The 129,989-nt window shown below is 39.5% G+C and overlaps 4 protein-coding genes across 4 annotated transcripts; 1 reads left to right on the forward strand and 3 right to left on the reverse strand.

Moving 5' to 3' along the window:
* Positions 1-18,353: 18,353 nt before the first annotated feature.
* LOC113047289 (deleted in malignant brain tumors 1 protein-like) lies at positions 18,354-95,402 on the reverse strand. The gene is made up of 8 exons (XM_026208642.1): positions 95,157-95,402; positions 92,986-93,009; positions 92,522-92,836; positions 91,897-92,208; positions 91,495-91,779; positions 85,342-85,662; positions 25,404-25,541; positions 18,354-19,096 (listed from the first exon to the last, which is right to left on the reverse strand). The coding sequence occupies exons 1-8, from the start codon at positions 95,188-95,190 to the stop codon at positions 18,783-18,785; spliced, it is 1,743 nt and encodes a 580-aa protein (XP_026064427.1). The 5' UTR covers positions 95,191-95,402; the 3' UTR covers positions 18,354-18,782.
* Positions 86,770-87,632, forward strand: LOC113047291 (uncharacterized). Its single transcript, XM_026208643.1, has 2 exons — positions 86,770-87,248; positions 87,405-87,632. Exons 1-2 carry the CDS (start codon positions 86,822-86,824, stop codon positions 87,581-87,583), a joined length of 606 nt encoding a protein of 201 aa, XP_026064428.1. The 5' UTR covers positions 86,770-86,821; the 3' UTR covers positions 87,584-87,632.
* A 7,582-nt stretch (positions 95,403-102,984) lies between the features above and the next one.
* Positions 102,985-106,316, reverse strand: LOC113047410 (uncharacterized). Its single transcript, XM_026208757.1, has 4 exons — positions 106,304-106,316; positions 105,577-105,897; positions 105,361-105,498; positions 102,985-103,386 (listed from the first exon to the last, which is right to left on the reverse strand). Exons 1-4 carry the CDS (start codon positions 106,314-106,316, stop codon positions 103,181-103,183), a joined length of 678 nt encoding a protein of 225 aa, XP_026064542.1. The 3' UTR covers positions 102,985-103,180.
* An 11,245-nt stretch (positions 106,317-117,561) lies between these two features.
* Positions 117,562-125,271, reverse strand: LOC113047411 (deleted in malignant brain tumors 1 protein-like). Its single transcript, XM_026208758.1, has 4 exons — positions 124,970-125,271; positions 118,551-118,862; positions 118,122-118,412; positions 117,562-117,896 (listed from the first exon to the last, which is right to left on the reverse strand). The coding sequence occupies exons 1-4, from the start codon at positions 125,178-125,180 to the stop codon at positions 117,562-117,564; spliced, it is 1,149 nt and encodes a 382-aa protein (XP_026064543.1). The 5' UTR covers positions 125,181-125,271.
* Between the last annotated feature and the right edge of the window lie 4,718 nt (positions 125,272-129,989).

Here is a 129,989-nt window from a genome sequence, read left to right on the forward strand (position 1 = left end):
GGTCACTACGAGTTATGTCGACCGACAAATTGGGTCTCACTTGGGAGGCCAATCATCTCTGATTTTAAGAGAAAACGCCAATGAAATTGGCAAGTCGATTAACACACCTGAGCCACTCCCCGTGCCAACGGGTATAAATAGGGCGACAGGTGCATCCACTCATTAGATTTTTGCTTCGGAGCCGAGTAGTGGATGAAGACATCGCTACAAAGCCATCATCTTTGTTTTGTTTTAAAACTGTTCCTGGTCGGTGTGACGGCGCATTACAGCGGTGTCCCTGCGAGTTGGCGATTCCCCTGGGCGCTTCGGCTAAAAGAGACAGTTCTAAAAGAGCAAATCACGGACGATTCGCGTCTTTTTCAAGATGCCGTTTCGTCCGTGTCCTTCTGGATGCGGTCGTTTCCTGTCTTCGGTTGACGGTCACGAGCGTTGTCTGCAGTGTCTGGGCGTCCAACACGCTGAGGCTGCGCTCGTGGATGATTCATGCGTCTACTGTGGGCGTATGAACATGGCAGCGCTGCGATCGCGTCTCTCACTCCTCAAGGGGAGTGCAGCAGACCCCTCTGTCGCCACCCGTCCCGGTCTCTCTGGCTCGAGCAGAGGGCCGCCGGCTGGCGCTCTGGGAGATCTGAGGATCACAGTGAGAGCTTCTCCGCCGGGCCACGCCCCACGGACCTCTCACTCCTTACGCAGCGACTGTACGTGCAGCTGCCGATTGATTCTGCTGGGCCGTCTCACAGCGGTCCCAGCGTGTCTTTCGGTGCGCCGCCCGAAGACCAGATGTCGATTGCTGCATCGGGGGATGGGTTATCGACCTCTGAGGATGAAGGTTCGGCGGGGCTGCCCCCCTCGGGTGTTGTCGCTGCTGCCGAATCGGACTTGGAGTTGTCGGCCATGCTTGCCCGGGCAGCCGTGAGTATAGGACTGGAGGTGACTACACCGCCCAGTCCCGAGCCCTCACGGCTGGATGATTGGTTTCTCGGCGCGGGACGCGGCTCACAACCTCGTTCTGCTCCGGTGCCTTTCTTCCCGGAGGTGCATGAAGAGGTGACGAAGTCGTGGACGGCCCCTTTCACGGCCAGAAGCCGCTCTTCTCCCTCTTCCATCCTCACCACCCTCGATGGCGGGGCAGCCAGGGGGTACGTGGAGGTTCCCCAGGTGGAGAGGGCGGTTGCGGTGCACTTGTGCCCACAAAACGCCGCCACTTGGAGGAATAGTCCGCGTCTCCCGGCCAAGGCCTGTAAGCTGACGGTCGCACTCGCTGCCAAGGCTTACAGTGCTGCGGGCCAAGCTGCCTCTGCCCTGCATGCCATGGCTATCCTGCAGGTACACCAAGCCAAGGCACTCAAAGCTATGCACGAGGGTGGTACCGACCCGGGGTTGATGCAGGAGCTGCGCACGGCGACTGACTTCGCCTTACGGGCAACGAAGGTCACGGCGCGGTGCCTCGGGAAGGCGATGTCCACGCTGGTGGTCCAGGAGCGGCATCTCTGGCTGAACCTGGCTGAGATGAGGGACATGGACAAAGCGCGCTTTCTCGACGCCCCCATCTCCCAGGCAGGCCTGTTCGGCGACACTGTCGAGGACTTTGCCCAGCAGTTCTCGGCGGTACAGAAGCAGACTGAGGCCATCCAGCACATCCTGCCCCGACGTGTCTCTCCGGCTGCCACCGTTCCGTCGCGGGTAGCACCTCAGCCTGCTCGTCGCCGTGGGCGCCCCCCTGCATCCTCTACGCAAGCTCCGCCCCGTGCTGAGAGTTCTTCGAGGCCGGCGCGTCGAGCCCCGCGCAGGAGAGCGGCGCCCCCCGTGTCACTCCCGGCTGCGAAGTCCTCGAAGAAGTCGACCAAGCGGCCCTGACACGGGCAACTCGGAGATGCGGAGAACTGCTCTTCAGGAGATGGCGAAGACAGCACCACTCCTTCCCCCGGAGGAGGGCCGGGTGGAGAATCTTCAGTTTCTGTTTTGTTCTGTTCCGCCACTGGCCGATTTTCAATAAAAGAGCAAATAGTCCTTCCTCCGAGTTGCAAGGCTCGTGGGTTGACAATGAGCGACGCACAGCTTCCTCACTCTCACCCACAACGCCCCCTTTCGCCAGCGGCCAAGAGGTCGCGGTTCGGAGACGCAACGCCTCTCTACGCGTCTCTGGCCAGTTCCTCCGGGAACACGGGGAGTGTGGTTGCGATGACCCAGGACGCAGTGCCTTCTGGGCCTTCAGGCACGACTCCCCATCGCTGCACCACTGCGGGTATGTCGACTGTCCCTTTGGTGCCACTTGTACGGTATCTGGGAGCGTGGCTTGCGCTGCCCAACCTGTCACGCTGGCTCATCCGGACGGTTCGACTCGGCTATGCGATTCAATTCGCCCGGCGACCCCCCAAGTTCAATGGCGTGCTCGAGACTTCGGTGGCAGTCCAGGACGCCCCTGTCTTGCGCGAGGAGATTGCTGTCCTCCTGGCGAAGGATGCAATCCAGCCGGTCCCTCCAGCCGAGATGAGGATGGGGTTTTACAGCCATTACTTCATCGTGCCCAAGAAGAGCGGTGGCCTTCGACCTATCCTGGATCTGCGAGTCTTGAATCGGGCTCTACACAAGCTCCCGTTCAGGATGTTGACGCAGAAACGCATTATCAAATGCGTCCAGCCCCAGGACTGGTTTGCAGCGATCGACCTGAAAGACGCGTACTTTCATGTCTCTATCCTCCCTCGTCACAGACCGTTCCTGCGCTTTGCTTTCGAGGGTCAGGCATGGCAGTACAAGGTCCTCCCCTTCGGGCTCTCCCTGTCCCCCCGTGTCTTCACGAAGGTCGCGGAGGGCGCCCTTGCCCCACTTTGGGAAGTGGGCATCAGGATCCTCAACTATCTCGACGACTGGCTCATTATGGCCCGGTCCCGAGAAGAGTTGTGCGATCACAGGGACTTCGTGCTTCGGCACCTCAGTCAGTTGGGGCTTCAGGTCAACCGGGAGAAGAGCAAGCTCTCCCCTGTGCAGAGAATCTCTTATCTCGGTATGGAGTTAGACTCGGTGAGTATGATGGCACGTCGGCGTGCTCGAGACTTCGGTGGCAGTCCAGGACGCCCCTGTCTTGCGCGAGGAGATTGCTGTCCTCCTGGCGAAGGATGCAATCCAGCCGGTCCCTCCAGCCGAGATGAGGATGGGGTTTTACAGCCATTACTTCATCGTGCCCAAGAAGAGCGGTGGCCTTCGACCTATCCTGGATCTGCGAGTCTTGAATCGGGCCCTACACAAGCTCCCGTTCAGGATGTTGACGCAGAAACGCATTATCAAATGCGTCCAGCCCCAGGACTGGTTTGCAGCGATCGACCTGAAAGACGCGTACTTTCATGTCTCTATCCTCCCTCGTCACAGACCGTTCCTGCGCTTTGCTTTCGAGGGTCAGGCATGGCAGTACAAGGTCCTCCCCTTCGGGCTCTCCCTGTCCCCCCGTGTCTTCACGAAGGTCGCGGAGGGCGCCCTTGCCCCACTTTGGGAAGTGGGCATCAGGATCCTCAACTATCTCGACGACTGGCTCATTATGGCCCGGTCCCGAGAAGAGTTGTGCGATCACAGGGACTTCGTGCTTCGGCACCTCAGTCAGTTGGGGCTTCAGGTCAACCGGGAGAAGAGCAAGCTCTCCCCTGTGCAGAGAATCTCTTATCTCGGTATGGAGTTAGACTCGGTGAGTATGACGGCACGTCTCACCAGCGAGCGTGCCCACTCAGTGCTGAACTGCCTGAGTTCCTTCAGAGGCAGGACAGTGGTACCGCTGAAACACTTTCAGAGGCTCCTGGGGCATATGGCATCCGCAGCCGCAGTCACGCCGCTCGGGTTGCTTCATATGAGACCACTTCAGCACTGGTTACACTCCCGAGTCCCGAGATGGGCATGGCGCCGCGGTACACATCGTGTCACCATCACACTGATGTGTCGCCGCCTATTCATTCCTTGGTCGGACCTTGCCTTTCTACGGGCCGGCGTGCCCTTAGAACAAGTGTCCCGGCACGTTGTTGTCACAACAGATGCCTCCAACTCGGGCTGGGGCGCGACATGCAACGGGCAGGCAGCCTCAGGGTCCTGGACAGGACCTCGACTGCTTTGGCAGATCAACTGCCTGGAGTTGCTGGCAGTGCATCTAGCTTTGCGACGGTTTCGTCCGCTAGTGCTGGACAAGCACGTGTTGGTCCGCACGGACAACACTGCGGCTGTTTCGTACATCAACCGACAAGGCGGTTTGCGATCACGTCGCATGTCTCAACTCGCCCGTCATCTCCTCCTCTGGAGTCAGACGTGGCTCAAGTCGCTGCGCGCTGTCCACATCCCGGGGGAGCTCAATCGTGCAGCCGACGCGCTCTCACGACAGCTCACTTTCCCCGGGGAATGGCGACTCCATCCCCAGACGGTCCAGCTGATCTGGAGTCGATTCGGGGAAGCCCAGGTAGACCTGTTTGCTTCCCACGAGTCCTCCCACTGCCAGCTGTACTATTCCCTGTCCCAGGCCCCCCTGGGCACAGATGCACTGGCACACAGCTGGCCTCGGGCTTTACGCAAATATGCGTTTCCCCCAGTGAGCCTGCTCGCACAGACACTGTGCAAGGTCAGGGAGGACGAGGAACAGGTCCTGTTGGTTGCGCCTTACTGGCCCACCCGGACCTGGTTTTCGGAACTCATGCTCCTCGTGACAGCCCCTCCCTGGCGCATCCCCCTGAGGAGAGACCTTCTCTCTCAGGGGCTTGGCACCATTTGGCACCCGCGTCCAGATCTCTGGAACCTCCACGTGTGGCTTCTAGACGGGACGCGGCAGACCTAAGTGATCTGCCCCCAGCGGTGGTAGACACTATCACTCAGGCTAGAGCCCCTTCTACGAGGCAGGCCTATGCTCTGAAGTGGAGTCTGTTCACGAATTGGTGTTCTTCTCACCGAGAAGACCCCCGGAGATGCCCTGTCAGAGTCGTGCTTTCTTTCCTGCAAGGTAGGCTGGAGCGTGGGCTGTCACCCTCCACCCTGAAGGTGTATGTGGCTGCCATTGCAGCACATTACGATGCAGTGGACGGCCGGTCCCTGGGGAGGCATGACCTGATCGTTAGGTTCCTGAGGGGTGCCAGAAGGTTACATCCTCCTAGGACACCCCTGATTCCCTCCTGGGACCTCTCTATTGTCCTGGCGGGACTTCAGAGGGGTCCCTTTGAGCCGCTGGATTCGGTTGAGCTGAAGTTCCTGTCTCTCAAGACAGCGCTCCTGATCGCGCTCACTTCCATCAAGAGGGTCGGGGACCTCCAAGCATTTTCGGTAAGTGAAGAGTGCCTTGTGTCCTACTCTCACGTTGTCCTGAGACCCCGGCCTGGATACGTGCCCAAGGTTCCCTCCACTCCCTTCCGAGACCAGGTGGTGAACCTGCAAGCGCTGCCCCTGGAGGAGGCAGATCCAGCCTTGTCGTTGCTGTGTCCCATAAGAGCGCTTCGCATATACGTGGACCGCACCCAGAGCTTCAGAAGCTCTGAGCAGCTCCTGGTCTGCTTTGGAGGTCAGCAGAAGGGGAAGGCTGTCTCTAAGCAGAGGTTGGCCCACTGGATAGTGGACGCCATCGCCTTGGCTTACCATTCCCAAGGCGAGCCGTGCCCCCTGGGGGTGAGGGCCCACTCCACACGGAGTGTGGCCTCTACCTATGCGTTGGCGCACGGCGCCTCTCTGGCAGACATTTGTCGAGCTGCGGGCTGGGCGACACCTAACACCTTTGCGAGGTTTTACAACCTCCGTGTAGAGCCAGTTTCTTCCCGTGTGTTGGGTAACAGGTAATTGGCGGGAAGGGCTGGCTGGGTGTCTCGCTTGCTGCGCCATTCCCCCTAACACGGGGATGTGAGCGCCTTCTTCTCCCAGTAGAGTTCCCCGGTTGGCTTACTCTGGTCGAGCATCCTCCAGCACCCTCGGCGTCAGACTTGGCGGAGCAGTCTGTCGCCAGGCCCAGTACTGGCGTTAGCATGCCCGGAGCCGGTCAGCCCCTGTACTGGGCTAGGTGTCCATATGGCTGGGTTCCCTACGGGTAATCCCATATGTGTATTTCTCCACGGTAAGGTTTCCCTCTTGGCAAACCCGTGTCTTCCCTTGACAGATCGCTCTGTCAGTCTCTTCTGGCAGCCGTTCCATCCCTACTCCAAGGTAGGACCTGCCTCAGAGACCCTTTCCATATGTAGTACTGCCCTCTGGGCCAGTCCATATCGGTATATCCACATGTCACCTCCCTACGGGTAGGATGTGGTCTCCGTAGCGACCTTTTCCTAAAGGCTCGCTTCCCCATTGTCTTGCCAGCTGAAAGAACAAATAGGGAAGATTTGAAGCAATCTTTCTCTGAAGGTTGAAATCCCTTCCATTTACTTTATGTGGGCGGAACAGCAGCATGGCCTTCTCCAGCAGCGATGTACTCACCCTTTGGCCCCTTCGGTACCAAGGTCAGTGAATTTGCGCTGGGGCTTTGGGAAGGTTACGACCTTAAGTGTAGCTTTTGTGGCACGCCAAGGCTTGTCAACAATTGCAGCGCCTCAGGGTTGTGACGAGGTTCAGGTTATGGCGTTTTCCATAGGACCCCATTTGTCGGTCGACATAACTCGTAGTGACCGACAGATAGGGAACGTCTCGGTTACGTACGTAACCCTCGTTCCCTGATGGAGGGAACGGAGACGTTATGTCCCCATGCCACAACCTTGAACCATTCGCTGTTGCCGGGACACGTTCTCGGCTCCTCAGCGTAAAACCTAATGAGTGGATGCACCTGTCGCCCTATTTATACCCGTTGGCACGGGGAGTGGCTCAGGTGTGTTAATCCACTTGCCAATTTCATTGGCGTTTTCTCTTAAAATCAGAGATGATTGGCCTCCCAAGTGAGACCCCATTTGTCGGTCGACATAACGTCTCCGTTCCCTCCATCAGGGAACGAGGGTTACGTACGTAACCGAGACGTTATCAATCCAATTCAAATTAATGTCACCAAGAACAACAAGCTCCTTAGTTTTAACAGATTTTATTAAGTAAGAAAACTGTAATAAATATGCAGTTGGACTGACATTTGGAAGTTTGTATGTGACAATAATAGTAACTGAGAATTGATTTGTAAAGTGAACAACTAGTTTAAGTGACTCTGAAACTTCAACTAGTGACTTCTCATGTTTAGATGACAAATTTTGAAACCTCTCATTCTACCAAGCTGGCATAAGGTAACTGTTTTTTTCCTTAGACACGATGGTCTTTTTTTGTGCTTTAACAGGTTTAGAATTAAAGCCTGGAATAACAAGATGAGAATTAAATAGCAACTGAGGTATAGTCGTTATGCCTACAGGTTGTTGAGTGCACTGCAGTTGAGATGGTTCCATAAGTTTGACACCTGCATGTAAACCCAGGCCCAGAGTGTCATTTAAAACGTAAGTATAAAATCCCAGGAAATATAGAAAAGGTGGACATAAAGGCATTTTTGCCAGGACCAGGGTTAAGTTCAATATTTCCAATAAATAAAAGCACAGCGAGTAAGAGTCTTAATGAGGACTGTCAGCGCTTATTTACAGTAGTGAGTGACTCTCGTGCCCATAGGTTTAAACTTAAAGTCATATACCCACCGGTGGAAGATGATAGCGCGGGTCGAAATGATTGTCCGTTCAAACTGAGGAGCGATGTTAAGACGAGAAGCAGAACTTGTATGATCCTCCAGTCGCATAGAAAAAGTACTGCAGATCTGGAGCAATGCAAAGCCGGCCAAAACGAAAAGCATGTTCTCCAGATATGGATCCTCCGAACTGGTCATTGGGCGCACACCCTCCGCAATCCACAGAAGCAACAGGACAGAGCACACCTGACACGGCCCTGGACATACAATAACACGACCGCCATACCACGTGCACCGAACCATCCACCTCTCCGCCGCGGCCACATCTCCAGGGCAGGTACCCCCACTCAGGCTCATCTACTCTCTCGAGGCAAGTGACATGACTAGGGACTTGGGACAAATTTTCCTGGCCAAGGAAGAATAACATTAATAACTTATGCAGTATTAGACGTAGTTTTGCATATAACAATAAATCAAACATTCAGTGAATTTGAATTGTGAGCAGCACACAGAGGCAAATCAATTGTGAATGTAATCGATTTAATAAATGAACCTATAGCTAACATATAACTAAACATACTGTATAAACATATAACTAACCAAGCAAAACACATATATACAGAATTAAAGAAAGTAAAGAAAAAAGAGGGAAGAGCAAAAAAAGGGCAGTATTTCATGTTAACCTTTTCAGTGGTGAGTGAAAAATATTCTAACTTTCCCCCCACAAACTTGCATACATGTCATGAACAATCTGATATTCCGATTCATAAATTTGTGTAAATGATTTTTTTTGGTGTTTAAAATCCTTTCTAAACGATCTTGATCATAATCTGTAATGTGAGATGGGCACCGCCATGTTTGTTCGCGCTGCAGTTCCTGTGAGTCGGCTTTACAGCATGTGAATTCATCAATCTCTCCTGAATTAAAAGTAATAAGTGGCGGGTGAACTGGGTGATGAATAGAGTGAACTTTACAGGAACTTCCTAAATGTGTATCTGATATAAATAAAACACATCTGCAAATTAAATTTGAATGGATTGTTTTTGTTGCTTCCATAGACATATGCATGTACTTCTCAAACTCTAAATGTATTGTTTTACTAGTATTTATGTGTATTTTATCTGAAACTTAAAATATGAATTATGTGGTTAATAACACTGCGTATTTGTGATAATATGACAAGAGCTGTGCATGTCTGTCTCTTGCGCAGCACCAGCCAATGCGCGAAAACGTCTCTGGTTACTCACGTAACCTTGAACCCTGAGAGGAGGGAACGAGACATTACGTATGGGGAAATCCATTTCCTCTAAATTATTAAGGCTGATTGAATAACTCTTTTGCCCCCACCCTCACCTGATTGGCTGACAGCCCTCAATATAGGTGATGGCGGGTGCCAAAAAAATTCAGAATCTTTGACTGAACGAGAGCTATGAGGCTGGAAGGCTTTCCACATGGCAGGTTACATAATGTCTCGTTCCCTCCTCTCAGGGAACCAAGGTTAACTCCCTACTACTGCACTGACAGCAAGTGTGATGTGAACGAGGGAATGTCCAAGTTATAGAATCTCGCAAACGTGTTGGGAGATGACCAGCCCGCTGCAAAACAGATGTCCTGAATAGACATGCCTTTCGCCCAAGCCCATGACGACAGCAAACTCCTTGTGGACTGGGCATGCAGCCCGATTGGGCAACTGATTCCCTGGGAAGCATAAGCCAGTCGCAAAGCCTCCACTATCCAGGGTGATAGCCTCTGCTTTGACAGCTTGCTGACCTTCTTGGCACCCGCGTAGCAGATGAAAAGCTGAATAGCCATCTAACAAGTAATGAAAAACAGCGATAGCAGCCACGTAGAATTTAACTGTAGATGGAGAACTGCCAGCATCCAGACATTCCTGTAGGAAGGTCAAAATAATGGAGATATCGCAACTCCTGGGGTCCTCCTTTTTGTCAACAAACCAGTTAGCAAATACTTTCCACTTCAGAGTGTATAAGTGCCTCGTCGAAGCCATATGGTGCCCCTTGCCTGGAACAAGAGGGCCCTTCTAGGTGGGATCTGCCACAGAAGAAGCTGCGACATGTTCACCAGTTCCGGGAACCACGGCTGGTTGGGCCATTTGGGTGCTACCAGGATCAACTCACATCTCTCCTCACTGATCTTTTGCAGCACCAGTGGCATTAACTTGACCGGGGGAAAACCATACTTCCGTCCCTTGGGCCAGTGGCTCGACAGCGCGTCTCTCCCCAGAGGGGAACCTCCCTGGTGACTGATGTACGCCAGCATCGCATTTTGTCCGTTCTGATGAGAACATAATGGTCTTTCACGAATGGAAGGAAACTCTGCAGCGCAAGATGAACCGCTTCCATCTCCAAGCAGTTTATATGCGAGCGCTTCTGGTCCCCTGCCCACGTACCGAATGCTGGTCTGCCATTGCATAGGGCTCCCCAGCCTTATAGTGATGCATCCGTAGTGACCACTACACGTCTGACCACTCTGCCCATAGCAGCACCCTGCTCGAATATGGTTGTGCCGAACCAAAGCGACAGAGCCTCGAGACATGAACGCGTTCAGGATGCGCCTGTCATATGGGGCTATCTGGATGTGGAAGTATGCAACCTTCAGATCCACTGCAATGAAGTCATAGTTGGGCTTAATATGCTCAAGGATCTGCTCGACAGTTATTATATTGAACGTGCATTTTGCGAGCACTTTGTTCAGTAATCTCAGGTCTAAGATGGGGCGTATACCTCTGTCTTTTTTCAGAACTAGAAAATAACAGCTGTAGAAACTGGAATTTCTCTGCTCATCTCTACTGCTTGTTTGGCAAGGAGAGAGGAGATTTCTACCCGTAGCAGCGAGGCGCTCTGTTCTGATACCTTATCACACCGCCAGAGCCGGGTGTTCTGCGAGCAAACTGGAGCATATAGCCATTTCTTATCTTGTTGATCTCCCAATAAGATGCCGCCGGGAGTGTCAACCACATGCTCAGATGGCTTGATACAGGGGGCATTAATGCATGCTGTGGCGGGAGCTGCGGGCCAGCCACTGGGGAAGCATGGACCGCTACATGAATGGCAGGTGAATCGTCTGCGGCTTCTTGCATGGGAACATACATAGTCACCTCCTCGGGTTTCCCCGAGCTTCCACTTTGCAAAGCTTTTCTCGGGGGAGAGGCTTCGCTTATGTCACGGGTAATAGTAGAGGGTGGAAGAAAGCTCTTGAGGTGTTGAGACCATTTCGAAAAGACCCATGGGGGTCACCGGTGCATCCAGGAGCTGCTTATTTTCAGCATAACGCATGCCGGACAGCGACAGCCACAGATTGCAATGCAGGACCGCAAGGCTGCTCATATTGCAGCCTATTCCCTGTGCGACCTTCTTCTACGTGCGTGAGAGCGAGATCCACCGCCGTGCACAGCTTCCTAAGCGACTCTAGGTCCGGGCTTCCCTCGTCCAGGGACCCCAGGAGTTGAGTTTGGAAGATCTGTAGGATTGCTATAGTGTGGAGGGCAGATGCTATATGTCCAGCCAAAATGTACGCTTTCTTGGCGATGTGAACAGTAGCTTGACATGGCCTAGAATGCAATGAGGCGGTCTTCCAGCCAGGAGAAGAAGCCAGGTGGGCCACGATAGCATCTTCAATGGGAGGTGGTCGTGCGTTCCCCAATTTCTCCACCCCTTCCACTGTCTTCAGCAGCTGGGTACCCTGTGCATGGGCTCAGGCTGAGTAAGGGGAGTACCATGACCAGGTGAGTTCCTCGTGGACCTCAGAGAAAAAGGGCGCTGCGGGGCTTCAGCCTGACGACCCGCGCAGAGGAAGGAACTGTCCATCTATCTCTTAGACGGCAGCTCCTTGGAGGCTGTCCACTCCACTTCCATATCTGCCACTGCCTCCGTGAGAATAGCCATAAGTTCTGCATCCAGTGAGGCTGGGGTGGCTTCAAACGGGGCCACGGACCATGCTCCGGAGCTCTGACATGACATCGTCCTTCTCATATCCAAACGTAATGCGTGGATGCATGGTGAACCCAGACACAAGTGAAGAAAAAAGATTCTGAGGTTTTTTGGCACCATTGGCTATTTGCAAGCAAAAGAGTTATTGAATCTGACTTTATAATTTAGGGGAAATGTATTTCCCCATACGTAATGTCGAGAGGCCGACTCAATAAGGGAACGCAGTTTGAATTAGTGATGTGTCGTTCTTGAATGATTCATTCATTTTGAAAGAATATTTAATGTCACTCGGGAAGAACGAGTCATTTGGGGGGGTGATTCGTTCAGCGCATGTGCAATACATTTATTTTATTTGTATATCGCTTTTTACAATACAAATCGTTACAAAGTAACTTTACAGAAAATTATGGTTCTACAATATTTAGTAGTAGCTTATGGTGGTGACTGTCAGTTTGTGCACGTTTGACAGGATTTTTAGAAAAATATAATACAAGACGTAGTCAGCTAGACGATGAACATTATTAATATTATTAATTAATAATTATTATATGATGCAGTCACACATGTAGCAATAATTGTTAGTTCTGTTTGTTGATTCAGGGTTAGCATCATCTAAGGTCCTCTTATGGTCAGCATCATCTCTTCTCAGGTGTTCTGGATCCAGAATCGAGATTAACTACATTCATCTTCAGGAATTACTTGTAGGATTAGAGCATTAATAGAACAATAAAATGATTTGTTAATCCGCAGGGCGGACAGTGTTAATCGTTTATTGACTCTAAGTAAAATTATTTATCTGGACACTAAAAATTATTTTACTACTAATACATTGCTCCCAGAGCATGTAACGAAACTGGAACGTTAAAGTGACCTCGTCCTGTGAGCATCGAACATAGACAACCAAGTGTGAATTCAAGCCTAGAAGTGCATCTTAATAGTTAACAAGAAGATACTTGCATTGGTTCTGTAAAGTGTCTGGTCTGTAAAAGTAAAGTGTCCCGGTGCATGTTTAATGCGTAGATTCCTGTTAGGAGTGAAACCTTTGTGATTTGCATGGCATCTCTTCCCCTCTTTGATAATTACTGTAGTAGTTACCATGTTCTGAACATCACATCCTTACTTTTGTCCCTAGATGTAATCTATCTATCTATCTATCTATCTATCTATCTATCTATCTATCTATCTATCTATCTATCTATCTATCTATCTATATATAGGTAGTTGAATAAAAATATTTGGACATTATTTATAAAAATTACCTCAAATTAGCACCTGCAAGCTTGTTAGCTAGACAGTTAGCATCAGCCAACAATATTTCCTTATTTTCAGTACGGTTATGAATAAACATTCATGTCTGTCTACTCGTCTAGTTAATCCAAACAATATAACGTTACTGTTGATAAACAATATAAAAACAGACGTCACATAGGACATGGTAGCATTTTGATAAAACTGTTATTATTACGGCAGAGGGGAATTTGAACATGCACAAGTTATTTTATTTAATCTGTGTTAGTTTAATGTTTTTTTTTTGTTAGTTTTTTTAACCTAAAACACAGAGACGCTGATTGATGTGTCTGCATCGTCTGCACTCGAGCATTTCAGTGGGCTTAAACAGATCACTCTTTACAGTGGATTTACTTCCCAAACAACTGACAATTTTGACCTAAATATGATTTTCAGTTACAATAATGAATCGTAAATTTCAACATTAATTACTTAATTTTAGCAACATCAGACGCACACGCGCTCACAAGATCTCCTGGTTCTTACTTATGGAGACACTAAACAGTTCATTTGAATCAGTGAGTGGTCGACTCCAGTACAGCTGCAATCGGATAATTCTAATTCGTAAACGGATGGTTTGGTGTGATTTGCGAACCGATTTAAAATTTTATTTTGAAAAGACTCAGTTCGTTCTGTTAAAACAACTAAATCCTAATGTAATATGTCCCAAAACCAGTGCTTAATTTGTCCCGGAACAAGCCGGATCCGGATCCGGCACCTCCAAAATCCGATCCGGCACCTCATTTTGGCGGATCCCCCTCCTCCAGGGAAGGCGTTTCTGTGGGCTACGGCAAACAGAAAAAATGTGCTGTGAAAATTTTCTAAAAGATCTCTATTATAATTTGTTATTATTATTTTAAATCAGAGTGTATTACAAATATCAAACCAATTATAAGTATTTAAAAGAGCTTGTCAGTAAAACTTTATAACTCCGCTGGATCCTCAAGCTCTCGCGAAACCTAGTCACTTCACGCACCTCAGAGCTCCACTTATTCCCAAAGCAAGGGTAAACAAATAACTGTTTGAATAGTACAGTATTTTCTGTAATCAAACACTATGTCTGTAAAGGCTATTGTTTGTGTGTGTTTAAAGACATGAAGTAGGTGCCATCTAGCCAATCTTAATTTGTACGTTTTAAATATCCTGGGCATAAGCGCTGTATCATTTATATCATGAGATTTTGGCCAAGTGTATTAAACAGCAAACTATAAAAAAAACTATAAGCGCCCATATAGCAACACTACATAGACCTTGCAGCAGATCTATGTAGTACAGATCAGATATGCACTGATGAGAAGCGTGCTCCGAGATAGTTCATGGATTCGAAAGGCTGGTTTCGAATGACTGATTTAATCTAATAGTTTGTGTTGCTTTATTTTATTATTCAGACCTAAGCTATGTTAATTAAATGCAGGAATTTCCCTCATTATAAACTTGATGTCACGGTTCATGAATGCACCGTCTCCTGCTCGTCTCTTGTTACGTCATGTTGATTGTTTCATGTGGTTCCAGCCGGAACCACGTCTCCCCATTCCGGAGTCCTACTCGGGTGAGCCTAACTTTTGTAGAGCTTTCTTAACCCGATGCGATATGCATTTCTCTCTCCAACCTAGAACCTTCTCCAGTGAACGAGCCAAGGTGGCTTTTGTTCTGACCCTGCTCACTGGGAGGGCGGCATTATGGGGAACGGCGGTGTGGGAGAACCAAGATCAATGCTGCGCCTCGTTCCAGACACTCTCCGCCGAGATGAGGCGGGTCTTTGATCGGGCCGTCGCCAGGAGGGAGGCAGCGAGGATGCTAGCCGAATTACGTCAGGGTAAAAGATTCATGTCTGACTATTCCATCGAGTTCCATACTCTGGCGGTGGAGTGTCATTGGAATGAGGAGGCGCAGTGGGACATGTTCCAGCATGGGCTGGCTAACCGCGTCCAGAAGGAAATCTATGCCCTGGACCTTGCCACTTCACTCAATGGGCTCATCAAACTGACGCTGAGGGTAGATGCATGTCTGACGCGAGTGAAGCGACGGAACCTACCCAATTCCACACCTAAGGCCCAGACAGACATGCGAGTCAGCGGCGGGGACGTGGCCAGCCCCTCCTACTATCACAAACCCTTGCAGGTAAGGCGAGCTCGGCTTTCCCGGGAGGAGAAGGAGAGGCGGAGGTCCCTGGGCCTGTGACTCTACTGCGGGGGGGACCGGTCATTACGCCTACATCTACACCTGTTCTATGTCTGTGTTTCAGGAGTAGGCAGTGGATTTGTCTAACGTGCCCGCGGAGTACCTCCACCTGAAGGAAGTGTTCAGTAAGTCTTGTGCTGCTTCTCTTCCTCCGCATCATCCCTATGACTGTGCCATAGATTTAATGTCAGGTAAGTCTCCGCCTAAAGGCAAATTATATTCACTTTCTGTTCCAGAAAGGGAGGCTATGGAGAAATATATTTCTTATTCTCTAGCTTCTATGTTCATCCGCCCTTCCTCTTCTCCAGCGGGGGCGGGGTTCTTTTTTGTGGGGAAGAAAGATGGATTGCTGCGACCTTGCATTGTTTACTGGGGACTGAACAACATCACGGTAAATAATACTTATCCTTTGCCGTTGATGTCTTCAGCCTTCGAGAGGTTGCAGGGAGCATCGATTTTCACGAAATTGGACTTAAGTAACGTTTATCATTTGGTCCGCATCAGGGAGGGGGATGAATGGAAGACCACTTTTAACACCCCCAGGGGGCACTTTGAATACTTGGTCATGCCCTTTGGGCTCTCCAACTCCCCAGCGGTCTACTAGGCATTCGTCAACGACGTGCTCCGAGATATGATTGATCAATTCATATATGTCTACCTGGACGACTTATTGATTTTTTCCTCTTTTCTCCAGGAACATGTGCAGCACATTTGACGAGTGCTTCAGAGGTTGCTAGAGAATGGGCTTTTTGTCAAGGCGGAGATTTGCGAGTTTCATGCACATTCTGTTCCGTTTCTTGGGTATATCGTGTCGACTGAGGGAATACACATGGATCCCGAGAAAGTTAAGGCGGTGGTAGAGTGGCCAAGTCCAGATTTCCGTAAGGCCCTACAGAGGTTTCTGGGGTTTGCCAACTTCTACCGGTGTTTTATTTACAACTTGAGCCAACTAGCCGCACCTCTGACAGACTTGACCTCCCCCAAAACTATGTTCAGGTGGTCAGACACATCCGAGGCAGTGTTTGCCAAACTGAAGAGCTGCTTCGTTTCGCCCCTTATCCTGATCACCCCTGATACATCACGTCAGTTCAAGGTGGAGGTCGACGCGTCGGAGGTGGGGGTAGGGGCTGTGTTATCTCAACGGTCTCCCTCAGATGACAAGGTGCACCCATGCGCGTTTTTCTCTTATCAATTATCCCCTGCCGAATGCAACTATGATACTGGTAACCGAGAGTTGTTAGCAGTCAAGATGGCATTGGAGGAGTGGCGCCACTGGTTAGAAGGATCGGGGGTTCCATTTATAGTATGGACCGACCACAAGAATTTAGAATATATTAGTACTGCCAAAAGATTGAACTCCAGGCAGGCTCGGTGGGCACTTTTTTTTCCGGATGTTTTGACTTTACTCTCTCGTACCGCCCGGGTTCCAAAAATATTAAACCCGATTCTTTGTTACATATTTTTGACCATTCCGAATGCCCGTCCACTCCCGAATGCATTTTTCCCGAGACATTAGTGGTCTCCACACTTACATGGGAGATTGAATCGAAGGTCAAGACAGCCTTAGAAGGGGTAACGCCTCCGCCCGGGTGCTCACCAAATCGATTATTTGTGCCGTAGGGATTACGGTACAAAGTCATCCAGTGGGGGCATTGCTCTAATGTGGCTTGTCACCCAGGAGTTAACAGTACTAAATTCTTAGTCAACTTATGGCTCGCAACATTCACAGTTTTGTTTTGGCTTGCTCGGTTTGTGCCACTGGTAAGACTTCCAATCGACCCCCTGATGGGTTACTTCAACCGCTGCCAGTTCCTTCGAGACCCTGGTCCCACATCGCACTAGATTTTATTACCGCCCTCCCGCGCTCCCAGGGCAACACGGTAGTTTTGACCGTGGTGGAACGGTTCTCAAAGGCTGCCCACTTTATTCCCTTGCCCAAATTACCCTCAGCCAAGGAGACAGCATTGGCCATTGTAGATCACGTCTTTCGTTTACATGGCCTCCCGATAGACATGGTTTCCAACAGTGGACATCATCACGGATTTACCACCACCACCACCTCCACCAGCGCACTCAAACACCTCCTCACTTGTCTGGGCTGCCATTGAGGTCCCCGAATCACCCACCATCATCTCCTCATCATTACTCATCTTAAATAAATCTTCAGTACTCGCATTTGCCTCCTGTGCTTTATCGCTCACGTGACACTTGAAAGCTGCAAGAATTATTATAGCCATGCGATATAGCTAAACATAGTCCACCACATAAATTTAGGACTTAATTAAATATAACTATTACACAGAGAACTTTTTCTAAAAGTTTTTAGGCCTGGAAATTGTTGTTTTAAAATAGCATGGCATTTCCATGTTATTCATGACCTTACAGACTAAATGCAACTGGTGCACGCTCTTAAAATCATTTAAACTGGTCCAGCAATGTGTTTGCGCCAATGTTCCATTACCCTTCCCTCCTGTAATCACATGGTGTAATATTGTAAAAATATTAGCGACTGTTTGTAGTTGTGGTGGGCCTATTTGGGAGAAAATCCAAGGCCATTTTTCACTTCCTGTCTGTCCCTGCATATATATGTATGTTTATGTGTGTGTCTTTAATTACAATTGCCCTCCCCTTCAGTTCTGATCAGGGCTACAGTTGTCGTTTTCCTCTTGTTAAGCCACTCCTAAACAACAGACAATATCAGACACATCTTACATGGGCCAAGTAAGGAGAAATTCCAAAATTAAAATTCACTTACATTTAACTTTCAAAAGTACATTTATCTTTGCCATGTTACATGTTCATTTAGTTGACCAGTGCTATGTGCTCTATTAAAAAAAAACATAAATGGCATTAACACTACCAACGATAAGCTACGCTATATTGTGTTCATAATGTGATTCATCTAATGAACGTGATATAGCGTAGCTTTTCATTGATCTGTGGCTCTGTGTATTAAATGCATCTCAATAATTTCCATCTGAAAGTACATGGAGATTTACCTGGACTATTAATCACAGAACCGGCTTTACTGATGAGATGTGCATGACAATTACATGCGATTTATCGGGAAGCCCTTGTTTGTTGATCACAAAGTACATAGTAGATGAGGAAAACTAGGATGCTAGTTGTATTCAAAACATCGGCATAACTGTCCAGAATGTGTGGAATGGTGTATTATGATTGGTTGAGTGGATATATCGCATTCTGCAAAAAAGGGAGACTAGTGTTTGTTGGTTTTGAAAAAAGGACAAAACATGACCTAATAACTCAGCGATTATCGCATTTTGCATAAAATAATAATAATAATAATTTTCTATACCAACAAGATAAAATACTGATTTTGGTGGAAACTCAATTTTTTTTATTAATTTTTTTAAAGCCATTTATCACGTTTAGGAAACAAACTCTTGAAATATACAAGAAGAACAACAAATAAAAACATTCTGTTTGACAAAGAAAGCTCTCTCTCTATTTCATTTTTTACTTAATGTGATCAAAAACGTGCAGCAGGCTGTGATAAACTGCTGAGCCCAGAATGAATGCACTGTATTAGGGGTCACCCATAATCATCACAATAACTTTGATAAATTGTAATCATCTGTTGTATGTCTGATACGATGTGTGAGATGAACTTTTTTGTAGATTCAGATCAAGGCTGCCATATTACATTTTTGCAGTACTTTGGGTTCACTCAGTACTAATCATAAAAGCTTTCAAAAATGTTATCATCATTCATCTACCAAACTTTTCTCTGTAATAATTACATTGACACAGTCATCTTAAGAATCATCTGAGTGCACACTGACATAATCCTGTTCAGAATGATCAGAGTCCACATTAATATAGTCCTGTTCAGAATGATCAGATTCCACATTAATATAGTCCTGTTCAGAACAATCAGAGTCCACATTAATATTGTCCTTTTCAGAATGATCAGAGTCCACATTAATATAGTCCTGTTCAGAATGATCAGAGTCCACATTAATATAGTCCTGTTCAGATTCATCATGGTCCATGTTTTCATCAAGTTCAAAATTTTCATAATCAGCCTCATCATCCTCTTCATTTTTGCTTCTATGTGATGCAGCTTGACCTAGATGAAGGACATTTAAAGGGGGAAATATATATACAGTTAGGTCCATACATATTTGGACACAGGCTCAGTTTGTATTATTTTTGCTGTTGACCAAAACATACAAGCTACAAGGTATAGTGCAGACTATGAGCTTTAATTTGAGGGGATTTTCATCACAACCGGAGAAAAGGTTAAGGAATTACAGTTCTTTAATATGTACCCCCCCCCCCATTTTTTTCAAGGGACTGTAAGTAATTGTACAGTTTTGTACAATTTTTACAAATTGTACAAAAGCAATATCATGGACAGATGTGGACTATTCCTCCCTTATTTCTACATCAATTAAATAGGTATCGTTTGTAATTTTGATCTACAAGCAAAAACAAATAATTATTTTTTATTTTGGTCGAATTTGAGCTTTTTGTTTTTTTACAAAAACAAGTTCATAAAGCACTCGTCTAGCAATCCCAATGCTTCAAATAATAATTTAGTACCTTTTGCCCTTTCGCTTCTCGCGCTGACTATCAGCCGAAGCATCTGCATAAAGATGACACTGACTACACTCAATATCGATACAAATATACTACGGTGGCATACACTTAAAGATGTGACAGAATCCACATAAGAGTTGTTATTATGTTTCCCCTTAAAGAGTGTTTAGATGCTGGTGGCAGGGTGTTTCCCCTTTAAAGGGCTAGACCACCCAAAAATGAAAATTAGTCTATGTTTTACTCGGCCTTGAGGCATCTTATGCATACATGACTTTCTTCTTTCAGATGAATCTGTAATACTATAAACTTCCTAATCATCCGGAAGAAGGAGGCAGGAACCGGCGCACAATCAAATTGAAACTTTAATGACAAAAATAAACACAAAACAGCGCATCAGCCCCTCACGGACGACTGGTGCGCAAAAAATAAAAAGCAAACATAAAATATTGCCCAGGCCTGCTCCTCTCTCGTCCTTCATGGTCGTCGCTCCATTTTCACATCCTTCCATCTCCTACGTGGAACTCGAGACCGGTGGTGGGTCGCAGGTGTAGCTCATCTCCAATCACTACACCTGGCCTCACTTCTCGTTCCCACGTCTCTCGGCCCCGCCCCACTCATCACATACCCCCATCGCCCCTCGCAGGCCGGGGGGTACCCTCGAGACTGCACTCAACTCCCCCCACCTTCCCTCCGGGGGGGACCGCTCACGAGGACCTGCGGGAACCTGGGGGTAGGACAGACGAGGCGAGAGAAAAGGAGATGGAAGGAGGAGTGACAGAAACGAGAGAGGGGATAAAGGAAAAAAAATAAAATTCCGGTTCCCAGACGCACTACTGTTCGGCCCTCCACCAGCTGGGTGATCTCCTCCGCGGTGCCTGATGGTGGCACTGGACAGCCCTCGGCGGACGGCACGACACTCCTCCGCCAGCCGGTGGACAGCGACAGCTCCTCCGGTTTTGGGCATGATAAAATCTCCATAGTCATCGGGAAGAAGGAGGCGGGAACGGGCGGACAATCAAATGAAACTTTAATATTTCAAAATAAACACAAAACAGCGCATCAGCCCCTCACGGACGACTGGCCTGGTCCCAGGCCTGGTCCTCTCTCGTCCTTCACGGTCGTCGCTCCAGTTTTATATCCTTCCATCTCCTACGTGGGACTCGAGACCGGCGGTGGGTCGCAGGTGTAGCTCATCTCCAATCACTACAGCTGGCCTCACTCCTCGTTCCCACGTCTCTCGGCCCCGCCCCACTCGTCACAGAATCCAATCAAAGTTAAATTAAAAATGGTCCTGGCTATTTCAAGCTCTATTATTGCAGTCAGTGGGTGTTGCAGTTTAACATTCCACAAGTCGTCAAATAAAGAGCATGCATCCATAATAAAACTAGCCTTACATGGCTCCGGGGGTTGAATAAAGACCTCCAGTATCAAATCCATTTATATTTGAAATATTCATATTTCAAATGTTATAAACGCTTTTCTCTCACTTCCAGTATTTATAATATGCGGAAGCCATTCCGGCAGATGATGTAATACATCGCCATTGCATGATTAGTGATGAATGCAGAGAGAATCTCGGTAGAGATATGCTTGTCATCCACCGGAACACCTTCCGCATTCAACAGATACCAGAAGTTATAGAAAAGTGTTTATTACATTTGAAATATTGATATTTTTCAATATCCTCAATGCTCTTGGATGTTCTTGGATGTCATTGTGTTTTGAGAAGATGACAAGATGGCCAACACAGTCGCTCTCAAGTTACCGTAGTTTTGGGAACAGCAAGCTGCAGCATGGTTTGCACAGACATAGGAACAGTTTGCACTGCAAGACATCACTACCGTTAACACAAAGTATTACTATGTCGTGCTTCACTGCGGTGAGCCTGTTAAATGAGCTGCTAAAGAGAGACAAGTATGGCGTTCTTAAAATAGAATTGTCGGGCACTTTCGGATTGACTGAATCAAAGCATGCAAGTCAACTTCTTTCATTACCAGGACTGGACGATGCAAAGCTTTTTGAGCTTGTGGACCATATGCTGACATTGTTAGGTGACCATAAGCCCTGCTTTATATTCAAAGAGCGGTTCATTTGGTAAATGACAGAACAAGGACTTCCGAGAATTTGCTAAGATAGTGAACAGTCTACAAAACCACTGAGTTTTGATTTATCAGCATCTTTTAGTGCCTCCATCAACCCACTTGGGTGCAACCAAGTTGAAACAATTCTGGGTCATGCTTTTATCACTTGCCATGTAGTTTCCGTGGTAAGATTACCATGCGGGGTCTGCAGTCTGTGAATGCTGTGGACAATGGCCATGCTGGTTGCCTCCTTTTCATTAATGATGATACATCAGGGCAAAATTTCCTTTGTGACACTGGGGCCAAGGTGAGCATTCTGCCATCGACTGCACTCGACATGTGTTCTAAACATCAGAACGACCCACTGGAACATGCTAATCGCACCAAAATCCCAACATACGGTAAGCGTCAGGTTAAGTTGTGTTTTAATGGACAGGGTTTCACTTGGGATTTTGTTATGGCTAAGGTGGCTCGTCTTTTCCGGGTGCTGATTTCCTTTGTGTAAACGATTTGTTGGTCAATATGCTAAACTGTCGCTTAGGCAATGCAAAAGATTTGAATTCTTTTCGTTTATGCTCAGTGTCTTTTCAATTACAACCTTGTTAGGTATCATACAATGGTCAAATAGTCCTTGGGCATATCCTTTGCATGTGGTGTCTAAGTCGGATGGCAGTTACCGTCCATAATTATCGCAAACTCAATCAATTTGGCCTGAAAAATGCTGCTCAAACTTTTCAAAGGTTCATTTCTATCACAGATTTATTCCCAAGGTAGCTGAGCTGAAGGGCCCTCTCTACAAGGCATGTATTATAAGTAACTTATAAGCAATGTTACATTATTATACTACTTATAAGTAGTTATTATTATACAACTTGCCATTCGTCATTTTAATTTTTAGCTTGAAGGCCAGCCATTCACAGCTTTTGTTGATCACAAGCCATTGACTTTTGGTATGTCAAAAGAGGGCTGCCCCCCAACAGCGGCATCTGGCATACATTTCCAAACATTCTAAAGATTTACAACTGTCTTTCATGAACAAGTTCTAGTGTGGAACACTTGGGAGTGAATTAATCCAGTGTGGCTGCAGACAGGAGTTCCGATCCAGAAGTCTAGTCACCTGACAGGGGCCACAGGCCTTACATTGGTTAATGTTATGAGGTATACTGTCACGGGGTGAAGAACCACTCGACAAGAGGTACGTGAAATCAAAAGCCCCGGAGGGTGGGTTTATTGAAAAGTGAGGGGTGCCTGGTGAAGTGTCCTGATCTGCTTTCCGCTGGTTGGTGCTCCCCGTGTGCTCTCCGTGCTCCTCTGTGCCAATCAAGGGGAAAGTGGGTGTCCAGACGTGCTCCAAAGGGTGTGGGCTGTCGGTCACTCGCTGCTTTCTGTGGGGATAGGAGAGAGGGGTTAGTCCAGCTTTGCGTTCTGTTTGAGAACCCCTTCTCAGTGCAACATGTGCTGCTTTTCAATGTGCTGGCTGATGGGGAGCAGCTGTGACCGATCAGCCGGTGACGAGGGCGTGCAGGTGTTTTGGTTTGGTTTCCAGGGCGACGCTGATTCCTCTGGGAGTGCTCGTCACAATACACTTAATGATGTGACAGATTTCACATATAGTTCTTGTTATGTTTTATGTACTTGGTGGGGTGTTTCCCTTTTAAGACTTTGTCTTCTTGCGAGTTCATTAAATCAATGACAGGTTCACAGCTTTTCATCCAATTTTGATGTCTTCTGTGTTAATTTGTTTGCACGGACATCTAAAATGCACTGATTTACAGTTGGCTAAATGTATTTATGTATTCATGCAAACATAATCTGTTATAAGTAACATTATATTATATCCATGCATTACACTATAGGCCATCTATCACATTAATGTTAATCAAATTATAAAAAGGCAATCAATTGGTTCTCGATTGAACTTCTTTTGTAGTTTCAATAATCATTTTATTTGTAATGAAGACACTAAAATGATTTTTACATTTTATTATTTGTTTTTCTTTCTTGAATGCTTGTTTAGATGTAAAATTAAAAATGTAATACACTAGCCTACTTGTTTATTTCTTATATTTGTCCTTTCAACAACAAAAATACAAACAAATGCTTATGATTATTAATCTAGTAATGATTATTAAGAAAAGAAGAGGGGGAAAAGACGTAATATTGCTAGGTGAATTTGCTTTTCTCTAAATTTAGTTTGCCGACTCCGATTTTTTTTCAGATTCCAACAAATCATACACAATTTTGTAGGTTTTTTAATGGATTATTATTATTATTATTATTATTATTATATATTTTTTGCTCATTGTGACACATTTTGCCAGCACAGGTCACAAATACAGAGGGTTCACCACGAGGTGCAAACAAGGTCTGATTAGACCTCTAAAAAAATCTGAACAATTTTGGAAACATATTATTTTGATGGCTGAAATTCATATCAACCTGTACCAAAAAGACAGGAAGAAAAAAGTATGGAGAAGGCTGTCATGATCCGGTCACTGCACATCCGTTTATTCACCACACTAGACTTTCACACTACACAGTACACCCTGGACTTCATTTTCCATAAAACCCTGCCTAGGAACTCATTATTTAACCACACCTGTTTCCTATCATTGACACTATAAAGGTTGCACTCATCCACACTCACATTGCAAGTCTTGTTCAGCTCTGTCTGGCATTTCAGAGCGGTTTCCTACTGTTTGTTCCTTCCGTATTTGACTTTGGACTGTTTATACCGATTCTCTGCTGCCTGCCCTGACCACTGCTTGTTGCTGTTTCTGATTTTGGATATCCCCTGACATCCTCTGCTTGTTTGACCATTCTCTATAATAAACTACTGCATATGGGTCCGAACGTCTCTGACTGTTACAAAGGCTTGGAACAGCTCATGATCCAAAGCATCTTCCGTGAAACATATGGAGCAGTGTGATGGCATAAGCATTGCTTCCAGTGGCACTGGGTTACTGCTGTTTATTGATGACGTGACAAAAGACAGAAGCAGCTGGATGAATTCTGAAGTCTTTAGGGATGTACTGTCTGCCCAGATTCAGCCAAATGGAGCAAAGTTGATTGTGTGACACTTCATAGTACAAATGGACGATGACCCAAAACATACAGTAAAAGCAACCCAGGAATTTTTCATGTAAAGAAAGTGGAATATTTTGCAATGGCAAGTCAATCTCCTGATCTCATCCCGATCATTTCAGAATTTCACTTGCTGAAGACAAAACTAAAAGGCAGAAAGACACATAAACAAACAACAACTGAAGTCAGCTGCAGAAAAGGCCTGGATAAGCATCACAAAGTTCAAGGTTTAAGGCAGTCATTGATTCTCAATAAAATATAAAAAAAATGAACCTTTTATTTATGATTGTATTTACTTGTACAAATACAATTGAGCCCCTGAAAATGGAGGGACTGTGAGTAAAAATTGTTGTAAAAAATTGGTTATAGATGGTTGTATGTAAATAGATGTAAAAACTGATTTTCATGTTATATTTGTTCAACCCCTTGAATTAAAGCTTAAAGTCTACACTTCAGTTTCATCTTGATTGTTTCATTTGAATTATATTCTGGTGGCACAGAGTTTAAGCTATTAAAATTGTGTCAGTGTCCAATTATATATGGAAATATGTTTGTGTGTGTGTGTGTATATATATATATATATATATATATATATATATATATAATACTATTGAAGAAACAGTTTTATAAGACTTCACCTGAATTATTTTATAGAATGAAAACCATTACTTTTTGCAAAAGCGCACTTTGAATGCGATCCCTTGTTCTTTTTCTTTTGTCTTCTCTTCAGCAGGAGGATGATTATAAGGACAGACAATAAGAGCAGCACAGCTGACACTGCAGCACCAATGATAGGCAACAGGGAGGCTGAAAGAGACACATGTGCTTGAATTAAACTTCCATTACCAGCAGTTCAGCTTGTTTCTAAACTATTATACATCTTATACTCTTATACCTGTGATAGTGATGAGCAGCAGTTCAGAGTCAGATGAATGAAAGGAGCGTGAGGAGAGACTAACTTCATAAACACAACTGTAGTTTCCCTCGTGTGAATAATCTGCTTCAGGAAAGAAGAAGGAGGCAGAGTGACTGACAGCTGACTCAGTCCTGGTGATGTTTGATCCTCTGAACAGGTGAAAAGATCCTCCATGAAACTGAGAGTCAGTGTTACAGATGATAGTGAAACTGTGACCCCTGGTGATCACTGGCCCCTGAGGCCCCACATGAAACCATCCATCAGGATCACTGTGGGAAATACTGGGCTGCTGCAACTTAACTATAAAAAACAAGAAAAATAAATGTATATGATTACAGAGACTCAAACAATAAAGCTAACTTCTTTAAATAAATAAAAATAACTTCAAGAACTGCATCTTGTCAGGATGAAAATTTTATCCACAGCTATTTTACAAACGGGCTCAAATGCAAAAAATAAAAACATAAAATTTACAGAATGAGTTCACTTGCATGTTACTAATGCATATTATTTATAATGTAGGCAATGAGACTAATGTGACTGCACTCACCCACAGTGATGATAACAGTGTTGCTCAAAGGTGATTTGATGTTGTTTTGGTAGGAGTAACGACAGCTGTAGCTGCCCTGATGTGAGACGTGTACATTAACAAGGTTGAAAGTCACACTAGATTCATGTGTCTGGGAGGGTACAGATGGTCCGTTTCTGAAGAGCTGGAATTCAGCTTTAGCCTTGCATCTTGGTTTAGGTGTTGTGCAACTGAACTGGATACTTTCTCCAGGAGAAACAGCTGCATGTGTGGAGGTCAGAGAAAGAGTCGGCATCTGCAGCTCACCTGCAAAATAAATATGTGTTTATTTTAAACGATTTTAAATTAAAATTACAAAATGTAAATTAATGAAGCTTAAGGTAATTTATGTTGCTCATATCCTCCAAATAAATAAAAATAAAAAATAAAAATTAAAAAAAGATTTAACATACCTGAGCAAACAACACCAGCATCTTTATAATGATTACAGTCATGTGTTCCTAGTCCTCTGTGTGGACATTGTGTGAGGGCTCTTTCACTTCCTGAACATCCAACGTCATCCAGCCAGATCAATCCACTGCCTGGACCAAAGGCAGCGCTAGGAGGAGCACTGATGGCTGATCCACACTGTGTCTGTCTGCACACCACAGCAGCATCATTCATGTCCCAGTGATCATCACACAAGGTTCCCCATGTGCCATTATACAGGATCTCCACTCTCCCACAGCATGAATCAGACCCACCGACCAACCTTATGTCTGGTAGTTGACCTTAAAAATAAAAATACAATGTGTTAAAAAAGTTACTTTTTGGCATTCTGTATGTGTTTTATATGTGTTTGACATCTTTGGAAGCCAATCGCCGACCATTCAAAATCCCTATTATACTAATTCCTTTAATAGTACTTTTATTAAAAGGGTCATTCCTGGGATTCGGTAACATTTCAACTAGGAATATACTGTCATTTTATCAACTACATATGATTTATAAATACCCCACATCATTAGGCACATATCAAACCTCCAAAAATCATATTTTCACACCTCAGACATTAAAGACCTTTAATTTTTCTCAACCTTGGAATGGAAAAATGGGATTGGTTTAAAAAAGATTTTACACAGGACTTACTATAAAACAAATATCTACCTACTGTTCATGTTTCCCTGATAACGAATTGATGATAACAAATTGTGACATTTAGCATAATTTTTTTACATTGTATATGACTGATGCTACACAAGTTGTGTCTATGGTCTCTTTATTTAAAAAAAAAAATTGTTTAATTTAGAAGTTTAACTAAAACCACAATTTTATTGTTTTAGTCCTTAAAGGGTTAGTTCACCCAAAAATCAAAATTATGTCATTAATAACTCACCTTCATGTCGTTCCAAACCAGTAAGAACTCCGTTTATATTCGGGACACAGTTTAAGATATTTTAGATTTAGTCCGAAAGCTCTCAGTCCCTCCATTGAAGCTGTGTGTACGGTCTACTGTCAATGTCCAGAAAGGTAAGAAAAACATCATCAAAGTAGTCCATGTGACATCAGAGGGTCCGTTAGAATTTGTTGAAGCATCAAAAATACATTTTGGTCCAAAAATAGCAGAAACTATGACTTTATTCAGCATTGTCTTCTCTTCTCTTGTCAATCTTTTGTTCGTTATCTGGCTCGGCTCGGTGTTCATCTTCAGTTCTCTCTTCACAGCAGTTCAGTCAGTGTACTGTTTGAGTAAATTAATTACTCCGGGATATTGGTTTGTTTTAACTCACATTAAAAAAGTTAACAGCTTAAGTCATTTGTGGATTAATGTGTATTGGAGATGCGAACCGTTTAAAACGATTCAGTTCGATTTGGTGAACTGGTTCAAGATCCGGTTAAATCAAATGATTTGTTCTCGAACTGGATATAATAGACTGCAGTGAACGCGCTCACAACAGATCTAGAAGAGAAGACAATGCTGAATAAAGTTGTAGTTTTTGCTATTTTTGGACCAAAATGTATTTTCGATGCTTAAAAAAATTCTAACTGACCCTCTGATGTCACATGGACTACTTTGATGATGTTTTTCTTACCTTTCTGGACATTGACAGTAGACCGTACACACAGTTTCAAATGAGGGACTGAGAGCTCTCGGACTAAATCTAAAATATCTTAAACTGTGACAGTTGCTGTGAGTGCTTGAGAGCGCTTTTAGTGTCGCAGCTTTTTTTCAGTTGAGACGCTTTGGTTGCTATGATATGGTATATCTGCTAAACTGTTTACCTCTATCTAATATGTTAGATAATTTGTTTCTGACTAAAATGCACTGGATGCTCAGAAACCCATAGACAGTAAAAGAAATGGACACAGCGACTCCATTGGATTCAACGGAGACAAGTGAAGTCAATAAGAAACACGCACTTCCTGGGGGTCGAGCGTACTGCACAGACTCAAACTGAGTCTTCTAATAGCTGTGCCAAGAGAAATCTGAATCACCCACCAAATCTTGCAGACGTTGTTGAATAATTTTGTCCCTTTGCTTTTATGGACTCTCTAAGGGCTTCTCCCTTGACTTCGTGCCTCCACGTCCCCCCGATTGCCTCATAGACAGTAAAAGATTGCCTGCGAGCTTCTCCTCCTGTCCATACGGTAAGTTCTCTACTATGCGACAGAGAGTCGCAGGTTATGACACAATCGTTAGCCTTTTTTAGAAAAACTGCTTCTACAGGGCCACAATGTAGGATACAAGGTAATGGAGCCTTTTATACATTTTTGTCTTTCTTTAGAAATAATGAATGGACAAATGGAGTCTTTAAATGCCTCAGATGTAAAGTTATTCGCTGTCAAAGTGACGCCAAAATGAATGGGAGTCAATGGAATGCTAAGAACGGGTGGGGGTCCGCTAGCCAATGGCTAGAATTCATAGAGCAGGAGCTGTTGATGAAAATTTCAACAATTCAACGCTTTATTGGAGTATGCTGTATAAAAAAGTGTATTGAAGTTTATTTGTGTTAATTGTATTAATGCACATAGTATATATTATAGTCTAAATAGAAATACATTCAAATTACATGTTAATACATGTATGTTAAGACCTATTGTCATTAAAGTGTAATATCTTAAGTACACTTAAGTGGCCTTTAATTTAAATTATATGATATTATCTGCAAATGCATTTTTAAAAAAGTATACTTTTAACATTGGAAGTACACAATAATTATACTTTTAATACAATTAAGCACAATTCTTTTTCACAAGGGATGGTAATCAGCAAGGAATGTTTTCATTTTTACTTGTCTTCCCTGTATTTTTCCAAAAATATTAATATGACATGTGATATGGTTGAAGTCTGTAACTCATCTGAATGGATACTTTGCCTTCAATTAAAATTTTCAGTTTTGTTTCTCACTCATATTATGTCCTTCTTTCTGGCTCAACATATCTGCATGGCCAACATAGTCATTGCAATTTCTGATGAATAATACTTGTCAAAGTTAAAAATAACATAAAAAAATATATTTATAACAAAAATATGAGTTATCATGATTTTGCTAAGTATATATTTACTGAAACCATGATTATTTTATACTTTTTTTATTATTAATAAATGAAGTAAAAAACAACCCTGTCATAAGTCTTCAACTCTGAGAAATACATATATTTGTGACAGGGTTGTGGTTTTTCACTCAAAATAGCCACAGCTCCTCATGTAGTTAGGAGACCTTATATGATAGCAATAAAATAACACTGTTTATACTCATGAATTAAAATAAAATGTTGATAAATAACAATTTTCCATTTTAATTTTATGTGACAGTTTTGAGTTAAGCTTGACAGTGCAATCCTTGATTATAATATGCCGAAGAAGTATGACGCTAGCCATTTTCTGCACCACTATTGAAGAGACCGGAATGATGTCATTTCTTGTAAATCACATATGAGCAGAGTCTAAATTATTCTGGGCGTAAAATGATTAGTGTGACGGGGTTGAGTTCAGACTGAGAGACATAACTTTCAAGTCTTTTTTATAAAATATCTTGCAGTTTTTTAGAAAAATATTCTTCACAAGAAGGGGACAAAATAAATGCTTACATTATTGATAAATAATGTAATAATTTCCTAAGTACAAACTAAGTGAAGTACCTCAGTGGCATGACAAAATGTTTAAGATGGATATAGCAATTATGTCATGCTAAAAAAGTAAAATGCAACAATTATTTAATTCTTTATAATGGTCATACCAAAGTATTGTGAAAAGCTTCTAACAATTAATTTTTGTGAACTATCACAAACTCCCACTCCCTAATAATCCCAGCAATGGCCCGCAAGCAAGCACTGCATTTTCAATGTGCTTAGGTGTTTTGGTGTTGAAAACAGCAGAATAATACTTTGAAAATAGACGCAATTTTACCTAAGCAGACGACACCTGCATCTTCACTATGACCACAGTCATGTGTTCCAAAAGAAGGATGTGAGCACTGTGTGAGCGATGATTCACTTCCTGAACATCCCACATCATCCAACCAGATCTGACCACTACCCGGGCCAAAATGAGCACTGCCATGTGCACTAACAGCTCTTCCACATCCCAGCTGTCTGCACACCACAGCAGCATCATACATGTCCCAGGCATCATCACACACTGTCCCCCACTGGCCGTTATACAGGATCTCAACTCTTCCAGAGCAGTCATTATTACCATTCACCAGTCTGATACTAACATCTCCTAAAAAATAAAATATCTCCATTATGATACAACTCACATCTTACAACATGCTAAACTTCAGATTAACCAACACAGTGACTGGTTATGCCACAATGCAGCTAGAATAATATCTGTTGTAAAAATGAGTGACTAAGAGTCTGTTACTCACCAGTTACCGAAGTCAGAGCACTGGCTGTTGAGATGGAAAAAAAAAAATAAAACAGTGACATTTAAACATTTTACTCTTACAATTACATATTAATCACCAAATAAAATGTTTTAAAAACTTGTTGTCTCAAACCAATCTCATGTAAATGAGTACTTATTTATCCTAGTACTGCCCTGAGTAAAATATTTTACGTAACAGATGCTTATATAGTCCACAAGACCCAATATTATCTGAATTTAAAAATGAACCAGTTCAAGTTTTCAACTGCTTTTTTTCCTAATATTGCATTATTACCTGCTTGTATGTGATGCACACCAGAGAAATACACGGCACAATCTGACTGATTCAGTGTCTTTACCTCTATATTCTAAATATAGCTTAATTATGGGGCCTAGCACTACAGAAGCAAGCTTCAGACCAACTGCAGGAGTGAGTTATTAAAACCATTATTAAAAGAATATTGTAGGCAAAATTGCTGAAAAATCATAAATACAATCACTAGTAATATGATTTCTTGGCTTATCACTTTTGACCAATAGGTGGTGCTGTTACCAAATTGATGTGATATGGTCAGTGTGAGGTCACGATGTCACATACAAAGTTTTGTGTCAATATGTCAAATATTGGCAGAAATACAGCCTCAGATGCATTTTGGCACTATGCCTAAGATGTTTATCTACATGAAATCCATAACTTTTAATCTTTTGCCTCTGTTTTGGTAAAAATCTAAATCAACGGTTGATGAGAAGTTAAAAAAGTAGGTTTTTAACATAAATCAAAATAGCAGACAGGAAGTTCGGCTGACTATGTCAAAATCGGTTTCTATATTGTCGGCATAAACCAAGGAATATTTTCATACCAGTTCCATTACAATAGGCAGATCTGGGTAGTAACGGATTACATGTAATCTGGATTACGTAATCAGATTCCAAAACTCAAGTACTTGTAATTAGAGTAAACTACTTTTTAAAATACTCGTAATCAGACTACAGTTCCTTTTTTATGGATTACATGATTACATATTATTTACACAATGGTAATAAGTCATTCACAATTCATTGATTCTCCCAAATATCTTTTTTTTTTTACATTTATATTTTTTCCCAATAAACCTCCTGCTTATATACGCTTTTCAAGTTTTTCCGGCGGAGAGGGGGAGGGGTATCAGAATCACGCTCAGAATAAATCAGCGACAAGATAATGGAAAATGGAGGGGAACACAGCCTTTAATCACTGGATGTTCAGAAATCATTTAATTTTTAAAGAAAGACATGGGGAAAATGTCACTATTCAGTGAAAACTCTGCCTACCATGGATCAATTTGCTGTCCATGGAATTCTTTGACCTATCAAAGTTATTGCTGGGAATTTCATGTCCTTTTATATATTTTTTTGTAATGTTTATTTTTCTTCATTGTTACTAACGTTACCTTATGCAGTTCAAGTGTTTTGAGATTGAATATTTGACCTGGAAGTGGTCTCTATATATTAGCCAGGGCTCGAAATTTAACGGGACAAGGGGATTTTGTGAAGGGGCAAGTAAAAGAGAATTGTACTTGCCCGAACGGACAAGTAACCTGATCAAACTTTTAATAACAAACAATAACTAGGGGATCACCGAAACTTTGAAGAGAATGATTCAGAAGAAGAAGATCACGCTAACAGTGCATGCCCCCTAGTGCTTGGCCCCTCATGAATTCAGCTCATTACAATTCTGTCTGAGGCAGTAACACTGAATATGTTCAGTGTGTACAATAGCAGACATGGGCAGCATTTTCCTAAAGAATCATAAGTGTAGATACCAATGAGCCTATCAGGGATAGTCAGCCCTGAGCTGTGATGCTGAGAAAGGCCAGCACTGTGATTGTGATAGTGATACTCTCTGACTGTGGTTCTGTGGTCAGCTGTAGCTCAGTTATAGTTCTTCCTCCAAACTTCTAGATGAGCATGAGAAAGTTTATAGGTACTGAATTATGTGTAAACATAATGACTATACATCTGCAATCAGGTGTGAGAAGTTACAGAATATTATTGTTAAAACTATTTTAAATCTTTTTAGTTTACTAAACAGGTCATTTTCATGAAGCAGCTTAAAGTTGTTCAGACCAATAAACCTGTTGGTGAATGTCTTTTAAAAATTCTAAATTATATAAACCCAGACATAACATTTATCAGTTTACTCTCTGGTATTAGCAAATAGTTTCAGTTCAGTTTCAGAAAAAAAAAGCATGTGTAAAAGCTCAGTGAAAGTCTAAAAAATTACGAAAATGATACAAAAGATTGCACAACTAAACATTCACGTTCACAGTCTTTAATTAACTGTTTTAAGGATGAAATATTATTGTGATATTAACATTGCAGTGATATAGGAAGATTATAATCAATTATATTTTCATCTATAACCTCCATCTGTTATGCAAAACAGAAATAATAGTTAATTAATTAAATTAAAAATAATAATTCAAAATTGAGTTTACCCAATATCAAAGTGAGAAGAGAAGGTCTTGGCATGGTGATGCTTGGCTTGCGTTTCTTCAAAATGTGCACAAATTAAGATGTTACTTCCTGATTAGTGAGAAGAGCTGATGACGCTTTGGTAAGAACAGAAACACACACTATGTGTATGTTAGGAACTGATCTGTACATCAGTCTATTTCCCCTAAACTAAACAAAAAATGTATAGTTTTATATAAGTGATAATAATGATGTGACCCTCACTGTTTTTCTCAGGAATGTTTTTGGTTCAGTTCTGGTTTGGTTCAGTTGTAGCCAACCCTGCTCCTGGAGGACTCCCATCCTGTGGTTTAGATCCAACTCTAATCAAACCAGCTAATCTAGATGTTCATGAATTATGTGGATTGCATGAAAACAGCAGACGTGTGTGCTGGAGAAGAGCTGGAACTGAAAGTCTTCAGGAAGGGAGCAGGGTTTAGCACTGCTGCTATAACTGACATCAATCAGCTCTTTCCAGACGATACTACTCCACCATTATTGTGGGGTAAAATGCATGTTTGTTCATTCAGAAAAAAAATTGATAAAACTAATGTCCCACACAAAATGTTTACTTTTTTTGTAATCTGTAAAAAAGACACTTCTGTATAAATATAACTACTGCATATCAAGTGGTTTCTGCGACAAAAGTGATACTCTTCAACTGTTTGAGAGTTAACCATATATGCTCACATGCATAGTATGTATAGATTGGGTCTAAGTTTAGCATTCAATGTGAAATCATGCTGAATTTGTGAGAAGAATTTGAGGAAGTGTTATTTTGTAGAAGCAAAGATGTCTCATGCAGATGTGAAGCTGTTTGTTTAAACTTAAAATGAATTATTTTACAGCACATTAAAAAAAAAACATTTTGTTTATTGTGGTAATATTTTTAAGCATAAATATTTGCAGGCACACCAAACATAAGTAATGCACATTAAGTAAATTATTTTCACAGTAATAATAAGGAGCATATTTCATTTTTTTCTCCTCCTCAGTTAGAAAATGATATAAATAATGTATGTATTTCACTATTGTTTTTCAGTGAGTATGGCTCAGTATTATTTTATATTCATAGGGTTTCAGTTGTGCTTCTGTACTGAAATTACATGCAGGGAGCTGTATGACTTTTTTTTTTTTTTTTTTTTTTTTAATGATGCTAGGTGTGAGATTACTAAAAGCTCTAAAAATACCTCATGTACCAATCACACAGCCCTTCTTTAGTTTAACCTTGCAGCATTCTGCACACTGAAATAAACTTTAACATGCAAGTCAGTTAGCACTAAACTTTTATTTGTGCAAAAAAAGAAAAAAGAAAAAAAGCACTGTCTGTCAGCTGACTTTGGTCATCTTTATACAAGTTGTTCCTTCAAATAAGACTGCTTGAAATGTCCTCAAGGTCTTGTGCTCAAAATTAGTTGCTGTACATTTTTGCTTATCTGGTTGCAATTTGCAATGTTTCCTTTTCTTAAATTTACGTGGGAATGGAAAAATGCTTTCAGTATCAAGAGACAAATGGAGACAGCAGTCATCCACTGACCTGTCCAGGCAATGACAAGGATACAAAGCAACAGTTGCCAGTATTATGGTGAGCACATTAGAGAAGTGAAAGATGCACTATAGTCACATTTACCAATGAAGCATTGGTCTGCACTTTACTTCCCAAAATAGTTACACTTCAGTGCTGAACAACACAAGACTGCGGGTGATCTTACACTTGGGTGTCAGAAAGGAAGGCAGCATACAGGAAGATGTCATGCATGTTTTAGTGAACCAAGACATATTATATGGCCACTTTTTCATTCATGGCAGCAATTTAGTAACGTTTCCCTCATTTTCTATCTGCCCACAAAGCCATTGGAAATTTTCCACCTTATGTTCATGTATCAAATTAACAATCAAGCCACAAATTGGTCTGTACCAGACTACTACCACACAAATTAGCGTTTTAAATTATTAATCAGTTGTGGAGCTGTTCATTATTATTAATTTTATGCATTTATTTAATCTAGGTTTAGGAATTTATTGCAAAAAAGGTCTATCCTATAATATTACTCATAACCAGGGCTGTGCACAGTGGGGGTGGCCCGGTAGGTACAACCACTGTCCCTTTGCTCTCACCGGCTGAGGTGCCCCTCTCACCAATCCCCCCATCAACCCCAGCTAAAAGAGGTCTGTCACCACTCAGCTAAAGATCTTCTGATTCCGCTTCTCAGCTCTGTGTTTCGCAACATTACTCACAATCTGTGTACTGCTCTCTGGGGAGTGGATACCACAGCCCCCAAAGTTTGTCGCATTAACCGTTGCATTACAATCCATGTATTGTGTATTGTGTAATGTATTTATGTTGGTAATGATTTGCTCTTGGTCTTCTAAAAGTGATAACAAAGAGGAACTCACCTGCATGTACGTTTTGGTCAGAAAACACAAAACAGAAATCTTTATGAAACATTACTCTTATCATCCAAATACCTGACACATCAGAAACCTTTTTGTGCATTTGATTGTATAACAAATGTTAAAGCAGATTTGTGCTGTACATCTTTCAGGTGGGAGAAAAGACCTGTTGAGGTTTGTAATGCAATGTGGCTCAAAAGCGGTGAAACTTTGAATGCAGAATGGTAATGGTACTGGTAGAGAAAATATTTGCAGTGCCAGATGTGTGATGCATGAAGATCACAAGATCACAATACCATATATATGTTCAGTGAGGAACTTTTTGTGGTACTTTGCATTTGTGGTTTGATTAAAAAAATAAATAATAATAATAATAAAGAAGTTGATAACAGAATTATTTTCAGTGCGTGTAAATCTTTGAAAACCTTTATTTTTCCTTGTGCACTTCGAGAACTTTTCATCCCAAAACCACACATTTTGCTCTCTTTTCTGAGAGAGTCTTTTTTGCGGGTCAAAATATTCAGTAAGCGGTCTCTACCAACCAGAATGAAAGGGATTTTTCTATTGGTCACCCTAGATTGAAGTGACAAGTTGGCCACGCCCACTACGGTTTCCCGCCGCTGCTGCTGCCACCGAGAAGATAAGAGAAGAAGCAAAGCGAGAATGGCGAGCAACAGGTCGTTTACTGGGTAAGATAACTAATTTATGATTTATTGTTTGTTTACATTTATCACATTGTACATAGCTCACATTATTAGTAATTTTGTTTTCAAATATTGTTTGTCATGTTCTTCCACCTCACTTCACATCCAGCAGCATAGTAATATATAAATGTTACGTTACATTCCTTACTTTTAAAGTTCGTAACAGTATATGAAAAAAGGGCTCCTGTTGTATGGTTTGTCTTAAATGTAATATATTAAGTTGATTTTAATTTAAGTATTTTGCCTTAAAGAGAAAAAAAAAAACAACAAAAATAAGTTATGCAATAAGGAACTTATAGAATATATATATAGAATATAGAACAATATAGAACTTGTTTGTGGCTCCCACAAAAAATTGGCTGATATGACTTTTTAAATGTACATCAAATACAAACATATATTATTTCCCCTTACATGCACTTAAAGGGATAGTTCACCCAAAAATGTAAATTCTGTTGTTGATTACTCACTCTCTTGTTTTTCCAAACTTGAATTTTTTTTTTTCCACTTCAGAACACAAATGAACAGGTTTTTATTGAAGTCTGAGATATTTCTGTCCCTCCATTGACAGCAACATAGCTACCACTTTGACGTTTCAGAAAGACTGCAAAATATCCATATTCAAAATAAATATCCAAAATTTCATATCTCAAATTGAATAGTTTACTCCAAATTCACATGGATTAGTTTTTATCTCTTTATTAACTTTTTGAAGCGTTCAAAGTGGTAGTTGTGTAGCGGTCAATGGAGGGAAAGAAATCTCTCAGATTTCAATAAAAACATATTCATTTGTGTTCCGAAGATGAACGAAGTCTTGCAGGTTTGAAATAACATGAAGTTGAGTAATCAATGATAGACAATGGTCAAATTTAAACACTATATTAAACTTCTCCCTTTCTGACACAAGCAGATGCCTGTGAGCTTGCCCAGTCATCCACTGCATTATCTTTAAGTTTTCTCCTGCTGCTGCGTCTTCTGGTTTAAAGAGATGTAATGAGAATTAATGTTTTAGTTAATTAATGTTCTTTTACATTGGGAACAACAGTAGCAGATTTACACCTGGTTATCAAATAACATAGCACATTATAAAAACATTTTAAGTCCATACCTTCAAGTTCAAGGAAATCTTGAAAGAATTCCATGATTTTTGACTCTTTCACTTGATTAATCGAACCAATTGGGCTCAAAAAATTTATTTTAACATTTGTAGTTTGTGACGACACAAAAAAAAAAAAAAAAAAAAAAAAAAAACTAAAAACAGAATTTCTACATACTTTGTCATCATAACCTATGACAAAGAGACTTGTAGTAATATGTAGAGCAAGAGCTCTGGCAAAACAATAATAAATACAAAAATAAAACATTAAAATGCTTCAAATTTAAAAACAGGGCATTCAAAACAACAAAACAAATTATAAAATGTATTTGAATAATTTAAATGAATTCCTTTTTGTTTAAAGAACAATTATAATGTATGAGTCTGTATATATAGAAAGACTTATGAGAAAGACTCATAGCTCCGATCAAACAAGTCTAGAATTGCGAGTGTGATATGCAAGTAATAAGGTACGAGAGGATGTGCTGTATCGTGAATAGGACGTTGTTAAGTGCCTGCAACCCCTTCAGCCATGACTTATTCCTGATACAGCACAGCCTCTCGTTTCCACACAATACAAATATTAAAGCAGAAAAATATTTATCTATGCAATTATCATGAAGTAAAATCACTTAAAGTAAGGAAAGTCGAATCTGAACTAAAATATAAGCATTCTGAAAGTACTTACAATTTGCTCAGCAGACTACCCTGTGGTCAGTTCTTGCTTATGGCTCTTAAATTACTACTCTGGTAGACAATAACTTGTCAATAATATAATATAAGTTTTATTAAAGTGAACAAAAGTTATATCAAAGTACAATACTAAAGTTACAAAATCAAGGTACAATGAGCTGGTATCAGGAGTCGAGGGATACTGCACTATTCAGTATCCATCCGTCAAATCTCCGTCAAGTCTTTTATACGTAGACGTTGAATGCTGGTTCCAAGCTCTCTTCTGACGTCATCACCTGGAGTGCTGCCAAATCCTCCGCCGAGGCTTTCAGTTGTTTGCTGCACTTCCCTTTTCAGTATCTTCCAGCCTTTTTTCCTTTTCTGCTTCTCTTAACTATCCGTAACACACACCTTACTACTACATTTTCCATTTATCATTAAAACTATTTCTAATACATAAGAGTTTCTACTCTAAATCAGTCAATACATACATTTCATGCAAGTAATCAGTTTTCTTAATGTTAGTGAATGTTAGTGAAGTCACACAATATTTTCCATACTGCATTAATCACAGGGTTACGTATTTGTACTTAAGCAAAAGCATTTTTAATACTTAGGTTACAGTACATCAGTTTAGAGCAAATCAAGCATTAATCAAGACAGCACAATTGCAAAATCATCATCTCCATTAACAATATTCAGCCACTAATTCTTCATCCAGTCTTCAGTGTCATATGATCCTTCAGAAATCATTATAGCATGCTGATTTGCTGCTTAAGAAAATTTCTGATATCAATATCAAAATAAGAAACAGATGAGATGATAAATTTGTAAACTGACCCCCCCCCCCCATAATTCATTGTTAAATAGAATCCAGGCCTTTAAATGGTAATGTACAATATTGTTCAAAAGTTTGCAGCGAGATTGTTTTTATTCAACTAGGATGCATTAAATTGATGAGAAGTGAGAGTAAACACTTTTGCTTCAAATAAGCACTGTTCATTGTAATCAATGTAATATATATATTTTTATTATTCTTTATGGTTTGAGTTAATTTTGTGATATTATATATATATATATGTATTATATATGTATGATATATATATATATATATATATATATATATATATATATATATATATATAGACCAGACGGCAGAAAGCACATCATGTTTGAAAAAAAGTAGAACCCTTTCCAGTTACAAATGATGAATTACTCTTACCTTTTGGGCAAAAATGATGGCGTATCCACTGAAAACATGTAAGTGATTGTGCTGGTGCCTCCATGTCAAAAAGTGCTTTAGCATCCTCTCCACAGAAACTATTGGATATAGCACACATTTTTCTGGGTTTAATGTTTAAACATTGTTATATGCTTGAATTGTTTTAGTAGGGCTGTGCAAAAAATCGAACGCGATTTTCATGCACATCTCGTCAGTAAATGCTCTCCTGTGATAAGAAATATCCAGCACATGTGTTCAGATCAGGGTTGCCAGGTTTTCAAAACAAAACCTTCCCAATTGCTTCTCAAAACTAGCCCAATCGCGTTTCGTTCCGGGCGATAAAATAAAAGTTTTTTTTTGGTGGGGTTCCCGTGGTTAAATTAGCATTTTAAGAGCTAACAGCTCTTGAACGACAGCTTTCTGTAAATGCCGCTCCACCTGAACCAGTGTTTCCAAGTCTGTGATTGTTTTTCATGTCCGTGGGTTGACCCCCCCCCAAATCCCAATAGTATGATATTTAGCCCCTAAAATGCTAATTTTACAAAGGCAACCCTGCCAAAAAACATGTATTTTATCCCCAGGAATCCCCCTGGAAATGTGATTGGGCTAGTTTTGGACGAGTTTTGAGAAGCAACTAAGCAGGCATTGTTGTGAAACCCTTGCAACCCTGATCTGAATGCACGTGCTGGAAATAATTACAGGAGCGCCTTTACTGACAAAAGCACATGAAAATTGCATTGGATCTTTTGCAAAGCCCTATGTTTTAGTATAAGTAGGCTAAAGATTTTATTTTAGGCAAGTCATGATGATTTGAGAAGGCTAAATTGATCAAACATATATGATCAGCTCACTGTCTGTATCTATATATCTATATATCTATATATATATAAAATATATATATATATATATATATATATATATATATATATATATATATATATATATATATATATATATATATATATATATATATATATATATATATATATATATATATAAGCAAGATAAATTATATTTGCCTTTTGTCTTTTGTATAATTAGCTGTAAATTCGAGGCACAGCTTAGTCTGTTGTTCATCACCACTCACCTCCACACCAAGACAAACACAGTGGAAAGGGAGGGAGGGCTTCACATCTGTGGCTTTCTGTCTTTCAGTGATGTGCATGTGCCAATTAATGTGCGTTATACACTGCTGTGCTGCTGAGAGGAGAAGGGGAGAAAGCCTCATAATTTCCTAACCCGACCTGATATTTTTATTTTTATTTGTTTGACAGGGAAAGCTGTGTGCAGACAGGCACACACACATATATATTCCCAAGAAAAAAGTGCACTTTCTCTCGAGAAATAAAAAGGGCAGGTCCTCAAGCCCCCTTTGATGTCTATGTGTGCACGTACCTGCATACACAGATGACAGATTGATAAAAGGACATGTTATTTATGGCTGGATGTAACGTTTTATACTTTGTTGTAACAGTAGCTCTGCAAATGACTTTGCCATATCAGTGCGGCTCCCATTAAAATTTTTTTAAAGACCACTGATTTACATTGACACAGTCCTCTTAAGAATCATCTGAGTGCACATTGACATAATCCTGTTCAGAACGATCAGAGTCCACATTAATATAGTCCTGTTCAGAACAATCAGAGTCCACATTAATATAGTCCTGTTCAAATTCATCATGATCCATGCTTTCATTAAGTTCAACATTTTCATAAACAGCCTCATCATCCTCTTCATTTTTGCTTCTATGTGATGTAGCTTGACCTAGTGATATTGCAAAGAGATGAAGGACAATTAAAGGGAAAAATATATATACAGTTAGGTCCATATATATCTGGACACACACACTTTTTATTTTAGCTGTTGACCAAAACATGTTCAAGTTACAGTTCTATAATGAATATGGTCTTATTAAAGTGCACACTCAGCTTTAATTTGAGAGCATTCCATTCTCAACACCCACTTTTTTTCAAGGCAACATAAGTGACTGTACATTTGACTCAAAAGCAATTTCAAGGCCAGATGATGGCTTTTCCTTCAGTATTTCTACATCATTTAAGCAGGTAAAATTTGTGTTTGGAAGCTGTTGCTGTGAACTCATATCATGCAGTCAAAGGATCTCTTCATGCAAGTGAAACAGAGAATTGTTAGGCTTCAAAAACTTAAGCAAAAATTTAAAGTTTAAAATCAACTCTGGCTTGAATGGGTAACCAACCCAAAGAGGCCAAAATTGGGGAGATGTGATAATGTTTGCGGGTTCCATACAAAAGTCTGGCTGCAGCATTTTGTACTATTTGCAGCCGACTCAAAGATGTTTGGGAGTCGCTAATATAGAATTACTATAGTCGAGTCTTGAGAACACAAAATCATAAATCAACATCTGCAGAGGTCTCATTTATAAATGTTGCGTACGCACAAAATAGGTATAGAAATTGCATATGCATTTTTTTACGCACATATAGGGATTTATAAAAAATAAAATAAGATATGGGGTAAATATGTATGCACCTACAGACATTATAAACCACGCGTACACAGTAAAATCAGCAGTCTTAATCAAGCAGTGTTATTCTATCTTTACTCTTAAGGAGTTAACTCAAAAACAATTGGTGAAAGATATCCTCTAGTGTTGGTGAAAATGATCAGTTAAATTCTGCGTCAGGCATCTCAATTTGAACCATCCAACACATAAAAATTTTGATGCCTCATTGTGATGTTAGATAATTGTGACGAGTGGGGCGGGGCCGAGAGACGTGGGAACAGGAGCGAGGCCGGTGGAGTGATTGGGGAATGAGCGACACCTGCTCGACTCACCGGTCTCGAGTCCCACGGAGGAGATGGAGGGATATAAAACCAGAGCGACTACAGTGACGGATGAGAGAGGACCAGGCCTGGATGTGCGTGTGACGTCACATGGGGTGGGGCAACGCGATACTCCACCTGAGTTTGTTTCGTCTGATGCCTAATTGTATGAGACCTGACACCTGACGTAGTTTTTCCTAAGACCTGAAGCTTTTCAGTCCGAGGTGCAATGCCGTTTTGTTCGATTACTGAAGCCTTTTAGTCTGAGGCATGACGCCTTTGCATTTAGACTGAGGTCTGAGGATGTCCTAAAATGTACACCGTACACATAGTAACGACAAAGGGACACGACGCATAGTAACGATGCATAGCATAGACATGGAAGACGACACAAAGTAACGACAGAGGGAAACGACGCATAGTCATGACACATGCAGCATTGACACGCAAGACGACACAGTCAAACGATAAGGAAAGGTGAGTAAGTTGAGACGACACATAGCATAGACAGACAACATGTCGACATAATTTTGGCACAAATGGAACCTTATATGAATTTACTTGTCCAATTACAATTGAGCCCCTGGAAATGGGGGGACTGTGTATAAAAATGGTTGTAATTGGTTATTGATGGTTGTATGTAAACTGTTGCAAAAATGGCTTTTAATGTTATATTTTTGTTCAACCCCTTGAATTAAAGCTTAAAGTCTGCACTTCAATTTCATCTTGATTGTATCATTTTAAATATATTCTGGTGGCATACAGAGCTGAAACTATGAAGATTGTGACAATGTCCAAATATATATGGATGTGTGTGTGTGTGTGTGTGTGTGTGTGTGCGTGTGTGTGTGTGTGTGTGTATATATATATATATATATATATAAGACCTGTGTGCCTTTGGATATAAGGTTTTATAAGACTGAATTCCTGAATTCCCCTGAATTCTTTTATAAAATGAAAACCATTACCTTTCTTAAAAGAGCACTTTGAATGCGTTTCCTTGTTCCTTTTCTTTTGTCTTCTCTTCAGCAGGAGGATGATTATAAGGACAGACAATAAGAGCAGCAAAGCTGACACTGCAGCACCAATGACAGGAAGCAGAGAGGCTGAGAGAAACACGTGTTTGAGTTAAACTTTCATTACCAGCAGTTCAGATTGTTTTTAGACTCTTATAAATCATTACCTGCGATAGTGATGAGCAGCAGTTCAGAGTCAGATGAATGAAAGGAGCGTGAGGAGACACTGACTTCATAAACACAACTGTAGTTTCCCTCGTGTGAATAATCTGCTTCAGGAAAGAAGAAGGAGGCAGAGTGGCTGACAGCTGACTCAGTCCTGGTGATGTTTGATCCTCTGAACAGGTGAAAAGATCCTCCATGAAACTGAGAGTCAGTGTTACAGATGATAGTGAAACTGTGACCCCTGGTGATCACTGGCCCCTGAGGCCCCACGTGAAACAGTCCATCAGGATCACTGAGGGAAATACTGGGCTGCTGCAAGTTCACTAGAAAACAAGAAGAATACATTTATATGATTACAGAGACTCATTGAATTGAAACAATAAATTCAAACAGTTGTAAACAAATAAAAATAACTTCAAGAACTGCACTTTTTCAAGATCAAGATTTAATCCATAGCCCCTTTTCTGCATACATGCTGTATTTGTATTTGTACTAGATGTAAACGTCCCTTTTAAGCTCACCAAAAACTACACTGAGACATTTTAATTACAAGAAGTTATGTTAAAATAAAATATTAATCTCTCACACAAAAATATTTTATTTTATTTTAAATGACAAAAGCATTTTAATTAAGATGTACATCATTAAAGGTAACTTATGCTCTTTTACAAAGTCTTGATTTTGTTTTGGGGGTGTACTGGAACAGGCTTTCATAATAGGTAATTCGAAAAACACCAAATTTTTCCACATATATTATTATGTCACATTATTACAACACCTCTCTCCCCATGAACGGCTCGTAAAGTGTATTGCATGGCTTGTGTCAAATGAAGGCCCACCTTCTGAAATATGAAATGTGCAGTGATTGGTTGACTGGGCCAGAGTGCTGAAAGGAATTAAATTATTTCCTTACGAAATTAACTCCCCTAGCCAAAACTCAGGAGCTCACAGAAAACAGATACCATTATGCCATGCAATAAAACAATAAAACTGATCTGAAAAAGAGATCTTCAAGGAGTGCAAACAACACCTATTTACGACCTCCTTCCTCCCTTTCCTTTCCCTTCCTTGCCTCTGACTCTCACTCTTCTCCTCCAAGATCAAGAATATCCATATGCCATGTTATATCTTGTGAAAATGTTGTTTTTTCCACTTCATGTTTAGTATCATTTTAAAGGTCTCTGTGCGATTGGTAAAATGGTCTCTATTTCACAATAGTCATTTATATTATGAGAAAGATCAATAACTTTTTTGTAGAATTGTGTTCTGCTGAGAAGGAGGTGTGTTCACCTTTAGGGGTCTTTGAGAATGTTTTACTCCAACCAGGTTTGACCCTTATGTGACCGCGGGAACCTACTTAACCAAAATGACCGTTAGGTTTTTACAACTGATTTGAAGATTTCTTTGTTGTCTGGTCTGAGTATTTAAGGGGAGTGACAAAACAGTACAGGGCGATTCTGTAGTCAGATAAGCCCATAGTGTGGAGTATATCTCATATGCTCCATACTATGTCTCTTTCTGAAGTCAGGTATATTATTATTTACTCAAAAAGAAAAAATGTGTTGAACACATTGTGCCCATAGAGCACATTGCATAGTTGTTTGTGTTACTACCTGTGCACATTGTCTAGTTAAGTTTATTCTCTAAAACACTTGAGTGCTTTGCTATACATTTTAGAACATGTGTCTTAAATTAGAATAACTGTTACATTTTTGACTATGTTAAATTTGTTTGTCTCCTGCGTGGATCAAGTGGTTGTTGCCCATATGGCTACAGTGTCTGTGCAGGAGCAAAGTTGCCACAAGGTTACAGTGCAATTGCAATATCTTTTCTAAATTGGCTTCTAATTGTTTTCATTATGTAATTGACATGATACAATTATACCTGACTAATAATAAATTGTTATATCTGATTTATCCTAAACTTGTCTGAAATCATTATGACTAGTAAACTGTGAGGAGGCTTTTGTTACCGCAAAGTTACGGCCAGGGTAAGTCAAACTGAAGGCTCGAGAATGATAGGAGCAGTAGGCACATCATCGGAGACCTGATTTCTGTCTATCTCTGCCGTTAGCAAGTTGTATGGGAAAAAACTAAATAAACTACACTTTTCTTATAAGCAAGCAGTAGGCGGCAGGCAAAACATGTATTAGTCTACCTACACCCTCTGACTAACATCAGACTGGAGAGTTTGTGATCGTAAGATCCACGTGAAGCTAGCGTGAGACTTAAAAGAGACATTAGGTCCCCAGTGAACGGATAATTGAAAGTATAGTGAGTCCAGAATAATCAAATATCAAAATTGATACATAATCAACCTTTGTGATCAGTGTTTAAATAGAAACATTGTCTAAATTAAATGATCACATGAAATTGGAGTCAGATTGAGCATGAAGCTAGGCTAGGATTTAAACTAAATCCTGATATATTCAGAAGCGCAAGTAAAACACAGAATACGCATTAAACCTTCGACCAGGCCGCTGGATTCTGTTATTTGGGCTGGCGGGTGGATCCTTACAGTGTGTTGTGATTGGCAGCACTTGGCACCTGGTTGGGAAATTTAATTCCCTTACCATAGCTGCCTGCAAGCTTCAGTGTAAAAATGACATCAAATTCAAATCAATTTGAGCACGTTTTAAACCTGGATTATTGTAATGACTGCCTGCCTTGGAAAAGCTTGCGCGTCTTCCACATAGTGATAACACTTGTTTCCTTCTCTATTGCAGCACAACCAGGGGCCTGTACCATGATGGTAGCTGAACAAATTCAGAGTTACAGGATTAGTTTTGAGTTGACAAAACCAAACCTCTCCAATCCGGTTTTGTTGGTACCATGATGCTGTTCATCAACTTTCTTTGTCAATTCAGGCTTTGATCCTGAGTTTGTGGAGCGCGTGCACATGAATGTGTGACATGACTGGCGAACAGCCAATCACGAGCCTTGCAACAAAAAGCAAGTTTGATTTACTTCTCGTGAGAGACCCAGTGAGATTCAAAACTAAAGGTTAAAGGTTTTGCTAAAGGTTAAGAGATTGAAGAATATGACAAATTTAAATGTCATATGAAAAATGAAGGATGACTAAATGATCTTGCTCCATCAGTGTAGTCACAAGTGGAACTTTTTTAACTTAGTTTATACATTTTAAAATATATAGTGATAGAGACTTGAACATGTAAATTCAGATTTGTAATTTTTATAATAGTGCAATCTTTTGATACTACAGCTTATTTATATAACATGATCTGTATACATTAATATTTATTTAAAATAATTTATAATAACTGTTAAACTAAAATTGCTTGTGTGTAAGAGATAAATAATAATATGAATCACAATAATTATATAAATCATAAAATGACTCAGTTATTATAATTAAAGCCAGACTTTTTTTTTTTTTAAGCATAAGGTGACCTTTAATTTGGAGCAAGATAAACTGGAGTGACTTTGTGTCAGACATGTGTCACTTCTCTCACATCTGATTGGTTCACCTTCAGTTTGAGATCTCTAACCCAGAACATAACCTGCCCCGGAGCAGGTTAGCCGTGCAGCGTAAGATACCATGGCAACGAACACCGATTAAAGCCGAGCTACTTTCATAGTACCTAAAAGCCAGGGTTTGCTGAAACTAAGGCCTGGTTCACACGGGACGATTTTAAAATTGTCGGCCGATTTTCCAAATATGAGATACCCCACACACAGCGATAAAAAATCACAGATCTAACAGTTTTGGTCGTTCCGTGTGTGGTGTGCAGCCACACGGCAATATTAACAGATCACGCACGAACCGATTTGACTCCCGTGCATTCCCAGGTCAGACGGAAAATCTCGCAAAATCCCTCGAGATCAAACGTGACTTTAGAGTAAACAATCATGGCAGACGAAGAGGATGCAGTGGCCATAGTTTGTGCTTTGTTTTTAACGGAATAAAAAAACATAAGAAAAACAAAAAAAGGCGATGGTCAAAGAGGTGGAGACAACGCGAGTATTGACTATACTTGCTATATCATAATATGGAGATAAGTTGATGTTTTATCTCATAGAAATGTTGTTACGTACTACACAGATTAATAACCGGACACCCATGAAAGTTATACAGAATGCAGTCTGTCCCCTATTCGCAGTCATATACCATATGACTACCAGACCATGCAAATAACAAATTCTTAACTGAAAAATAATTATTTGTTTTGAATAAATCACCGATTCATTTGTTAACACATTCGAGGAAGGCTTTAAGAATCCTCTGCTGCCTGGTCGTTCCTGGTTCACAGCTAGCCGGTTAATGCTGCCTTCCCTTCACCAACCGCATTTTGATTTTAGCAAATCAGTTGGAGTGAATGCAAGCAACATGATTATCATGAACACAACATCCAGCTAGGCAAGAAAATCTAAAATTTTCATTAAAATTCCCTTTAGAATATTTGTAAATAAATATGTTAAGCAAAGAAATTATATATATATATATATATATATATATATATATATATATATATATATATATATATATATACATTTGCCTTATACAACATTAGGAAGATCAGACCCTTCCTGTCAGAGCAAGCCACACAACTTCTTGTCCAAGCTCTTGTTCTCTCCAGACTGGACTATTGTAATGCTCTCCTGGCGGGACTTCCTGCATGTACTGTCAAGCCTCTGCAAATGATCCAGAATGCAGCAGCAAGGGTTGTCTTCAATGAGCCAAAAAAAGCTCATGTTACTCCTGTCCTCATCAGGTTTCACTGGCTACCAGTAGCCGCTCGCATCAAATTCAAGGTACTGATGATTGCCTACAAGACGACCACTGGCACGGCACCAACATACCTAAACTCACTGTTTAAATCTTATGTGCCCTCCAGAAGTTTGTGCTCTGCAAGTGAACGACACCTTGTGGTGCCATCCCAAAGAAGTTCAAAATCACTCTCACAGACCTTTTCCTGGACTGTGTCCAGCTGGTGGAATGACCTCCCAATCTCAATGCGTACAGCTGAGTCTTAACTCATTTTCAAGAAACATCTAAAGACTCATCTTTTTCACCAGCACTTAATCAACTAATACTAGCACTTTTCCTTCTTTTCTTGTCTTTTCATTTAAAAAAAAATCAAATGCGTTCTGTACTAGACTAACTGAGACTTTTCATGGCACTTGTATACTGTTGTTGTTCTCTTGTTGACCTGACTGTTTCTGTTGTTCTCATTTGTAAGTCGCTTTGTATAAAAGCGTAAATGTAAATATATATTATGTAATTTTTTTTTCTGAGAAAATTTTATACACCTTTTATATACTTAAATGCGGACATGGACGTGGTACAGTAAAAATATTTTGAGCATCCCTTATTCTGCCCCTTATTTTCCTATAGAGAATCACAACTATCCCTTATTTTCCTTTATCCCTAATTATATTTATATAGCTTAAATTATGTGAATTACTTGGTCTGTAATTAATTACTTTTTAAATAAAATAAGCAAAACTTACACCTTTTTGGTAAAAGGAGCACTGCGATAAGATGATCTTGAGGCTTACTACGTAGTAATTTTAACATATGCAAACACCAATAAAACTATTATAGGTTATAAAAACAATCAACATGTAGTAAGTAACACATAAAGAATGCTGGATGAACTGGTTTTGTTTTTTTATCTGATTTTGTTTGTATATATTGCACTTTGCTTTTGCAATAGTGTTTAATTATGTAAGGTCATCCAAAGGCAGAGTGCAGTATTAGTAGTCAAAGGTCACATCAATGTTCATGGTTTTATCTATAAAAAAATGTCATCCTAAGAAGGCTTTAAATGAACGCACTGCCACTAATCTACCCACAACATGTTTGACTGGCTGATGTAAAAACTTTAAAGGCATTTTTCTCAGTTTCAGTGTTAGCGTAATTACTGCACTTTGCCTTTGTAGGGCAGCATATCTCAGTGTGCAATAATCTGACTGACTTGGAATTACAGGATGGGAGGTATGTAATGCTTGCTGAAAATTACCAGTAGAATGAAGTTGCCTATTCGACAGCAGGTTTTTATCAAAGGGATTTAAATAATTATTTATCTTATATAGAATACGCTTGGTTATTTAAACATCATAACGTTAATATCACAACGTATAAGGCTATTTACACAAAATGCCCCGAATGTCTGTGCGGCTCTGAATGAACTAATTTTGTCTATGTGTTTTTCACGCAACAACATGCAGAAACATGGCAACTCAACTATAAAAATTCACAGCATTTTATTATAACAGTGTTCTTATGTTATGTATATGACAGTCATAGTTATTAATATTACTCACACTGTGTGCTGAAGAGAATCACTGTACAATTAAGTGCTGCTGCGCAACTCAACCATATGCATCTTACACGAGATAAATAATATATACATACACAATATATATATATAAACCGGCTGAAATGTTTTAAAACTCACTATCATCTACACGATCGAAAAATCTAGTCTTTCAATTTGAGTCTTGTTAAAGTTTTAAATCCCTGCCGCCAAAATGCATCTCTGTCAGTTACAGCTTATAGTGAAACTTAAAAACACAATATGTAAGATTTTTTTAACATATCCAACCACTAGAACAGTGCTATATATTTCACTGACTTGTGTACTTACATTATCCCAAAAGTTTCAAAGAATGTTTAAATACGCATTTTTAGCTAGTGACAGGACAGTGTCCATATCATTGTTTTGCCTGCCAACCAGGGCTGTAGCTGGAGTATCCAGACCAGGGCCCAGTGCAGGTTGTTGCTATTGGCCCCCTTGAAAATGTGTTCTGGCCCAGGGCCCCTAGAAATGTCACAGCCTTTTGCACTGCTAGCAACTGCCTTGTGTAGAACAATTGTCTATCCCATCCTGTTTCAAATTATAATTTATATGAACCACTCTTTGAGCTTCTTTCTTTGTGTAAAGTGAACAGGAAAAAGTACTATTTGCCAGAATCAGAAATATATTTATTGCCATTGCACACAATTTGTTTTGGTGATGTAAAAAGCTTATAGTGTAGACTCTTGAGACAACAACATAAAAAATAAAGATATGTGAATAAGGAGGGCATAGAGAGAGCAAATGAGTCTGTTTTAGCATGGTAAAGGTTTTATATTTTGGCTAAACTCGCTTGGAGGCCACAGAATGTATTTCTCCATTTCAATGCGCTACTTTTACATTGTTTTTCTATGTAAAAAAAGCACTAGACATACGTGTATACCCATTGTGCCTGCATCTTGCAGTCCTTCATAGTGTCTCGCGCAAACTTAAAAACACGTCTCTAGGCTTCTGTGTGAATGTGTCATCAAGTATTTCCTGATTAATTTAGTTAATCTCAACAAATTAGGATATGGTGACATGCCAATCAGCTAATCAATTCAAAACACCTGCAAAGGTTTCCTGAGCTTTCAAAATGGTCTCTCAGTGTGGTTCACTCGGCTACACAATCATGGGGAAGACTGCTGATCTGACAGTTGTCCAGAATACAATCATTGAAACCCTTCACAAAGAGTGTAAATCACAAACATTCACTGCCAAAGAAGTTGGCTATTCACAGAGTGCTGTATTCAAGCATGTTTACAGATAGTTGAGTGGAAGGAAAAAGTGGGGAAGAAAAAGATGCACAACCTACCGAGAGAACCGCAGTCTTATGAGGACTGGCAAGCAAAATCGATTGAAGAATTTGAGTGAACTTCAAAAGGAATGGACTTAGGTCAAGGCATCAAGAGCCAACACACACAGACATGTCAGCGAACTGAACCACAGAAACATCAGAGGCATCTTACCTGGGCTAATGAGAAGAAGAACTGGACTGCTGCCCAGTGGTAGAAAAGTCCTCTTTTCAGATGAGAACAAGTTTTGTATTTCATTTGGTGAACCAAGAAACCAAGGTCCTAGAGTCTGGAGGAAGGGTGGAGAAGCTCATAGCCCAAGTTGCTTCAAGTCCAGTGTTAAGTTTCCACAGTCTGTAATGATTTGGGGTGCAATGTCATCTGTCGGTGTTGGTCCATTGTGTTTTTTTGAAAACCAAAGTCATTGCACCCATTTACCAAGAAATCATTGAGCAATGCTTCCTTCTGCTGACCAGCAGTGCCACAAACTGATCACCTCCATGTCACGGCGAATTGAGGCAGTAATTAAAGCAAAAGGAGCCCCTACAAAGTATTGAGAACATGTACAGTAAATGAACATACTTATGAAGTATTCTAATTTATTTAGATGAATTGGTGGGTTTTTGTTAAATGTGAGTCAAATCACCATAATTAAAAGAACCAAAGACTTAAACTACTTCAGTCTGTGTGCACTGAGTTGAATTACTGAAATACATTTTTATTAAATGAATTATTTTTTTAATTAAATTTTTACTTTATAATTGCCTATTTCAGCTTTTATTGTTTTATTGTATTTTTTTTTCTTTCGTAAATGTATTTTAATTAGTCAACTTAGAGGGTTTAAATATGTTTATTTAAAATGTTAAATATTAAAATGTGTAAATTACAAAAAAAAAAAAAGAAAAAAAAAATTCAGTATTCTTTAATTTTATTTCAGTTTTCTTGCTTAGTTTAATCTTATAATATCCTTGCTACAGACCACCAGGTGGAGCAGGCTGAAAACCATTCCTGCAGTGAGGAGGGCGATGATCTCAATTCATGGTGCGACACAGTTACAGACCCCGCTTTATAGAAAAACATGTCTAGTGATAAAGTGAAGTCTATTCTTATCAGAAAAGGAGCAGCTCCTTGTAATAATAAAATCTTCCTAATCAACGGGAAGAAGGAGGCGGGAACCGGCGGACAATCCAAATTAAACTTTAATAATTCAAAATAAACACAAAACAGCGCAACAGCCCCTAACGGACGACTGATGCACACAAATAAAAAGCAAAACATAAAATAAAGCCCAGGCCTGGTCCTCTCTCATCCTTCACTGTCGTCGCTCCAGTTTTATATCCTTCCATCTCCTACGTGGGACTCGAGACCGGTGGTGGGTCGCAGGTGTAGCTCATCTCCAATCACTCCACCGGCCTCACTCCTCGTTCTCACGTCCCTCGGCCCCGCCCCACTCATCACATACCCCCATCGTCCCTCGGGGGGGTACCCTCAAGACTGCGCTCTACTCCCCGGTGGACGGCGACGGCTCCTCCGGTTTTGGGCAGCCGGCAGGAGTCCCCCGTTCCCTGTTCTCTGCTCCCTCATGGACGGTAGCCGCCCCTCCACATCGCGGGCGGCCGGCAGCGAGCTAGACCCGTCCCCGGCAACTCACTCCAGCCTACCGCCTCGAGCGTCCATGGCGGCACACTCCTCGCCAGCTCGATGGCACCGCGGATTCACCACAGCGGCGAGGGATCTTCAGCAGCGTGTCCCTCCTTCTCCCGGGTTTCGGCACCACTGTAATAATATAAACTTCCTAATCATCGGGAAGAAGGAGGCGGGAACTGGCGGACAATCAAAATTAACCTTTAATTACAAAAATAAACACCAAAACAGCGCACCAGCCCCTCACGGACGACTGATGCACACAAATAAAAAGCAAAACATAAAATAAAGCCCAGGCCTGGTCCTCTCTCGTCCTTCACTGTCGTCGCTCCAGTTTTATATCCTTCCATCTCCTATGTGGGACTCGAGACCGGCGGTGGGTCGCAGGTGTAGCTCATCTCCAATCACTACACCTGGCCTCACTCCTCGTTCCCACATCCCTCGGCCCCACCCCACTCGTCACACTCCTTTCCAAAATTAAAGCAGCAAATACTCCACATCTGTGAGTGATAGGGCAATCGGTGGGAACGCTAGGAGTTTTACCAATGCATTACTCAGCCTTTCATATTGCCAAATGGCCCAACTGTTTCTGGTCAGTGGTTACTGTACTCCCTGTCAAATGGATGTATTTACTGTTACTCGTGCAAACTATTTTCCACTAAGCATAATGCCTTCGTTGACGGATTTTGCGACTGGAAATATTCGGAGAGGGTTGGGGAACTTGAGAGAAGCGTGGAGCACAGGGCTTGTATGTCACAATGTCACATAGGTGCTCAAAGGGCACAGAAACCATTGATTGAATTCAATAAATGGACTCAGAGAAGGAATACTGGAAACAAGTATTACGGCGTAGTTGTATCAGTCAAGTTTTTAGGGGAGAGAGGACTGGCATTCAGAGGAAATTATGAGTTGTTGAGTTCAGCTCATAATGGAAATATTCTAGGCATCCTCGAACTTTTGGCAGAGTATGATCCATTTTGAGCTGAAAATATCCTAAGTTTGGGTGGAATGGAAAGGGCACTGTATCCTATTTATCATTGACAATGTTTGAAGAGTTTATTTAGCTAATGGGGGAGAAAATCAAGCAAACCATCGCTAAGGAAATTCAAAACCTAAAATACTGTCTTGTAATTGTGGAGTCAACCACAGACCTCTCTCATGTTGATTAACCAACTTTTATTTTTCATTTTGTTGATCCTGATAGGCATGTGGTGGAGTGTTTTTTGGCATTTGAACAATTAAAAAATCACACCGTGGAGATCTTGGCTGACTGCATTTTGGCCATGGTTGACAGTCTGGGGCTTGACCTCTCCAATTGTAGGGGGAAGTCATTCGACAACACAAGTAACGTAGGGGAAGTATTTTTAGTATTTTTTTAGTTCAGTCAATTTATTAATTTTGCGCATCATCCACACACCGCTGGGGAAAGGTCTTTTGTGATACTAATGTCATACCTAAATAGAGCTGTGTACAAAGGAAAATAAGAATGTATATATTTTTTTGGCCTACTTGTGCATTAAACTATATAAAAAAAAACACACATAGTCTATCGTCATGCGCCCTAGTGTGTTCTCGAATTGCTCGCACTTAGTGCGGTTTATTTATGAAGTGAGAGTGCGCATCATAGAACGGCTGACAGGACATGAAAGTTTGGCTTCCTGAAATGACAATATCTCATCAGACCGCAGTTCACTGTTGTTCTACTGAAGCTCATTTGGCACCTGTACCTTTTCCACGCGCGTGACTTGCGCCTGGTGCTGAGGGCAAGCTAAAGTGCTCATCTGAAAAGTCTCCCGTTCGTTGTGGTCGCAAAAAGATACACCATTCCGCATCTTAAGTTTTTAATAAATACATTTTTTGAACTCCGTTAACTCCATAACTAAGATTTTGATTATTTATAATGTTTTATTAAAGATTTTCACAGGTTGAGTATGGTACAATGACCTCCCTAAGTGTGGCGCTCCTATGCACTGCATATACGACTGTATATATATACTGCATACCCCGTTTTTAAGCCACTGATTATAAGGACAGACAATAAGAGCTGAACAGCTGACACTGCAGCACCAATGACAGGAAGCAGGGAGGCTGAGAGAGACACGTGTTTGAGTTAAACTTCCATTACCAGCAGTTCAGATTGTTTTTAGACTCTTATACATCATTACCTGTGATAGTGATGAACAGCAGTTCAGAGTCAGATGAATGAAAGGAGCGTGAGGAGACACTGACTTCATAAACACAACTGTAGTTTCCCTCCAGTGAAAAATCTGCCTTAGGAAAGAAGAAGGAGGCATAGTGACTGACAGCTGACTCAGTCCTGGTGAGGTTTGATCCTCTGAACAGGTGAAAAGATCCTCCAGGAAACTGAGAGTCAGTGTAACAGATGATAGTGAAATTGTGACCCCTGGTGATCACTGGCCCCTGAGGCCCCACGTGAAACAGTCCATCAGGATCACTGAGGGAAATACTGGGCTGCTGCAAGTTCACTAGAAAACAATAATACATTTATATGATTACAGAGACTCAAACAATAAAGCTAACTTCTTTAAATAAATAAAAAAATGACTTCAAGGACTGCATCTTGTCAAGATCCCAATTAATCCCAAGGCATTTTACAAAGGCAAAAAAAAAAAAAAAAACATATTTACATAATGAGTTCACTTGCATGTTACTAATGCATATTATTTGTAATGGTACTAAAATGACTGCACTCACCCACAGTGATGATAACAGTGTTGCTCAAAGGTGATATGATAGTGTTGTTTTGGTAGGAGTAACGACAGCTGTAGCTGCCCTGATGTGAGACGTCTACATTAACAAGGTTGAAAGTCACACTAGATTCATTTGTCTGGGAGGATATAGATGGTCCGTTTCTGAAGAGCTGGAATTCAGCTTTAGCCTCGCATCTTGGTTTAGGTGTTGTGCAACTGAACTGGATACTTTCTCCAGAAGAAACAGCTGCATGTGTGGAGGCCAGGGAAAGAGTCGGCATCCGCAGCTCACCTGCAAAATAAATGTATGTTTATTTTAAACTGTTTGTTAAGAAATAATAAAAATTAAAAAAAAAAAAAAATAATATAATTTCTGTTGCTCATGTCCTCCAAAATAAAAATAAAAAACAATAAAAAAAGATTTAACACACCTGAGCAAACAACACCAGCATCTTTATTATGATTACAGGTATGATTTCTTAGTCCTCTGTGTGAACATTGTGTGAGGTTTCCTTCACTTCCTGAACATTCAACGTCATCCAGCCAGATCAATCCACTGCCTTGACCAAAGGCAGCGCTAGGAGGAGCACTGATGGCTGATCCACACTGTAACTGTCTGCACACCACAGCAGTATCATTCATGTCCCAGTGATCATCACACACGGTTTCCCATGTGCCATTATACAGGATCTCCACTCTCCCACAGCATGAATCAGACCCACCGACCAACCTTATGTCTGGTAGTTGCCCTTAAAAATAAAAGTACAATGTGTTAAAAAAGTTACTTTTTGGCAGTCTGTATGGATTTTATATGTGTTTAACATATTTTGAAGCCAATCACCGACCATTCAAAGTCCCTATTATACTAATTCCTTTAATACTATTTTTTTATTACAAGGGTCATTCCTGGGTTTGGTAACATTTAAACTTGGAATATACAGTCATTTTGTCAACTACATATGATTTATAAATACCGCATCTTTAATTTTGTTTTGTTTTTTAGACACCTTTTTTTCTCAACCCCCTTATGGGCAAATGTGGATTGGTTTAAACAGGATTTTACACAGGACGTCTACAAAAACATCTACCTATTGCTCATGTGTCCCTGATAACAAATTGATGATAACAAATGGTAACATTTAGCATAATTGTCACAATTTAAAGGACTGAGGGTACACAAACTTTGTGTTTATGGTGTCTTTATAAAAAAAAAAAAAAAATATATATATATATATATATATATATATATATATATATATATATATATATATATATATATATATATATATATATATATATATATATATATAGGGCTCTCCACTCAGGACTCAGGACTCATTCAGAACTCTGTTTCCCATCCTGCCTCATTTCTGGTACTGATTGCACACACACACACACCTGCATCTGCACTCACACCTGCACCTCATTTCAGCTAATACAAACACACCCATATAAGTAGCACACATTCCTTATTTCTTCCTGTCTGACCATTCTCTAAATAAATACTGCATTTGGATCTGAACGCCTCTGACTCTCTTCATAACAACATATATACAGTACACACACACACACACATATATATTGTTATTTAGAAGTTTAATTAAAACCACAATTTTATTGCATTAGTCCTTAACATGTTACATGGTAATCAGCAAGAAAGGCTTTCATTCTTACTTGTCTTCCCTGTATTTTTCCAAAAATATTAATATAACGTGGTGTGATGTGGTTGAAGTCTGTAACACATTTGAATGGATACTTTGTCTTCAATTTTAATTTTCAGTTTGGTTTCTCACTCATATTATGCCCTTCTTTGCTTAACATATCTGCATGGCCAACATTGTCATTCTGCTGAAAATGAATATATTATATATATATATATATAAAATCATAACAAAATTATGAGGTGTCATGATTTTGCTTAGTATATATTTACTGAAACCCTGATTATTTTATCCTTTTTTTTTTTACAATTTTATTTTATTAATAAATGAAGTATATAACTCAACCCTGTCATAAGTTTATAAAAAATATATTTGTGAAGGGGTTGTGGTTTTTCACTAAAAATAGCCAAAGCTCCTCGTTTAGTTAGGAGACCATATATGGCAGCAATAAAATAAGTAGACTATTTATAATTATGAATTACAATAAAATGTTGAAAAATAATAATTTTCAATCTTAATTTAATGTGACAGGTTTGAGTTGTTGAGCTTGACAGTGCAATCCTTGATTATGATATGACCAAAAAGTTTGATGCTAACCATTTTCTGCACCACTATTGAAGAGACCGGAATGATGTCATTTCTTGTAAATCACATATGAGCAGAGTCTAAATTATTCTGGGCGTAAAATGATTAGTGTGACGGGGTTGAGTTCGGACTGAGAGACATAACTTTCAAGTTTTTTTTAAATAAAATATCTTGCAGTTTTTTAGAAAAATATACTTCACGAGAAGGAGACAAAATAAATGCACTAAGAGCTGATAACACCTAAGCTCTCTTAAATTTTGTCTTTCTTTGCCACAAAAACAGCGTTGTAAAATAAACCGATACAGCAGCAAGAGACAAGCTAACAGAAGTAACTGGACCAAGATCCCAACTAAACCAAACACTTTCCACCACAATGGTGACTTCATATGAATCAAGTATCAACATTTAAACCTCTGTTAATTCTCAATAAGAGCTTATCTAGATGTCTGACAGAAATAAAGTCACAGAACCTTTTAAGGAGGATCTGTGAACGTCTATATCGGACGTACAGAAGACATAAAAAACATTTTAAAAAAAGACGTCATAAAAACAATCGGTCTCCTCAGTGGACGTCTTTTCAACGTCTGCAAAGACATAAAAAGATCCACTGGACGTAACTTTGCCCAGTGGATTAGGTTGATGTTAAAATACGCAATATAGTAATTTTCACGTATTGGTTCCTTTAAAAACAAACAAAAATGTTAAATACATGTGACTTCATGCCACAAGACTGCTAACGTGTGAAGGTATAATTAACACTGGATTTATTTAACATGTTTTATGTACCATGTGTTGAGTTCAGAGTAAAATGCATTGAGTAAAGAAGTTAAAGAGCCACACAGATGGGAAATCAAAAATTACCTGTATTACAGTGTATGATGTAGCTGTCCATCAGTGTAAACAATGTGCAAAGTAATTAAACCAAAAAGTACACGATTTATAAAGTTATTGGCTTCTAAAGTAAGGAGTCGACTCTGAATCGCTGAAACGAGTCGTTATAGATTTCAAATCTTTTGCCCATCTCTATGTATGTTACTAGGAGCACTTTGCATAATAATCTCCGCCTACTGTCTTGGGAGAAACGGAACTATGACCTGCCCCCCCCCCCCACACACAGACGCTCTTGTTGGTTGAGAGCATCATGTCGAGGAGACAGTGTGTTTTATTTTCACTGCCAAAGAATGAAGATCAGAAGAACCAATGGCTAAAATTCATTTTTACCACAATACCAGAGCAGTACAACAAATCCCTTTTGTTGTGTTCACTACATTTCACTGATGACTGCTTTTCTAATCTCGGTGAGTACAGCGGTATTTTCAAAGTGTTTGGCCATAAGATGGGGTTCATTACCAACTTTATTTAGAACAACGAGCATCTCCGAATCAAAACGCGAAGTATAATTATCAAGTTATGTGTTTATTTTCTCATATTTATCAGTATGTGTGCTGTCTGCAGCCTGTCTGCACTGATCGTCATGTACAAACACTTTATTAAAATGAAGTGTAACTCCGTGAATTCTCAACGAAGAGACATGAGAGAGATATCTATAGAAAGCTTGACATGTCTTCTTTAAAACTAAACAAGTGCTGCCAAAAATATTCTGTGATAAAGTAATCCATATGAAAACAACGTGATGTCCGTTTTTCATGTCTCCCTTCACTATATCTAATGTGACCACGCCCCCGCGCTGAACGCGTTATTCAGATTCAAACTGAAGCGCGTGGCTTTTATACGCCCACACAGAAGAAAAAGCAGTGAGACTGTTCAAGTTTTTTATTTTACTGTTTGCTTCGCGATGAGAGGAATAAGACATAATTCACCCCAAACAGATGCTTACGCATAGTTTACCGCGTGGAGGTGTGTGCGGAACAACCAATCAAACCTGACTGTGTTAGTTGACCAATCAGAACACAGTATGCTACCGAAAGGTGGGGTTTAAGGAAACTGAATCTTTTGAACAGCTTCACGCGAACCGTTTGGGGATCTCTGAGAATTGAGGTAATAATAAAATGATATTTTGACAAAATGACAATGTTTTTTAACCTTGGATGGATTTAAACCTAATGTACAGGACTTATAAACTGATAGGAAGCTTAGAATTTTCATCTTACTGGCTCTTTAATATACAAGACTTGGTATGTCCTAGTGCTTTGGACTTAAACTTTCAATAATAAAAATAGTTATTTGACCCATGTTATGGTCTTTTATTTATTTAGACGACTTGAACAGTATAAAGTTTTGGCCTAGTGGTTAGAGAGTTTGACTTCTAATCCTTGGGTTGTGGGTTCGAAACTTGGGCCGGCAATACCATGACTTAGGTGCCTTTGAGCAAGGCACCGAACCCCCAACTGCTCCCTGGGCGCCGCAGCGTAAATGATGGTGTGCGTGTGTGTACACGATGGGTTAAATGTAGAGCATGAATTCTGAGTATAAATCACCATACTTGGCTGAATGTCAAGTCACTTTCACACTTTAAAATTGTGTATGCTTATAGATAATAGGCCTTGTGTTCAGTAAACAAAAAATATTTTGTTCTGATATTTTTGAGGTTAACATGACTATTTATGTTGTGACAACTTGTGATATTAAGTTATTCTAAGTTTGGTGGACTTTAGTCCCCATTTGTTAAGTTTACTCAAAAAAGCGCTTGCGATAAGTTGCCTTATTTTTTTAAGTTGACGGAACTTTATTTTTTTTTTACAGTGTCTGAACAATGTGCGAATGATGATTCACTTCCTGAACATCCCACATCATCCAACCAGATCTGACCACTACCCTGGCCAAAACGAGCCTCCTGATGTGCACTAACAGATTACTTTTTTTTAGCAGCATTATTCATGTCCCAGACATCATCACACACTGTCCCCCACTGGCCATTATACAGGATCTCAACTCTTCCAGAGCAGTCATTATTACCATTCACCATGTCTCATGTTTTAAAATTAATAACTGTTTTGATCACTTTATTTCAAAAGTAATTAGTAATTAGTTCGGTTACTTTTTTTCTCCATTATATTTATGAAATCCCAACATGCACACTCCGATAAATATTTGTTATTAAAGCATCAATATTCACAACAATGTTATTTTTAACTAAAGTAAGCGGCTGCTGTGTGCATGCTTTGGCAGAATGACAGCAAAGAGAGCTGCATTTATAATCTCTAAAAGACATCTCAATTCATCGCAATCTCACAAAACTCTGTTATAACACAATAAATATATGCATAATGAAAATTTCATAATGTCTTCAATTTGTTTGTTATAATGAGAGGATTCGTGAGAACACACATTTCAGCACTGCATTGCTCAACGCGTGTTATAGCCTAAACAGATACACTCAATATACTTACACCTGTTTATCATTTAGATTTTATATTAGTCCATGTTTCTTTTGTGCAATAGATGAAGAATAACAATTTATTTGTTTTAGATATTTTATGTTTAGATATTTCTATTTTACGGGAGTCCCGTGAATCTTTTTTTTCTCCAGAATCCTGCACACACACGAGTCTCTGCACTCGACTATCAAGTCTTATCCCCACGCGCTGCACTCTGTTGCATTAGGACTCACATCCGCTGAATGCACTTGACTCAACAGTGCATGTGATACATGCTTTTACAATCTCTAGATTATAAAACACTGCATTCTGTCAGCAATATAAAGTGGCGGTAACGTATAGAGATTTTACAACATGCTAAACTTGCAGATTAGCCAACACAGTGAATGGTTATGTCATGATGCAGTTGGAATAAAATCTTATGTAAAAATGAGTGACGAACAGTCTGTTACTCACCAGTTACTGAAGTCAGAGCACTGGCTGTTGAGATGAAAACAAAAACAATGACATTTAAACATTTTGCTCTTACATATGAATTACATTTAAACATTTTGCTCTTACATATGAATTACTAAATAAATATTTTAAAAACTTTACTCAAACCTATCTCATGTAAATGCAGATGTTTAGTCCACAACACCCAATAATATCTGAATTTAAAAAATGAACCAGATCAAGATTTCAATGGGTTTAAGCGTGTGTTTATTTCACATCTTCTGAACTGTTGACAACAAATACCTGATTACATTGAAAGGAACTCTGATTGGATTATTCTGAAAGAAGAAAGTCACATAATTTCTTCTGAGTAGAAGATGGACAACTTTTCATTCTCGTGTGAACTAACCCTTTAACACAGTGTGTTCTCGCTTGTATGAAATGCACACCAGATAAATACACTGCACAGTCTCTAATTTGCACATATAACTATATATATACACATACAGGTGCTTCTCAATGAATTAGAATGTTGTGGAAAAGTTCATTTATTTCTGTAATTCAACTCAAATTGTAAAACTTGTGTATTAAATAAATGAAATGCACACAGACTGAAATAGTTTAAGTCTTTGATTATTTAATTTTTATTAAATTTTTTTGGTTCACATTTTTGTTAAATAATTTGTTTTTATGTTTAATGATACTTGTGTAAACCTACACACAAGTGAATATTAATGAGAACAAGAAAACACTGAATTTAACCCAAGAAAAGTTTAAAATGGTGCTAAATAACACATTCAACTGCATTCAACAACAACAACAAAAATCTCACTCCAGGCTGTTTGTATAGTTTAGTTAATCTTTTTTAATCAAATTATTGTGAACCCATGATTTTTCTAGAATAACTTTTGCTGCTGTATTATCAACTACCCTAGTTTATAATAATATATATATGTTTCAGTTCACAGTCAACAATGATAAAAAATGATAAAAAAAGATTGCACAACTAAACACTCAGTTCAGTCTTTAACTAAACTATTTTATGGATGAAATATGATTGCGATATTAACATTGCAATGTGCAGTGATATAGGAAGACTATAATCAATTATATTTTCATCTATAACCTCCATCTGTTATGCGAAATAGAAATAATTAAAAATTTAGTTTACCCTAATATCAAAGTGAGAAGAGAAGGTCTTGGCATCGTGATGCTTGCTTTGCGTTCCTTCAAAATGTGGACGAATTAAGATGTTACTTCCTGATAAGTGAGAAGAGCTGATGACGCTTTGGTAAGAACAGAAACACACACACCATATGTATGCTAGAAACTGATCTGTACATCAGTCTATTTCCCCTAAACTAGACACACCATAAATATTTTTTTATATATGATAAAATTTATAATGATGTGACCCCTGTTTCAGGAATGGTTTTGGTTCAGTTCTGGTTTGGTTCAGGTGTAGCCACCCCTGCTCCTGGAGGACTCCCATCCTGTGGTTCAGATCCAACTCTAATCAAACCAGCTAACCTAGATGCTCATGAATTATGTGGATTGCATGAAAACAGCAGACGTGTGTGCTGGAGAAGAGCTGGAACTGAAGTCTTCAGGAAGGGAGCAGGGTTTAGCACTGCTGCTATAACTGACATTAATCAGCTCTTTCCAGACGATACTACTCCACCATTATTTTTTGGGTAAAATAGATGTTTCTTCATTGAGAAAAAAATTGATAAAACTATTGTGCCACACAAAATGTTGCCTTGTTTTAATCTGCAAAACAAATGACACTTCTGTATAAATATAACTACTGCATATCAAGTGGTTTCTGCAACAAACGTGATACTGTTCAACTGTTTGAGAGTTAACCATATATGCTCACATGCATAGTACTTGGAGATGGGGTTTAATTGAAATCATTCTGAATTTGTGGTGTTGACTCTGAGAATTGCAGTTTTCTTTTTTAACTGATAAAACTGTGAGAAAGATTTGAGGAAGTTTCATGTTGTAGAAGCAAAGATGTTTCATGCAGACGTGAAGCTCTTTGTTTAAACTTAAAATTAATTATTTTACATCACATTTAAAAAAAAAAAAGTGTTTTGTCTATTGTGGTAATATTTTTAAGCATAAATATTTGCAGGCACACCAAACATAGGTAATACACATCAAGTAAATAATTCTCACAGTATCAATAAGGAGCATATTTATTCATTTTCTCCTTCTCAGTTATAAAATGTAAATAATTTATGTATTTCACTATTCTCTTTCAGTGAGAATGACTCAGTATTATTAGTAGTATTAGGGTTTCAGTGGTGCTTCTATACTGAAATTAAATTGCTATTTATAAATAATAACAGGGAGTTTTATTTTATTTTTATTTTAGACAATTTTTTTAGAAATGAAGAAATGATACTCAGTGTGTGACAACTTAAAGCTCTAAAAATACCTCCTGTACCAATAACACAGCCCTTTTTTAGTTTAACCTTTCAGCATTCTGCACACTGAAATAAACTTTAACATGCAAGTCAGTTAGCACTAAACTTTTATTTGTGCAAAATAACAAAATAAATTAAATTAAATTAAAAAAAGTGCTGTCTGTTAGCTGACTTTGGCCTTGTTTACACAAGTCGTTTCTTAAAATACACTTGAAATGTCCTCAAGGTCTTGTGCTCATAATGTGTTGCTGCACATTTTTGCTTATCTGGTTGCAATTTGCAATGTTTCCTTTTCTTAAATTTACGTGGGAATGGAAAAATGCATTCAGTATCAAGAGACACATGGATACTGACCTGTCCAGGTAATGACAAGGATACAAAGCAACAGACTGACAGTGTTGCCAGTATTATGGTGAGCACATTAGAGAATTTGAAAGATGCACCATAGTCACATTTACCAATGAAGGCATTGGTCTGCTCTTTCCTTCCAAAATAGTTATACTTCAATGCTGAACAACACAAGACTGCAGGTGATCTTACACTTGGGTGTCAGAAAGGAAGGCAGCAGACAGGAAGAACAGGAAGATGTTATCATTAGAAGATATTTTTAGTGTACCATGATATGTTATATGACCTATTTATTCACGTTTCCCCCATTTTTTTAAATGCCCACAAAGCCACTGGAAATTTTCCACCTTATGTTCATGAACTAGATTATCAATCAAGCCACAAATGTGTTTGAACCAGACTACTACCACACAAAAGAAATAACAGTCTATCTTATAATATTACTCATAACTGTACTAGTTGTAACATTACTTTCTCTTTCTATTGGTCTCTGGAATTGCCAGTCTGCTGTAAACAAAGGCGATTTCATTACTTCTATTATTATTCATTCAAAGCTTAATCTCATGGCCCTGACAGAGACCTGGATCAAACCAAAGGACACTGGTACAACGGCAGCACTCTCCAATCATTTCTCATTTTACCACTCCCCCCGTTTGACTGGAAGAGGTACTGGTCTGCTCATCTCTAAGGATTGTAAATGTAATCATTTACCATCTTTGGGTATCAACAGCTCCTTTGAATCTCATTCAGTTACGTTTACTTGCCCTCTTAAAATACATTTTGTATTTGTCTAACGATTTGTATCTTTGGATGCTAACAGTGCTACTGATTCTTTCTGCTCCACTCTTAAATCTTGTTTAGACACTGTTTGCCCCTTGTCTTCCAGGCCAGCCCGTACCACCCCTTTTGCACCTTGGTTATTTGATGTTCCATGCGAACACCGTTCTAAGCTTAGAGCTGCTGAAAGGGTGTGGTGCAAATCCAAAAATACTACTGACCTTAATGTGTATCAGTCACTCCTCTCTTCCTTCTCTGCTAATCTCTCCACTGCTAAAATGACATACTACCACATCAAAGTTAACAATTCGTCTAACTCTTGCATGCTTTATAAAACATTTTCCTCATTCGTCCTCCTCCTCCCCCTCCTGCTACATCTCTAATAGTTGACGACTTTGCCACATTTTTCATTAATAAAATTAAAAACATCAGTGCATAATTTTCCACACCACAATCCGTCAAACTCATATCACCAGCAAACATACACTCATTCACATCCTTCTCTTCACTCTCTGAGGCAGAAGTCTCCAAACTCATCCTTTCTAATCACCCTTCTACTTGCCCACTTGATCCTATTCCATCTCATCTCCTTCAAGCCATTTCTCCTGCAGTTGTACCTGCACTCACTCACATCATTAACACTTCCCTCCACACTGGTGTTTTTCCCTCATCCTATAACACCACTACTTAAGAAACCCACCCTCAAACAATCTCTTTTAGAGAACTACTGAGCAGTTTCCCTTCTTCCTTTCATTGCAAAAACACTTCAACGAGCTGTGTTCAACCCAGTCTCTACATTTCTCACACAGAACAACCTCCTTGACAACAACCAGTCTGGCTTCAGAAGTGGACATTCAACTGAGACTGCCTTGCTTTCAGTTGTTGAAGCCCTAAGACTGGCAAGAGCGGAATCCAAATCTTCAATACTTATCCTGCTTGATCTGTCCGCTGCTTTTGACATGGTTAACCACCAGATCCTCCTATCAACCCTACTGGCAAAGGGCATCTCATGAACCGCACTTCAGTGGTTTGAGTCTCACCTATCAGATAAGTCCTTCAAAGTAACTTGGGGAGGTGAGGTGTCCAACATCTGAGAACTGGGGTGCCTCTGGGCTCAGTTCTTGGACCACTTCTCTTCGCTGTCTGCATGGCATCATTCTTTCATTCAGAAACATGGCTTTTCATACCACTGCTATGGTGATGACACTCAACTCTACTTCTCATTCCATCCTGATGATCCATCAGTAGCTATTCGCATCTCAGCTTGTCTAAAAGACCTTTCTTGCTCAATGAAGAACCATCATCTTCAACTCAACCTTGCCAAGACAGAACTGCTCATGGTTCCAGCAAATCAATCGTTTCATCACAATTTCACAGTCAAGTTTGGCACACCAACCATGACTCCTTCAAAAACAGCCAGAAACCTTATGATTGATGATCAGCTGACTTTCTCAGACCACATTGCTAAAACTGTCCAGTCCTGCAGATTTGCTTTATTCAACATCAAGAAGATCAGGCCCTTTCTTTCGCAACATGCTGCACAAACTCCTTGTTCAAGCTCTTGTTCTGTACAGAATGGACTATTGCAATGCTCTCTTGGCAGGTCTTCCTGACAGTTCTATTAAACCATTACAATTAATCCAGAAAGAAGCAGCAAGATTAATTTTTAATGAACCAAAAAGAATACAAGTCACACATCTGTTTATCAATTTGCACTGGCTACCAATAAATGCTCGCATAAAATTCAAAACATTGATGTTTGCCTACAAAACCACCACTGGCTCTGCACCCCTTTACCTAAATGTATTATTTTTAGACTTATGTGCCCTCTAGGAGCTTGCATTCTGCAAGTGAACGTTGCTTGATTGTGCCATCTCAAAGATGCACTTTTACATAATATTAAATTAAATGTTCCCTCCTGGTGGAAAGACAAGAATTTTAATTTTTAATTTTAAGACAAGCATTGGCTTGAAACCACTGATCTATATATAAAACTGGATCGCTCATCGCGTTCTAAACTGCCAACAGGCAGTGAAGCCACCGGAAGTGTTCCATCCGCCATTTTACTAATCCCTACCAGCAGAGAGCACCATTGAGTTACATTCAATCCGCTGTCCTAAAATAACTCGATTTGAAGCTGATCAGTCAATCGGGACTCGTTTTTATGTAATGTGTAATAAAGTAATGTTTACTTCAGATGTTATCTGCAGTGTTTACGGTCTTTTGGGACAGGATAAGCGATATTTAAATCGTGTAGGTGGGTGTGTCTGCTGCGCACTGAAGACGTAACTGATCAAACTCAAAAATGGCTTGTTTCTTTATGAACAAAATTATTCAGGAATTATTTAACGAACATATTAGTATCAGAAATGGATTTTAATATATTACAATGAATAATACAATTATGTTGTTTATATTGCTCTATAATGATTTTTTTTTTTAATTTACTATCAGGGAAATAAAGCTTTTTATTTATTTCTTAAATCCATACTGTATATAGTCAGTTATTTCTCTGAATAAATTCAGATTTCAGAACGAACACTTTGTAGTTTGTTATATGTGTTGAGGCCGTGTCCCTCTGATGTTTATCGTGTTCATGATGCTCACTACTGTAATGAACGTAGCTTTTTAATAAGTAGGGGAAATTCCCGACATTTAAAAAATAACCGATTACATGTTTGCCTTGTAATAATGTACACAGATACTTCATGTTTATAAACGATGACTTGTTAGCGATGATTGTATATCGTATTGAAACTTCATAATATTTCACTTGATTTAGTCAGGAATTAGGCTATAGTTTGGAAAAAGTCTTTGGAAAAAGTCTTTGGAAAGAGTCTAATTAGCAAAATGTTTACACGTTATGTGAAAACTAGTACAAGTATATATATTAATATAGGCCTACTCATGTTTAAGATCTCTGCTGAATAAAGTGCTTCATTCTTTTTTTCTGAGGAAATCCATTTCTCAAATCCTCAACCACATCGCATCTTTTTGGGGTGAGTTATGTCTTATTCCTCTCATCACGAAGCAAACAGTAAAATAAAAGAACTTGAAGAACAGTCTCGCTTCTTTTTTCTTCTGTGTGGGCGTATTCAAGCCGCGCGCTTCAGTTTAAATCTGAATAGCGTGTTCAGCGTGGGGGCGTGGTAATATTAGATATAATGAAGGGAGACATGAAAAACGGACATTGCGTTGTTTTCATATGGATTACTTTATCACAGAATATTTGTTTTCGGCAACACTTGTTTAGTTTAAAAGTAGACATGTCAAGCTTTCTATAGACATCTCTCTCATGTCTCTTCGTTGAGTATTCACTCGTTGAGTTACAGTTCATTTTAAGGATGCGTTTGTAAATGAAGATCAGCGCAGACAAAGGCTGCAGACAGCACACCTTGTTTGTTATCTTTATTTTATAAGTGCAAAAAAAGTTTTTTTGTTATTATGTCTGTATACAAAAAAAGTAGACCCTTTACAGATTCGATTGATTTATTTCTCTTATCTGTACGATCAAAACTGAAAGTGTAAATTAAGTTCATTTCGGGGTTATCAGGAGAAAACACCTCATAATGCGTATATGCTTTAATCGACCAGGGTTAAGCCACATTGTTTCAGTTACCTTCTGTGTCGTTTCAGTGACAGGAACGTGAAATAGCAAACCGGAAAAAATAAAAGGCATGACTTTATTTGCATCCAGCTAGCCAACTCTATTACAGATCTTCCACAGCCAAGACTTTTATTGGAATAGAAAATAGCAAGGGTTCATAGAAAAATACTGTTGTACATTTTTTCAGTGGGGCAGCTCAAGAACCTTGGGCACACAAGAACTCTGTCCCTTTTGTCCCAAGGCCAGCCAAGCCAAGCCAACATCAAAGTTCGAACCTCAAATTTTAGGTTTAGGTTTAGTCTTTTTATGTACAGTTGTAACGGCCACCTAATGTTATAATGTTCATGACATGAATGTTGTATGCCTTTAAGATGACATGTTATTGTGTGCGCGCTGTTCCAGTGTACGCGTGCGCAGTGAGAGAACAGTTTTGCTCGCGAGAGGAGAGAGGTGACCGCTCTACCGACTGCTCCTTTGATTTATTGTGTTTACTTTCTACTCTTATTTGTAGCGTGTTTTCAGAGTGTTTTCCCCCAAATTTGCGCCCGAACAACTGGATTCACCGGTCACCTCTTGTTCTTTATCTACAAGGAGGTTCGATTGTTTTTTTTTGGAAGGGGTTTTCGTTACTGGAGTTTTTCCATTCCACTGTGCTGACTAGCTTGCTAACTATGGACACCATGCGGTCAGTGTGAGACTGATTTTCAGGTGATGTTTTTATGCTGATTTTGAATGATTTCATTTACTATTTTCGTGGATCGCCCGAATATTGACTGTTTTCATAGTATAAAACCGATTGGAGGATTTTTTTTTTTTTCTCACTCTCAACGTTTTTTCCTTGTGGAATGTGGAGCAAAAACTGAACTTGACTATATTGAAAGAAACAAAAACAATCGGTTTTTTTTGTGTGTTGATCGGACATTCATTAATGGATGTCAAAAAGGGAACATTGAAGTGAAGACTGTTTGAAACATTTCCGGGACATAATTTTAATTTTTTTTTTTTTGTTGTGCCTATCTGTTCATTTCAAACCAGCACGTGCGGAACAGATTGCATTTGGAAAGGACACTTGGTTGGGTAAATTTTTGTTGAGACTATTGTGCAAATCACTAATTTTTCACTGTTTTTTTTTTCTGATACTTTTTTTGTGGGTAACATTGCTGTGTTATACTGTTGTGCTGTGTGATATCTTTGTTTGCAGTTAAAGGGGAAAACCAGGGCAGAAGTTCATTTTCTGAGTTTTTACATAAACTGCTGTTTTTTCTTGTGGGTGTAGAAGAGTAACAGTTAGTACAAAGTTAGTACAGCTTTTGACTCATATATTTGTGTAAATTTACAGTATCTTGATTTATTATTTGCATTTATTAACTGATTATGATTTCATGCAAAATGGCTACTCACCCTGACTTTCAGTTTGACTTTACTGTCTGAAGATTTACGGTCTCAAAACAAGTTGTTACAAGCAGAAGTGGCAGTGCTGCAGCGGTGCCTTCGCGAATCGATTGACCTACAAAAGGATATGATGGACCGTTTAACACATCAAGAGTGTACCATGCCTGTGACCCCACATCCAGCTCCCAGAGCCAGCTCAACTCCTTACAGTTTGGGGCAAGCTAAGTCAACAGCTCATAGGTCAGTGCCAGTCAATGTAACTTATAGTTCTGTACCTACATTTTCTCAACCACTCGCTGTGGATATGAGTGCCACAACAAATGCTCTTACAAATGCTCGAGCCACCCGTGTTTGCTGCAGATGGTTCCCTGAATCCTGAGGAATGGCTCCGGTCTCTCAACGTGTATAGGACCTCCCTGGATCTCTCAGATGTCCAAATTCTCCTTGAGCTCCCACGTTTTCTGTCAAAAGAGCCAAAAAAATGGTTTGCTGCACTAAGCACACATTTAACCAGTTGGAATCAGTTCTGTGAATTCTTTAGGACAGTCTTTCTGCCTTCGGACAATCAGGAACGTGTCCTGAGGGGCATTTTGGACCGTATGCAGATGCCGGATGAGCCACTGCCGACCTTTGTCGCTCATATGTTGGGTGAGTTTCGTAAGCTAAGGTCCCCTCCACCTCAATTAGAGCAAATAGACTTGATAAGGAAGCATGTGCTTGAGAAATATAGAGTTGCTCTTTATGGCACACCCATACCGTCAGTCATGGACCTTCTTTTTCGGGCTCACGAGCTTCATGCAGTCATTGGTCCAAGTTTTGAGTGTCCCCCTCAAAGACAAGCTAGTAGTATGCCAAAAAGGGATGTTCACTGTTTTAAGTGCTCCTTGCCAGGATTCACCACCCGTACTTGTCCAAATTGTAGTCTAGGGGAAAGACCGCGTTTGTCTCCAATGGAGCCCCCAGAACCTCCGAGAGATACAGTCAGAGTGCCGGACGTTGGAAGGATGGATGGCTCTGACCAAGCCATGGGTGAAGGAAATGTGGCCCCAGATTTTACCCAGAGGGGAAACTTCAGAGGAGGGAAAACCGTGGACTGCACCTCAGCTTGCGGATGGTGCATCCTGTTGCCCGCTGGGTGTCATTTGGTTGTCTTTGGGTTTCTTGGGCCAGCGTTTCTATCACCGCTTTCCTGTTGTCCATAATCTTTCTTCTTCTGTTATCTTGGGTATGGATTTTATGTTGAGATCTTCAGTATCGATTCATGTCCGTCAAGGACGGTAGTGCTCGGCAATGAGCAGGTGCCCCTTGAGGAGTTAGAGGGTGCTGACTTAAAGATACCTAGTCCTGATCCTGATTTGTCCTGCCTGGATTTAAATTTTTCTGCCCTGTCTGAAAAGGTTGGAGAATCATCGCTGGAAAACGAGCAGCAACACAAACTAACTGAACTGCTCAAGACCTTCAGTGGGTTGTTTGATGGACATTTAGGACGCACCTCTCTAGTGGAGCATGAAATTGTTACAGCTGATGCAAAACCGGTTCAACTTGCCCCGTACCGCACTTCTCCTGCTAAAAAGGAACTCATTGAGTCTCAAATTGAAGACATGTTATCCTCTGCCAAGGATTGATGAATCTCTTGACTTACTGGCTAGAGGGACTTTTATTTCCACCATTGACCTGGCAAGAGGCTACTGGCAGGTGGCAGTGGCAGAGACTTCCAAGCCAAAGACTGCTTTCATTTCCCACTGTGGGTTATTTCAGTTTCGGGTCTTACCTTTTGGATTGTGCAATGCGCCCGCCACATTTCAAAGGCTCATGAACACAGTCCTTGCGGGTCTCATCTATAAGTCGTGTGCCGTCTACTTAGATGATATTGTGGTGGCGTCGCCTACTTTTGAACAGCACCTTTTGGACCTGAGATAGGTTCTCACCAGGCTGGAATCTGCTGGACTGTCTATCAAGCTTGCGAAATGCCAGTTCTGCAGGAGCGAACTCACCTTTCTGGGTTACAAAATCACCCCAAATGGTATCATGCCAAATGAGGAAAAAGTGAGAGCAGTGATTGATTTTCATACTCCAGCTAATGTGAAACAAGTCCGACAGTTTCTGGGAATGACCAGCTATTATAGGCGTTTCATCTGTGGAAGATTTTTATTAGTAAGGTTTTAATTAATCAAGTATATAATCAATGTGAATCAAGCCATTTTTGTTGCTAGTTGTTTTTCCATTATAATCCTATAGGTAATGGATAGAAAGGAATATGCTTACGTGCTGGAATGTTCAGAACTAATGAAAAACATATGGTCAGACATACAGAAAGGGCCATTCGTTATACCAAAACAAGTAGGGGCCTCTCCTCCCTAGGGAAGGATCAAAATTGCAAGCATAAGGAAAAGTTTGACTATTTGGAAACGCCCTGTATAGGGTATATAATGAGATGCAACCTAGCTTTTCGGGAGATCTCCTTGCAAGGACCTCTCGGCTTTGTTTTGCTTAAAATAAAGTCTTTTCTTCTGAGAGAAAAATCCCTGACTGAGTTTGATTCTTTGGAGAACCGGCAAAATACACCACACATCCAGGATTATGCCCAACATGCTGAGCCACTCTTTGCGTTGACCAGGACGGATGCTCCCTTTGTATGGTCAAATGAATGTCAGACACCCATGGATTATCTCAAGGAAAAGCTGACTTCCGCACCTATTTTAACTTTCCCGGACTTCTCTCTTCCTTTCTCGATCCATGCAGATGCGTGCGACAGTGGACTTGGCGCCGCACTCATGCAGAAGGACAAAAATAGCAGAGATGTTGTGGTGGCCTATGCAAGTCATGCCCTCCATAAGTCTGAAAAACCTTATTCTACTCCGGAAAAGGAGTGCTTAGCGGTCATCTGGGCCCTCGAACACTTCAGGCCTTATATCGAGGGTCTACACGTGACTATTTTTTCAGACCACAACAGTTTAAGATGTCTTATGTCACTGCCCAAACTGCTCGGGCCGGCTGGCTAGGTGGTCTCTCAGATTGCAGGACTTCGACTTTGACATTGTCCATAAGCCGGGGACAAGTAACAGTGTCCCTGATGCACTTTCACGTAACCCTGTTCCTTCTGGCAGTCTACCTGTGGGGCTTCTCCCTGATTATGCCATTATTGGGGGACTCGACCTGCGTGCTTTACCCCCTGTAATGTTTTCAGATCGGGAGCACATTAGGCAGCTGCAGCTCAACGACCCAGAAACTGGAAAGCTGCTGCGGATATTGGAGGCACAGGATGAGAAGAGCACTGAGGAGTTTTCTCAGTATGAGATCCAGGATGGACTCCTGTACTTTGCGGATGACAAAGTGTCTTGTAATCTCCACCCTATGAAGCGCCTTAAACTGTACGTACCCACGGCTATGAAAAGGAGTTTGATGGAGTATTACCATGATCACCCGAAAGCTGGTCACTTGGGCATGACGAAGACTATAGCACAGCTGAAACTTTGGTTTTACTGGCCAAAAATGTCGTCTGACGCTAAGAAGTATGTTGCATCCTGTACAGTCTGCCAGTTCACAAAACCAAGCCAGAGGAAACCTGCTGGGTTCATGGTTCCCATCCGCCCTCAAAGACCTTGGGAGTATACTGGAGTTGACTTTGTGGGTCCTTTACCGCGTACACCCTGCGGTAATGCTTACATTCTGGTCTTTGTGGACTATTTTTCGAAGTGGGTGGAGGTTAGTGCAGTGCGAGAAGCGACTGCCCAAGTTGCTGCCAGCAAGTTGCTTAGCGAGGTGTTCGCACGTCATGGGGTGCCAAATTACCTGATCTCGGGCAGAGGGTCACCATTTGTGAGTGAACTATTCAGGCATGTTCTCACCACACTGGGGTACTCTTATTTGTAGCGTGTTTTCAGAGTGTTTTTCCCCTGTTAATATTCGCTCTATGACATGTATGTGAAGAGTGCATTTACTGGAGAGGAATTATATAAAGACTCGTGAAACTACCATCCGTTGGCGTTGTCTTTCCTATTCATCCTGGGCAGACTTAAAACTCTGACAGCGTTACACAGTGTTCTCTCCACCCTCGATACCACGACTTAGGTGCCCTTGAGCAAGCCACCGTACCCCCAACTGTTCCCCGGGCGCTGCAGCATAGATGGCTGCCCACTGCTCCGGGTGTGTGTTCACAGTGTGTGTGTGTGATCACTGCTCTGTGTGTGTGCACTTCGGATGGGTTGAATGCAGAGCACGAATTCTGAGAATGGGTCACCATACTTGGCTGAATGTCACTTCACTTCACTTCTTTAGCTTCTAGTTGTTAGTATTCTTCGGAGACTAAAATTTTCAACTCTAACTCCTTCTAGAGCTTTAACTCTATAGACTCCAAACACCCCAGATCTTCAGACTGATATGAAGTTAATTTCTGTATCTTTTCTAACATATTGGATTTATGATTTTCATAAAATTTAAGATTAAAAATCATAAAAATCCCATAGACTTACATTGAAAAGCCTCTGCTCATCTGAACAACTCCAACTTTTGAAACTCAAATCTAAACACACTGAAGCCCATTAGACTCAATCAGACTTCCCTTCTGTGTACTATTACTAACCCATTCAAACTCATCTTTCTATCTATTTCTATAAATTTATCATCTATTTATATCTATCTATCTATCTATCTATCTATCTATCTATCTATCTATCTATCTATCTTTATCTGCTTTTCAATTTAATGAGTTGGTTGTAGCTGGTTTTTAGATTTTAAAAACTAGTAAAATCACATCTTAATTAGGCTATTTCAAACGGAAAACCTATAAACTTTTAGCTTTTACAACTGCTTTAAATTTTCAGACTAGGCTTTCTCAAACCAACCTAAAGTTTGGGCAGTACACTTAAAATCATAAAGACAAAATAATAATAATAATAATAATAATAATATGCACACAGATTTGTTGCCAGGGTAACTACAGTCTATGGTCAAAGCTTATGGGTCTGTTGCGTGATAAATATACCAAAAACCCAAAATCGTTATCTCTTGAATATTTTTTAAGCTCTTTTATGTCCAAAATTCACATAAATCCACAAACAAAAGTGGCTTTAATATCATGCTTTCTTATTGAATATAACACTTTTTTTTATTCCTCAGAAAATTTGATTTACTGTTATGTTAATGTCATACTGTTATGGCATCTTACCCTTATCTTTTATGTAATAAGTTTGCCAATAATTATAAAAAAGAAGGATATGTGTACTAACACCTTATAGCATCACTAACTCAACAATCTAATACAGTCTCCCTCAGTTTCGACTCTGCAATGTCTGCACAAAGGGTACATCGATCAGCTGCTCGAAGATCTCATCTTTGGAGAAGACTGATGATTTTATACTGTAAAAATGTATGTATTACTACTTGAAAATTAAGATTACCCCATAATGAATTGCATCTTTGCCCTCCCTAACACTTACATGGAATAATAATGATAAATGCCAACCAAAAAAAATGGAATCTTATATATGTATTAATATGATTAATAATGATATAATTATTATATGAAATATATATTTAAGATTCCATTTTTTTTCTTCAAATGACATAGTAAAATAAACAAAATTTATTATTTTTTTGTCGTGACATAGCTATACATGAATATACACTCGTTGAAAAAATGCAGTTGATGTGAATATATAATTTTCAGTCAAGCAATTAATAAATGATTAAAGTATTTTATTTACTGACAACAAGAAACATGAATAAATGATTAAAAGAATGTATACATGTATGCGTACAAATCAACAACACATGAAACAAAGCTTCATTCAAACTTACTGTTCTATCAGTTATTTATTTACAGATGGTGAACCCAACATCTTACTATCATCTCAACACAGCTGTGCTCATTCTGCTGCCGCGCTATGCTTCACAATCTCACTCTTCTCAATGGGGATGTCTTTGAGAAACATGATGAGGAAAACCATGATGACAGCTCTCTGAACCACACGACCTTGAAGCAAGAGCAGTGGAAGACCTGGGGGACAATCTGACTGCTGTGTCTGCTCCAAACAATCTTGTGCCTGCTCTCCATGAGCACAACTACCAGTAAAACATTTACACCGAGTTGACAAGTAAATGCATTGATTTTTTATTTTGTAGTGGGCTAAACCACTGAACTGGTACAAAACCACCAGTATGTCCTTGAGCAAGGCTCTTTTCTCTAGGTTGATCAGGAGATTGTAGTCCCCTGTAATAAGATCATTGTCAGTCACTTCAGATAAATTGTAAAAACAGAAACCAGCAGAACAAACTTTACCAAAATCACATCCTAAGTGCCTTTGGTCTTTTTCTAGATCCTCCCGCTGGCTCTGGGGTCACTGAGAATGAAAAGATCACAGCAGCATCTGGTCCTGATGAGACAGTAAGAGTTGGAGTGAGGGAGTGTGTAATCTGTGTCTCTGGACCATTTCTAGGATGATGCTGTGGACTTCTCCATCCTTAGTGCACACACCAGTCTGCAGACATATTCCTATCCTACAAAAATACACACACACACACACAATACAGAAAAGCCTTTACTGTATTCTTTTGTTCAGGTTTTTGCTTTTTTTCACCTTTCCTTGCAGGTCCTTCTCCACCACAAAATATCTGCAGCAAATGCATAGAAATCAAGAAAAGTGATAAAATTTAAAATTGCACTAATTAAAATAAACTACAACTTACGATTTAAAATGTTTTATTTATTTTTGTACTGTACTTACACAAATCATTTGATGGCAGCATTCCTTCATCAATCACTCAGCACTTGATAAACACACATGTGTCTCATCTGTCCCTGTAAGATCCAGACAAGAGTTAGTCTTCTCATTGATTTATCTTCTCAAAACTACATTTACATGGTGAGTTAGTAACTGATGTAACACGCTTTTTATCCAACACAAATGTTCCTTAAATTATAAAATATTGCAAAAATGGACAAATAAAATAGATAACTTATGTTTAGTTACTCTATGTAGATTTGTTTGTTTACATGACTTACACTCATCTAAAGCAGTGTTGACAACAGTGAGTGAATTCTACATAATAGCACACAAACATCACTCAGATGCCTGTTTCATGTCTATGAGATGTGCTCATTTACATGTATTCCTTTAGTAGACGCTTTTATCCAAAGCAACTTACAAATGAGGACATTGGAAGCAATCAAAAACAACAAAAAGAGCAATGATATATAAGTGCTATAACAAGTCTCAGTTCCGTAACAGAGTACATATAGCATGGGCTTTTAAATAATATAATAAATAAAAAGAAAACTAATAGAATAAAAAAAAGAATAGAGCAAGCTAGTGTTAGAGGTCTTTACACACACACACACACACACACACAAATGCATAATAAATGGAAAGAAAATAGAATACAATTAGAAAGGTTCTTAGATTTTTTTTTTTAAAGAAAAGAATTTAGAATATTAAGTGTTAAAGGGTCAAATAAAGATGGAAGAGATGGGTTTTAAGCTGATTCTTGAAGATGGCTAAGGACTCAGCTGCTCGGATTGAGTTGGGGAGGTCATTTCACCAGGAGGGAACATTTAATTTAAAAGTCCGTAAAAGTGACTTTGTGCTTCTTTGGGATGGCACAATCAAGCGACGTTCACTTGCAGAACGCAAGCTTCTAGAGGGCACATAAGTCTGAAGTAACAAATTTAGGTAAATGGGTGCAGAGCCAGTGGTTGTTTTTTAGGCAAACATCAATGTTTTGAATTTTATACGAGCAGCTATTGGTAGCCAGTGCAAATTGATAAAAAGAGGTGTGACGTGTATTCTTTTTGGTTCATTAAAAATGAATCTTGCTGCTTCGTTCTGGATTAATTGTAAAGGTTTGATAGAACTGGCTGGAAGACCTGCAGAGAGAGCATTGCTATAGTCCAGCCTGGACAGAACAAGAGCTTGAACAAGGAGTTTGTGCAGCATGTTGCGAAAGAAAGGGCTTGATCTTCTTGATGTTGAACAAAGCAAATCTGCAAGACTGGACAGTTTTAGCAATGTGGTCTGAGAAAGTCAGCGGATCATCAATCATAACTCCAAGGCTTCTAGCTGTTTTTGAAGGAGTTATGGATGATGTGCTTAACTTGATGGTGAAATTATGATGAAACTATGGGTTTGCTGGAATCACAAACAGTTCTGTCTTGGCAAGGTTGAGTTGAAGGTGATAGTCCATCATCCAGCATGAAATGTCTTTTAGACAAGCTGAGATGCGAATAGCTACCATCGGATCATCAGGATGGAATGAGAAGTAGAGTTGAGTGTCATCAGCATAGCAGTGGTATGAAAAGCCATGTTTCTGAATGACAGAACCTAATGATGCCATGCAGACAGCGAAGAGAAGTGGTCAAGTCAAGTTACCTTTATTTATATAGCGCTAACAAAATACATTGCATCAAAGCAACTGAACAACATTCATTAGGAAAACAGAGTGTCAAGAATGCAAAATAATAGTTAAAGGCAGTTCATCATTGAATTCAGTTCATCAGTTCATCATTGATGTCATCTCTGTTCAGTTAAATAGTGTCTGTGCATTTATTTGCAATAAAGTCAATGAAATTGCTGTAGATGTAGTGACCCCAACTAAGCAAGCCAGAGACGACAGCGGCAAGGAACCAAAACTTCATCGGTGACAGAATGAAAAAAAAAAAAAAAAAAAACGTCCCTGAGGCACCCCAGTAGTTAGATGTTGTGACTTGGACACCTCACCTCTCCAAGATACTTTGAAGGACCTATCTGATAGGTAAAACTCAAACCATTGAAGTGTTGTTCATGAGATGCCCTTTGCCAGTAGGGTTGACAGGAGGATCTGGTGGTTAACCATGTCAAAAGCAGCGGACAGATCAAGCAGGATAAGTATTGAAGATTTGGATTCCGCTCTTGCCAGTCTTAGGGCTTCAACAACTGAGAGCAAGGCAGTCTCAGTTGAATGTCCACTTCTGAAGCCAGACTGGTTGTTGTCAAGGAGGTTGTTCTGTGTGAGAAATGTAGAGACTGGGTTGAACACAGCTCGTTGAAGTGTTTTTGCAATGAAAGGAAGAAGAGAAACTGCTCTGTAGTTCTCTAAAAGAGATGGGTTGAGGGTGGGTTTCTTAAGTTGTGGTGTTATAGGAGCCTGTCTAAATGATGAGGGAAAAACACCAGTGTGGAGGGAAGTGTTAATGATGTGAGTGAGTGCAGGTACAACTGCAGGAGAAATGGCTTGAAGGAGATGAGATGGAATAGGATCAAGTGGGCAAGTAGAAGGGTGATTAGAAAGGATGAGTTTGGAGACTTCTGCCTCAGAGAGTGAAGAGAAGGATGTGAATGAGTGTATTTTTGCTGGTGATATGAGTTTTATGGATTGTGGTGTGGAAAAATGTACACTGATGTGTTTAATTTTATTAATGAAAAATGTGGCAAAGTCATCAGCTATTAGAGATGAAGCGGGGGGAGGGGGGGGGGGGGGCAAAGAAGTGATCACCTCCATGTCACGGCGAATTGAGGCAGCAATTTAAAGCAAAATGAGCCCATTGAGAACATGTACAGTAAATGAACATACTTATGAAGTATTTTTATTTGTTGAGATGAATTGGTGGGTTTTTGTAGACAAAATCACCACAATTAAAAGAACCAAAGACTTAAACTACTTTAGTCTGTGTGCACAGAATTTATTTAATCAGAATCAGAATGAGCTTTATTGCCAGGTATGTTCACACATACGAGGAATTTGTTTTCGTGACAGAAGCTCCACAGTGCAACATAATGACAGTGACAGAACAAAAAACACAAAATGGAATAAAAATAAAAAATAAAAAATACAAATAGGTAGATAAGGAATGAAAATTTACAAACTGACAATGTATGGCAGGTATAGTATATTACAATGATCATTATGTTTGTACATGTATATTATGTTCAAAAAATTTAAGTGTATGCTAAGTATGTGTGTTAGATAAATAAGTGTATGTATATATAAATATAAGTAGTGTAGTGTGTTCCACAGGTTTTTTTTTTTTTTCAATTTTTCATTAGACAGATTGCCTGAGGGAAGAAACTTTTCCTGTGTCTGGTCGTTCTAGTGCTCATTGCTCTGTAGCGTCGACCAGATGGCAACAGTTCAAAGAGGGAGTGTGCTGGATGTGAGGGGTCCAGAGTGATTTTGACAGCCCTTTTGCTCACTCTGGATAAGTACAGTTCTTGAATAGATGGGAGAGTTGAACCGATGATTCTCTCAGCAGTCCAAACTACCCTCTATAGTCTTCTGAGGTCAGATTTAGAAGCTGAGCTGAAAAAGACAGTTACTGAAGTGCAGAGGTGGATTCAATGATGGTGGATTCAATGATGGTGGAGTAGAACTATTTCAGCAGCTCCTGTAGCAGGTTTAACTTCCTCAGCTGGCGAAGGAAGTACAACCTCTGCTGGGCCTTTTTCACAATGGAGTCAATGTGAATGTCCCACTTCAGGTCCTGAGAGATAGTGATGCCCAGGAACCTGAATGACTCCACTGCAGTCACAGTGCTGTTCATGATGGTGAGTGGGGGGAGTGCAGGAGGGTTTCTCCTGAAGTCCACGATCATCTCCACTGTTTTGAGTGTGTTAAGCTCCAGGTTGCTGAGAGTGCACCAGACAGCCAGCTCTTTAACCTCCTGTCTGTAAGCAGACTCGTCACCGTCCTGAATGAGGCCGATGAGTATGGTGTCATCTGCAAACTTCAGGAGCTTGACAGAGGGGTCCTTAGATGTGCAATCGTTGGTGTACAGGGAGAAGAGCAGTGGGGAGAGAACGCAGCCTTGGGGAGCTCCGGTGCTGATTGTACGGGTGCTGGATGTGTATTTTCCCAGCCTCACTAGCTGCTGCCTGTCTGTCAGGAAGCTGTTGATCCACTGACAGACGGAGGTGGGCACGGAGAGCTGAGTTAGTTTAGGCAGGAGGAGGTTTGGGATGATCGTGTTAAAGGCCAAGCTGAAGTCCACAAACAGGATCCTCACATAAGTCCCTGGTCTGTCTAGGTGTTGCAGAACATAATGCAGTCCAATGTTTACTGCATCGTCCACAGACCTGTTTGCTCTGTAGGCAAACTGAAGAGGATCCAGCAAGGGTCCAGTGATGTCCTTCAGGTAGGCCAGCACCAGTTTTTCAAATGACTTCATGACCACAGACGTTAGAGCCACAGGCCTGTAGTCATTTAGTCCTGTAATTTTTGATAAGTTTTCTTCTTCAATTATTTTATAATACTAGGGGCCAAACACTAAAGGCATAATATCACATAGTAACTATTTTCAAGTAATTTATCAAGAGAAGGTTCACAGGTCAGTAGTGTCCTGAATTTCTAAACTCTGTAAGATAATTCAGTCTGTTTTTTTTAGTTTCAGTTTGTTTTTTGTTTTATTAAATTCAGTCTTCAAATTGCCCTTACAAAAAATAATTAGTCACTTGAAAATCTTAAATATGAAAATAAGCTCTCAGATCTTGCCCTCTTAGATTTAAGTGTCTAAAGATGGACATTCTAATCAATCATTTGGAAAAGTTATTTGCTCTTTCAGATTGAGTAATGGAGAAAGTTACCTGGCGTCCATTTGGCAAATCTCGGTTCTCTACCCAACAAAACAGACAAACTTCTTCTGCTCTCCTGGACAAATAACACTTTGCTGCTCTGTGTTTCACAGAAACCTGGCTGAATGACGCCATTCCAGACAGCACGCTTAATCTGCCTGGCTTTCAGCTGTTTAGTGCAGTTTGCGACGCAGAATGAACAAGAAAAATTGCTGCTACCACCGATCTGTAACTTTTTTTTTAATGATCTTAATTTTTCTCAAATGTAAATCAAACAGCCATTCACAAACAGGAAGGTGTTTTTTTTTTTTTTTTTTTGAGCAATAGAGATACTCCGAAACGAGCTGATATTTGCCCTCTCCAGCAGTGGCAGATCCAGTCTGGGGTGGCTTAATTATTTCAATATAGAAATTGATTTGACTATAAAGTACTGGACTGTTTTAGTGCCTAAAACACAACTGAATACAATTCATTTGTATAACTGTCATTTAGATAGTTCTGAGTTACATCAAGTAATACTGAGTGAATGACAATTTTTGTATTACGTAGAATCCAGGTATATTAATAAAAGGGCTTACTATAACTGTATTACTCAGTAAGATTTGTTCTGGGTTTCAACACCCCTGAAATCTTGTTCTCTAGCATAGGCCCAGTCATGGATGAGACATGCATTTAACTATAGTCAACCTTCACTGAATTTGTAAACAATCAATGAACTCTGAAAATATCCATGTTTAACATTCTATTAGTTTTCAAATTCATTAAAGCACTTTTGTCACACCTAAACAGATCTCTGTACAAATGAAAATGTTTGTACTTTAAAACAATTAACCAAAAATTATCATATATTTTCCAGTGCAATTAACTGCACTGTGCTCACATTTGGCCTACTTGTGCATTAAACTATAAATAGAAAATAAAAAAAAATTACAGCGCCCTATTGTGATCTCTAATTGCTCGTAGTTTCTATTGTGGTTTTATATAAAGTGAAGGTGCACAGCATATTCTTGTACAATAGAACAGCTGACAGGATATGAAAGTTTGTTTTACTGAAATAATATCTCATACCACAGTTCACTGTTGTTCTACTAAAGCTCATTTGGCAACTGTATGGGATTAGAATCCCGCCAAACGTATTGCAGTCACATATCGAAAAATAATAAGCATAAATAAAATATTTAAAAACACATGTAAAATAATAACGCGCAAAACCGTTATTTTCTTTACATATCAAACAGTGCAGTCATGGATTACACAGAACTGAAACATGAATTAAAAATTTTGCAAATCACAAACAAAATCAGATTTTTTTGTCTGTGCTTATGGTCTTTTCCCCTTTGCTCTTGTTTCCACGTTCTCCACTTGCGTTTCTAAAAGTTGCAGTTTGAGTTTCATGTAAATCAGGGCAGGCTTCAGCGTCACCATTGGCCCGCAAGTTCTAGATTGACAGCTGCTCCTCAAACCAATCAGTTCAAGGGGGAGTTGACATCACTCCAATGTTACAGGTGTGTGAAGATGGATAACCAGCAACAGCAGACAATTCCCGGATGATCTCAGGTAATTAGCCATAAACATTTTGTTAGTGGGTGACAGAAACATTCAATTTTTATATTATGTATATTATAGCAAGCCCTATGTAGTCCGAGTAGGCCGATGTCTAGCCTGTTAACACGTGTCTTGTTAGTTTGGTTTAGTTACAAATCCTTTATATTTTAGGCAGTTGGGCTGCACGATAAAAATCACACGCGATATTTAATTTATCTTGTCAGTAAAGCCGGTTGTGTAATCAGCGATAAATCTCAATCACCTGCGCGCTTTCACATAGAGCAGCATTAGGCACGTTCGACTTGAAGTAGCTGCACAGAATGATTACTGTATGACATTAAAGTACCGCGCGAGCGATAAGAGAGCACACAGATCCAATGCATTCAGATAGCTCAAACTCAATTGTACTTGCCCTGTCTTTATGCTCTTCTCCTGTTTGCTTTAATGTGGCTGGTGAAGGACAGATTGTTAACGGCTGGTCTATGTGGTAATACAGTAGCCTACATCAGCTTTTCATCTTAAAGATGTATGTAGTAATAACTTTACATGTCCGCTCAATCTAATGTTAACCTACAGAAATGTGCGCTACTGAAGTGTGTGTGGAAATTGAACAGCAGCGCACTCACAGCAGGACAGATGGAGGCACCAGTGCTCTCACTTGCTCTTAAAATACTCATTTCTGGTCATACAGATAAAAGTAATAAATCTTTTGAATCCACATACGTTTATTTGTGTGCACTCAGAATATCAACAAAACACTGTGCTTCTGTAAATTAATAATAAAAAAAAAACAAGATGCGGTTTCTGTCGTCTTGGTCATGTGAACTTGAGTGAGAAACTTCATGTATGAAAAATAAATCTATTGAGAGTGCCACTCTCAGAGTGCAATGTCTACGCCCAAATTAAAAAAAAAAAAAAAAAATAGAAAACGTGTGGTAGCATGGATGATTTACATAACGTTTGTGAAATGCACAATGTGCATTGTTTAAGATGGCTTTCAGTTCACTAAAATAAAAACTACATTTTAAATTTTTATTTAACAAAAGTGGGCATGCTGTGATCTGTGCTGTATTTTTTCACTGTAACTTACAGATTCCAACTTAAATAAATAAATAAATACAACATGGGAGTGGGAGAGAACGCGAATTCCGGGAAATGGGGCGGGATTTCCCCCCAGTTTTTTCCGTGGGAATGGGACGGGAGAGATTTGAAAATCCACTCCTGTGTCACCGTCACCCTCTACTTCACACACCTGCCACAGCAGCCACGAGTCGCACTGGACTGATTGGCTAGAGGAGCAGCTGTGTTTTAGAAACGCAAGCGCAGAACGTGTAAACAAGAGCAAAGGGGAAAAAACCACAAGCACACACAAAATAAATAACATATGAGCAGGAAACCTGATTTTGTTTGAGATTTGGAAAAATTTGAATTCATGTTTCAGTTATGTGCAATATAATTTTAAATGCATTTACATTTTTGATTTACGCTTATTATTTTTCGATCCATGACTGCACTGTTTGTTATTTAAAAAAAAAAAAGAATTTGTTTTTCGGTTTTGTGCGTTATTATTTTAGACGTGTTTTTAAATATTTGATCTTTGCTTATTATTTTTCGATCTGTGACTGCAATACATTTAGCGGGATTCTAATCCCATACACCTTTACCTTTTCCACGCTTGTGACTCGCGCCTGGTGCTGAGGGCAAGCTGAAGTGCTCATCTGAAAAGTCTCCCGTTTGTTGTGATCGCAAAAGATACGTCGTTCCGCATCTTAAGTTTTTAATATATACATTTTAACTCATTAAAATGCTAAAAACCGTTAGATTAAAATTTTGCATTAATTATTTTTAATAACTAAGATTTTGATTATTTATTACATTTTATTAAAGATTTTCACAGAATGATTTTGGTAAAATGGCACCTCCCTAATTGTGGCGGCCCTATGCACTGCATACATGTACTGTATATATACAGCATACCCAGTTTTTTAACCCCAGATTAAGGACAGACAATAAGAGCAGCACAGCTGACACTGCAGCACCAATGACAGGAAGCAGGGAGGCTGAGAGAGACACGTGTTTGAGTTAAACTTTCATTACCAGCAGTTCAGCTTGTTTTTAGACTCTTATACATCATTACCTGTGATAGTGATGAGCAGCAGTTCAGAGGCAGATGAACGAAAGGAGCGTGAGGAGACACTGACTTCATAAACACAACTGTAGTTTCCCTCGTGTGAATAATCTGCTTCAGGAAAGAAGAAGGAGGCAGAGTGACTGACAGCTGACTCAGTCCTGGTGAAGTTTGATCCTCTGAACAGGTGAAAAGATCCTCCAGGATACTGAGGGTCAGTGTTACAGATGATAGTGAAACTGTGACCCCTGGTGATCACTGGCCCCTGAAGCCCCACGTGAAACAGTCCATCAGGATCACTGAGGGAAATACTGGGCTGCTGCAAGATCACTAGAAAACGAGAAGAATACATTTATATTGTTTATTTTCTTTAAATAAATAAAAATGGCTTTAATAACTGCATCTTGTTGGGATCAAAATTTTATCCACAGCCATTTTTAGAAATGTTTCAAATGCAAAAAAGTCATTTACAAAATTAGATGACTTATATGTTATTATTGCATGTAATCTACGATGCAGACAATGAGACAAGTCTGAATACACTCTCCCCTACAGTGATAAAAGTGTTACTTAAAGGTGACTTTGAAGTTTTCTTTTACTAAAGTATCTCACATATCTGAGTACACCCTTCACATTTCAGCAACCATTTTAGTATATATATATATATCTTCTCAAGGAACAATAAAATATAAATGAAACCTGTATATATTTTAGAGTAATCAATGTGCTGCTTGTAAAACCTCTATTGCATCTTTTCATTTTGATTTTTGATTAATGGGGTCATATGATGTTGCTAAAAAGAACAATATTTTGTGTATTCGGTATAATGCAATGTGTTTATGCGGTTTAAGATTCAAAATACACATTCATTTCCACACATTTTACATTATTGTTGCTTCTCTCTGCCCAACTTTTCTAAAATGCATCGTTTTTTTTTTTTTACCTCTAGCGTATGACAGAAATATTGTGCCCTTTACCATATTTTGATGCTGTGTCCTGGTGCATCGAGACAAACCCAGTAAAACCCATCATAAACGAGGTATTTGTTGCATCCAGTGGGGACATAATACTGATTATAATGACTGAAACTGTCTTTTTATGTGTTACATATCGCGCCAAGTAAACAAAACATTTCTGCATTTGTGATCGGAGAAACAACACACAACAAGCTATACTCTACACTGCTTAAAACTTGTGTTTGAATCGTCACTGACAAATTCTTTAAATATGAAAACGTACTTACAAGCTTGGAGCCAGAAGTGCCAGACTGTCCTTCCAAAGTTGTTATTGCCCCACTTTATAGTGACAGACACCGGCATTGTAGGCTACTCTCACAGGAAACAGTCCTCATCATCCATAACAAAAAAGCTGCACACATTTTAATATTTGGGTTGAACTGTTGTGGAACAGTGTTGTAAATACAACTTAACCACAAACAAAGTAGTTTTGCTTTCATAACGAAACACAGCGTCTCCCAGTTCTCTAAATCATGTCTTGTCTCCCCTTGAAAGGTCTACCCACGGCCATGGAAACGGATGAGTTAATGTTCAACCACGTCTTCCTGCGTACCTTCTGCCATGGCCACTGGGACTCTTGGAACCAGTTCCTAGGGTGGGCCAAGTACCCACAGGACTCCCTACGACAACCTACCAACAGACTCACTCCATTCCAGTGCATGCTCGGCTACCAACCACCACTCTTCCCATGGTCAGGTGAACCCTCAGACGTCCCATCGATTGACTACTGGTTCCAAGAGAGCGAGAGGGTCTGGGATGCGGCCCACCACCAACTGCAACGGGCCTTACGTAGGCGCAGGCTGACAGCCGACCTATCCGACCGCTCAAATGCCATGGAATACCAACCTGTACAGAAGGTCTGGCTGTCAACCCGTGACATCCACCTGCGCCTACCATGCCGCAAACTAAGTCCCGGATTCATTGGCCCATTCACCATCACCAAGCAGATCAATCCGGTCACTTTCAAGCTCCACCTGCCACATGAGTACCGGATTCACCCCACTTTCCATGTCTCACTACTCAAACCTTACCATCCTTTTGTTTCTCCCTCCACAGAGCCTGGCATAGCCGAAGCCCCCCTTCCTCTCCTCCTTGATGACGGAGTGGCCTACGAGGTTCATGACATCCTGGACTCCCGGCAGCGTGGTGGACAACTTGAGTGGACTGGGAAGGATACGGTCCAGAGGAACGCTCATGGGTCCCATGCAATGACATCCTGGATCGGAACCTACTAGACACCTTCCACTCCAATCACCCCGAAATATTGGCTCCATGAGGAAGAGGACATCCACCACGTTGTCACTCTCCATCCCATGTCGCCCAAATTGCTCCAAACCAGCGCAGTTCGTTTGTGCCCGTTTGTGCCATTAAAACAAACACAGTATCTATTTTCCCTCCGTAGATACATCTAAAATATTTTCGGAGGCTGTGATGTCACTCTCCACCCCAGTTCATCTAAATTGCACAAAACAGGTGTCATTCGTTTGTGCTCGATTTTTGCTGCTGAAATGAACGTCAAACATATTTCTCCTTTTATATAACAAAAATAAACTTTTTACAAACAATGACGTCACTCTCCACCCAATGCAATCTAAATCGTTCCAAACCGGTTTCATTAGTTTTTGCTCGATTTGTGCTGGTGTTTGTCGTTCAAATTTACATTGTATCTATTTCCCGTCCTCAAAAAAATAAAAAAATAAAAAAACGGGTCAGTGATGTCACTCTCCACCCCATACTTTTCAAATCCCTCCAAACCAGTGCCATTCGTTTGTGCGGTTAAAATTAACATTCTATCTATATCCCCTGCTTTATAAATAACAAATATAATTCAGGACAGTGACGTCACTCTCCACCTGATCTAAATTGCACCAAACCGGTGTCTTTCGTTTGTGCTCGATTTGTGCCATTGAAAGAAACACTGCAAATAGATCCCCTCTTAAACATAAAAAAAATTAAGTTCACTTACATATCTGTCCATCCCATATGGTCCAAATCGGTGCAAAGTGTTGACTAGTCCATATGGCAACAATAGGTATTCATAGTGGCCAGTAGGGGTGATAAAAGCTGTCTTCCACTCGTCCCCCTCACGTATCTGGATGAGGTTGTAAGCACTGCGGAGGTCCAACTTGGAATACAGTGGCACCACGGAGATGTTCCAAGGCAGCTGGGATGAAGGGAAGAGGATAACAGAATTTTACAGATATGTTGTTGAGGGCACTGTAATCAATGCAGAGCCGCAAGCCTCCGTCCTTCTTTTCCACGAAGAAGAAGCTTGATGCAGCAGGTAGAGGTTCTGGGGAGAGTTTGCCTGGAACAGGGAATCCAGTAATACAGCCCTGGAAACAGGAGTTGCCCCACTTCAGGACTTCGCCCGTTGTCCATGAGATAAATGGGTTATGCTGCTCCAACCACGGGCGCCCTAGGATGATGTCAGCGGTGAATTCCTCCAGGACCAGCAGATGGATCTCTTCTTTATGAAATAGCACGGTTTGGAGGGTTATCGGACCAACACGGTGACGAATGCATCTTCGACTCAATGGTTTACTGGTTATTGTATGGACCTGGTAGGCTGACAGCATTGCTGTGGTAGTGAGCTTGAGCTGACGGCAGAGGGCGCCGGAGATGAAGTTGCCGGCTGACCCAGAATTGATCAGGGTGGAAATTGGAAGAGAGATGTCAGCGGCAGTAAGTGTCACTATAGTGGTGAGTGGTTTCATTTGATACTTCAGAGGGAGAATGGCACTCACCATGGGACGATGAAGGTGGACGGGGCATACAGAGATGATATGCCCCAGAGATGCACAGTAGAGGCCAGGATTCTGGGCTAGCCGTCTTTGCCGTTCAGCAGCAGGGAGACGGTATGAGTTGACAAGCATGGGCTCGCTAGCTGGTTCTGGGGAGCTGACTGTCTCTGGTCGCCAGAGTGGCGAGTTGGAATACGCCTGGCCCTTGTGCTCTTCGAGGCACCACTGCATATGAGTGGCGAAGAGGATGGACAGTTGAATGAAGCGTTCGAGCTCGATGGTGTCCTCATATGCAGTGAGATGCAACCACACTCGAGGTTCCAATCCCTGATGGTAGGTGGTCAGCAAGGCCTGCTCATTCCATCCGCTAGTGGCCGCAAGAGTCCTGAACTTAAGAGCATATTCATTGACACATTTTCCCTTGTTTTAAATTATAAAGCTTCTCACCAGTAGAAGAATCCAATGCGGGTCTGCCAAAAACTTCTCGGAAATGGTAGATGAAGCTAGAATAAGACTGGATAACAGGGTTATTTTGTGTCCAAATAGAATCGGCCCACTGAAGTGCTTTACCTTGTAGTTGAGATATCAAAAAGGCCACTTTTGATCGTTCAGTGGGGTACAAGTGCGGTTGCATCTCCAGGACCAGCGAGCATTGGCGCAGGAATCCGCTGCAATCCTCCGCTGAACCAGAGAAGGGCGCCAGCTTGGCCATGGGACTGGCATGCACAGCTGTTGAGGAAGTGGTGGTGTTGTCAGCAGAAGTGCTCGCAGGTGATGGGGATGCAGTAAGAGTGGTGAGTGTTCGACGCAAAGCGTCAACAAGGTCCTGGAAGGGGTCCATGAGGCTCATGCTTGTGCCGATCGGTCTTGGTCCGGTCTTCTGTTACGGATAACCAGGACAGGAGGCTGAAAGTATAGTAAACTCAGTTTATTGAGGCACAAGCAGAGGAGCAGGTAGTGTAAGGTGAGTTAATGGTGCTGGAGGTAGTGATGAAGGGATCCGTTGGTGAAGAGTTCTAGACACTGTAGGTAGTGGACACACACACACGCACACAATGGAGACACTGGAGAGAGGTAAGTAGAGAGATCGTTAGTCCTTAGAGTAAGCATGCAGGTTATACCTTTTTGCAAACGAGACCGGACACTGACTGGGTGCGTGTGTTTGGTATTTATAGTGAACTGGCAATTGCAGGTGGATGAGGAGCAGGTGGGAGTGATTAGTACTCAGGTGAGGGAGGGCGCTGGTATTAGTTGGTGATGGAACCTGGTGTGTCTGTTACAACGCCAGTGTACACAGACCCCTTAGACAGGGTATTTATTTGGCTGTGAGGGATAAACCTAGTCTGTACAATGGCACACACCGTGTATAAAAGCCCTACATATACTTTGCATAAGTCACAGGCAACTCACACCTGTTTTTTTATTGTTTCATTAATTACAATAAATTACATCATATAAGGACTAATTGATGACAGGCAATTGCATTTTTTTAAATAATGCACACCCAGGGTGATTTTGGACCCATAAAATCTATTGCCACAAAAATTTTAGAAAAATTATTTTTTACTTTGAAGCTAGAAAGTGCCACTAATACAAAAGCAAAAAATAATAAACTAATGTAATAAAACATTCTCAAGCTTACTGAAGGCAAGTAAACACTCCAAGTATTACTTGCAAGTCAAATAATAAATAAATATTACTCAAAAAATACAAATTAAAGGAAAGTTTATTTTCAGATAGTAGCCAAGTAAGACTTTTAGAAATTAGTAAAAGAAGTAATGTTAAAATAATCTTCACTGTAAACATTAAATATAGATGATTCTTAATAAAATTATTAAGTGATTTAGTCAAGAGCAGTGAGTGATTTTCTCCTTTTCCTTTGTTTGATTAAAATTTATGACACCTGGCGGATGCAGGTTTATGCTGTTGCTTTAAGATCTGATGCATAGATCAAATATTTTACCACATCTGTATTTCTCCCAACTGTTCAAAACCAACAGCATTTACATGAACAAGACAGGCATTTTGACATAAGTTTTAATGTAAGTGAGTAGCAATAACAGAACTTAAGTGAAAGAAGTCAGCATTCGCACACTGACTGAGAGGCGCGTGCTTTCGGTGTGTGCATAGAAACCCGTCGACTTTCAAGTACTGGACAAGACCTAAAAACACATTTGTGATAATGCAGTGACGTTTCCATCAACTGTCCCTGGATTCGGTTGGACTGTGACAGATTTCCAATTCTGAAAGTCTCAAGTACAAGTCAAGTTCAAGTAAAAATAAAGAGCCTGTGACAAGTCCAAGTCCAAAACTGTACTCGAAACCGGACTTGAGTCCAAGTAGGTACTCCAGCTCTACTTAGTAATGCATGCAATCTATGAGACTTAACTGATTGCACTCACCCACAGTGATGATAACAGTGTTGCTCAAAGATGATTTGATGTTGTTTTGGTAGGAGTAACAACAGCTGTAGCTGCCATGATGTGAGACGTCTACATTAACAAGGTTGAAAGTCACACTAGATTCATGTGTCTGGGAGGATATAGATGGTCCGTTTCTGAAGAGCTGGAATTCAGCTTTAGCCTCGCATCTTGGTTTAGGTGTTGTGCAACTGAACTGGATATTTTCTCCAGGAGAAATAGCTGCATGTGTGGAGGTCAGGGAAAGAGTCGGCATCCGCAGCTCACCTGCAAAATAAATGTGTTTTTGTTAAGACATAATGTAATGTAAGCAGGACATTCATAAAGCTTAATAATGCTATTCTCCTAAAAATAATATGTGAAGATGTTAAAGATTTGGCTTACCTGAACAAACAACACCAGCATCTTCACCATGTTTACAGTTATGTGTTCCTAGTCCTCTGTGTGGACATTGTGTGAGGGCTCTTTCACTTCCTGAACATCCAACGTCATCCAGCCAGATCGATCCACTGCCTTGACCAAAGGCAGCGCTAGGAGGAGCACTGATGGCTGATCCACACTGTGTCTGTCTGCACACCACAGCAGTATCATTCATGTCCCAGTGATCATCACACACGGTTCCCCATGTGCCATTATACAGGATCTCCACTCTCCCACAGCATGAATCAGACCCACCGACCAACCTTATGTCTGGTACTTAGAATTAAAAATAAAAGTACAATGTGATAAAAAATGTATTTTTGGCATGTTGTAAGTACTGTATTTCATATGTGTTTGTCATTGTTTATGAGCAAACCATCAAACATGTATAGCCTCTATTATTTTAACAAGTTTTCTTTGCTGTAGTATCCTTTTTTTATTGCAAGCAGCTGGCACATTTTTCAAAATACTTACCTCAAATTTATAGACAACTAAATATGCTGGTAAAAAAATTAACATAAAATATTGCATAAAATATCAAGGTGAACAGCAAAAACTTAATTAAAAAAAAATATGTATGTACTTTTACCTAAGCAGATGACGCCTGCATCTTCACTATGATCACAGTCATGTGTTCCAAAAGAAGGATGTAAACACTTTGTGAGCGATAATTCACTTCCTGAACATCCCACATCATCCAACCAGATCTGACCACTACCCTGGTCAAAATGAGCACTGCCATGTGCACTAACAGCACTTCCACATCCCAGCTGTCTGCACACCACAGCAGCATCATTCATGTCCCAGTCATCATCACACACTGTCCCCCACTGGCCATTATATAGGATCTCAACTCTTCCAGAGCAGTCATTATTACCATTCACCAGTCTGATACTAACATCTCCTAAAAAAATAAAATAACTCCATTATGATACAACTCACATCTTACAACATGCTAAACTTCAGATTAGCCAACACAGTGACTGGTTTTGTCATGATGCAGCTAGAATAATATCTGTTGTAAAAATGAGTGACTAACAGTCTGTTACTCACCAGTTACTGAAGTCAGAGCACTGGCTGTTGAGATGAAAAAAAAAAAAAAAAAAACCTGTGACATTTAAACATTTTACTCTTACAATTAAATATGAATCATCCAATAAAATAGTTCAAATTCAACTGCTTTTTTTCTTAATATTGCATTATTACCTGCTTGTATGTGATGCACACCAGAGAAATACACTGCACAATCTGACTGATTCAGTGTCTTGACCTCTTCTAAATATAGCTTAATTATGGGGCCTAGCACTACAGAAGCAAGCTTCAGACCAACTGCAGGAGTGAGTTATTAAAACCATTATTAAAAGAATATTGTAGGCAAAATTGCTGAAAAATCATAAATACAATCACTAGTAATATGATTTCTTGGCTTATCACTTTTGACCAATAGGTGGTGCTGTTACCAAATTGATGTGATATGGTCAGTGTGAGGTCACGATGTCACATACAAAGTTTTGTGTCAATGTCAAATATTTGCAGAGATACAGCCTCAGATGCAGTTTGGCACTATGCCTAAGATGTTTATCGACATGAAATCCATAACTTAAAAAATGGTGGACAAGAAGATCAGTCAATTGTGGCAAAATTTTATATTTATGTTCTCGGCATGATCCAAGGAATCCATCAACATCAGTCAAATTACAGTCCCAATAGGCTAATTTAAGCAAATTATAAGCATTTTTATAAATTTCATTATAAGTTTTTACCACAAGTTGGCACTGAACCCAAACTTTGGGTATGCTTCTGGGAACCAAAACCATCAGGGCATGGTGTCAATGATGCTTACAGAGTTTTGTAATGATGTCAATCAATGGGTTCATAAATTATAGCATTTTATGACCAAATTCAAAATGGTCGACATTTGGATATCATTCATCTTGGCATGATGCATCATATCTAAAGAATTTGTAAACATTTTTGTGATTACTAATCACTTACATTACTATTCAAAAGTTATAATCAAAAATATGCATTTTTAAAAAAAAAATTTGCGTGTTATTCAAGAACCGTTGGACAAATCAACTTGAATTCCATGATTATTCCAGATAATCTGGTTACATTTTCATGACAACCGGTGCAATGGCCTAGGATGTGTTCAGAAAAAGTAGGTTTTATGAACAATTAAAAATAGTGAAAAAAAACTACATCTTGCTTTTTTTAAATTTTATTTTGGAGTTCATTCAACTCAGCATGAGCAAAGGATTCAGAGAAAGTAATTGTCATTTACTGGTGTATGGTTCAAAAGTTATTACCATAAACATGAGTGCAAATTTGCTATGGTGACTTTTCTCACGGTCCACAATCCGTGTGCCAAATTTCACAATTTCTCTGCAAGCGGTTCTATGGGCTGCCATAGACTTGTGGCAGAAGAAGAAGATCACGCTAACAGTGCATGGCCCCTCATGATTTCAGCTCATTCCAATTCTGTCTGAAGCAGTAACACTGAATCATTTCAGTGTGTACAATAGCAGACATGGGCAGCATTTCCCTAAAGAATCATAAGCGTAGATACCAGTGAGCCTATCAGGGATAGTCAGCCCTGAGCTGTGATGCTGAGAAAGGCCAGCACTGTGATTGTGATAGTGATACTCTCTGACTGTGGTTCTGTGGTCAGCTGTAGCTCAGTTATAGTTCTTCCTCCAAACTTCTAGATGAGCATGAGAAAGTTTATAGGTACTGAATTATGTGTAAACATAATGACTATACATCTGCAATCAGGTGTGAGAAGTTACAGAATATTATTGTTAGAACTATTTTAAATCTTTTTAGTTTACTAAACAGGTCATTTTCATGAAGCAGCTTAAAGTTGTTCAGACCAATAAACCTGTTGGTGAATGTCTTTTAAAAATTCTAAATTATATAAACCCAGACATAACATTTATCAGTTTACTCTCTGGTATTAGCAAATAGTTTCAGTTCAGTTTCAAAAAAAAAAAAAACCTTTTGTAAAAGCTCAGTGAAAGTCTAAAAAATATCAACAATGATAAAAAAGATTGCACAACTAAACATTCACGTTCACAGTCTTTAATTAACTGTTTTAAGGATGAAATATTATTGTGATATTAACATTGCAGTGATATAGGAAGACTATAATCAATTATATTTTCATCTATAACCTCCATCTGTTATGCAAAATAGAAATTACAATAATTAAAAATTGAGTTTACCCAATATCAAAGTGAGAAGAGAAGGTCTTGGCATGGTGATGCTTGGCTTGCTTTTCTTCAAAATGTGCACAAATTAAGATGTTACTTCCTGATAAGTGAGAAGAGCTGATGAAGCTTTGATAAGAACAGAAACACACACACTATGTGTATGTTAGGAACTGATCTGTACATCAGTCTATTTCCCCTAAACTAGACACAACATAAATAGTTTTTTATATAAGTGATAATAATGATGTGACCCTCACTTTTTTTCTCTGGAATGGTTCTGTCACGGTTCATGAGTCAGTGTGCTCATCTTGCTTCTCTGATTGTGTGCGTCTGTTAACTAGCAGCAGCTGCGTTAATGAGCACGAGCTGCAACTCATTTGCGCTGCCTTTAAGTTTGGCTGGCTTCCTGTTCGTTTTGTTGGTTCATTGATTTATCATCTGTGTTTCTTGTCTTTTTGTGCTCTGTTCCTTCAGTTGGATTATTCTCTGGACCTTATTTCTTCGCTCGCCTGAGATTCCTGCGTTGGGTTTGAGATTACTGCTGCTTGAGTGGCCTGGACGTGATTCTTCTGGGGTTATGCCATCGTTTTCCTACGTTATCATTGTTGACTATCTGAGCTACAAATAAACCATTTTTACCTCGCACTTGGATCTCGTGACTCGATCAATGACAGGTTCTGGTTCAGTTCTTAGCCTACACATCCCAGCTCTGCACACCACAGCAGCATCATTCATGTCCCAGCCATCAACACACACTGTCTGGTTCAGGTGTAGCTAACCCTGATCCTGGAGGACTCCCATCCTGTGGTTTAGATCCAACTCTAATCAAACCAGCTAATCTAGATGTTCATGAATTATGTGGATTGCATGAAAACAGCAGACGTGTGTGCTGGAGAAGAGCTGGAACTTAAGTCTTCAGGAAGGGAGCAGGGTTTAGCACTGCTGCTATAACTGACATTAATCAACTCTTTTCAGACGATACTACTCCACCATTATTGTGGGGTAAAATGCATGTTTGTTCATTGAGAAAAAAATTGATTAAACTAATGTGCCAGACTAAATGTTGACTTTTTTCTAAGACACTTCTGTATAACTACTGCATATCAAGTGGTTTCTGCAACAAAAGTGATACTCTTCAACTGTTTGAGACTTAACCATATATGCTCACATGCATAGTATGTATAGATGGGTTTTAAGTTTAGCATTCAATGTGAAATTATGCTGAATTTGTGGTTTTGATTTTTTCTTTTTTAACACAAAGCTGTAAGAAAGATTTTTTCAAAAAAAAGTGTCATTTTGTAGAAGCAAAGATGTTTCATGCAGATGGGAAGCTGTTTGTTTAAACTAAAAGTAATCATTTTACAGCACATAAAAAAATACGTTTTGTCTATTGTGGTAAGATTTTTAAGCATAAATATTTGCAGGCACCCCAATCATAGATAATGCACATTAAGTAAATAATTTGCACAGTATTAATAAGGAGCATATTTCCTTTTTTGTCATCCTTAGTTAGAAAATGATATAACGTATGTGTTTCTTTTTCAGTGAGTATGGCTCAGTATTATTTTATATTGGTAGGGTTTCAGTGGTGCTTCTATATTGACATTACATGCAGGGAGTTTTATGATTTTTTTTTTTGTTGTTGAAATGATGCTCAGTGTGTGATGACTAAAAGCTCTAAAAATACCTCCTCTACCAACCACACAGCCCTTTTTTTAGTTTTAAGAGATCTGTCACCACTCAGTTAAAGATCTGCTGATTCCGCTTATCTGCTCAGTGTTTCACAGCATTACTCACAATCTGTGTACTGCTCTCTGGAGAGTGAACCCCACAGCCCCCCGAAGGTCGTCGCATTAACAGGTGCATTACAATCCACATTACAGTCAGTGGTTAATCTGCTGAATTAATTATTTGGTAGTTTGCTTTTGTATTTCTGTTGGTAATGATTTTCTCTTGGTTTCTAAAAGTGATAACAAAGGGGAAGTCATGGCCTAGTGGTTGGAGAGTATGACTCCTAACTCTAAGGCTGTGGGTTTGAGTCGCGGGCCACCAATACCACGAATTAGGTGCACTTGAGCAAGACACTGAATCCCAAAACTGCTCCCCGAGTGCCACAGCATAAATGGCTGTGTGTTCACGATGTGTGTGTTCACTGATGTGTGTGTGCACTTTGGATGGGTTAAATGCTGAGCATGAAAAGTATGGGTCAACATACTTGGCTGTATGTCACACCACTTTTAACAAAATATCCACGTTTTTAGAAATAGAATGTCTAATTAAATTATTGTACCCAATCAGGTCTAATATAAATAACAAAAAATTTACTGTTGTTGGCAGTAATCTATATCATCCTATTTTATTAAAACCATATCAAGAGTAGGCCTATAAATAGGTACAAAGAATAATATAAATGTTCTAAATTATTTGTTTCTTAGTATATAATATAGATTTATGCTGTGAAATGTTCAATTAAATATCTAATACTTATAAGAGAGAGCGGGGGGAGAGAGTATTCCTGTGATTTTAAATGATCAGAATGTATCTATGAAAAAAGGTTCTAAAACATGTCTTCTTATATCAAAAAAAGTGTTCCAATGGCTCAGTTTGCCCTGGGAGTCGAGTCAGTAGGATGGTGTAAAATTACCATCTGACCGAATCTGATTCAAACCCTTAAAGAAATTATTTAATTTTATTTTATTGTATTTCTAATTTAATAATTTCCTTTTACAAACAGTTATATTTATTTTCATAAAGTGAACCTTAACAATATAAAACAAACCAAATTAATTTTAAATTTTAGTATTTAATTGTTTCCATTTTTGAAACAATAAGTTGAACACCAAAGTTGTAGCCTTCCTGAAAACAGACTAAACAGAGAGTTTGTTGGCCATTAATGACTACAGGTGGAAAGATATATATGATTATTATGTGATGAAAAGCATTTTCTGGTTCTTATTAAGGGTTTGGTGCACTTAAACACTGTCCCTATCAAAATAAACTCAAATAATTGTAACTGCAACAAAACACAAGTTATAACACTCCCTCATAACACATGACAGTAAAATTGTACAGTTGCCAAGAAACGGGATGGGACAACTTCCCACTGGCACAACTTACCCCACTCTCCTTGACCCCTACTTCCATTGAAGATGAGGCAGAAGCAGGCTCAGAGAGTGAGGGAGAGCCCACTCTTATCAAAACATCTACAGTGAAGTCTGAAATGATTACAGAGCATGCTGCCTTCAATTATAATTTTATATTTCAGGGTTGGCAAACTCTGGTTCTGGAAAACTGCAGCCCTGCAGAGTTTAGATCCAACCCTAATTAAAACCAGAGACAGTTTATAAGAGACACCTCACTTCCTCAATCCTCAATACAACTATATAAGGAAAACCCGTAACGGCAAAGATGGCGGTTGTATGTACAAGATTCACGCTGGAAAGCCAATCATTTACTTTAAACAATCAAGCCGGGAAACATTTAAGCCTATCGTCTGGTTCAAATGTAAATGTTCACTTACTCTCATACAAATAAATAAATCACTGCATTTAAATTGACTCACGACATAGCTCTCCATTCACTCTAGTATAGTCTCTTGCCAAGTTCACTTGTGCCAGCTCTCGCTAGTCTGTTATCAATCTCGAATTACATAGGCCTTTACTACAGAACCCCAACAGTCTTTTTTAAAGACTAAACCCACAAACATTCTTTTTAAAGATTATATCAAATCTCAGCCCTAGCCAGTAATTTTTTTACCTACACTTAGCTAAAACTACCCACGCGACTAAGACACACACAGACACAGACACACACACACGAGGACTACAATCATTTAGTATTAAAATAAAATCTGAATTGTCTGCAAAATAATTATTTTGTTAATTAAAGATCGTGCCTAAGTCCCGACTGATTAGCCCCTGATACGTCTCTCAACATAGCCACACAGTTACATATTGCCTAAACTTTATTGAAAACACATAACAAAAATTTAGAAATTTCTTGTGAGGACCAACAAGCCAACCGACGCACCACTAGCTGCAAAAAGCTTACGATGAAGCATACCTGCAGTTTGGGTTTACAGTCACGGATGATCTGAGACCTCAGTGTGTCGTGTGTGCTGAGGTGCTGGCAAACGACAGTATGAAGCCCTGCAAATTAAAAAGGCACCTCGAAACAAAGCATGCTGGCATTAAAAATAAACCGGACGAATATTTTAAAAGAAAGCTTGATGGCCTCCATCAGCAACAGGCAACCATTTCAGTGCACAGCACTGTGTCTAAACAGTGTTTGGAGGCATCATATGTAGTGGCCAAAAGAATTGGTAAACTGGGTAAACCGCATACAATCACCGAGACTCTCATTTTGCCGGCAGCGCAAGACGTGCAGAATAATGATAGTCGATAGTGCAGCAGCTAAACTTGGTGCAATACCCCTGTCCAATGACACAGTCGCTAGGAGAACTGTAGACACGTCCAATGATATCAGAGAGCAACTGATAGAGTTTGTAAAAAAGAGTCCTTACTATGCGCTGCAGCTGGACGAATCGACTGATATTGCTGGGCAGGCACAGCTTCTCACTTATGTCAGGTATCTGCGGGACAAGGCGATTGAGGAGGATGTCCTGTTTTGCCGACCTCTTCAGTCACACACTACAGGAGAAGCCATTTTCAATGTCCTTGATATTTTTATCCGTGAAAATGGTTTGGCTAGGGACCGATGCGTTGGCCTATGCACGGATGGTGCGCAGGCAATGACGGGGCGTGAGCGTGGCCTAGCTGCTCGCGTTCAGCAAGTAGCTCCACTTGTGAAATGGACACATTGCATGGTCCATCGCGAAGCACTAGCTGCTAAAAAAATGCCAGTTCTCTTTGACTCCGTGCTGAACCAGTCCGTGAAAATGATAAATCTCATCAAATCACGGCCGCTAAACTCTCGCTTGTTTGGGGTCCTCTGCCAGGAGATGGGGTCAGGGCATGAACAGCTGCTCCTGCACACTGAAGTTCGCTGGCTCTCCAGGGGTCGGGTGTTACAGCGGTTGTATGAGCTGCGAGAGGAGGTGAAGTTTTTGACAGAAATCAAATCAGATCAAAGTGCACGCCTTCACACAAAAACTCAGCCTCGCAGACTTTATCACTGATGCAGGCACGTCACACGATTTCTCCTCCCTATTTCAATCAGCGTCTGAGCACTTGTCAGCAATGAGAAAACAATTTGTGACATACTTTAAAGAGGATTATTGCTCTTTTGCGAGGGTTCGAGATCCGTTTGTGTGCACAGCAAACGAGCTATCAATCGATATGCAGGAACAGCTTATTGAGCTGAAGAGTGACAGTAGACTGAAGGAACTCTTCAGCTCCTGCCCGCTTTCGTCATTCTGGGCAGCATTGATGCAGGAATACCCTCAACTCTGTGACGTTGCCTTGAAGATTCTCCTTCCTTTCGCGTCGACATATTTGTGTGAGGCATGATTCTCAAAAATGACTGCACTGAAAACGAAATACCGCAATTGTGCACAAATTGAGGATGATTTGAGGCTATGTTTATCAAACATTGAGCCAAGAATTGAGGATCTTTGCAAGGCAAAGCAGGCTCAGGTCTCACATTAACATCACCTACCTGCAAGCTTCTGTAAAAAATGCAGATGATGCCTACTATTAGGCCTAGTAATAATTATAATAAAGCATAAATTAATATCAGAGGTCTGGAGCAACTCCCAATTATAGCAATAGCCTAGTTATGATAATAGGCCTACTGATGATGATAATAATAATAATAATAATAATAATAATAATAATAATAAATATAAACCATGTAACCTCATATAATTATATAGCAAAAGCCTAGTAATGATAACAGGCCAACTGATGATAATAATAATAATAACAACAGTAAACCATGTAATAATTATATATCAATAGCCTAGTAATGATAATAGGCCTACTGATGATAATAATAATAATAATTATTATAACAACAATAAAGCATGTAACTTCATATAATTATATAGCAATAGCCTAGTAATGATGATAGGCCTACTACTACTCCTAATAATAATAATAATAATAATGCCTCCTAGCTCACATTAGAAGTCTGGTGCTACTGCCAATTATAACAACAGCCTAGTAATGATAATGCACACACAATTTTTTTTTAAGCTTTCAGTGCATACATAAATACAACAACAGCAAGGCATATAATGCAAAAATAAAAATAAATGAGCATAAATGAATAAGTATAAGACAGTATAAAACAAAATAGCCAAAGCCTCAAGCATCACACTGAAATCGGTAATAAATCTGATTTTAAAAAAAATAAGAAAAAAAAAATTTGAACAACATAATAGAACCCATATTAAAGAAAAATAAATAACTGAAAGGATTAAACTGGTCCCTCTTTTTTGGCATGTTATATAGTCAGCATGAATTATCTAACTAGTTATGTTTTGTATAACTAGCATGAACACACACACACACACACACACACACACACACACTATGCTGATCATATTTTTATTTTTATTTTTATTTTATGAGAGATTTGCATTCAGAAATGCAAGTTGCCTTACTTTCGATCGAGGGGCTGATGATCATTAAAATGATTTCAAATGCGCTAATCACTCCGCCCCAAGTAGCCACTCCGCCCAAGTAACGTTAGCTGTGCTCCTACGCCTAGTGAGAATATAGTTCCCAGTATTTACACGATTAAAAATGGCCTCTGTCTCATGTAGACTTGTTATTTGTACACGCTGTGACTATACAGATCACAACATGTAAATAGGAAAATGTTTGCATTATTTTGTCACTTATTGGGATTACTATGCTAACAGTATCCATTTACATCCAGTCTTTGTGCTAAGCTAGGCTAGTGGTGGGTGCGTCAAATAACACTTACAGAACGCACAGAAATGAAAAAGGTATGTATGGACTTATCTAACTCTGGGGGATACTGTGAATAAGCTAAAGTCCCAAAAAGTCGGAGTGTTCCTTTAAACTCACTCCTGTGTTTCCCTAGGTTCCCGAACGTAACATTTACTCATCAAAACTCTATTTATTATAAATATATATATATATATATATATATATATATATATTTATTTATCGTTTTCTATGTGAATATCTGTTAAAGTTTTATTTTTTGCTGTGTTCAAAGCTGGATATAGTTTTATGGTGTCTACTTATTAGTAAGCAGTTTTCTTAATGTTAGTGAATGTTAGTGAAGTCACACAATATTTTCCATACAGCATTAATTACGTATTTGTACTTAAGCAAAAGCATTTTTAATACTTAGGTTACAGTACATCAGGTTAAAGTAAATCAAGCATTAATCAAGACAGCACAATTGCAAAATCATCATCTCCATTAACAATATTCAGCCACATTAATCCAGTCTTCAGTGTCATATGATCCCTCAGAAATCATTATAGTATGCTGATTTGCTACTTAAGAAAAATTTCTTATATCAATATCAAAATAAGAAACAGATGTGATGATAAATTTGTAAACTGATAAATTTGTGAACTAATTCATTGTTAAATAGAATCCAGACCTTTAAATGGTAATGTACAATATTGTTCAAAAGTTTGCAGCGAGATTTTTTTTATTACACTAGGATGCATTAAATTGATGAGAAGTGAGAGTAAACACTTTTGCTTCAAATAAGCACTGTTCATTGTTTTGTACATATACTATGCTTTAGTATATGTAAGCTATAGATTTTATTTTAGGCAAGTCATGATGATTTGAGAAGGCTAAATTGATCAAACATATATTATCTATATATATATATATATATATATATATATATATATATATATATATATATATATAAAGGGCATGTCCTCAAGCCCCCTTTGATGTCTATGTGTGCACGTACCTGCATACACATATGACAGATTGATAAAAGGACATGTTATTTATGGCTGGATGTAACGTTTTATACTTTGTTGTAACAGTAGCTCTGCAAATGACTTTGCCATATCAGTGCGGCTCCCATTAAAAACATTTTGAAGACCACTGATTTACATTGACACAGTCCTCTTAAGAATCATCTGAGTGCACATTGACATAATCCTGTTCAGAACGATCAGAGTCCACATTAATATAGTCCTGTTCAGAACAATCAGAGTCCACATTAATATAGTCCTGTTCAAATTCATCATGATCCATGCTTTCATTAAGTTCAACATTTTCATAAACAGCCTCATCATCCTCTTCATTTTTGCTTCTATGTGATGTAGCTTGACCTAGTGATATTGCAAAGAGATGAAGGACAATTAAAGGGGAAAATATATATACAGTTAGGTCCATATATATCTGGACACACACACTTTTTATTTTAGCTGTTGACCAAAACATGTTCAAGTTACAGTTCTATAATGAATATGGTCTTAAAGTGCACACTCAGCTTTAATTTGAGAGCATTCCCATCTCAACACCCACTTTTTTTCAAGGCAACATAAGTGACTGTACAGTTGACTCAAAAGCATTTTCATGGCCAGATGTTGGCCTTTCCTTCAGTATTTCTACATCAGTTAAGCAGGTAAAATTTGTGTTTGGAAGCTGTTGCTGTAAACTCATATCATGCAGTCAAAGGATCTCTCCATGCAAGTGAAACAGAGAATTGTTCGGCTTCAAAAACAAAACAAATCCATCAGAGAGAAAGCAGGAGCACTCAGAAATTCAAGATCAACAGTTTGGTACATTCTGAGAAGAAAAGAGCAGGCTTGCGAGCTCAGCAACATAAAAAGGCCTGGACGTCCATGGAGGACAACATTGGTGTGTGTGATCAGAAATTAAAGCAAAATTAGCCCCTAGCAAGTATTGAGTACATACAGTAAATTAAAATATTTTCCAGAATGCCAACAATTCACTATTTTTTTTATTTTTCTTTTTCTTAATGAAGTATTCTAATTTGTTGAGATTGTTAAATGTGAGCCAAAATCATCACAATTAAAATAAACAAAGACTTAAACTACTTCAGTCTGTGTGCACTGAATTTTTTTAATACATGAGTTTCACAATTTGAGTTGAATTACTGAAATAAACTTTTCCACGACATTCTAATTTATTGAGATGCACCTGTACTGTGGTGGATTACATTTAAATATGTGACAGAATTCACATACAGTTCTTGTTATGTTTCCTCTTTTAGGGTATTAAGTTGCTGGTGGCGGGGTGTTTTCTCTTTAAGAGTTTGTTTTCTTGCGAGTTCATTAGAGCGATGGCTGGTTCACAGCTTTTCATCTAATTTTGATGTCCTCTGTTTTCACACGAACATCAGTTCAGTTCATTTATTTCTAAAGCACTATACAAACAACAATGAGTTGCACCAAAGTGCTATACAGACATTGACAAAACAATTTAGTAAGGGAAAAATCACATCATAAAACAACAACACAAAACCATAAGAACATTAATTAACTCAACCTTCTACACTCGCAAAGGCTATAGAGAGGAAGTGGAATTCTAAGCGACTTTTAAAAATCCCTAATGTAGAAGCAGATCTGATTTGAAGTGGTAGGTTGTTCCATAACTTAAGCAAAAATTTAAAGTTTAAAATCAACTTTGGTTTAAAATCAACAATGGGTAACCAACACAAAGAGGCCAAAATGGGGGAGATGTGATCATTTTTGCGGGTTCCATACAAGCATGTATTACAACATTTGATAAAGTCCGAATAGATATGATAATAATATATAAACTGTTTTAATTTTATAAAAACTATTTTTACAAATGTTCAGCACTAAAATTAAATGTGTCCAACAACATTTAACAATTTTTGTGAGGACATTTATTCAATCACCACCATCGCATTTTTTAAGTCACATAACGTTAGATGGCACTATGGTCGTAGCGATGGTGTTGATGCAATGCTGCTCAACGAAGGGAGAAAAAAACCACATGATATATTGTTTCTCAAACCTTCTTTAAAGGACAGTATACCGCATACAACTTAAATTGAGGGACTGAGAGCTCTCTGACTAAATCTAAAATATCTTAAACTGTGTCCCGAAGATGAACGGAGGTTCACGGGTTTGGAACGACATGAGGGTGAGTTATTAATGACATCATTTAGATTTTTGGGTGAACTAACCCTTTAATGCAAAAATGTATATATATATATATATATATATATAAGACCTGTGTGCCTTTGGATGAAACAGTAAGACTGAATTCCTGAATTCCCCTGAATTCTTTTATAAAATGAAAACTATTACCTTTCTTAAAAGAGCACTTTGAATGCGTTTCCTTGTTCCTTTTCTTTTGTCTTCTCTTCAGTAGGAGGATGATTATAAGGACAGACAATAAGAGCAGAACAGCTGACACTGCAGCACCAATGACAGGAAGCAGAGAGGCTGAGAGAAACACGTGTTTGAGTTAAACTTTCATTACCAGCAGTTCAGATTTGTTTTTAGACTCTTATACATCATTACCTGTGATAGTGATGAGCAGCAGTTCAGAGGCAGATGAATGAAAGGAGCGTGAGGAGACATTGACTTCATAAACACAACTGTAGTTTCCCTCGTGTGAATAATCTGCTTCAGGAAAGAAGAAGGAGGCAGAGTGACTGACAGCTGACTCAGTCCTGGTGATGCTTGATCCTCTGAACAGGTGAAAAGATCCTCCAGGATACTGAGGGTCAGCGTTACAGATGATAGTGAAACTGTGACCCCTGGTGATCACTGGCCCCTGAGGCCCCACGTGAAACAGTCCATCAGGATCACTAAGGGAAATATTGGGCTGCTGCAAGATCACTAGAAAACAAGAAGAATACATTTATATGATTACAGAGACTCAAACAATAAATTAAAACAGTTGTAAACAAATAAAAATGGCTTCAAGAACTGCATTTTTTCAAGACCTTTTTGCATACATGCTGTAAAAACATTCTCAAAACGTGATTTCTGTTGAATAAAATATCTCCTTTTGAAGTGGCGTTCACAACGCTGCTGACGTATGACACTGCCGTATGAATCTTTAGACACCTTTCAAATTTGCCGTTGGACATACAGAGACCCATACTGCCATCCAAATTAAAAGTGCAGTAACTACACATGTGGTCAAAATGTAGCTAAGTCCTAAAATGGGCTTTGTGACAACTGTTCTGTCTTGTGACAAAATTTCCTGGTTCAATTTCGGCTTTATTTTCCTGTTGGATACCACAGATATCCATTCTGACAATGTAATAGTAATCTGACTTGTAATTGTATTGATGTTTGTTGCTTCAGACATCTCTTCACAATTCTGGTAGCTAATCCAAATTTGTAGTAACAAGTTAGCTGACTCCGGTAAAGTTATATAATTCACCAAAGCATTCTGTATGAAAGTTATACAGAATGCAGTCTGCCCCCTATTCGCAGTCATATACCATATGACTACCAGACCATGCAAATAACAAATTCATAACTGAAAAATAATTATTCGTTTTGCATAAATCACCATTTCATTTGTTAACAATGAACTACTTCGTAGTAATTTTAACACTCAGTGTGCAATAATCTGACTGACTTGGAATTACAGGAGGTATGTAATGCTTGCTGAAGATGACCAGTAGAATGAAGTAGCCTATTCGATAGCAGGTTTTTAATCAAAGGGATTTAAATAATAAATTATCTTATATAGAATACGCTTGGTTATTTAAACATCATAACGTTAATATCACAACGTATAGGCTATCTACACAAAATGCCCCGAATGTCTGTGCAGCTCTGAATGAACTAATTTCGTGTACAAGGCCGGTGGAGTGATTGGAGATGAGCGACACCTGCGACACTCACCGGTCTTGAGTCCCATGGAGGAGATGGAGGGATATAAAACAGGAGCGACAACAGTGAAGGACGAGAGAGGACCAGGCCTGGTGTTCTTATGTTATGTATATGACAGTCATAGTCATTAATATTACTCACACTGTTTGCTAAAGAGAATCACTGTACAATTAAGTGCTGCTGCGCAACTCAACCATATGCATCTTACACGAGATAAATAATATATACATACACAATATATATATAAACCGGCTGAAATGTTTTAAAGCTCACTATTATCTACATGATCGAAAAAATCTAGTCTTTCAATTTGAGTGTTAAATTAACTTGTTAAAGTTTTAAATCCCTGTCGCAAAAATGCATCTCTGTCACTTAGAGCTTATAGTGAAACTTAAAGGCACAATATGTAAGAATATTTGACTTGTGTACTTACATTATCCCAAAAGTTTCAAAGAATGTTTAAATAAGCATTTTTAATTAGTTACAACCAGGGCTGTAGCTGGAGTATCCAGTGCCCAGTGCAGGGCCCAGTTGTTGCTGTGGGCCCCCTTGAAAATGTGTTCTGGAAGGGGGGACCCTTCAAGCCCAGGGCCCCTAGAAATGTCACAGCCTTTTGCCCTGCTAGCAACTGCCTTGTGTAGAACAATTGTCTGTATCTTGTTTCAAATTATATTTATATGAACCACTCTTTGAGCTTCTTTCTTTGTGTAAAGTGAACAGGAAAAAGTACTATTTGCCAGAATCAGAAAGATATTTATTGCCATTGCACACAATTTGTTTTGGTGATGTAAAAATCTTATAGTGTAGACTCTTGAGACAACAACCTAAAAAATAAAGATATGTGAATAAGGAGGGCACAGAGAGAGCAAATGAGTCTGTTTTAGCATGGTAAAGATTTGACATTTTGGCTAAACTCACTTGGAGGCCACAGAACGTATTTTTAAATTACAATGCGCTACTTTTACATTGTCCTTCTTTGTAAAAAAGCACTAGACATACGTGAATACCCGTTGTGCCTGCATCTTGCAGTTTTTCATAGTGTCTCATGCAAACTTAACGTGTCTCTAGACTTAAAATGCGGTTTACATTCATTCCACCCCTTGCATAAAAGCCAAACAAGAATGTTCTGTGTGAATGTGTCATTAAGCATTTCCTGATTAATCTAGTTAATCTCAACAAATTAGGATATGGTGACATGCCAATCAGCTAATCAACTCAAAACACCTGCAAAGGTTTCCTGAGCTTTCAAAATGGTCTCTCAGTTTGGTTCACTCGGCTACACAATCATGGGGAAGACTGCTGATCTGACAGTTGTCCAGAATACAATCATTGAAACCCTTCACAAAGAGTGTAAATCACAAACATTCACTGCCAAAGAAGTTGGCTATTCACAGAGTGCTGTATTCAAGCATGTTTACAGATAGTTGAGTGGAAGGAAAAAGTGGGGAAGAAAAGGATGCACAGTGAACCGAGAGAACCGCAGTCTTATGAGGACTGGCAAGCAAAATTGATTGAAGAATTTGAGTGAACTTGACAAGGAATGGACGGAGGTCAAGGCATCAAGAGCCACCACACACAGACGTGTCAAGGAATTTGCTGAACCACAGAAACATAAGAGGCATCTAACCTGGGCTAATGAGAAGAAGAACTGGACTGCTGCACAGTGGTAGAAAAGTCCAAGTTTTGTAATTCATTTGGTGAACCAAGAAACCAAGGTCCTAGAGTCTGGAGGAAGGGTGGAGAAGCTCATAGCCCACGTTGCTTGATGTCCAAGTGTTAAGTTTCCACAGTTTGTGATGATTTGGGGTGCAATGTCATCTGCTGGTGTTGTTCCATTGTGTTTTTTGAAAACCAAAGTCATTGCACCCATTTACCAAGAAATCATGTAGCGATGCTTCCTTCTGCTGACCAGCTCATACCACCTCAGCAGTGCCACAAACTGATCACCTCCATGTCACGGCGAATCGAAGCATTAATTAAAGCAAAAGGAGCCCCTACCAAGTATTGAGAACATGTACAGTAAATGAATATACTTATGAAGTATTCTTATTTATTTAGATGAATTGGTGGGTTTTTGTTAAATGTGAGCCAAAATCATCACAATTAAAAGTACCAAAGACTTAAACTATTTCAGTCTGTGTGCACTGAATTTATTTAATACATGAGTTTCACAATTTGAGTTGAATTACTGAAATACATTTTTATTAAATTTTTTTTTTTAATTTTCACTTTATAATTGCCTATTTCAGCTTTTATTGTTTTATCTTATCATTTATATATATATATAGATAGATAGATAGATAGATAGATAGATAGATAGATAGATAGATAGATAGATAGATATACAATTATTTAATTATTTTTTTAACTTTTTAAGACTATCCCGCCGGTCAACAACCTTGTCAGTTGTCTTTTCATTTCCTTTTTTTCAGTATTCTTTACTTTTATTTCAGTTTTCTTGCTTAGTTTAATCTTACTATAATATACTTGTTACAGACCACCAAGTGGAGCAGGCCGAAAACCATTCCTGCGGTGAGGAGGGCGATGATCCCAATTCATAGTGCGACACAGTTACAGACCCCGCTTTATAGAAAAACATGTCTAGGAATAATGTGAAGTATATACTCCGCGTATGTGAGTGATAGGGCAATCAGTGGGAACGCTAGGAGTTTTACCAATGCATTACTCAGCCTTTCATATTGCCAAATGTCACATAGGTGCTCAAAGAGCACAGAAACCATTGATTGAATTCAATAAATGGACTCAGAGAAGGAATACTGGAAAAAAGTATTATGGCGTAGTTGTATCAGTCAAGTTTTTAGGGGAGAGAGAGGACTGGCATTCGGAGGAAATTATGAGTTGTTGAGTTCAGCTGATAATGGAAATTTTCTAGGCATCCTCGAACTTTTGGCAGAGTATGCATAGCATTTTTCCTGTGTTTGTTCTTCCCGTGTGTGATCTTGGATTGTTTTTACCGATTCTCTGCTGCCTGCCCTGACCTCTGCTTGTTACTGTTAATGATTCTGGTTATCCCTGACATACCTGATGCCGTTCCTGATTACTGCCTGTCCGACCATTCTCTTAAATAAAGTTCTGCAAATGGATCTGAATGTATCTGACTCATCGTTACACTAAGAGGCATTGGCTAAAACATCCATGACATGCAGGAGAAATGAGAAACTCAAAGCGAAGCTTCTGCGCTGTGCACCAAGCTTGGACACTATAGAGATGGCCTTCATGGCACATTTTTGGAACACAAAAAAGAGTTCATGCTTACATATAATTAGTTGAGGTATGGTATGTGTATTTGGCGTGCTGAACCTAGAATACCCCCCCTGTCTATTTTTAAAGTGAACTCAAAGTGAGGATATGGGGTGGAGGAGGGATGCTGATAAACTGTCAATGGATAGAGGGAAGTCAGCGATATTTATACTGTGGTATTGATTACTAAATTGTGGTCCACCTCTGTTGATTAGGCTAAGAATCTGACGCACTCCTCCCGAATCTTGTTACTAGAACATCATATAGCGTTGATTGGATTTATTTACGCACGTTAAAATTTTATTTAAATCTCCTTTCTTATTTACAGCATTATCTTAATAGGCTGTGTATTAACTTTGGGAGAAAACCAGTTGTTCTATGTGAAATGGCATGATCATAACACCCCTCGAATATTCGACTGTGAGATTGGCAGTCGAATCTGGCTCCTCCTATCGAAGCAACGAATTGTTGACTATTTGGGTCACCCCTAAGTAGGATAATACATAATTTTTTCTTGTTATAATCTGAGTTTTTAAAAAATGGAATTGTGCTTAATGGGTACGTGAGCCTAATAGGTACATTTGCCCTATATTGTAAGTGTTTGATATTGTTAGGAGGTAAGGAGAAAAGTGCACAGCCCTTATTGTTTTTTTACAAGTTTTTCTTCTTCAGTTATTATTTTATAATACTAGGGGCCAAACACTAAAGGTATAATATCATATAGTTTGTAGTAATGAAGAGATAGGATCCAAAAATGCAATGAAAGAGTTTGAGAGAGTGAAGACAAAAGTCTCTTCAAACGGGAACTTAGGAGGTTGCAGGTTATGCAGAAATAAATACAGATACGGATACAGCAGGGTTTGTAGATGGCTACCAGCATCATACACTGACGAAATAATCGGGCAACTGGCAAGAAAGCAGAGGACATTAAATAGCAAGCGGGTTAGAGGGGGGGGAACAGGTGAAACGGAGGTAACAGCGAGAAGGTAACTAATGAGGCACAGCTGAATAGGGGAAGGGAAAGAATGAGGTAGTAATCAGAGGGGGGAGGAAAAAGGAAAGGAAAAGCCAGAGAGAAGAACCAGACTCATAACATAGTTACTATTTTCAAGTAATTTATCAAGAGACGGTTCACAGGTTAAGTAGTGTCTTGGCCAGATTTCTAAACTCTGTAAGATACTCAAAAGGGAATTTGCAGCACAAATAAACTCCTTTCTTCAAGATAATTTTATTAGTTAGGAGATTCAGTCTGGTTTTATTTTTTGTTTTGTTTAATGCAGTACAGAAATTGCCCTTATAAAAAATAATTAGTCACTTCAGAATAAATTCTGATGAAAATAAGCTCTCAGATCTTGCCCTCTTAGAATTAAGTGTCTAATGATGGACATTCTAATCAATCATTTGGAAAAGTTAGTTGATCTCTCAGATTGTGTAATGGAGAAAGTTACCTGGCGTCCATCTGGCAAATCTCGGTTCTCTACCCAACAAAACAGACAAACTTCTTTGGCTCTCCTGGACAAATAAGGATTTCTCACACTCTGCTGCTCTGTGTTTCACAGAAATCTGGCTGAATGACGCCCTTCCGGACAGCACGCTTCATCTGCCTGGCTTTTGCTGCTACCACCGATCTGTAACCTTTTTTACAATCTTAATTTATCTCAAATGTAAATCAAACAGCCATTCAATAGAGATACTCCGAAATGAACTGATATTTGCCCTCTCCAGCAGTGGCAGATCCAGGATGTTTTCATGGTAGACAGGAAGGGGGCAGCAACCAGTCTGGGGTGGCACAAAAATCTTAATTATTTCAATATCGAGATGGACTTAACTATAAAGTACTGGACTGTTTTAGTGCCTAAAACACAAATGAATACAATTAATTTGTATAACTGTCATTTAGATAGATAGATAAAAGTAATACTGAGTGAATGACAATTATTATTATTATTTTTTGGTATTACCTAGACTCCAAGTATATTAATAAAAGGGCTCACTATAACTTTATTGCTCAGTAAGCTTTGTTCTGGGTTTTAACACCCCCAAAATCTTGGATGAGACATGAAGATAACTATAGTCAACCTTCACTGAATTTGTAAACAATCAATGAACTCTGAAAATATCAGTCCGTGTTTAACTTTCAGTTAGTTTTCAAAATGAATTCATTGCAGCACTTTTGTCATACCTAAATAGAGCTCTGTACAAAGGAAAATAATGTAAGAATGTATTTTTTCCCATTAATTTAAATATGGTTTCATTTTATTTTCATTTTCGTACTTTAAAAATTAATGAATAATTAGCACATATTTTCCAGTACAATTAAGTGCACTGTGCTCACATTTGGCCTAATTGTGCATTAAACTATAAATAAAAAATAAAAAACATAGTCTATTGTCTTGCGCCCCCGTTTGTGTGGTCTCGAATTGCTCGCAGTCAGTGCGGTTTATTTATGAAGTGAGAGTGCGCATCATAGAACAGCTGACAGGACATGAAAGTTTGTCTTCCTGAAATGACAATATCTCATCAGACCGCAGTTCACTGTTGTTCTACTGAAGCTCATTTGGCACCTTTACCTTTTCCACGCGTGTGACTCGTGCCTGGTGCCTTGCTGAGGGCAAGCTGAAGTGCAAACTGAAGTTTTTAATAAATAAATTTTTTGAACTCCGTTAACCGTTAGATAAAACGTTCCATTAATTCCTTTTTATAACTAAGATTTTGATTATTTATTACGTTTTATTAAAGATTTTCAGAGAATGAGTTTGGCTTCCGGCTTTGCTATCGTTCGGACGTTCTAGCTTACTGCTCGGCACTTTGCATCTTATTTCTGTACTTTTCTATGATTTTTCTAAGATTTCTACATCAGCAGATCAGCACAGTGCTCAAACAACAGATTTTTGGCACCAACACTAAAACTAAAAACTCTTTGGGACTGGAATAATACTACAAAAAGAACAGCTTACATTCCAGAGATGGGAAAACAACTGCCTACATTCAAACAGAAGAGAGAGAAAATGCCTCCTGTTGGATCTACTTGTTGCATGAACTGCTGCAAACTTCTACTAAGGATTGTGATTCTTGAAACAAAGTTGCTTGCTGGACTTCCAAAACAGACGGAACACTTAGCATACCGTCATCATGGACCCCCTCAGCATACAGCCGGTGAGTCCCATGAATCTTCTGAATCTCAACAGTTTATACCAAGTGTAGAGGAACAAGCCGAAACTGATCGCCACACTAATCGATGGCACAAACAGGGAGTGTGACCCAAAGGAACACGAGACATCAGATTGTCACAAGTTTCTCGTATTGCTGCCGTAGCTTTCTCTACCCCAGATTGGACTATGACAAGGCTTGTGAATACTGGAATTCAACCACCCCCTATACATCTTGAGAACAGATTTGAAGCATTAGTGAATGTGGGTGAGGAATCCCCAAATGTGATTAAATATCTATTGGATCAGCCTACTAACAGCGCTACTAACAGGCGCTCAAGGTCAAGCAGACAGCGGCATTCAGCTCAGAGCGCAGCCGAGCCAAGGACTCTGACAGTGGGTGACTCTGTTATCAGAAACATCCGTAGCAGGACTACAACAACATGCTGCCTTCCTCAAGCAATGGTCTCTGATGTGGAAAAAGGAACTTCAGAATATTCTGATGAAGCACAAGACTACAAATCTAATTATCATCCATGTGGGGAAGAATGATATTCGGAAAGCGCAGTGATAACTCCTTAAGAAGGACTTCAGTGAACTCTTTGAAACAGTCGTTCATCAGTGGGCCACTCCCAGCAAGGGGAACAAATATGTTTTCACGGTTGCTTGGGCTGAACACATGGCTACAAAGATCTTGTAATATAAAAGGAGTGAATTTCATTGACAACTTCAATCTTTTCTGGGGCCATAGACAATTGTTTAAACCAGATGGCCTCCACCCAAACAAACTTGGTGCTAGAGTGTTTAAGGACAATATCTACTTTTCCCTCAGTCATCCTTCAGCAGAGTGTGTCAATCCATTTAGCACACACACACCGGGTCCGAGTCATCATGTGGTTGACATATCCCACAAGGAAACTGATAACACCATGCAGCCAAAACAAGCACTGCTGATAGACACTACTGCCCACAGAGCTCCTCACAGACAGACTGTGATGTATCAAAACAGCTACAAGATTCACCACCCAAGGACGACTTTCTGGAAAACAGCCAGGGAAGCCAGGACAACATATCACAGCCCCCGGAAACACCAGAGACACAGCCCATCTCACCAGACACATTATCCCTTTCTCCAGCATCTCCACTTCTGTGCTTTTCACAGAAAATGGAGGAATTGGTGTATGCTGGGACTAAACTCTCTCACTCATTTGCTGCAAGCCCGCAGATATCAACAAAAAAATGGTGGGCCTCCCAACCACCAAAGCCTGTGGTCCCTGCTCATGCAAGAGCTCTTCGACCGCTGCCACAACGGCAGGGCCCAAACCCTCTATCTGCTGAAGGTGAACCAAAAACAACTGATAGCAGCCCTCAGTAATATGTGTTGGGTCCCACTCTATAATAACAGCAACATCCACAAATGCCTACAGAACAAGCGGGAACCCAGTGTGCCTGTAGCTTTCTCTATTTCAGTTTTATCACGTGATAAAAAATTTAAGGCCATCTCAAACCGAAGGGCAAACTCATCTAATCTGCGGCCTATTATGCATCAAACTAAGATTGATGTAAAGACACAAAACACTGCCATCAAGTTAGCATCTTTAAACATTTGTTCACTAAAAAAAAATAATTTCTAATCAGTGACTTTATAACCAAAAACAATCTGGATTGCCCCAATCAAGCAGCCCCTCCTAACTTCACTTACATGAGTGTTTGCAGGACTGTTAGGAGAGGTGGGGGTGTAGCTGCTCTATTTAAAGATGTCTATCAATGCAAGCAAGCAAGCGTCATTTGGTCAGTACTTGTCTTTTGAATATCTAGGGATTGTGCTGAAAGGTGCTCCACGCATTCTGTTTATTAGTATTTACAGGCCTCCAAAATACTCTCCAGCCTTTGTTGAAGAGGTCACAGAAATGTTATCAATGATTTCTTCAGAGTTTGACTGTTTTGCTATTGCAGGGTATTTTAATATTCACATAGATAATGCAGAAAACAAAACTACAAAAGAAATGATAACAGTTTTAAACTCTTTTGACCTGATTCAGCATGTGCATGGACCCACACACAAAGGTGGACACACTCTAGACTTAATCATCATTAGGGGTCTAAACATTTCATAGCACTATCTGATCACTTCTGTATATTCTTTGATATATTGATCTCTGCTACCACTGAATCTAGATCTGTCTCTGTCAGAAGGAGATGCATAAACGAGAACACAAGTGTACTATTTATGGAGGCTATATCTTTTACACCAAGCATTTCTGGAGACTCTTGATATTTTCCTTGATTCCTTTAACTCAAAAGTAAAGAATGTTATTGATGATATTGCTCCAATAATAATCAGTAAGAAAACAAACAGACAGAAATCAGTTTGGAGAAGATCAACAGCAATTCAGACTATGAAAAGACAATGCAGAAAAGCAGAGCGGATATGGCGGAAGTCAAAACTTGAAATTCACTATAGCATCTATAAAGACAGCCTTCATGATTTTAATGTGAACCTAGCCACAGCTAGACAGAATTTCTTCTCAATCCTTATAAACAGTAACTTAAATAACAATCATACTCTTTTTGCCACTGTTGAGAGACTGACAACCCCCCCAAGTCAGATTCCCAGTGAAATGCTCTCAGACAGCAAATGCAATGAGCTTGTATCCTTCTTTTCTGAGAAGATCATCAATATCAGGAAGGCGATTAGCACATCCTCAAGTAATGCAGAGGTCAGACAGATTAGGCCACAATATCAAAAAGATACTATGTCTATTTTTGAAGCAATTGATAGCAAAATTCTGGAAGACATAGTGCAGCACCTAAAATCGTCAACCTGCAATCTTTACACACTTCCCACATCTTTTTTCAAAAGTGTGCTTAACTGCTTAGAAGCAGATCTTTTAGAAGTGGTGAACACCTCACTTCTTTCTGGGACATTTCCAAACTCCTTAAAAACTGCAGTTGTTAAGCCCCTACTAAAAAAGAGCAATCACAATTTTGAGCAATTTTAGACCAATATCTAATCTTTTATAGGCAAAATTATAGAAAAGGTAGTTTTTAATCAGCTGAACAAATACTTAAACTCAAATGGATACCTGGACAATTTTCAATCTGGATTCCGACCACATCACAGCACAGAGACAGCACTCATTAAGATAATAGATGATATTCGCTTAAATTGTAACTCTGGAAAAATATCGGTGCTGGTATTGCTAGATCTCAGTGCTGTGTTTGAAACTGTCGATCATAACATACTACTAGAGAGACTGGAAAACTGGGTCGGGCTTTCTGGGATGGTACTCAAATGGTTCAGGTTATACTTAGAAGGGAGAGGCTATTAGGCTATTATCCTATAGGCTAGTATAGGAGATCATAAGTCTAAGTGGACGTCCATGACATGCGGAGTCCCACAAGGGTCAATTCTTGCACCGCTCTTGTTTAGCCTGTATATACTCCCACTAAGTCAAATAATGAGAAAGAATTCCAGTTACATTTAGGATTTATTTTAAAGTACCTTTACTCGTATATAAGAAACTAAATGACCTAGGACCGAAATATATTTCAGATATGCTCACTGAATATAAGCCTAACAGACCACTCAGATCGAGGATCGAGTCAGTTAGAAATGCCAAGGTTCACACAAAACAAGGGGAGTCCTCCTTTATTTACTATGCCGCCCACAACTGCAATCAGCTTCCAGAAGAGATCAGATGTTCTAAAACATTAGCCACTTTTAAATCTAGACTTAAAACTCATCTGTTTAGCTGTGCATTTATTGAATGAGTACTGTGCAATGTCCTAACTGATTGCACTATATTTTCACATTTTTTTTTTTTTTTATGTAAAATCATTTTCTAATTGTTTTAAATTAATTTTAAATAAGTAATTTTTTAATAATTTAAAAAGTTTTAAAATTGCTTGTTTTATTATTTTTATTATTTTTCTTCATTATTATTTTACTTTCCTTTATGTAAAGCACTTTGAATTACCATTGTGTATAAAATGTGCTATATAAATAAACTTGTCTTGCCTTGCCTTGTCTTGTCTTGTCTCCCTAAGTGTGGCGCTCCTATGCAGTGCATACATGTATAAATACTGTATACCCCATTTTTAAGCCACTGATTATAAGGACGGACAATAATAGCAGAACAGCTGACAGTGCAGCACCAATGACAGGAAGCAGGGAGGCTGGGAGAGACACGTGTTTGAGTTAAACTTCCATTACCTGCAGTTCAGATTTGTTTTTAGACTCTTATACATCATTACCTGTGATAGTGATGAGCAGCAGTTCAGAGGCAGATGAATGGAAGGAGCGTGAGGAGACATTGACTTCATAAACACAACTGTAGTTTCCCTCCAGTGAAAAATCTGCCTTAGGAAATAAGAAGGAGGCAGAGTGACTGACAGCTGACTCAGTCCTGGTGATGCTTGATCCTCTGAACAGGTGAAAAGATCCTCCAGGAAACTGAGAGTCAGTGTTACAGATGATAGTGAAATTGTGACCCCTGGTGATCACTGGCCCCTGAGGCCCCACATGAAACCATCCATCAGGATCACTGAGGGAAATACTGGGCTGCTGCAAGATCACTAGAAAACAAGAAGAATACATTTATATGGTTACAGAGACTCAAACAATAAAGCTAACTTCTTTAAATAAAAAAAAAAAAATGACTTCAAGGACTGCATCTTGTCAGGATCCCAATTAATCCCAAGGCATTGTACAAAGGCAAAAAAAAAAAAATTACAGAATGAGTTCACTTGCATGTTACTAATGCATATTATTTATAATGATACTAAACTGACTGCACTCACCCACAGTGATGATAACAGTGTTGCTCAAAGATGATTTGATGTTGTTTTGGTAGGAGTAACGACAGCTGTAGCTGCCCTGATGTGAGACGTCTACATTAACAAGGTTGAAAGTCACACTAGATTCATGTGTCTGGGAGGATACATGGTCAGATGGTCCGTTTCTGAAGAGCTGGAATTCAGCTTTAGCCTTGCATCTTGGTTTAGGTGTTGTGCAACTGAACTGGATACTTTCTCCAGGAGAAACAGCTGCATGTGTGGAGGTCAGGGAAAGAGTCGGCATCCGCAGCTCACCTGCAAAATAAATGTATGTTTATTTTAAACAGTTTGTTAAGAAATAATGAAAATTAAAAAAAATGAAAATTCATATAATTTCTGTTGCTCATGTCCTCCAAAATAAAAATAAAAACAATAAAAAAAGATTTAACACACCTGAGCAAACAACACCAGCATCTTTATTATGATTACAGGAATGATTTCTTAGTCCTCTGTGTGGACATTGTGTGAGGTTTCCTTCACTTCCTGAACATTCAACGTCATCCAGCCAGATCGATCCACTGCCTTGACCAAAGGCAGCGCTAGGAGGAGCACTGATGGCTGATCCACACTGTAACTGTCTGCACACCACAGCAGCATCATTCATGTCCCAGTGATCATCACACACGGTTCCCCATGTGTCATTATAACGGATCTCCACTCTCCCACAGCATGAATCAGACCCACCGACCAACCTCATGTCTGGTACTTGGAATTAAAAAAAATAAAAATACAATGTGTTTAAAAAGTTATTTTTTGGCATTCTGTATGTATTTTATATGTGTTTAACATATTTGGAAGCCAATCACCGACCATTCATAGCCCCGTATTATACTAATTCCTTTAAAGGGGGGGTGAAATGCTATTTCATGCATACTGAGTTTTTTACACTGTTAAAGAGTTGGATTCCCATGCTAAACATGGACAAAGTTTAAAAAATTAAGTTGTACGTTTGAAGGAGTATTTTTGTTCCCAAAATACTCCTTCCGGTTTGTCACAAGTTTCGGAAAGTTTTTTTCGATTATGGCTCTGTGTGACGTTAGATGGAGCAGAATTTACTTATATGGGTCCTAAGGGCACTTCTCCCGGAAGAGCGCGCGCTCTTTACTAGAGAAGAAGAAGAGCGCGCGCTCCCGTATAGCAGAGCAGAGACGAGACATTCACTGATCAGAGCGATTCACTGATCAGAGCGAGAGCGAAATGTCACAAAAGAAGTGTGTTTTTGGTTGCCAGGGCAAGACAACCCTGCACAGATTACCAAAAAAAAAACATCAAGGGACCAGTGGTTGGAGTCTATTTTTACAGAGCATCAACGGAGTTGTGCAAGTGTTTGTGTTTGTTCCTTGCATTTCGAAGATGCTTGTTTTACAAACAAGGCCCAGTTTGACGCCGGATTTTCATATCGTTTATTTCTTAAGGATAATGCAATCCCAACGAAAAAGGGTCACGATCGTGTGTTAAAACCGCATGCGGTGAGTAAAACTGCTTCAAATATCTCTGTGTTGTTAACTTAGCTACCGGCGCTTAAGCACATCAAGTAAACAACATGCGATGTTGGCATCAAACGGCACTTTCCACATGTACACCTTAAAAAAAAAAAAAAACGACATACAGTGGAACTTAGTCATTTTCCAAAACCGCTAAGCAAATATATACAGTTTCAATACATACTACATAGAGACGTCGTTGCTGCTGCTCTTGTTAAATTTCAGCCTCTGGATCTGATTCTGGATCATAAATATACGCTGAATCTGACTGTTAGCCATGGTTTGTTTTGGATGATGGTTTTTTCCTCACGGTAATGTCACAGCTTCCAAACGCTCTCAAAGCATAAGCTTACTCGGGCTCGTGATTCTTTAGCTCCGCACGTCATGCCTCCAGCCGGTCATGTTTTTCCGGGAAAAAATCGGTACAGACTATCTTTCTCTTATGAATATAATAAAACTAAAGACTTTTTGGAGTTATGAAGGATGCAGTACTACTCTATAGGTACTCAAGATTAACAGGATATTGAGTGAAAACGAGCATTTCACCCCCCCTTTAATACTTTTTGTTATTACAAGGGTCATTCCTGGGATTGGGTAACATTTCAACTTGGAATATAAAGTCATTTTGTCAACTACACGCGATTTATAAATACCCCACATCTTTAATTTGTTTTTTATTATTATTTTTTTTTTAAGACACCTTTTTTTCTCAACCCCCTGATGGCCAAATGTGGATTGGTTTAAACGGGACGTCTACAAAAACATCTACCTATTGCTCATGTGCCCCTGATAACAAATTGATGATAACAAATGGTAACATTTAGCATAATTGTCACAATTCATAGGAGTGAGGCTACACAAATTTTGTGTTTATGGTGTCTTTATTTAAAAAAAAAAAAAAAAAAAAATTATATATATATATACAGTCAGGTCCATAAATATTGGGACATCGACACAATTCTAATCTTTTTGGCTCTATACACCACCACAATGGATTTGAAATGAAACGAACAAGATGTGCTTTAACTGCAGACATTCAGCTTTAATTTGAGGGTATTTACATCTAAATCAGGTGAACGGTGTAGGAATTACAACAGTTTGTATATGTACATCCCACTTTTTAAGGGACCAAAAGTAATGGGACAGATTAACAATCATAAATCAAACTTTCATTTTTTAATACTTGGTTGCAAATCCTTTGCAGTCAATTACAGCCTGAAGTCTGGAGATCAATTAGACATCAGCGTACGCTGGGTTTCATCCCCGGTGATGCTCTGCCAGGCCTCTACTGCAACTGTCTTCAGTTCCTGCTTGTTCTTGGGGCATTTTCCCTTCAGTTTTGTCTTCAGCAAGTGAAATGCATGCTCAATTGGATTTAGGTCAGGTGATTGACTTGGCCATTGCATAACATTCCACTTCTTTCCCTTAAAAATCTCTTTTGGTTGCTTTCGCAGTATGCTTCGGGTCATTGTCCATCTGCACTGTGAAGCACTGACCAATGATTTCTGAAGCATTTGGCTGAAAATGAGCAGATAATATTGCCCGAAACACTTCAGAATTCATCCTAATGCTTTTGTCAGCAGCCACATCATCAATAAATACAAGAGAACCAGTTCTATTGGCAGCCATACATGCCCACGCCATAACACTACCACCACCATGCTTCACTGATGAGGTGGTATGCTTTGGATCATGAGCAGTTCCTTTCCTTCTCCATACTCTTCTCTTTCCATCACTCTGGTACAAGTTGATCTTTGTCTCATCTGTCCATAGGATGTTCTTCCAGAACTGTGAAGGCTTATTTAGATGTTGTTTGGCAAACTCTAATCTGGCCTTCCTGTTTTAGAGACTCACCAATGGTTTACATCTTGTGGTGAACCCTCTGTATTCACATGGTGAAGTCTTCTCTTGATTGTTGACTTTGACACACACATACACCTACCTCTTGGAGAGTGTTCTTGATCTGGCCAACTGTTGTGAAGGGTTTCTTCACCAGGGAAAGAATTCTTCGATCATCCACCACAGTTGTTTTCCATGGTCTTCCGGGTAGTTTGGTGTTTGGAAAGCAACCAAAGAGATTTTTAAGGGAAAGAAGTGGAATGTTATGCAATGGCCAAGTCAATCACCTGACCTAAATCCGATTGAGCATGCATTTCACTTGCTGAAGACAAAACTGAAGGGAAAATGCCCCAAGAACAAGCAGGAACTGAAGACAGTTGCAGTAGAGGCCTGGCAGAGCATCACCGGGGATGAAACCCAGCGTACGCTGATGTCTAATTGATCTCCAGACTTCAGGCTGTAATTGACTGCAAAGGATTTGCAACCAAGTATTAAAAAATGAAAGTTTGATTTATGATTGTTAATCTGTCCCATTACTTTTGGTCCCTTAAAAAGTGGGATGTACATATACAAACTGTTGTAATTCCTACACCGTTCACCTGATTTGGATATAAATACCCTCAAATTAAAGCTGAATGTCTGCAGTTAAAGCACATCTTGTTCATTTCATTTCAAATCCATTGTGGTGGTGTATAGAGCCAAAAAGATTAGAATTGTGTCGATGTCCCAATATTTATGGACCTGACTGTATATATAGAGGGCACTCCACTCAGAACTCCATTTCCCATCCTGCCTCATTCCTGGTACTGATTGCACACACACACACCTGCATCTGCACTCACACCTGCACCTCATTTCAGCTAATACAGACACACCCATATAAGCAGTACTGTGAAGTTTTGTTTAGCTTGTCTGACATTTCAGAGCGTTTTTCCCCTGTGTTTGTTTTTCCCGTGTTTTACCTTTTGGACTGTGTATTCGACTCTGATTTCTCTGCTGCCTGACCCTGATCTCTGCTTGTTTCTGGTTATCCCTGACACACCTGATGCCATTCCTGATTTCTGCCTGTCTGACCATTCTCTAAATACTGCATTTGGATCCGAACGCCTCTGACTCTCTTCATAACAATATATATATATATATATATATATATATATATTTTTTTTTTTTTGTTATTTAGAAGTTTAACTAAAACCACTATTTTATTGTTTTAGTCCTTAACATGTCACATGGTGATCAGCAAGAAAGGCTTTCAATCTTACTTGTATTCCCTGTATTTTTCCAAAACTATTAATATGACATGGTGTGATGTGGTTGAAGTCTGTAACACATTTGAAGGGATACTTTGCCTTCAGTTTAATAAATACGTTTATGAAAAATATATTTGTGATGGGGTTGTGGTTTTTCACTCAAAATGGCCACAGCTCCGAGAAGGGTCTGGCTGCAGATTTGCACTTGCACTCTCAGACACTTGTGCTTCAGCTAGCGACGTCACTTGCAGTCTTTATTTTTTTTAGTTTGTTCTGTTTATTGATAACTTTGTTTGAATCTTTCAACATTTTACAACAGTAGCCAGGTGGTGAAGACAAGAAATAAGAAACTAAATTACAATGTCACTTGCAATCGCTACTTGCATTCTCAGACTTGCACTCTCAGACACTTGTGCTTCCGCTAGTGACGTCACTTGCAGTCTTTATTTATTTATTTATTTTTTGTTCTATTTACTTATTACTTTTTGTTTGAATCTATCAACATTTTACAACAGTAACCAGGTGGTGAAGACAAGAAAAAAGAAACTAAATTACAATGTCACTTGCAATCACCACTTGCACTCTCCGCTACCTGTGACGTCACTTGCAATTAACACAAATCTTGCTTGTTGCCAATGGAGACAAGACAATGTGGTTGTGAATAAACGATTAAAACTAAATTAGTAGGCCTACTAGTATAATGTACAAGAAAAAGACAAGACCGGCAAATCCGTGGCCACAGAACAGCAGAATATGAACGCACAAAGTCTTTCGTTAAGCGTTTTCCTTTCCCTAATACGTTAAGTTCAATTAAAAGACCAAATTCGATATATAGTTATTATTTAATGTACTACAAGGCAAGCAGATGGCTATGAACACATGCGAACGCTTAATGTGGCCTAATAACAGACTAAGATGATAAAGAAAATTCAGTAGGCCTAGCCTATATGTCTTGTTGACTCAACGTATATACAGACCAGCAAATATATGAAATACATTAAGTGATTTTAAAAGGATCAGCTCTATACAGGCAAGCAGACGAGTACAGAACCCAGTGCGTTAAATAATACATTGAACGTTTTCCTCCTATAGAAAATCATTATAAATAAAACACATAATGTATCTTAATGGACAAAGACAATGATATAAACAAGTTGTAGACAGTTTATTCTATATGGAAAAATGCTTAATGCGAAACTTTGCGCTTTTCGTTTATTCACCACCACATCGTCTTGTCTCCACTGGCAACAAGCACGATTTGTGTCGATTGCAAGTGTCGCAGGTAGCGGAGAGTGCAAGTAGCGATTGCAAGTGACATTGTAATTTAGTTTATTTTTTCTTGTCTTCGCCACCTGGCTACTGTTATAAAATGTTGGAAAATTCTAACAAAAAGTAAAAATATATATATATAAAATAAAAAATAAAGACTGCAAGTGATGTCACTAGCGGAAGTTCAAGTGTCTGAGAGTGCAAGTCTGAAAATGCAAGTCTGAGAGTGCAAGTGCAAGTCTGCAGCCAGACCCTCTTGCTCCCCATGTAGTTAGGAGACCTTATGTGATAGCAATAAAATAAGTACACTGTTTATACTCATGAATTAAAATAAAATGTTGAAAAATAATAATTTTCCATCTTAATTTTATGTGACAGTTTTGAGTAAAAAAAAAAAAAAAAGTACAATGCTAACCATTTTCTGCACCTCTATTGAAGAGACTGGAATGATGTCATTTCTGGTAAATGATGAGTCTAAATTATTCTGGGTGAAGAATGATTAGTGCGACAGGGTTGAGTTTAAATGGAGAGACGTAACTTTTAAAGTCTTTTTTATAAAATATCTTGCAGTTTTTCTAAAAATATTTCTCACAAGAAAGGAACAAAAATAAATGCTGACATTATTGATAAAAATCACAGACACTATGCACCTTTTGTTAATCATTTCCTAAGTTCAAACTAAGTGAATTACCTCAGTGGCATGACAAAATGCTTGGTTTAAGATTGTTATAGCAATTATGTCATGCTAAAGAAAAGTAAAATGTAACAATTATTTTATTATTTATAATGGTCATACCAAAGTATTGTGAAAAGCTTCTAACAATTATTTTTTGTGAACTACCACATTAAAAACTCTAGGGGACTGAAATATTACAGAATCCCAGCAAGCAAGCACTGCATTTTCAAAATGCTTAGGTGTTTTGGTGTTGAAAACAGCAGATTAATACTTTGAAAAGAGATGTACTTTTACCTAAGCAGACGACACCTGCATCTTCACCATGATCACAGTTATGTGTTCCAAAAGAAGGATGTAAACACTTTGTGAGCGATGATTCACTTCCTGAACATCCCACATCATCCAACCAGATCTGACCACTACCCTGGTCAAAATGAGCACTGCCATGTGCACTAACAGCACTTCCACATCCCAGCTGTCTGCACACCACAGCAGCATCATTCATGTCCCAGTCATCATCACACACTGTCCCCCACTGGCCATTATACAGGATCTCAACTCTTCCAGAGCAGTCATTATTACCATTCACCAGTCTGATACTATAATTACCTCAAAAAAACACACACACACACAAAACACATTATAATACAACTCACATCTAACAACATGCTAAACTTCAGACTGGTTATACAGTGACTGGTTATGTCATGATGCAGCTAGAATAAAATCTGTTGTAAAAATGAGTGACTAACAGTCTGTTACTCACCAGTTACTGAAGTCAGAGCACTGGCTGTTGAGATGAAAAAAAAAAAAAAAAAACAATACAGTGACATTTAAACATTTTACTCTTACAATTAGATATGAATCACCAAATAAAATCTTTTAAAAACTTGTTGTCTCAAACTGATCTCATGTAAATGAGTAATGTAGCCCAGTACTGCCCTGATTAATCTATTTTACGAAACAGATGTTTAGTCCACAACCCCCAATAATATCTGAATTAAAAAAATGAACCAGATCAAGTTTTCAATGGGTTTAAGCGTGTGCATCTTCTGAACTGTTGACAACAAATACCTGCTTACATTGAAAGGAACTCTGATTGGATTATTCTGAAAGAAGAAAGTCACATAATTTCTTCTGAGTAGAAGATGGACAACTTTTCATTCTCTGGTGAACTAACCCTTTAACACAGTGTGTTCTTGATTGTATGAAATGCACACCAGATAAATACACTGCACAGTCTCTCTCTCTCTCTCTCTCTCTCTCTCTCTCTCTCTCTCTCTATATATATATATATATATATATATATATATAAATATATATGATATGATATAGGAAGACTATAATCAATTATATCTTCATCTACAGTGGGGCTCGAAAGTTTTGGCACCCTTAGCAGAATCTGTGAAAATGCGAGTAATTTTCAAAACATAAGAGAGATCATCCTAAATGCATGTTATATTTTATTTAGTACTGTCCTGAGTAAGATATTGTACATAAAATATATTAATATTTAGTCCACAAGACAAAAAATTGCTGAAATTATTAAAATAACCCCCTCAAAAGTTTGGGAACCTTCTTAGTACTTAGTTCTTAGTACTGTGTTCTGTTACCTGATGATCCTTGACTGTATTTCTTTCTAAGTTTTGTGATGGTTGTGCATGAGTCCCTTGTTTGTTCTGAACAGTTAAACTGAGCAGCGTTCTTCAGAAAAATCTTTAAGGTCCTGCAGATTCTTCAGTTTTCCAGCATCTTTGCATATTTGAACCCTTTCCAGCAGTGACTTTATGATTTTGAGTTACATCTTATCACTCTGAGGACATTTGAGGGACTCAAACACAACTATTTAAAAAGATTCAAACATTCACTGATGCTCCAGAAGGAAACAAGATGCATTAAGAGCTGGGGGGTGAAAACTTTTGGAATTTGAAGATAAAGGTAAATTGTACTTAATTTGTGTACCGGGAAACATACAAGTATCTTCTGTTGCTTATGAAGGGCAGAACTAAATGGAAAACAATTATATTTCAACAAAATAAGACAAATTTGGCCATCTTCATCGTGTTCAAAAGTTTTCACCCCCAGCTCTTAATGCATCTTGTTTCCTTCTGGAGCATCAGTGAATATTTGAATCTTTTTAAATAGTTGTGTTTGAGTCCCTCAAATGTCATCAGTGTGATAAGATGTAACTCAAAATCATAAAGTCACTGCTTGAAAGGGTTCAAATATGCAAAGATGCTGGAAAACTGAAGAATCTGCAGGACCTTAAAGATTTTTCTGAAGAACGCTGCTCAGTACCAAGGTTCCCAAACTTTTGAGGGGGTTATTTTAATAATTTCAGCATTTTTTTGTTGTCTTGTGGACTAAATGTTTATATCTTTTATATACAATATCTTACTCAGGACAGCACTAAATAAAATATAACATGCATTTAGTATGATCTCTCTTATTGTTTGAAAATTACTCGCATTTTCACAGATTTTGCTAAGGGTGCCCAAACTTTCGAGCCCCAATGTATAACCTCCATCTGTTATGCAAAATAAAATTACAATAATTCAAAATTGAGTTTACCCAATATCAAAGTGAGAAGAGAAGGTCTTGGCATGGTGATGCTTGGCTTGCGTTCCTTCAAAATGTGCACAAATTAAGATGTTACTTCCTGATAAGTGAGAAGAGCTGATGACGCTTTGGTAAGAACAGAAACACACACTATGTGTATGTTAGGAACTGATCTATACATCAGTCTATTTCCCCTAAACTGTACACAACATAAATATTTTTTTTTATATAAGTGATAATAATGATGTGACCCTCACTGTTTTTCTCAGGAATGGTTCTGGTTCAGTTCTTGTCTGGTTTAGTTGTAGCTAACCCTGATCCTGGAGGACTCCCATCCTGTGGTTTAGATCCAACTCTAATCAAACCAGCTAACCTAGATGCTCATGAATTATGTGGATTGCATGAAAACAGCAGACGTGTGTGCTGGAGAAGAGCTGGAACTGAAGTCTTCAGGAAGGGAGCAGGGTTTAGCACTGCTGCTATAACTGACATTAATCAGCTCTTTCCAGACGATACTACTCCACCATTATTGTGGGGTAAAATGCATGTTTGTTCATTCAGAAAAATTTGATAAAACTAATGTGTCACACAAAATGTTGCCATTTTTTTTATCTGTAAAACAAATGACACTTCTGTATAAATATAACTACTGCATATCAAGTGGTTTCTGCAACAAATGTGATACTGTTCAACTGTTTGAGAGTTAACCATATATGCTCACATGCATAGTACTTGGAGATGGGGTTTAATTGAAATCATTCTGAATTTGTGGTATTGACTCTGAGAATTGCAGTTTTCTTTTTTAACTGATAAAACTGTGAGAAAGATTTGAGGAAGTGTCATTTGTAGAAGCAAAGATGTTTCATGCAGACGTGAAGCTGTTTGTTTAAACTTAAAATGAATAATTTTACAGCACATAAAAAAAAAGAAGTGTTTTGTCTATTGTGGTAAGATTTTTAAGCATAAATATTTGCAGGCACACCAAACATAGGTAATGCATTTTGTCTGACAGTAAATCATTCTCACAGTATCAATAAGGAGCATAATTATTCATTTTCTCCTCTATTTGATGTTCCATGCGAACACCGTTCTAAGCTTAGAGCTGCTGAAAGGGTGTGGTGCAAATCCAAAAATACTACTGACCTTAATGTGTATCAGTCACTCCTCTCTTCCTTCTCTGCTAATCTCTCCACTGCTAAAATGACATACTACCACATCAAAGTTAACAATTCGTCTAACTCTTGCATGCTTTATAAAACATTTTCCTCACTCCTTTGTCCTCCTCCTCCTCCTCCTGCTTCATCTCTAATAGTTGACGCCACATTTTTCATTAATAAAATTAAAAACATCAGTGCATAATTTTCCACACCACAATCCGTCAAACTCATATCACCAGCAAAAATACACTCATTTACATCCTTCTCTTCACTCTCTGAGGCAGAAGTCTCCAAACTCATCCTTTCTAATCACCCTTCTACTTGCCTGCTTGATCCTATTCCATCTCATCTCCTTCAAGCCATTTCTCCTGCAGTTGTACCTGCACTCACTCACATCATTAACACTTCCCTCCACACTGGTGTTTTTCCCTCATCATTTAGACAGGTTCGTATAACACCACTACTTAATAAACCCACCCTCAACCCATCTCTTTTAGAGAACTACAGAGCATTAGATTAATTTTTAATGAGCCAAAAAGAATACAAGTCACACATCTGTTTATCAATTTGCACTGGCTACCAATAGATGCTTGCATTCAAAACATTGATGTTTGCCTAAAAAACCACCACTGGCTCTGCACCCATTTACCTAAATGTATTATTTTTAGACTTATGTGCCCTCTAGGAGCTTGCATTCTGCAAGTGAACGTTGCTTGATTGTGCCATCTCAAAGATGCACAGTCACTTTTACATACTTTTAAATTAAATGTTCTCTCCTGGTGAAATGACCTCCCCAACTCAATCTGAGCAGCTCAGTCCTTAGCCATCTTGAAGAATTGGCTTAAAACCCATCTCTTCCATCTTTATTTGACCCTGTAACTTTAGCACTCACTATTCTAAATTCTATTCTTAAAAATAATAATAATAATCAAATTACCTTTCTAAATCTATTTGTATTCAATTTTTTTTCATTTATTTTACAATTATAAAAAAAGACCTCTAACATTAGCTTGCACCATTCTTTTTCTAGTCTATCTGTTTTCTTTTTATTATATTATTTAAAAGCCCTTGCTACGTGTACTGTGTTAACTTAACGGAGACTTGTTATAGCACTTAAATATCATTGCTCTTTTGTTGTTTTTGATTGCTTCCACTGTCCTCATTTGTAAATTGCTTTGGATAAAATCATCTGCTAAATGTAATGTAATAAACAGAAACACAATATTCTGTGTTGATTTGGCCAGACCCTGAGAATACATATTTTATATATATATATATATATTAGGGGTGTAACGGTACGTGTATTCGTACCGAACCGTTTCGGTACAGGGCTTTCGGTACAGTGTACGTGTGTACCGAATGACCGAATGCAATATTTTGTGTGCTGAACATGGGTACATTTTCGTGTTTCCAAACGAACATATTAAGTGGCAGAAGTCTCCGCATTTAGCGCAAATCCCGCCCTGCAGCTGATTCGAAGGCCGGTGACACACTGGCTGCATGGAGTGAGCGTGGCGTTTCTGCTGCGTGTCAGTTGCGTGACGGCTGCTTCGCATTTTCTATGTCTTTACACACCAGAATCGTGCCTGACGCGGCGC

Source organism: Carassius auratus, chromosome 28 (genome assembly GCF_003368295.1).
Source record: "Carassius auratus strain Wakin chromosome 28, ASM336829v1, whole genome shotgun sequence".
Classification (NCBI taxonomy): domain Eukaryota; kingdom Metazoa; phylum Chordata; class Actinopteri; order Cypriniformes; family Cyprinidae; genus Carassius; species Carassius auratus.

What these genes read in the sequence shown, in the direction of transcription:
- LOC113047291 (XM_026208643.1), top strand. Translation starts at nt 86,822, where the DNA reads ATGTCTTGTCTCCCCTTGAAAGGTCTACCCACGGCCATGGAAACGGAT. An exon ending in CCACCTGCGCCTACCATGCC is followed by an intron (nt 87,249 to 87,404) that starts GCAAACTAAGTC and finishes CTCCCTCCACAG; the next exon opens with AGCCTGGCATAGCCGAAGCC.
- LOC113047410 (XM_026208757.1), bottom strand. An exon ending in GCTGCTCATCACTATCACAG is followed by an intron (nt 105,499 to 105,576) that starts GTAATGATGTAT and finishes TGTTTCTCTCAG; the next exon opens with CCTCTCTGCTTCCTGTCATT. An exon ending in AAAGTGCTCTTTTAAGAAAG is followed by an intron (nt 103,387 to 105,360) that starts GTAATAGTTTTC and finishes CAATATCACTAG; the next exon opens with GTCAAGCTACATCACATAGA.
- LOC113047289 (XM_026208642.1), bottom strand. Translation starts at nt 95,190, where the DNA reads ATGCCAAGACCTTCTCTTCTCACTTTGATATTGG. An exon ending in TGCAGGCGTCATCTGCTTAG is followed by an intron (nt 92,209 to 92,521) that starts GTAAAAGTACAT and finishes TTTAATTCTAAG; the next exon opens with TACCAGACATAAGGTTGGTC. An exon ending in AAAGTGCGCTTTTGCAAAAA is followed by an intron (nt 19,097 to 25,403) that starts GTAATGGTTTTC and finishes TCCTTCATCTAG; the next exon opens with GTCAAGCTGCATCACATAGA.
- LOC113047411 (XM_026208758.1), bottom strand. Translation starts at nt 125,180, where the DNA reads ATGAATGATGCTGCTGTGGTGTGCAGACAGCTGGGATGTGGAAGTGCT. An exon ending in TGCTGGTGTTGTTTGCTCAG is followed by an intron (nt 118,413 to 118,550) that starts GTGTGTTAAATC and finishes TTTATTTTGCAG; the next exon opens with GTGAGCTGCGGATGCCGACT. An exon ending in CACTGTTATCATCACTGTGG is followed by an intron (nt 117,897 to 118,121) that starts GTGAGTGCAGTC and finishes CTTGTTTTCTAG; the next exon opens with TGATCTTGCAGCAGCCCAGT.